The following is a 121,896-nucleotide window of genomic DNA, read 5'->3' on the forward strand; positions in this document are numbered from 1 at the left end:
CACTCCAAATGTTTGGCTTAGTTTCAAGTAAGCAGTAAAAAACCTGGGAAAGAAACAAAGACAGATTTCATTTGACCTGGGTCATCAAAGAAAATCATTTTTTGTGCAACAAACTTACAATGCCGACAACGTGTAGAGGTGTATTATCTTCATTAGATAAAGGCCTTACCACAGTCTTTTTAAAGCAAAACAAACACTGTGCTAAATAACATTTAAAACCAGCCAAGCATTATTTCTCACATCACAGACTGGGTGACTACATGTGTGTCTATCATTTGCTGTAAATGAGTTTGTTCACACTCCACATTTTAAACAGCTGTAGTGAGATAAATTAGAGAATTTGCCTTATCATTATCGAGTTGTGTTAGTGAACAAATCACACTTAGAGTTGATGAAAATGTTCATAAATAACCATAGATTTATGAAAAGCAAAGGATATCCTTGGAAATCGTAACCATCTGAGTCTGTCTCATTACAGTGATGTTTTTTCTTAAAGTAAATGGATAATCAAGAGATCTGAAAAGTCTGGATGGAGGACCAGCAAGTCCTATAGGGATGATGGATGGATGCTTGACAGAATATTGTTTTGTGATGTAGTGGAAGAGGACCACTGTGACTCCCATCCATCACATACACACAAACATCTTAAAACATCACACAGTATTAATCATAGTCTGTAGATGTTAAGATGAGGATGTGTGACAAAGGAACTGCTTTAAAAGTGTATATGCATATGAACGGATGAAGATACGAGCATGTGCCGTGTCTTTGAGTTTATTGCATTGACAACTCACTTGTTTGATTTAATCGGAAACACAACAGGAGAGAAAAGCAGTTACCACTACTGTACCAACTCCCTTTCTCTGCTGTTTTTTATTCTATCTGTTGTCAACAGAAAGATAACAAAAGAAAGAGCAGACAAAGAGAGTGAGAACAAGACCCACCAACCTTCCATGAAGGAGCCTGAAGGGTTTGGAGCCCTGAAAAATAAGGCTAATTTGAAGGTCATTTAAAGAGCGCCAGGCAGTGCAGCTCAGGAGGGGGGCCTTGGAACAAGTGCATGGGGGAGAAGCTTGGTTTTCACCGCTGTGAGGTATAGGCGCTCCAGCACTCTCCTGGTGCTCTTCATCAATCTCTCCCATCCACCAAGAGCCTCCTCTGACCCACATAGCAGCCAGAAGGAGGGGGTTGCTGTCTTTCTTCCATTATTGATATTACTGCAACACTAACCTGAACTTATCTGAACCAAGTCAGCAGAGGGGCCATGGAAGGTCAGGGAACCACCAGCAGACATTTAGCCTAGTCGAATTTACAGTCAAAGTTAAGTAAGCAATCACCCTTTTTGATTTTCCTATTGTAAACTAGCGCTTCATTTTGAAAGTATGTTGTTTGCAGGTAGTAGTAAAATATACAGTGTACCCAAGTCTTAGTCAAGGAGAAAAAACAGAGATCACTTCTTCTGCTGTCAGCATTATGTTCAAAGTGCCCTAATAAAGAGTTCATATGTTTATGTTAACATTCAAAGGAAAGAAATAGCTGTGCAGCACTGAGAAAGTAAAGTTAACTTGCGGAATTTCTCCTAATCACAGGGGTGACGTGGGGTGCAAAGCTGGACCAGAATGAGACAAGGACAAGGAGCTGCACTATCCACTCATCCCTCTGTGTAATGTCCTTGGTTGTGTTGGATTTGTGTAAGTGTGTTCGTGCATGTGTAAGCATCACAACTTGAGGTTGCAAAGACACAAACAAGCCCTTTTGGAAATGCCGTGCAAACAGCTGCTGATGCTTGTTTTAGCAGCTAAAGCATGAATGCAGACAGTGGGATGAGATGAAACTCCACCATACACATATCTCCCTCTTACAATGCTGCTAAAGCTACAATTATGAAGGAATAAACATGCAGTCAGGGCATAAAACACAGTTATTGGTTTAGTCTGCAATTGCCTGAACAAAGAATGGCAACATCACTTCCAAAGCGCTCCATAATCTTGGAATTTGACATTGAAAGGAAAGAGAGAGAAAGCTTTTGAGGTGAAACAATGGTAGATTTGTTTTCTGCATATGCTTCAAAGGTTTAGGTATGGATAAACATGTTTAAGCGATTCCAAGTTCTCAACATAGCAGAGAACAATTCAATTCTGAAATGGCATACATTGTTTAACAAAGCAGTGGATTGGAAGGATGTGAGGCAAAGACAGCTTATCTTATCGTACTGCAACTATCAAGTCTATGCTATGGACAGCTTCAGTCGGCTCAAAGGAAGGGGTGCCGAGCTTAAGTGTCTGCCTTTGTTTCTGCCTCTTAACATCGGCATTACTTGAACAAATACTTTGATTACAGTATTGACATGCACATTCCTGCAAATAACCTAGCTTTATCTGAAGTGCTGCAGCTGCCGAGACATTTGCATATTTTCTACGAGATGATACCTTTGTTAAAGTAGTAAACCACCCATACGATTAAGCAGTCGGGCTTATGAACTATTGAGCCAGTTTTCCAGAAATTCAGACATTTGATTAAAATTTAATGAACAATGCTGTTGTCAGAGATGGACAGATTAAAACTCCAATATCTTGGAAAGACCGACATTTACTATTGGTTCAAAGCATGGCGCATTAAACATTGTTTACTAGATCTAACTCAAGTCTAAATAACATTTGCAACAACTGGGCTCATGTTCATTGCTGGTGGGTGGGTGTCTGTGGGTTAACTAACACAGGAAGTGGGGACAGCTGTCTAAAAGATAGGTGCTAGTTTGTGGCTTTAACAAATAACTGTGACATTTTTGACAAACATGAGTGCAAAATGATTGATGCTTGTTGCTGATTAAATGCAACTGCAATAAAGGTTTGTTGGCTTCATTTAGCTGTGAATTTGATTAATGAATTGCATTATTATTATTATTATTATTATTATTATTATTATTATTATTATTATTATTAGCAAAGACTTGCACAGTCCTGTGTGGGAAGCTAAAGCTGGGTGGAGTTGTAAATTAAGACATGTAAATAAGTAATTTATCTTGCCTAGTTGGCCCAGTGCTAAACAAGGACAATCAAACAGAAATTTGTCTTTTTATGAAACAGTTTAACTATTTTCATTTTATTATTATTAAAGGTTTTCTCCTGTTTCACTCAAATCATGTTGTGCTTTTGTTTACTTTTTTTCTGAATAAGTTAGGAGAAATTTGAGATCAGTTATGTGAATCATCATGCAACTTAATGACTCTGTTCCTGCACATGCTCGCGATAGTGCGGTTTGTTACCATGCTTGTCTGTGACCACACACTTGTGTGGCAAAAGTTCAGTGAACAACATGTGAGAATTCACCCAAGACACAAGACACAGGGGTTATTTGACTTCTCATATCATTTCTTTTATTGTGCTTCTTTAAGTAAGTCAGTAAGTAATCAGTGACCAGTTACAGTTTTGTGCTGCTACACAGAGCAGCTGTTGTCACACGCCGGCCTGTATATTTAGGTTTGGCTGCTATTGTTCAAACAAAAAGCTCCTCTGTTTTCATCTGAAGCTCTGGTTTTACAAGCCAAGCTGACAAGGCTGCTATAAGCCTAAACAGGAAGGGCAAGTGCTAAAGTACTTGAGAGCATATTTCCACAGTCAAGTGCCTTGACAGATGAAAATGGAATAATGACAAACACAGCATTTATTCCAGGCAGAGGGTTTTCAATGTTATGAGACACTGAGTACATTGCATTATTTTTAAGGGCTGAGAGACATTATTTACCACGCAGCATTATAGGAGTATTTTACAAGGAAAACATAATAGAGCCATTCTATAGAATTAGTTGAAATTGCAGTCCCATACTAAAAAAACTATGTATGAAACTCCATTTTAAAAAAATCATATAATTAATTCGAGGCTTGTAATGAATTAATCTCAATTAATCACATTTATCCCAAAATGCAATTTTTTTCATTTATTTTTTTCCTTTTTTTATGGATTTCAGTAGTTGGCTGAATGGAATAACTGACAAATACATTCATTTTGTAAAATTAAGCTCTAGTAATGTCTGGAAAAATGCATTAAATTGCATTTCAATTCGAAACAGTTGATAAAGAAATACAAAATATCCCTGGCCAAAATTAAACAGACCTAAAGTTTAAGTGCCGTATTAAGCACTTTAACTAAAACCTCCATGTGTTTTCTAATTAAGAGTCTACAACAAGTTAAAGTACTTTTAACTTTTTTCAGCCTCTAGAAGTCTCCAAAAACACCAAGAAAAATCACTAGATTTGTTGCAAGTTGCTTTTTTGAGATAGCGTCGCTAGAGGGTCTGAAAACTGGCTAAATATAGCACCAAAGTAGCCAAGTTTGCAACACTGTGTTAGCTGAGCTCTGTTGTGTATATCACTGTAATTGGAAAATGAAACATTCTAATTGATTTTTGTTTTTAGTCACTACCTAAATACTATGAGTTACGGATCATAGGAGGAGCCTTTTTTTTTCAGTTACACACTGAAATAAAGAAAGACTTCCTGTCTTTGATAGCCACATGGAGACTGCAGCAGTAGTTCCATTTTTAAGTAATTCTGTTGCTAAGTCTGAAAATGAAAATGCCTTTTTTAAAGACTGTCACTACCAAATAAATAATTTACGACCACCAAATAAATGTTTTTGTTTATATTGATAAATGTTACGTTTTTGTCTATGAACATCTTTTCAAATCTGTGATTGCTAGCCATTTTTAGCCTAGCGCTGGTGAGTTTTGTTAAGATTTCGCTGAAATTTTCCCCACCAAAACAGTCACTGTGATTTATAGTCAAGTTGTGGCTGTGACATCATTGTTTCGGTAATGTCAAAATAATTATTGTCAGTTACTTTTATACCAAACAATACTTTTAATTTTTCAAACAACAGTAAATTTTATATCTGTTAATATTGTATTTTTCCAGAGAGAAATAAAACATGCTTACTGAAAAAAGAAAAAAAAAGAGCAATCGAGGAAGTACAAGGAACAACTAAGAAATGACCCAGTGAAATATCAAGATTATTTAAAAAAGGAAAGAGAAAAAAAGTCAGAAATGAAACAAAGGAAAGCTGAAACCCATCAGTGAATTAGTAGATAGAGAAAGGAGAAGGGTGAGGGCACAATGGTAGAAAAGACAACAGGATCTCCCTGCATTTGTGAAAATACAAATACAGATTGTACAAAATATGCTAGAGTAAAACAAAGATTTTAATTCTGAATGGATGCCAATGTTTTGGTAGCAAGAAAGCTTGGAAAGTGAAGTGGTTAAGACAAAGTTTGAAAATATAAAACTGAGTGTAGTTTTACTAAATATGCATCCCTTACACATAGTGCATCATATATGGTAGAGGTTTTCTATTTTTATAGATAATGAAGAACACACAAATGCAGGAGTTTGTAGGGTAAACATTGCAGCACATTAAAGATGTGTTTTTGTTCCTCTGCTTGCATGTTCTGTGCTGTAGCTACATTCATAGGCAAGCACAGATCTGAGCAGGAAGCTGAGCCTTTGAAAGGTTATCCTCAAGTCTGAGCAAAATAATACAGAAACAAGATACAAACAAGATTAAAAAAAATAGCGAAACATCCATTTTAAAAGCTTTTTATGTTTACACTGTATACCATGTTAAGCAGCTTTAAAGTGTGGTTAGACTACAACAGAGGAATCTGAATATAAGTGTTTGGATGGAGTTTGGCAAGGGTGAGAAATTTTAAGTACTCACCCTGCACCTCTCATCATCCACCCACATAAACTCCCTTGAATGTCTACACGTACACACAAACACACAGATGTCAGAGACGTCTGAGAGTGACTCTATCCCTGTCACTGGTTGCCTGCTGTGAAAACAGCACCACCCCACTCTTCTCACCCCCCTCCCTCCCTGCTCTCCCTCTACTCTGGACGCCAGCCTGACATACCAGACCTTGTTCGTTAGCACATATTTTTACCCACCGTTACTAAATTAGGAAGCCAGAGGGAGCAAATGGAGTGTGGCTGCCAAGTCAGAAGAAGAAGGGTCTGATCAGGCCTGGGTTTGCTGAGGGCCCATGCCAACCCTACCAGCTTCATTAAGAGCCACTTGGGTTTCAAAAATAGAAGCCCAACAGGGACTGGGGCCAAACAGAGCCCTGAATGGCCAGCCAAAAACTCACGGGACAAACAAACAAATAAACGAGTTGTCTCATGGTCTGCCAGAATCAACCGGCAGTAGCCATCCCAAGGAGCCAGTAGAAGTTATCTTAGGCAGTCTTGCACACAAAATGTGCCCTGCCCTGAGTTTAAAAGTGGTGACGGTACACATACTGCCAGCCTGACACAGAATAAATTAACCTAGAAAGTTGTCTCCAGAGAGCAATTTCTCAAAGCAGCCACAGAGACGTTATTTCTTGTTTATTTGGCATGAATATTGGGCACTGATATAAAAACGAATATTTTTACAGGGAAATGTACATTTCCTCTTGTTGCTATGTGCATTTAGCTTTTATTTCTATTAAGGCTCAGAATTATGTGGCTTACAGAAATCCCTTGTTCTTGGTTTATTTTTACTGTCATGTTTTTCAGTTCTATAATTCCATCTATACGTGTAATTTAGTTTTATAAATGATCATACTGTACACCCAGTAGATTAAAGAATGCAGCACTGAAATACAGTAGATCATCAAATTCTGATTAAATGATAATAACAGAAGGAAAGTATGCTGCTTACACAGTTTCTTGTTCATTTGCATGATATTAAAAAAAAAAAAAAAAAAAAATACCACCCTGGAGGTAAACAGCATACATTAATCTATAGAGGTGGAGGAAAAGCGTGAAAGCAAACACTAGAAAAGTATGTTTTTGAAATGTTTAGATAAGGAGGATTATCTTTCAGCATCATTGCCAGCCTGTCATCTAAGTGGCACATCTCAACCTGTGCACTGCAGTGACTTCAGCCCATTTAACACCCACCCTTTAAAACTAATGAGCTATTAGCAGATGACTTTGAACAACTTTTAGGTCAATGTTGCCCCTCTCACGCAATGCTTCAACAATTCAGTATACAGAAATAGTTCAGTTTATAGATGGTTTCTAGATTTTTTTTTTCTTCCCCTAATGATTAAGTTTACATTTTTTTGGTCCATGCAGGTTGTCATTGTGGTTTTAGGAGCTTTACAGAAACATAAAGTAAATGTAGAGGGGAAGAGAAGTTAAGCACAGAAGCTTACATATTTCCAGTTTAGCATCTTGAACAATGTATGCCCCCAGGAATGGTCAAAACCCAAACCCATCACTTCTTAAAAGGACACGTAAACAATGGTGTTCTCCCTTGAGAACAAATGTTAAATCTACAGTGTGCCTAGCCCCATTAGTCTTGTGTTACTACACTGACACCTTGTGGACAGAAATTGTACAACAGCTTTAATGAGACCAGAAAATTCCTGTTGTAACTGGGTGGTTGATACGTTTAAAGACTTGACACCGCTTCAGCAATAATTCATTTATTTAATTTTGGGGTTAATGTTTCCTTGTTTCTACTACGAACCTGCTACTAATTATATCAACAGTACTATGCTATTTAGCGTACAAAGAAATTCATTATACAACAAAATTTGCTGTCTAGAAATCATATATATATATATATATATATATATATATATATATATATATATATATATATATATATATATATATATATATATATATATATATATATAAATTCTGGCATATAGTCTATTGGAAAATCGTTTGAAATTTGTAATGTTGGACAGTTGTTTGTACGTGATCTGTCAGACCGTGACTTAGTGGAGTCTTTAGAAATGAGTTTGCAACCTTTTTTCTAGTCGGATTCTAGTCCTTTCTAAAGTCTTCTTTGTTTTCCATATTCAGATTATCGTGCAGTATATTTTGTGCATTTAATTAATAAATAATTGAGACTTTTTTATTTTATTTTATTTTGTATGTTTTCCCCTTTTGTATTGCCGACTAGACTTTCATAACCCAGTCAGTATCTACTGACTAACTTATTTGTATCATCACTGTCGGACAGTAAGCTTTCAACGATGCGTGTTCCTGAATGCAGCACGCTTCCTTAAGCGTATAGTGCACATTCATGCTACAATCAGCAGAGGCGACAGACAGAAAAATGGAGGTTTGTTCCATTGACAGTAACACTTCTTCCAGAGCTACATTTTAAGCATCGTAGCGGTCCGCGTAAGGTAAGTGTTTCAGTTATTTTAAGTTTGAATTATGTTAATTATTCGCTTTTAAATGTTAAATTGTGACCACCAGCAGCAATGACCAAGCTAGCACGCGCAATGTAACCACGGCAACAAAACTCGTAAGCAACGTTGAGGACGACTTCGAATCAACTGCGTTTCACATTTGTAAAAATGGATGGCGGTGAAGCAATGATCAAAACACACGTTCATTCATCAGAATCACCAACTGAGTAAGTTTTCTTACAACACTTTTGTTTCATATAGTTCAGATAATTTTTGTTGTGCTTGCCAAAAAGTGTATTATAGCTCCCTCAGCAAATATTATATTTGGTGTCAGGGGCATGGATGTTATTACTGACCGAGGTTCAGATGTGTTGAGCCCCCCACTACCGGGATGTGCTAAGAAGGAGTTTTTGATGATGCCTCCAGAGGAGAAGCTTAAACACTTTGACACACGGGCTCAGACCAGCGAGGACAATCATGAGGTACGTTGTTGTCTGATGGAGGCTGGGCTTGTTTAAGCTGTAGGCACATCTTTAGCCACTGTTTCTGTGACACTGATGTGGAGCCTAAGAAATCGGTTATCCTTGTATCCGGTTTAAATAACATGACCATAACAAATTCAGGAAAAACTCAATTAAATTCTAGCAGCACAAAATTTTAGATAGCATGTTTCTGAACAGAATCATAATGGGTTTATTGTGATTTTAGCAGCATTGGATGTAAAATCAGTGTCTTTGGCCAAGTTTATCACACTGAAAAACACCTTCAACAAAAACTTTATTTGAATATTCGTAACTATGTGGAGTAAGAATTGACAAACATTGTCATTGAAAAAACAATATTCAGCTGTCTCATTTGTTAGAATTATGTTTAAGTGCTCCAAAAACTCAATCATAAACAGGGCATTTGTGTGCATATATTAAACCTGTTACTCTTATATTGATTATCTTGATTTGTGATAGGTTATTTATCTCACTTACAGGCCTAAAACCAAAGTTATTCAGTGTACAGTCTTACGGAATGACGGAAGTCTTATATATATATATATATATATATATATATATATATATATATATATATATATATATATATATATATATATATAATATAATATAATATAGTTTCAGTACAGTTGTCAAGAGAAGTTATCATGAATTGTAAGACAATAACATTTTTTTGCAGGGTATGTATTATTGAAATGACCTTTGCAGAATATAATGGTTTTTAAAGACTGCTGATACTAAGTCCCTCTATGCATTTTCAGTATGATGCTTGTATCCAGGACCTGGTGCGATGTTTGGCTCTGACAAGACTAATATATGGAGAGAAGCATCTGAAACTGGCCCAGGCCCAGGCCAGACTGGCTAACGCATATTTCCAGTTCAAAGGTAATTAAAAAAATTGTATTCTTTAAAATAAAAAAAATAAAAATGCAGTAGCCTTATGCTCTGTGTAAAAGATGTAGGAAATTATTATATTTGAGACTGTTTGCATATGTATTAAGCTCAGTGTGATATGTCCACAATAAAAAAGCCACATTTCAGAAGCAGCCTGTGAAAACAAAGTTACCCCAAGATTCAGTAGCTTGTAGAGCTACTTTTAGCTGCAATAATTTTAAGTGACTTTTCTGTATGCTGCTATTTCTGTCAGGTGGAGAGCTGGACTTTGGGTCATTGCATCACATTCATTCATTACTTTACCAACTATTCTGCTTGTACATTTGCTGCCTTATTTGGGGTAATTTAATCAGTTTTAATTAAACTTTAGCTACTGGACAGATGAGCTCCCATCCAGAATACTTTGCTGCAGAGGAGTTTGTGGTCGACTCAGTGACTGTAAGGTGTCCCTGTCCTGTGGCACCAACACAAGCTCAAATCATCACAGCTGATTTTTATAGTGGCAATGAGGTGTTTGTGCTGCTAAGCGATTTTCAGCAATCATGGTGCTTCTTGTGGTTTGTTCAGATTCAGCTTCACAAAACTAAGCTGTGCTGACATTCTTTTATTTTTATTATTATTTTTAGGGAAAGTAGGTTTTCTCCTGGCCATCCTTTTCCAAATTTCAGTACTTTTTCAGTCTTTTTCCAATTATTTTGACATGATACCCAGCATATATAACATTCAAAAACAGTCTGTAGAATCTGACATGCATCTCTTTTACAGTTTATCTGAGCACTGAAATATTCATAGATCAATATATTTCTATATTATATAGAGAGATATCAATATATAGATATATTTATCTGAGCATTTCATTCATTGCACTGGGAAGATTACTTACTTTCTCTCAGTAAAACTTCCAATTCTTTGGAAATGACCTTTAAACCCCAGATTAAAAAAGGGCATCTTTACAGTTGTTACTCATGTCTTTCCTTCTCAGCATTGAGTTATCACACATTAATGCTCCACACCAGCAAACAGCCAAAAACCTCTGCTTTTATGTAGTTTAGCAGCACTTTGCTGCTATTTACCTCTTAATTTTGTGGAAACAGTAGAAAAATACAGGTATGTAGTTTTTTTCAAACACTGCTTCTCCAAGTTTTTCTTACTTTCATCCTTTCATTTTCAATAGGCTGTTTTGCATTTTCTCCTAATAAAAAACGGAAAGAATGTTTTTGTTATGTGACATGAAGAAGATGTTTAGATAGATTCAGCTTTGTTGTTTGTTCCACAAGGTTGGGGACTGCAAGCGCTGGAGCACTTAGTCCAGGCCAAAGAACTACTGCCTCCCTGTTCCTCCAGCCCTTCCTGCAGAAGCGACAAGCTTGAGGCACTCACTTGTCTTCTGAGTGTACACCTCACACAGGGAGGTGCCTCTCTGCTCACAGATAAATATCCTTGCCATGATAGGGTTGACAGTCATCTGAGGGATAAAATAATGTAAGAAACATTAACATAAACAACATGTCTACCTTATACAATTCTTTTATGGCACCTAGGCACGGTCCTAAAGTGGTTTGAATCCTACCTCACAGACAGATCCTTCTTTGTTCAAAGGGAACAGTTTTCTTCCTCAGTGGCCCCTCTGACTTGCAGGGTGCCCCAGGGGTCGGTTTTGGGTCCTCTTTAAATGCTACCCTTGGGGTCAATGATTAGGAAGCATGGCATTTCCTTTCATTGCTTTCCTGACGACATGCAGGTGTATCTGCGGCTAAAAGTTCTTTCCAAAGATTCCCTTCAGGCGGTGCTAGATTGCATGACTGACATTAAAACATGGATGGCTGTAAATTTCTTAAAATGAAACAAGTTCGGTTTGGTTGCCTTGAGCTGGTTCAGGTCCTTGCCAGGTTTCTTGGGCCACTAGCACCTCACAGAGGATCCCATGCTAGGAATCTTGGTGTTGTTATGGATGGTGCTTTTAAGTTAGGTGAGTTCAGTGGTGAAGTCTAGTTTCTCCAGCAAAGACACACTTGTTTACTTTAGCCTTTAGCTGATGCCCTATTGGTTTTTATGTTGTACCTTTGTATGTTGTGTTTTTATATTTTATTGGTTTGTGTAAAGCACTTTGGAGGCTTTGGCTGTATAAATGTGCTATAGAAATAACTTGACAAATGAAAAACTCCTTGACCTTTAAACTTTGGAGGAGGCAGACTCTTCTTTTCTGAAGGCAGATCAAATCCTTGCAGAGCTTCATCAACACAATGTTATCAACCAGGAAGAGAAGACAAAGACTCAGCTGGAGATCAGCAGTGGTCTATACAGGTATAGTAGTTTTTGTTGTTGTTTGTTTGTTATAGCAAAATGCAAAATGAATTCAGATTTGAGAAGCGGATTCTTAAGTGAAAATTAGAGACTGTAATTCAATTTAAAAGCCAACAGTATGTAATTTGAGCAGCTTTGTAGCTGTTACGCTTGTTGTTGATATTCTCTGTTTCCTAAGTGTCATATTCAAGCTGAGCCAAATCTGGCACCATTCAAATCTTTAAAGTGGAAGCTCAGATTGTAGCCCAGAGCATTTGTAAATTTAACCAGCTTTTATCGCAATTAATTTCCATGAATTCCTCCACAACTCCAAGGTGAAATACAGTACTAATACAGTTGTTCATATTTATGTCTGGCCACAAGATGGCAGCAGATTACTGCAAATGTGCAAAAGATCCAACATTGGAAGAGGAGGTTTTGCTGACTTATTCATGACATCTTATTTCTTTTTCTCGTATAAACAACTTCTTATCAAATCAAGACTTTTTCCTGTGGTTGTCCTGTACACTCAGCAGTGAGCATAGCTGCTTTGTGCTTACAGATGTTTTGGGGTGGGGTTCTTTATTTTGTTTTAGTCATTGATAAAGCTCAAGTACAGCTAAGAAAGAAACTGCTACTCTTCAAACATTGTTTTCTTTTGGTTTTTTTTGCAATAACCATTTAGTCTTTTTTGCTGTTTGTTTTTCTGCTTGGCTCTTTGAGATATTGTTTAGCCATTTAAATGTCAGCCACTTAATCTAAAACTATTTTTACATTAGTTTTATATTAGATTTGTTTTTATCATTTTGCAACATACATTTGTGACCTGATGTGTTGACAGAGTTGAACTACATGCTCAGGAAGAGATTAAAGACTTAAAGGATCATGGTAGAGACACCAAGCACATACACCAAGCTATGTACAGTCTGATAATCTGTTATGGGAACTGTGTGGCACAGCAACATAAGAAATAGCAGGCACTTGCCATAGTTCAGATCACTTGGGGTGAAATTAGAAGCACAACAGGAAAAGAATATCTGTTCTTGGTTTAGATGTCCCTAATAATGTCTCAGTGGTTATTCTGATCCTGCTGAACCTAACCGTAAATGTTAAAAGACTACAAGACTATATACATATATCTCGATTCTGTAAATCAATAATAGATGTTCTCATTTAAAACTGAAAGCAGCAAGGGGGGGTGAGCTATACTTACAGGAATTTGTAAATGATGCCATCTTTATCTGTTTCAGAGAGTCAGTGTTTGTTGACATTATGTGTGTAATTGAAAAAATGTGCAGACTCTGGCTGGTGTGTAAGCTTGCTAAATCTCTTTTGTTAGGTGATGACTAAGAATTTGGCATGCTTCTAAAACTCTGTCAGTCAATACTGTTGTGATGAAGAGGAATGTTCCCAACAAAGCCTGGAACAATGAAGTAAGCTCAGCTCTACTGTGGATCTGGGTCCAAATATTCTGCAGTTTTAGTCACTCTCAAGGTGCACTTGTGATCAGTATAAAGTGATATTTCTGTTGGGAAAAGCTCAGGTTTTATCACTACACTTGAAATTGTTATAATTAGACTTAAATGCTGCGGCCACAGCTACTAAAAAGATTTCTTTTCTCTGTGACTGTTTACAGAAATCAAAAGCTCTAGGTGACACATTTTATTTATTGAAGTGTTGTGAGAATATAGTCCTTAAATTATCTCAAGATGAATAATAAATTCAGGGGAAATCGCTCCACCGATATTAATATTTTTTTCTTTATGCATCATCTTAATTGAAATGCACTTGATTTATCAGCTCTCTGCTGAAAGTTTCTTGATGTTATGCTGTTTTTAGTAGAAACTGCTCTGCTGTCTTTTGTTTGTTCAGTGATGCAATGGTTTGGGCACCCATGGTCAAAACTAATCTACTGAAGACAAAGTTAAATGTGAGGTATTTTAAGGAGGACTGGTTTATTAAAGAGCAAAGTAAGCCTGCACAAGGAGACTTTCAGAACTACACAGCTGTCTGACCTTCAATAGATGTTAGAGCTTTATTCTTGTTTACAGTCAACATTCGGAAAGACCAAGTAATACAAATTCCAAAAGCACAAGCAATACACACACAAAAAAATGCCTGAGCAGTTTATTTTTCCACAAATATGTTGTAAAGTAGAAAGTAGAGGAATGCACAGTTCTATTTAGATATAATTAATCACTCTAAAAAGATTTGGGCGATGCCTTTGAGCCACAAAGAAAGTCATTTTAAAAGGCTAAAATAACTGCTTTCATTTAAAAATAAAATGATGAAAACAAGGTCCATGTGATAATATTTCAATACACCTCAAAGTTTGGAGAGGATGACCTCAAGAGATGCAAACTTTTAGCACAGCCTAACAGTCCCCTGATGTAAACATCATTAAACACCTGTCTATCAGCCCTAAAAGTACTATCAATTCAAGGCTAAAAAAATGGTTCTTAAATCTCACAGAGCCACCAAACAAGGACTGAAAGGCTCTTGTCTAGCTAAAAACATGTTTACAACCTTTGATATGTACCGAGGATGTGGTACTAATGTCTCTCCCTTTACGTGATGTATTACCCATTGATTCTACTATTAATTTATTTAATAATATGTCGTTTCAAGGCTGCATGGTGGGTAGCACTGTGGCCTCATATAAAGAAGGTCACTGGCTTAAGCCTTGGCTGGAGAGGGGTTCAAGCAGTGGTCTTTCTGTGTGGAGTTTGGATGTTCTCCCCATATGTGTGTGGGCTCTCTCTGGGCACTCTGGCTGCCGTCTACAGTAAAAAGACATGCATGTTAGATTAATTGATCACTCTAAATTCTCCCTAGGAGTGAGTGTGAGAGGTTGGTTTTCTCTCTATGCGATACCCCGCCTCTCCCCTGCTAATTGCTGGGATGGGCTCCAGCTTCCCCGCAACCCTGAAATGGAATAAGCGGCATAGAAAATGAATGAATAAATATTTGGTTTCAGTTGCATATAGCTCTGCATCATTATTACCTTATTTTTAAATGGGTTGTCACCTTTCTCCATGTCACCCTTGCCTGACTACACGTTGTGATGACAAACCGCTTATCTGACCCATGTTTACTGGACACTGTATGCTGTGGTAATGAAAGCACAGAAGTGCAGAGTCAACTAGAGCTGCATTCTTGTTGGACTATAAAAGAACTATCTTTTAATCTTTATTGACTTAGCACAAGAACAGAAATTTTGATATAAAGTGTTTAGAGACTTTGTATGTATGGTATTGACTGGATTGCGTATGTAAAATGGCTGATTGTGAGCAGTGAAAAAAATATGCTTAAATAAATCCAGCTGTTCTTCTGTCAAAGATGGCATTGGTGAAGTATTATTGCTTTGCAGTCATATCTACTTGATACACACAGTAAAAATCTTCATTAGTCAAGATGCCATCGGATTAAAGCACCACAGATTTACTACAGCAAACTGTTATGTTTTGTCCTGTTTTTTCTTAAACAGTACCTACTGTATCTGTATAATATTCCAAATGGAAGTGCAGCAAACTTACGTCAACCATCTTCTGAAAACATTTACAAAAGAGCACTTTGTGGTTTGCTTGGCAACACATCTACAAATCCTTAATTATATTAATTCCCTGGCTTCTGAATTGTTAATATATTTCAGTAGGATGTGGCCTTTTGCTGCTCAGTTAGGAAGTGCACAAAGATGCAGAGTGAATTTATAGGATAAAGAGGCATTGTGTTTGTCTGTCTGTCTGTCCATGCAGGCGGAGGGGCAGTACTCAAGCAATGTTGGCTTTAGCTGTTCTCTAGTTGTCTCTGTTGCCCTAAAAGGGTCTGAACTGAATATTTATGGGTGGAGAACTTTTACTGTCTATCAAGGCGTGTTGGTATAATCTTAGATTCATGGGAAAGTTTAAAATTGTCTTTTGCAATGTTGTCTTAACTTGTGCTATTGACTTATAACCACTGAGCTACAAATAACATTATGCTCTGAAATGTGAACATGGCAGAAAAGTGACAAACTGAGACTGTTGGTTCCCACATATACTGCTTCCACCCAAACACATTTGAAATACTTAATTTCAGTATAATTTAGAATAGTCAAATAACCTGTTGAAACTAAGATCCTGTAACACTTTGTGGCAATACTTGAAGCTAGAGATTGTATAGCAGCAAGCATTTTGCCCTCTGAGAAAGACCACCTCCTGTACTGGAGAGCTGAATTAAATTTAGAGTCCATTAGAGCATTTAAAGCCGTTAGCACAGCAGCTTTATGGATCCAGTGTCCTTGTGTCGGATAATGTCATCATATTTTTCTTACTCCCAACTCTCACTCTCCTTTTCTTTAGTAGCCAGAGCAGCTCCACGCAGTTTAACAAGAACTTAATTTAAAAATAAAGGCAACATGTCAAGGTTAAAAAACAGCACACAGCTAAGAAATTGTTATGAGTACACTGCAGCTCTGTATTACTTATAACCAGTACTGTGTCCAGCTTTGCTTAGGTGGGTTCCTCTGATGTGCCAAAGACATTCCCTAATTTAGACATCCTTGAACGGTTATTTATCCACACCAAGAGTTTAAGAGCTGTGTAAATTAGAGAAAATGCTTGGAGACTTGTGAGTGGATGCAGTTAAAGGGGCTTCTTTTCCTGTTATAGTCTGCACTACACCCAGCTTCAACTGCAGCCAGCAACCAAAGCTTTCTCCTCTCTAAGGCCCCAGTTAGGCCAGACATCTATTACTTCAATAATATGATACAGTCTCACAGTAATGAAATAACTTGCATACTGTTGTATGCTGCATGCTAAAGAAATAACAAATTAATGTACAGTATTGTACTGTCTTTTTATCTCTTGGAAGAATATCAGACTCAACATGCCGACATGCGGCATGCAGAGCAGAGAGAAGGATTTTAGTATATTTCAATCATTTACAGGCTTGTGTTTCAGGCCAGACCTTTCACTGTCAAGCTGTTTTATTTTCTTTATTTTTTGCTTCTTTTTTTGTAATATCCTATTATCACAAATTGCATATTTTCCTCAGGAAGGAAAGAATTAGAAAGAGCAGCAGAGTGGGCCCACTTCCATAATGAGTAAACATGCAACTTTTTTTTTAGAGACAAAAAGAGCAACATCGTTCATTTACAGTATGGCTAGCAATTACAAAATTATAGTGAGATTGTAGCTATATCAACAATAAACTTAAGAGGAAATTGAGAACCTTGCATAAGTTTTCATTACGTTTTCCTTTTTTCTTCTTTCTCTATTTTGATGTCTCATATTCTCTTCATAGTGTCTATAAGAGACAGAACCGAACAGAGGACGCTTTAAGCCAGTGTGAGAAGTCTTTGCAACTGCTGCAGGACTGTAATAAGCCAGAGAAGACTTGCTCTGTCTATAGAGACATGGCCACCATTGAACAGGACAGAGGCCACCTGGACCAAGCTGTAGAGCACCTCTCCAAGGCAAGAAACAAAACAAATGTACAGTGTGTACAGTGTGCATGACATAGACATGAGGGCTTCTTCACAAGCTGTTTTAGGTAATATGCCTTCACCTCTAATGTGGTGGTATGGGATCTGTCCTATTTCATTTGAGTTGTTTCTGCTAGGCTCATGCCATTGCAATGAGTCACACTCCAGAGGGGCTAGAGGGGGCTCAGATCTCCCACAGCCTGGCCCTCATCCTCCCTGCTGCAGAGCCCCATCACAATGGTGAGTCTATTCAAACACTGGGCTTGCCCGAGTGATGTGGACAAGGGGTTAATTAGGATTGGACTATCTCATTTTTTCCTATGTGTCAAATTCTGTAAGATGGTGTTGTGAAAATAAGTTCCACAAAAGCCTTTTTGAGGACCAAGTCCAGCTATTGTCACCAATTTCAAGGCAAATCGAAACACAATGGAAGCTATGTAAAGCACAAAATCTGGATCTGAGATAAAATCATGTGTGGAGAAAATTAGCTTGCTTAAATTGGTATTATATGGATTTGGTAGCTGTGTAAGCTTTAAAATTACTTATCCAGACAAAATTTTGGTGTGCTATAAGTTACTAAGCAAAATTTTCCATGTTTTTTGCCTGTCCTGCTTTAGACGCTGCAGGTCACTACTTTGAGCAAAGTCTATGTGCTTACAAGCAGTCTGTAGGCCCACAAGATCCAGCCTTCCTCGCTGCCCAGGATGACTTCTGTCGCTTTCTTCTCGTTAATGGACAGCAAGAGGTTCCACACTTTCACAAACTAACATTTCTTTAAGACCAACATGACAGTGTCACTATTGAAGGTTTTTTTACAAGTGTAGAATAATCATAGACATGCAGTTTTAGAAATCCAGGTTCAGATTTTCATTTGACACACATTTTATGCAAAAAGTAGCACCATAGAAACAACATTGAAGTTTACCTTAGAGTTAAGCAGTGAAATAACTCTTTTTGCTGATTATTTACAAACTTAAATATATGTCATAACAGAAATGTGTGGCGATCCAGAGAGCTTCTCTTGATTCTAAAAGATCTGCGTTTGGCGACCTGAGCTCCGAAGTAGCGGACACTCTTCAGCTGATAGGAAGTGTTGAGATGACTGAGGGCAGAATGAAGCAGGCCCACAGGACCATGACAAAGGTAATAATCATATGTTACAGAACACATGCATCATACATAATTTTTGTCTTGGTTACCACCTGCGTTTGAGTAATGCTAGAGAAACTAGTACTTACTGTCATCTATTGTGACATTGTCCCAAACCATTTGGGAGGTTTTAATAGAAGGTCAGAAGTCAGCAGGTTTGGACATCGATGCCAGTAAGGGGTTGAGAGGCCGGTCCAAAATACACACAAAGACTCTCTGTCAATTTCAGATGAGCTATTTCCACCATCTCTCCAGAGCTCAGTGTTATCAGAGTTGCATGCTAATCTTGGAAGAGGGCAGTGTGCAGAGCCGCTCTCTCTGGTGTAAAATATCACACAGTGACTTTGTGTTTCTTCAGTCTGGATGGAACATGACAGACAAGCAACAGTGCTGGAAAGAGAATGACTGTTTGCTAACTGCAGTCAATTAAAGGGACACTGACACTAATTCATGTGGTAATCTGTCACCTGACTGTCAACAAACGTGCGTTAAAAAAAAAGCTTTTTAATTAACTTCCCCCTTACTGTTACTTTATTTTACTCTCACTTCATCTTATGTAATGAGTGGTTTTGGTTTTCCACATTCTGTTTGGTTGCACATTTGCCACATGAGCTCAGTTCTGCCATCGGAACGTAAAACAAACAAAAAAAAACACCATGAAAGAGTCATCGCTTCCTTCTAGTGGCAACATGCCTGTAAGTGAAACAGCCTGGTTGCTATGTTGTTTTATTGTTGCTATCTGAGTGTAGAGGGGGTCCAAGTGTGACAGGGTACATCAGGGCACAGTCTCTCAGCACCACGTCCAGCTCGTAACCTTTCTGAAGTGCCCTGACCCAGCAGATATGTCAGGAGGGTTCTTTTTTACCGCTGTCATCATGACACCTCTTCACCTCACTGAATGAGTAACTTTTGCTGTTCCATAGGAAACCTGATCCAGCCAACACTACACAAGAGCTACTAAAAACAAAGAACAATGGTATATACACAAACACACTTTTGACTTTTCCCCCATTTCCCTCTGAAGTACTACTGAGAAAAAAGGTCTTCCATTACATCAACCTTAGCAACAGTGAAAACATCCAACAAGAGGCCAGATGGCTGTGTTCCAGATTACCAGTGTTTTGCTTTCCCCAGTGAGGAGAAAAGCTTTTCACTCCTCCTCTGCTTTAACTCTTCATGTCTTGTTATTTATGATGATTGCAGAAAAGGGAACATGGTTTTTATTTTACGTCGATTGTGTCACTATGTGTAATCATATCCATATGTTTTTTTCCTTGGCCCAGAATTTGGTAATAATTTAGTACATCATAGAGTTGGACAATAAATGCTCTTTTCTCTTTTTTTAATAAGTCAAGCTACACACAGAAAGAATTATTCAATTTCTACTCTGTGAACAACCTCAGATTGCCTGTATGTTGGTGAAGAGTTCCCATTATGAATTTGACAGATCCTCCTTATTGACTCGACACTCCGAGTGGTCAGGACAGGTGTTATCTAAATCTTGGACAGCTACAGTGGGTTATTTTGGTATGTTTGGTGTATCTACATGTTGCTAGGAAGTGTTTCTTCCCCTCTGAGTATTGGTTGCAGCTCTCATCTTTAAGTGACCACTGTCGCTCTGCTGTCTTTTTTTTCTGTTTTAATTTTAGTGCCTGAAGATCCAGAGTGTGTTATATGGTCCTCAGCACAAGAAAACAAAAACTGTACAGAAAGCTGTGGAAATGTTGGCAAGGTAAAAAATATTGGTAATAAATGGCATATATCAACACAATTATTTAAGTGTTATAATTAAGAGTTAAGGATCAGTTGAAACAATGAATGTGTGAGAATAAATGAACTGTTTTGGTGATGACACAATTCATTATGATGTTTTCAGGGCACCAGAGGTGGTTGACAGACAACACAGGCACAGCAGAAAGGAAAAGAAAATGGACACATTTGCAGCTGTACCATCTGGTAACAGTGAAAAATCCACATCTGACTCTTAAATGACTGGTCTTCACTCTTGTTCTTATATATCTTTTTCTACACTTTGCACTTTGTAACTGATATCTTGAAGGTGTGAGTCAAAAACTTTTTTTTTTTAAGTTGGCATGCAATGTAAAAATGAGTAAACTTTAAAAAAATACTCGTACAAATCATTCCATTATAGGTTTTAATGATGCTAAAATATTTATCAATGTTCAACTAAGGGCTGGAAGTAGTGCCAACCAAAGCAACTTTATTTTTTTTTTCTCAACAAAATGACATCTGTATATATATATATATATATATATATATGTGTGTGTGCGTGTGTGTTTGTGTGTGCAGATTTCTGTTGGGACATAGTATCCAGGTTGTACAGATGCAGTTACCTGATAAATATTACTAATAAAGGTGTCATAACAAGTTTATTGATGTGTTTGTATGTGAGAAAGAAAAGACTTCTAATGGAAGCTTGGCTTTCACACGAAAAAATGTCTGCATTTGAAAACATAACATCAAAAAGTTAATCTGCAAAGACATTGCTCAGTAAAGTGTAAATTAAACAGCCAAGGAAATATACAAGACGTATTAGATTGTTATTAGTGTTCCATTTCTGCCTCTGCAACAAGCACACATCACAACAAACCGTAGTGAACACTTGATGCCTCTAATCTGATGCTCCAAAAATAGTGACGGTCATAAACATGCTCTTAGGCCAGAGCAAAGTTGAATCCTTCATGCTAATGCAGTGAAAGCCAACAAATGTGGATTAATAAAAGGTGACATATGCGACACAGATCAAAACCAGATATTATTATCCTACTTCTAATCATTGCTTTTAATAGTTTTTGTTTGTTTATTTTGCACTGTTCTTTTGTTTTCTTTTGTTTTCTTTTTTTTTATTGTCTCCAGTTTTTGATTTCCAAATTTCCAATCCCATGTTTCAGACTAGACGGTATAGCAGTGGTGCATTCCACTTATGTAAAGGTACAGCTTGTTAAAGCACTATTAGTGCTTGTCATGTTGATTGAAAGATAGATTTTATTTTTTATAAAAAATACCTTACTTGGGAGAAAAGGTAAATTTAACACTAGAATTTTTTTAGATCTACTTTTGTACACCATGTTTAAGACATTGTTTTTTTTCCCCCACTCCCAGTATCAAATCTAGTTTTTGCAACATGCTTAACAACATTCTGTACATATTAGTGACGTCTTCTTAAAATAAACCAGTGCATCCAGGATGCAGCATGTACTAACATCATTCCATTTTTGTAAAGGTGGTGAAAAAAGAACACAAGAAGAAGTTAAAGCCTGTGACTGCACCTCATATCTCAAAATGCCTTGTGTTGATCTGCACTGAATGTTGATCCAGGAGACTCAAAATAAAGGTAGATGTAGCCATGAAGTAATGGCTGACTTGATGCTGCACTGTAAACTGCAGAATGGGTTGTTTAAGGTCTGCAGAACTAGTTAATACAAAAATATAAATCTAAAGAGAGTAAGCAAAGCATTTAGAAGATAAACTGTATGTCATGAAACAATCAAACATACTAATACAGCACACACCAGTATCCCACACAGTAAGTTGCAGCAGTGTGAAGATGATTCTGTCAAAACTTCATCTAGCTTATATTAGTTAGTATTAAGTGTTTTAGTAGTAGCATGGTCATAATTCATACAAAAACTATTTGTCTGTTTGAATTCCTAGTATTGTAAAACATCACTCCAAAATCATTTAGGTATTTTTGTTTGCAGAACTTGCAGCATTGTTACAGCATCTGCTGCCAGTATAACTGCCATGTGTGTGAGCTGCTTCATTAGCACAACCTCTAAATCTTCACTTTGGCAATTACTGAATTTGAAAGTATGTCTGATTACATTCTCAGTCCTCGAAAGGGCTTTCCAGGAAAACTGTTGCAACTCTTTTCTCGTGGGAAGTCTTCAGCGGGGTCTCGGAGCTCGCCTCAGCATGACTGTCCTCTACGTCCATCTTAAAGGTGAAGGACTTCTCTGATGGACCCAGTTCAAGGCGTTTCTCGATTATTTCAGATGCAGATTCTCCTTCGCTGCTGAAACCTTCAAAGCCTCCACCATGAGCAACTTCTTCTTTAGCAACTCTTATACTGTACCCTTCTCCTGCCCCTTCCTGGAAGGCTTTCTCAAAGCCCAGATTAGAAGATCTAAGAGCTGCCATGATTTGCTCTTCAGAAACATCATCATCTGCATCCAGCAACCCAGAATCTTCAAGGGTTTGAGAGACATTTAGCTCTGCAACTATTGTCATGGTTCCATTATCACTTGACTGTTCCACTTTTTTGACAGCTACTTTCTGAGGACTTTCAGTAGTCATTTTTGTAAGGAAAGCCAACTCCTCCTTCAGCGGACCCGACACTGAGCTTTGTAGCTTCTCCAGAGCTCCCTTCAGCTGTTCTTTGGGCTCCAAAGAGTCCTCTCTCAGGTACCCAAGAACAGACTCTTGCACTACAGGCGAGACACGCACCTCTTCTTCAATGATGCACTCTGGTAAACTCTCTTTGGCAAACGAGCGATCATCTGACATGTACTTATATTCATCACTTTCTTCTACAATCACTCTTTTCTGGGGAAGGCTTTCATCTTGATAATACCTTTCATCAGACAGGTCATCTACGATGCCGTAGTGGCCATATGACATTATCCCTCCAGCCTCCTCGGGCTCAGAGAGGTTGTCATCTGGTGTAGACACAAAATACTCATTAGATTCTTGGTCATGGGAGAAATGTGGAGAACCTCTCTCTCTAGAGACCTCATAGACTTTTACAGATCCACCAGCGAACTGATCTGCCCCTCCTGAGGAGGATTTCATGGTGTCATCACTCCTCTCTAGTCGAGTGTCACGAGAGGCATTTTCTAGCTCCTCAATTTGGAAGTATGCTGAAGGCTCATAAAAACTAGATCTGCTTTTCTGTTCAACCTCAAGCTCCTCATCACTGTGCGACTCTATAGGTTCCTCAATGATTTCCACATTGACAGACTTGTTTTGTAGGTTTTGTCCACCTTGAAGGCTGCTTAGCAAATTCTTGATCATGCTTCCTGTTGCTGTATCCTCTATGTCTTCCAGTGACACCTTCTTCATACCTTGACCAAGGAGTTCTTCCAAGGCTGAGTCCTCAGAAACATCCAGCTCTTCCTCCACTTTGGACTCCAGCACAATCTGTGTCTTAGTTGTGCCGTCTTCCTGCTCCGTTTTCTCCACATGATATCTGAGTTTTGAGTCTCCTGATGAGCAGACTTTAGCTTCTAAACCTGCTGGTTTTATCACTTTCTCAATGATCTCTTCCACAGATACAGAGTCTAATATCTTTTTCTCTGTTGGGACTGTTGTAGACTCTACTCTCCCTTTGTCTTTGAACTCATCGTGAGCGCTGCCTTTCTCGCTCTCATTCCACACATGCTTTTTGCTTTCTGTCTCTGTTTTTGTGCTGAAGCTCATCATTGGCGGTGACAGCACTCTACTGATTTGACTCTCTTGAGACATCTGTTTGAGTTTCAGAGTTTTCTCCTCTGTCGCCGTTTTCTGCACACTTTGATTCATTCGGTTTTCTCTCTGGCCTGTCTGTTTATCTTTGGTAGTAGCAGCAGAGGCAGAAGCCTGGGCTTTGCTGAATGAGATCATATCCCTTCTGGATGCTGGACTTTGATGGCGAGCTCTCCCTTCAACTGAAATGGGAATGACCCTGGAGGGACTTATGGATCCTGAGGGACGAACAGGAGATCTTCTTAGGTTTGATGGTGACGCATACCTGAGGTCCATACGTTGTCTGGTGGTTAAGGTGGAAGCCCTTGGAGTGTAGGGTTGAGCAGGCAGCTTGATATCTGAAGCAGAGTAGTTAGCATAAATAATAGATGGACCAGCATATTCAGTGTTGCTTTAAAATCTGAAAGTATTCTTATTATTTCTTGCAGAAGCTAGTGTTACAAGGTTGTCTTATGGTCAAACATATCAATAAAAATAACTGAATTGATCAATTTGATACAGTACCTATAATTCTTTCCCTATGATGTTGATTCATCCTCCTATGAGCATCTTGCAGACCAGTTCTTTCACCTTCCAGGAGAGCCCTGAACAGAGACAAGAAAAATTATTTCCACAGAGGCAAATGAGTCAGGGTAGCACACTATGCAAACAAAATCATTTTACACATAAATATGAAATAAAGTCAAAGACAAGTACCTCACAAGATGATGAAAATCATTCAGCTCTGCCATTTCAACCCTCTCAAACTAAAGTCAACAGGCTTACAAGACTGTATGAATCCTGGACCTGACCATATAAGGCAATAATCAATAAAAATCATATCACGCAACTGTTAATAAGTAAAGTCTTTGTTGTGAACGGCTTAAACAGCTCACCTTTCCTTGGTCATGGTTGATCAAACAATTTAAAGTGGCTCAAAAACGAACAACCTCTCCGGAGAGTGCCTCCTGAAAGACTGACCTAAAAATAACGACTACATTGTGGGGCTGTCCACACACTTCCCTATAAATCCCACAGCAAAAGCTGGCTCGTGACACTTACGAAAACACATGCCACAGCCACGTCTCAAAGCAAGTGTTGTCTATTCCAAAAGTTCCAAACAAAACAGATGTGACAGAGGAGAATCCATACAGGGTTGGTCTTAATGTTCAAATGTAAATATTGTTGCAGATGTTGTCATATGATAATAATCTGCTGGAGGAATACATCACCTGAGGAATACTCAGCTCCTTGTCCATCACTAATACAACCCACAATTGCTGCAAAGCATTTCACACTTTCCACAACAGATTTATAAAAGATATGCTCTGTCTTGGTGTAGACATTGATTAATCTCAGCTTCCTTAAGTAGAGTCTGCTCTGCCCTTTCTTGCAGATGGCTTCTATTTTGTTTCCAGTCTGTTGTCCAGCTGAAGTTGCAGGTATGTGTAGTTCTCCACCACCCCACTAGGATGTAAACAGTGGGTTGCCTACTCCTGCTACAATCCATCTTCATCTCTTTTGTTTTGTTTGTGATGAGGTTATTGATTTATGTCGATTATCTGCTGCATTTATAAAGCATTAAATCAGTTCACTTTCAGTTCAGATAACTAAATGAATATTTAAGTTCAGAGCCCCATCAAGAAACCAGCCTCTGGTTTTCCTTAACGTGGAATTTTGAAATCTTAATTATCAGTTTGCAACCTCTCTCACTTTGTAGCTCTGAGCAATTGTGACTTAAAATTGTATCCATATTTTGTTATTTAAAAAAAAAATCCTATTAAAGCAAGACATGTTTAAGCAATCTGACTGGCTTTATAAAAAATACTCATGCTCCAAAGTGTATGATTTATCCAAAAGACTTCTTATTATTTCTTGGTTCGGCATGAGTTTAAATAATGTTGTATTCTGAACAACACTATGAATATGCTGTAAAATCAAGAATTTGTTATTAGATACCAAACTCTTGAACACGGAATAATAATTGACTCATCCTTACATTGGTGACATTTTGAAATCTTGAAGAGGGAAAAGCAAACATTGAAATACTAAGATCAATCATGGTTTAAATTCTGTTAAGACCTATTGGGACACCTGAATGTAGAACAGAGCCATTTCTAACCCAGCGCTTTCCCAACCACAAGTCTCCAAAATGTAGCTGGTAAGAGGTCTCTTTCTCTAAATTGTTAATTAAAATATATATTCAATTTATTTGAACTGAGATAGTGAGGAAAAACATAAGGATAAAATTATTACCTGTAAGCAGCCACCTCTATGCCCAGATCCATCTTCACCTGGAGAAGGTGCTGATGCTCTCTCATCTTCTCTGCCATGGCATCAGCAAGCATGTTTCTCTCATGTTCCAGCTGCTCAATAATTATCTGGAGAGAAAATAAAAAGAAAAGTTAAAGTCATTTTAACAATTTCATTTCACTGAAGTGAGTAAACTTTTTTTTTTTTTTTTTTTCTTTGCTGGTTTTAATTTTACTGCAGACTACTTATTATCATTACACAGTCATGTCTGATCATTTAGCTGCCTCATTTTATAAAGGAGTTGTTCCTGGTCAGATTTGACATTTAGTTGTTTTCCTTTGTTTTTGTTTTGTTTTTTCTGAATATTACATCAACAATTGAGTTTGATTTTGTAGTATGGAAGGAAGCATTGCAAGTATATGGCCATTACAGTCATGCACAACTGACCATCCTGCTGCAGGCTCCATCTTTAGGAGGATAATAAGGATTTGTCAGTCTGACAGCTAATTGGTTTAAGTGGCAGGAGTAATCTAGCGACTACTAAGTATGTGGGAGGGAGACTGTCACCAGTTTTTCAATCCTTTTATACTGAGGTCAAATGTTGTATTCTAGATTCAGGCTAGACCCACACTTAATGGTATTAATACCATTAGCTAGTTTACCATATCAAGATACACTGAATCAGAAGGACACTTGAGGCCATACATAGTGTAAAGAGATATGCATTTCAGTCTCTATTGTGAGGTAGGCATTTTTAAGACAATCATTTTGAGAATCGGACTTTTTTTTATTTTTATGTTTGTTTATTTATTTATTTATTTTTGTAGCAGTCATTGAAGGCAGCTGCATCAATGCCTTAAGGACAGTGGGTGTGGCAAGGGTGATGGAGCCTCTCCCTTCCTTCTCTCAAGGCTCACTTGGATAAAGAAATATTGTTCTGTGTAGTCTGAAATTTGGATTATCTAAGCTAAATAGGTTTTTGAGGGGTCTTAAAATAGCTAAATAAACACCGGAATCTCTGGTTTATTGATGGCCTTGTATGAGTCTCATGAGTCTCTCTCTAATATTAATCCGGTATTGCATTTCCTTTGTAATTGTACACATTCTCACCTGATATTGACTTAAGTCCACGTGGAATTTTTCCTGCATGTGCATCAGTTGCTCCTCAAGACGCATTTGAATCTGGCCCTGTTTTTCCGCCTCTGTGCGTAATTTGCCCAACTCAGAAGCATACATCATCTTTTCCTTCTGCAGATCACCCAGTTTCGCCTGGTCCGCTTTAATCGACTGCTCCATCTCTTCCACCTTCTGTTGGTACATTTCAAATGTCTCGATCCATCCCTCAGATAGACCGCGGGCGTACTCTTGCACCTCTTCCACGGTGACCACCGACGGCCCACGGTAAGTTTGCGTAATGGTGGGCACCACCCGGGACTCTACCTGATGCTGAAGGTGGTCCATCTCACGCCTGTGCGCGTCCTCTAAGCATTTATACTCATTCTCGAGGTGCAATAAGCGCTGCTGGAGATCACTGTTGATCTTGTGAGCTTGGTGGAGTTCCTTCTCGCAGCCTTTCAGCTCTCCGCTGATGTCACTGCACACCTCAGTCTGCTCGCTGCACATAGATTGGACCGTCTGCAACTCTCGCCATAGCTTCTCCCTCTCCATCTCAGCCTGGGACTTTTCAAACGACAGCTGCCCCACCATTCTCCGCAGATCCTGCATCTCAGCTTTGCATTTCTGCCCCCATTCCGCGGTCCTCCTCACCTGTCTCAGCTCATTTATTTCAGTAATAAGATGCGCATTTTCTTGCTCCAGCTGCTTGGTTCTGGATAGATACTGGGCAAGTCTGCTGTTGAGCTCCTGCAGCTGCTGCTTTTCGCTGTCAAAAGTTCTCTTGAACGGAAGCATGTTGGCATCTAATGACTAAAAAGGCAGTTTTACAAAAAAGAAGAAAAAAATCCTGCTTCTTTGATAATTAAATGGATTGTCCCAGTATGATTTGCGTGTGAGTCTGCGGACACAACTGTGATGTCATTTGCGATCGGTGCCCTTTGACAAGTGCAGGAGGAGGAGGAGGAGGAGAAGGAGGGCGGATCCTGTCTGCATCACAGTCACAGGAGCGTCCCAGGCGCGGCCGTGCCCCTGGCAGATGTTATGCTGCATTCAGGTGTCGTTTAAAATATTAGCATCCTCAATTTATAGCACGGTTGACTAGTTTGCATTGACAAATTTCTCTTCAAACTGATTTAAATCATAACGATTAGATATTTAAATGCGTTTATATGTGCATTTATATGCTAAAAATATTTAATCCATCAAGTTCTTGAAAGAGCTAATCTTACAAGTGTCTTTTTTTATTATTGTGACTAGATAAATGTTTAACATCTTAATAATGCTAATTAATAATGTGTGTACTATTGTGTACAAAGCTACATAAGATAAAAAAAAATGCCTTCTTCTCCCTCTATCAATAAACAAGTTGAGATCATGTGTACCTTTACAAATCACTTTTAGCCTGAACCTTGAAACCAACAATAACCTAGCAGTTAAACTTATTTTTCCTCACAAAATTTATTTACTGATCAAGAGCACTGCCAAACCACATTTACTTCAGTTAAAGAATAACAACAATAAGTGTATATATGGTAATAGTTCTGATTAATTTGCATTAGACTGATGTGACTGATTTGTTTATATGGGGCATTTTTTATTTCTAGTGGAGTTTTAGTCTAATTAAGAATGGTTTATATGAACACAGTTTTTTTTTCTTTTGCTGTTGATATTTTGTATACACCTGCTTCTAAAACAGAATTACATTTTTACGCTAGATTTAGAACGTCAGATACAAGATATTTCATCTGATACAATAGTATGTAATTTGTATTAAGTAAATTATAGTTACATTGTTTGTACTTTTTTATACACAAACAGTAAAACCTGTTTAAGAAGGAAGTGTCATTTTAACCTAATTCAAATATAGCTATCATATAACTTGTCTAGGAATCAGGTATTTACTTATGGCTGGTTATTTCTCACTTTTAAATTATAAATACTATTTTTGTAGGAATTCAAACTATAACAATAAGGTAGAAATATATATAAATTTTAAGTTGGTCTAGGAGGGTATGGCTTCTGGAGCTGATACCACAACTTACCTGACGTATTTGAACGCATCGATTCTACCAAGTTTATTTTTTTTTTTTTTTTTTTTTTTTCCTTTTTTCTTTTATAAAAGAGCGCCCCCAAGGGGACAAAAATAAAGTTACATGAGCTAAAATCAAAGCGCTCTCCATTTTATGTCCATATTAAATGTGTTCCTCCTGCTGGCAGAAAACTTAGCGACGACATGAATGAGAGGGAAACTGTTATTATTACAGGTAACAAGTATTTATTGTGCGTATATACAAACTCCGTGAACCAGTTCCGTTTTAAAATATAATGTATACATTGTTTTAAGGGTTTGGGCCGTTCAGACAGTTCCTAGTAAACCCCAGCTGGAAAGCAGCGCAGGTAATGTTTGGAAACACATTTCGGTTGTGTCAGTGGCTATAGTTGTTTTTTATCATTTAAAAATAAAAATTACAGGAGCTACAGTTGGTCGGGCTGGGAGAGAGGATCGATGTTTACATCAAGGAGATACCAGTGAGTTACGATGCAACCCGTCAGATAATTTCGGAACTTTGGCAAACTCTTAAACCAAAGGTAAATATTAAAGTTTCGTGACAGAAGTAGTAGCCTAGAACGTCTGTTTGCTATAGTATAAGGTGAGCCTGATATATAGATATGCTACATTAAAAAATAAATAAAAGAAAATTATTATAAATAAACTTAAGAAATAAATGAAATTAAGGAAACTTCATTAACTTGGTTAAATTAAAGATAAACATACTAATAATAACTACTAAAACCTTACAAATTTTTCCTCGTGTTTTGAGGACAACCATAAAATAATGAAAGGTATTAGAAAAACATATAGTATATATAACCCTGTGTGTAATTTAATTGTGGCTACAGTTTTTGTTTGTTTATGTTGCAAGATGAGTTATGTTTTTGTGCTGCATGTCCTTAGTTTGCTGTTCATCTGGGCGTTGCCAGAAGTTCCAGCGTTATTGTGGAGCAAACTGGGAAGAACAGCGGATACAGAGACAGAGATGTATGCGGGTTTTGCCCTGAGAGTAACTTCTGCATCGAAGGTGGGCCAGAAAAACTGGACTCTGTTGTCAACATGAGAGCTGTGTCGAAATGCTTCAAACGAGCAGGAATGGATGTGATATATTCAAGAGATGCTGGCAGGTGAGCATTTATTTTCTGTATTGTTCACACATGAATGGGAGATAATGCTGTTTTTTTGGTTGTTTTTTTACAGATACCTGTGTGATTTTGCATATTACTGTTCACTATATCACAGTCAGCGGAGAGCAGCCTTCATTCACATACCCTCATCTGGCAGCCTTGCATCACCTGACACACTGGTACCCATTCTGCAGGCCCTCATTCTCACAATGCTCCAGCATTTGGAGGACACTAAACAGCACGAAGAGCAGCACCCCCCACTAAGGCAGATTCTCATCTAGCAGATGTTTAATACCACAAAGCAGACACTATGCCACTGCTATGAAAAATAAATTGCAACATGCAAGAAAAAACAGATGAAGCAATCTCTTGTTCTCATTTATTTATTTTAAAAATTCAGAAAAAAAGTAAAATACAAGAAATTTTCAGATACACGTTTAGAGACGGCATGTCAAAAATACACCATCTCAGTTATAGGTGTGAAAAAACTTTGAGGCCTCAGATACAGAGCTTTAAAGAAGACAGTCTAGTGAAATTATTTTGATTTTTTTTTCTCCCCCCCCCCATCAAGTTATGAACACGTAGATTCTGCGAAAGCATTATAAGATAATAGTAGTAGACAAAGGCCCCTTAGAAGGTGTAGGAATGCAAATCATAAAAACAGACATGATAAACCTCAAACCTATTATTGCTGGGAGATGCACGGACGCATCCCCCATAAACCTGACATTTGCATGTAGAACATTCTTAAAAGAAATAAGTGATGAAGATGTCTAAATGGAGTGTAGTTATTGTATATTTATGCTGGAAGTCTAAGGTAATGCAAAAAAAAGCAACTAGTGTTGAAACTGTAAACTATCAACTTTTTCTAATTGTGTTGTTTACTTATCATGACTACCCGTAATCTATGCAACCTGTCATTATATCTCCATGTGTTTATTGACACTGCTGTATTTTTGACAGGTTTGTGATCTAAAAGTAACTAGTAGTTCACCTCACAGCAGATCAATGTCTCCTCTCAGAACTGGAAAGCTGAAATATGTCAGGATACATGTAAACTGGAGTTTTCAGGTCAGTGGTGATTTCTGTACCAATGTGATATTCAGCAGCTATCAAACAGTTTTTAACAAAAAAAAATTGCACCTTTCTTTTTTTTTATTTTATTCTGTTCTTTTTTAAACCTTAAGTCAAACACAAATATGATTCAGAAGTACCTCGACTGAACACCCAAAGTTCAAATTTTGAGTTATCTGGTTCCCTACTCAACTTTCCATTTTTATTGCTTAAGGATATTTACTTGAATGCAAATTTTTACTGTCAGTCTGCCAACCCTTGCACTGATGCAATGTTAACTGCTCAGAGCTTTTTCTAAAAAAAAAATAAAATAAATTACAGCTGAGATTTTATAAGAGACTTAGAGATAAATCCCAGCACCTCATGCACTTAACATTTTTGGTGAAGATATGAGTTCTGCCAAGGTGACTGAACCGACATTGCAGCTATGAGTAGCAGAACAACCAGAGATCACTTCTGCATGACCCAAAACACTTCTGTGGATGGACAGTAAAATTGTCCTTGTTTTATTCACAGCACGTATCCATGCAAAACTGAATGTAAAATGAAATTCTATTTGTTTTCTTGGAATAAATTAAAGTTGTAGAATGGGGTGTTGGCTGCAAGTAAACAGCATATACTTTTTTTTAAATTTCCCTTCTTAAATATTTTCCATATTATTATTATTTTTTTTTAGATTTCTCTATAAATGCATTTTATACTAAAAAAAAAGAAGATTGTGTTTTGAGGGTCTGAGGTTGAGATAAGTTGGGAGGCAGTGGAGATGGACTGTTTGATGCCAAGCTCTGCCCTCCTATCTTGCCATCAGCTGTTCTGCATTAGCTGCTTAATACAGTGTAATGATGTATTTCTGTCGTTTTACATAAAATCATGTGACACTGCTGCGTTGAAATCTGCAGTTAACACTCAGCAATACAGTTTCTTTTTCTAATCTTCAGGCTGCAAACTCGTTTTGTAAAAACAAATATTCATGGGCAGAGCTTGCAACACTTCCATCCCATTTCCCGTCCTAGCCCACTTTATTATGAGGTTTATCTTGATCCTTGTGGGTTTTATGTCCAGGTAACATTTCTGTTCAAACTGATGAGAGGGATATGGATTTGTTTTGTGTACGCACATATATATTTAAACAGAGTGAGGTAGATATATGCCTGAAGGGAAAAAAATGGTTTTCAGTCCCCCAGTCATGACACCAAGGACAATGCATTAAAAAAAAAAACAAAAAGAAAAACAACTTTATATTGAATCTTGGGGCATTTATACAGTGATTTATACTGATATCACAAAAAGAAAATAAAGAATAAATAAATAAGTAAACACTGCTACAGGGAAAAAAAGTTGAAGGAAAAAAAATCACCAGGCCACATGAGGAGAAATACTTCTAAACACGTTCACTATTCAGCCATTTTAAGACCTTTTACATTTATGACATTGAAACTTGTTCCCTTCCCTGGACTGTAACCCATCCTGTATTTGGTTTTCAGAGGTGATGATTATGAAGACAATCAGTTTGAAAATCTCACTTTGAAGAAGTGAGATTTGTAGAGGAGTATTTAGCTCAAGATGGAGGGGGTGAAAAGTAGTTTCTATAAATGCTTAAAAGATAGTTGGCATAATTAAGGCAAACAAGACAACCCAATTAGCCCTAAGTATTGGAAGAGAGGCATGCAATAGATGGGCTAAAAAGCAGATCTGGTGTAAAGAAATCATCTTGTATAATGAAACTAATCCTGACTTTGATAGGAGGCACTGGGAGAGACAGGTACAGCTTGCTGTAGACATCAGCTAGGGAGGCAGAGGGAAGGAAAGAGGGCACTATTCCACTTAATAAAACATGAAAGGATGGGAGAAAAAGGTGAGACAAATACAGGATGATATGAGAATGTGTGGAGAAAGCAAAGCCTTTACTTTGACCTGAGATTGAGTCGCACCTAGAGGGCAACGCTAGGCGCAGTGCTAAACAACAAAGTACAAAAAAGGGTGCAGAAAGTACACGCTCACACATTGAGCTAAGGTGTCCATTTCAAACAACAATAATAATAATAATAATAATTATAAAGACATCCACAGAACAAAAACAGATGGAAACATTTAATGAAAGTAAAAGATGATGAGCAAAATGTAGTGTTACTAAAAACCTTAGGGGGAAACTTTTATTCTTTCAAACTGGGCTAAAGAATATTAGAGATGGAGTGTTGTGGAAGTTATTAAATACCAAACCTGAAGGATATATATATATATATATATATATATATATATATATATAATGTCTATACAGTACCAGTCAAAAGTGTGGACACCCTTTCCAAAATGGGTAGATGTATCCTACCTTTTGACTGGATACTATATATATATATATATATATATATATATATATATATATATATATATATATATATATATATATGGCGTGTGTGTGTCCAAAAAAGAAACAGAATGAAATAGCAGCTTTGTTTTATACAGACATAGAGGCTAACATTTTTAACCGTAAAAAGGTTTTTAAAAAAAGTGACAAAAAACCAATGATGTGTATAAAAATGATCCTGCAGTCAAAAATACAACTGTAAGACCTTTTATATGTGTTTGAAAAACAATGACTACTCTAGAAGAGACCTCCTTTGACTTACAAGTTGTCTCTAGGCTACTAAAGTGTGATTTAACAGCTTTTTATTTTATCTCCTGTTTGTTGCGGTGTTTTTGGTTCCACTGAATATGTATCAGTGAACACTGTTCACCCCCCATACAACATACACACTCATAAAAATGTCTGAAAGAAAAACATGTATGTGTGAGACAAGGAGAGAGAGAGAGAGAGGGGGGGGGGGGGGGTGTATTGCCAGATTGTGATGTTCTGTGAGTAGCAGTGTGAGACTTGTGACATTTTTTTTTCTTTCTCTTTTTTACAAAACAAAACAACAACAACAACAAAAAAAACTAAAAAGATGGACCAAGGCTGTGATTCAGAGTTTTCTGACACAATGTCATGAAGGGGACACTTATGTCCACTATCGACTAATTATTTCTGATCTTAAAAAAAAAAAAAGATCCCATGTAACTTCAGTATATCAGCCCCTGATAAGGTTTAAATAGTTTAAGTAAAATCTACAACTATGTGTCTCTTTTTATATATAATGTACAGTATGTACACAGTACACAGACAACTTGTGGCTTACACCACAAACATGGATTTGTAAGGGTCACTTACATTTAACAAACATCTGTTTTTATAATTTATGTCAGAATCCAAGCTGATAATAAGAACTACTTTGAATTGGAAACCTGAAAACCTTTTGTTAGATTTCCAATCTAACATAAAGCATTCTTTAACAAGTTTGTGCTTCAGAGATGACTTTACTCCTTCCAAAATTTTAAGTTGCTTCCTCAAATAATTGATTCCACGCCATGTGCAGATATGGCATATTTTGGTAAAACCTGCAGTTGTGAAAGGACATGCCAGTTACTACGCAGTAAGTCTGAAACAACCAAATAATTTTGGTATGATTGCAGACTCATCACAACCCTGAATCACAGCCTTTAACAAAAAAAAAAAAAAAAAAAAAGGAAAACTTCATGAAATGAAGGAAAGAGCTTGATTTGGCAATAGTTTGGCAGATATAAAATAGGCCCTCTACCATTTTTGACCCACACCTGACAGCATCTGATAGAAATATTACTATTAAATGAAACATTGATCTTAGTACAAACTTTCTAACTGAGGCATCCTCACGCAACATGAGCCAGTTTGCTCATGGGAAGAAATTCATTTTGATGGAAAGTCATTATAGAAATAGAGCTATACCATATTGTAGAGAGAATGATGTGTTCGTATAAATACACACTCAAATATCCGTCACATCCTCTCTTAAATTTTCAGGAAAAGTGCTCTTCTGTTGGTTTTGCTGGCAGATATGCTAAAAAAAAGATCTTCTTAAAGTTCATGTGTAAGTCTGTATGTCAAGATTACATGCCTGTGTAGTTTTCCTTCTTGAAGGAATTGTTTGTAACAAAGATTGAAATACAGGCTGCACAGGGAGAAGTCCCCCAGTGTGTCTGAGCCACCAAACTCCAAATGCTTTAGCAGGTTTCTGTGCTGTTTTACAGTTTTTAGAGTTTGTGTTTGACCTTAAAGTTGAGGAGAGACCATCTACTGGCACACAGTAAAACAAAGTAATTTTCTTACCTCACTCATAACCTCTTTAAGAGACTGAGAGAGGCTTGAGTTACCCTGTGTGTGAGGAAAAGATGGGGATGGACTGATATCAGCAGGCCGATGACTGGGGCAGTGGTAGTGCCCGTTCATTCTTTCTGCCCCCATTCATGTGTGCATATGGCTGCATCTCATCAAAGTTAGGCCGTAGCACCACCACGGGCCCATTGGCTGAAATATGTCCTGAGTGCTTGTCCAAGGCTTGTCCTGGAGACGCCACAGCTGAGGCTACTTGGCCTGGGGTTGAGAGAGACACAGGTCCAAGTAGTGGAGTGCTGGGGCCTTGCATGGGGGATAGATGCTGGGTAGAAGGTGGCGACGTGCCTCCTGTGCACCCAGACGAGGGAAGAACAGCAGCAGATGGCTGCCTGGTGGATACGGGGTCCAGTGGGATGTTCTCCATGTTTTCCACTTCCATATCCAGCTCCTCTGTATCTGGCGGCTTGTTCTCCTCGCTGTAGAAGAAGCTCATTTCCCTGAAGTTAGGATCCAGTTCTTCTTTGATGCTGCTGATTATCTCCAGGAAGGACGGACGCATCTTAGGGTTATACTGCCAGCACATCCTCATCAGCTCAAACCTGAGTGAGAGGCACAAAATGGAAATGTTAAATTTACAGTACAACACTGGAACATGCATATATGTATACTCTACATGCATACACTTTTAAGATTTTAACTTTTGGGGATAACAACCTAAGTTGGAACCTCAAATTGAAATGAACTCTGAATTTTATGTGCATTCTCTTGATATAACCATTTTTAAAGTAAAGGGGATACTTCGCAACCAGATGGCACAGCAGGATGTTTTAATGTGTTAACATATGAAGTGGAGACATGCACATCTTTTCAGATTTCACAGTTTGAAGATGTTCTGTTTCCCACCAGCAGGTGGCAGAAGAAACTTAAGTTTATACCACTTTTTGTACTCCGACTCCATTTACTCCTTTATTAAAAGAGAACCATGTATAGATAGTACATTAATATTGCAAAGTAAACTGCAGTGTGTAAGCTCCACATGAATAAACTTAAGTTTAGTTATTCACTTTCCATTTAACGCTCACAGAAACAGGTGTGGATATAAAAAAAATATGCATGCCTGCTTTTATCATTTTAATTTTGATCATTTCATGCATGCTTGCTGGCAGGTTTATGAACATGTCTTCTTGCCCAATAAAATGTTGTTATTTAAATCCAGTGACAGTGTGAGGACAAATTAAATGCATGGACAGGTATCCCAACTTGCAAGACTGACAGTAAATTTTTTATTGCCACTTAAATCAATTTGAAATTTGGATGTTTTTGTACCGCATTACAACATATACAGTTAGATCAGTAATGTAGCAGGTACTCAGCAGAGCAATAAATCATATTTAAGGTTACTGTGCCAGGCCAGCAACCGAGCTTTGGGAATGTCAAAACAACATCATAAAAAAAGGAGAATTATTACAGTTTTGTGTGGTGCCGCGCCACACACCGCAACTTCAATTATATACAAACAAGCTAAGAATACTCCCTAAGGCTCCCTGACATAAACACCTCGGCCATCTCGGCTCTGTTATTGCTGTTCCCGTCCTTTCTTCCCTTTTTTTTGTTCCCCCTCTCTGTGTTTTTTTCACCATTCAGAACAACCTCTGCAGCTGGGTGCCAGCTTCTCTTCACACAGAGAGAATATTACTTGCCTGAGCACACGCTTCATATTGTAGAGCTGCGGGGGGCTGTTTATTGTTTCTTCCAGAATTTAAGGAAGTATCTGAAAGCTGATGTTCAGATGTCCAAAACCCACACAGCAGAGACCTCCCATGAAAAGTCCTGTAATGCTTGGAGCTCTGCCGACACACCGCAGTAACCTGTCTGCATAATCATGCCTGTTTAACACTACTCATCCACCATCTGTTGCTGTGCACGACGCTTGTTGATGCTAATTTAGAAAACTGTGCAGTAAATCTTGACTCCTTGTCAGTGTCCTGCCAATCACAGAGCACATGACACATGCTATTGCTATTAGGCTAAATTGACTTACATTCAACCTGTCAAGTTAGCTAGCTGTAAGAGGTTTTGGTGGTTCACTAGTTTTAGTTTCACTGTGTTAAAACAACCACACTCCACACTTGTTCTTCAGCTACAATGAAGGCACCTCCTTGATGTTAAATCTTCACCTTTGATGGAGAAACAAAGACGTCTTGATTCTGCTCCCTAATACTTTTCTGTTTTTTTTTTTTTTTTATGTTTAGCTCAATGTCTTTCCATACAACCCATATAATTTCCTTTTTATTTTTATTAGAGATCATTTTAAAGGTCATATAACATCAACACAATAATGGAGATTTTGAACCTTTACACATTTTCAGTGTTATTAGCAAAAATTGAGCAGTGATAGTGTTAAAATGGGGCTTATGAAAACTATTTGTACTGATCCAAACCCAGCCAAAATTTTACTGAAGAGATGTGCTAAAAAAAACTTCATTAAATCTGGAATAGACACAATTTTAGGCCAACTGTGAGTTCAGAGCAGTCCCCAAACCTGATCAGGAACTTTTGCAGTGCAACCGAAGGCAGTGCCCCTGTGTGGTGAAAACTTGATGTATATTATTGCTGCAAGTGATACAGCATATTCCACAGTGAGACATGATTAATATGATCACAGACTCTGCATTTATTCTCACCCAACCCTACAAAAGAGAATGTGCTTTTGTCTGTAGGAAACTCTAGTACGAAAACTGGGAAACCTGATCAATGACCCTCAGCTACCTGAGAAACTCAATACAAGGAGAAGACATTCAAAGCTGTCCAAATATGACTCATTCCTCTGTGTGTTATCCTGCCCACTTCCATGTCTTGTATCCTTTTATTCATTCTTTGTATAAATGTCTGGCTTCACTACACTTCAGCAGTCTTCTGGAAATCTCTAAAGCACAGGCGGCCATTGGGAGCAGCTTGACTCCCCTGTGCACTCCTCAAAGACCAGGAGGATAAACCCCCACTCCACCACCACCTCTGTAACACAATCCACACACTCCTGTAATCAGGACAAAACAGTCAGGCTGCTATAGAAACCAGAAGTTTGTGTCTGCACAACACTCGGCCCTATTTTTTGTTCTACTCGCGCTCTTTCTAAGGTGAGGTCAGCCATGAGGAGTGGGAGGGGAGAGTGCAGAATGTTTTCTTATTGAGGTCAGAGAAGGAGAGAAGAAATACTGTACATGTATTCTGCTCTATAAGCCAACAGCCAGGCTCTGCTCTCTTGTCTTCTTTTTAACAGTCATGGATATTACATTATTAATTATACATGAATTAAATAGTATTTTCATTGCTCCCATTCTCCTTGCAGTTGTTGAGACACCACTTCTGTCCTCATGCCTGTTCCCCTGGCAGGAATGAGGGGCATCCTTCACACACGGGTTGTAGCATCCCTTCTTTGGGCCGACGCTGACGGCTGAACAGGCTTCTCACTGCCAGCTGTCTGCTGAAGCCATGTCGTCAACGGACTACATTTAACCAGTGACGTCAATGTCAGCCCTCATTTAAGCTTTACCATGGCATACACACATGATATCTCTTTCACTTAAATCACTACTTAAAATAGGCACATGACAAAAAATTAACAGGCCAGAAGACAAGCAGGACAGTGGTAGAAGAGGATCAAATAATTGTGACATAAACCCTGAGGGCTTATGTAGAGTATATTAGACTAGAATTGATCAGATAGAAAAGGACTTACAGCATGTCAGGGCAGTTGTCAGGTTTGTCCAGGAGTCCTCCTTCCATCACAAAGCGCAGTACTTGTTCATTGGACATGCCCTGATAAGGCTGCTCTGCTAAGGTAGCGATCTCCCACAACACAACTCCAAATGACCTACAAAAAATAAATAAATAAATAATAAACTGTAGGAACTAAAGGATCATTTTAGTACTATTTTGAGTGCTGCAAAGAAGGAAAAATTATTAATATCAGCAAGCACATGGGGGGTTTTATCTGAGTGATTCTTCTTACAATACTGGTAACAAACAAAGGCATTTTTCAGCCTTTTGAGTGATTTTATGGTGTCTTTGGCATAGTATCTCACGTCTCTTTCAAGTTGGGACAGCTCATTCATATCCTGACAGATAATATTATTTGTGCTTCACATCACCAGAGACTGCAGTTCCTCACAGTTCAGCACACACACTTGTTTAATCAATTAGATAACATGTTTAGCTTTAGGATGATAGACAAAGATTTCTGTGAAGAATTTCTATTTTTTCCAAAGTTATACGCAGGTCGTGGGCACCATGTCTACACAAAGACATTATGTCTAAGCATTTAATAATTCATACGTCTTAAATATACGGTACACAGCATGTGGTTTTAACAAGATGCTTCAAGTACATGTTAATGTAAGCAGATAAATATATAATATATGAAGTAGTGATTCTTAGGACATGGATCTATAATAGAAGGAAGCTTGGAAGAATTATTTTTCGTACTGCAGAATAGTCCACATGAATGTTTGATCAATGCTCAACCACTCTGCATGTGCTCTTAGTGAATAACAGTAGCATTTTTAACATTCTCCAAACAGCTGCTACTTCCATTTTTGTCTGTCTTTGCTAGGTTTATGTTACTTTTTGTTTGCTGACATTGTGATAAGTCTAGATGAGTGCAATCTTGATACATGTCATAATAGTCATTACTATAGATATAAAACCTCATCTATCATCTTTTTTTTTTCTGCTTATACTTTTTTTTGTTCCATGTCCTGCATCGTGCATATTTCCAGCATCTAAAACAAAGCACCTCCCACAAATATGGACTTAATTCACAAGAAATGTATTCATGCGTGAAAGATGCAGGACTCATCTCCTACTTTAGCTTTACACTAATTTAATATTAAGGCATTAAAGACAAAATATGTTTACAATAACTAACACTAAAATATTTACTTATTTTAGCCTTATTTTCGGACAGTTCACTTAAAAGCAGCCTTATTACAACACTACATAAACAATGACAGTTTTGTGCTGCCAGACTTTTTATTTTCTGATTAACACACTCCAAGTCACCAATTTATGAAGCCCAAGAAGCGTTAGTCTCACACTAAATTACTGTGCAACATCAAAGAGGAGGATATAGTGCACAAGATGTGAAGGTAGATTTGTGCTGGCACTGCAACCTCTCATTTGTGAACATCTGGAGCAGTTTAAACCCACTCTTAGGAACTAACCCATGGGACACTAAGTTGGGAAACAAACTCCAGGGGAGGTAGTAAACAGTTGGACTAGCTACAGTTGAAAAATAAAAAAAAAACAAAAAAAAAAACATAGTAGCAGGAATTTCCAAAGAACCAACAGTGACAGCTAATATTGTTTTGGAAATAGCTGTCATTGTACGAAATTCATGTTGAAACTATTGAGTGAGAATCTTGTAAATAATACTGGCTGTGAGGTGATCTGCAGGTTTTTACAGTTGTGACCCCACAGCATGAGCTGTTTTAAAGTATCTTCACACACAAAGACAAAATATGCAGCTAGTTCGAACCTCCTGGACTGAAGCAGGTTCATACTTGTATAATGCAGCTTTATGTATGTGTGAGAGTCGTGCATTCTCATACCAGACATCAGACATTGTAGTGAACACGCCATCTTTTAGTGACTCCGGAGACATCCAGCGAACAGGCAGCAGGCCCTTCCCTCCTTTTCGGTAGTAATCCGTCTCATAAATATCTCTGGTCATGCCAAAATCTGAAGAAGAAATGAAAACAGAGGTTGGGAAAACCACTAAATATCACTCAGTCTGTGTGGGAGAGGAAGCTTCAGAGAGCTCTGTCTATCTACATTAAGACCCCACTGCCTCAGGCACTCTCTAAAATCCAAACAGTTATTTTCACAGTCAGCAGAGCAGGTTCAGCATTAAGCAACCTTGGAGAGGCTGAAAACATCACATTAACTCAACCTACCTCCAATCTTCACAGTGAAGTCCTCTGCTACCATGCAGTTCCTGGCAGCCAGGTCTCTATGGACAAATTTGTTGGCATTTAAGTAAGCCATACCATCAGCAATCTCCCCCGCCATCTGGATCATCTTTTTGAGAGGGGGTAGGACCTGACTGGTGGTGTTCTGTGGCACAGCAAGAGGAGATGATGAAAAGATAAAAATCATGACCAATAACAACCATTCTTTCTATACTGTTTGTCTGTTTGTCTGCTTTTACACAGAGTTGGGATACTATGTACAAAAGAACTAAACAACCACAACTGTTGCAAAGAATTTGTGGATTTCATCCTCTACAGTAGTTCAGAGAATATGTAGAAGACTCTTCAGGCAAGAGCCAAGGCTAAATTAATTAATTTTTTCTGATATCTTCACAGAACTGCACAAAAAAACTGACATTTTATTAAGATTGCTGATTGGGCTCAGAAACAGTCCTGAAAGTTACTGAGTAAATTTAGTTGTATAACATGCAGTGAATCAGAAAATTGTCCTGTTATTTTATTAATCAGATTTTTAAGCTTTTTCTTTAAATCACTGACACTGATTCCTCCAGGATGAACAGAGGAACACTACTGTGCAGTTCTGTCACATATATGATTTTGAGTAGAAGTGTTATTTCATTATTGTTTATCATGTTCAACAGCAATAAAAATAAGAAAATACTAGATGTGTAAAATATCAGGTTTTAAAAGATTACAGCTGTTATTCCCATTTTTATTCAACAAATTGCCGCCAAATTTGTTTGCAACCAGTGCTGCATTTGATACAGAGCCAAGCTATCTGTGCATAAATCTGTGAGGAAAAAACTGCTGCTTACTTCTTTGCGCAGAGAGCGCAGGTGGCTCTTGAGATCTCCACGAGTCATCAGCTCCATAATCACCAAAGTTGGTTGTCCCTGAGAGACCACGCCCAGCAGCCGCACCTACATTTAAAAGATAAACAGTTAAAATCAGCTGCAACAATCAAAAACTTTTCCAAGTCCAGATGATTACATCTAAGGAGGTTTAGTTCACAGAAGGAAAGACAGAATTTCCCCAAAACAGTTTTTATAATTTTTTTTTTTAACAACCAGAGTTGATAGAAAGGTTGTAAAAGCAACTTTCTAAAGGGGAGCACATTTAATGAGGCTGTAATCACACTGATGTGAGAATGTACAGATCTCCAAAAGATCCCCAGGTTGTCGTTGACTACAAAAACAATCACAATGGCCCTGCAGGTTCTCTATATCTAAACCGACTTAAGTAGAAAATAATGATATCTGCAAGCTCCATATTACTGGATTCAATTTTTTTAAGTGTTTATTCTTCGCCTTTGCTAATGATCTGTGTTCTCTCATTCAGATTGTTGATAGTAACGTTAGAGCGCATTCATCTTACCACATGATGACAGTTAAACTCTTTCATGACAGACGCCTCGTTCAAAAACTCAATCCGCTCCCTCAAGCTAGCCGACTCGTTGACCGTCTTGATGGCCACTCGTGTCTCTGGTTCGTCCTTGATGACACCCTTGGCGATGCCTTCATACACCATGCCGAAGGAGCCCTGACCCAGTTCCCTGTGCATGGTGATCTTCTCTCTGGCCACCTCCCACTCATCCGGAGTATACACTACCCCAACAAAAGAGACAGCAGGTCATCACAGTGTGTTTAAACAAACAAACAAATGCAGTGGAAAATGGAGAAAATATGACAATCTTACTCTCAGCGGCACTGATGTACTCTGGGTTGACAGATGCATAAAGGACTCCATTCCCAAGTCTGTTGCTGTTCCTGTACACACAAACCCATCTTAGTGAGCCGACAGGCAGCTCTAATTCTGGATACAATATTCAGTCCTCAATGTGAAGTTTACCCTTTCCCATAGGGAAATGTTAATGAAAAGTCCTATTAACTCTAATTAACATCTCACTGATCATTAAGCTTCGTAAGCATAGCAACTTAATCAAGAAAATGGAAGCTGTGTTCCCAGAAACACTTGCCTCTTTTTGTTAATGAAGAAGAAAATGGTGGTGAGGCTGGCGATAAAAAGCGTCACAATGATGGGAATTATGATGATCAAGTAGATTGTAACACCGTCATCTCCTGTCAGAAGAAATGAAAAAAAAGAAAAAGTCAGCAATGAGTCATGTACTGAAGTTAACATTAAGTTTCTCAGTGCATTATTTAATTAAGTAGATGTGTGCTGTTACGTTTCGGGGGTGGCACGTAGAAGGAGATGCTCTCCGTCCAGGAGCCGTTTCCTGCCAGAGACGTTGCGCGTACACGAGCAGAGTAGTTTCCTGAGCTAAGGTTGGTCAGGCGAGCTCCCTTGTCTTCACGGTACTGATGTCGTGACACACACCTGTGTTTCTCAGGCTGAGGGGAAAGAAATAAACAGTGACTACTGCTTAAAGATAACACTGGCTAGGGGAAATGCACATTGTGCAACTAATCTAGTGATCACACAATTTACACAAGTTTGCTGAGGAGTATAAATAAAACACAAACTCTTCATTGCACAAAAATAAAAGAAGTCTCATGTTCAGGAGTTGGGGATTTGAAGCAATATTTTCATATGGATGGCTTTTAGATTTAGCAATAATGGAGAAGAAGTAGATGTTAAACATTATCAGCTAAATATCTAACATATACTAAAAATGATTATGACTAGTTGTGGATAAACTTTTTTTTCTTTGTACATACTGTATATAAAATATAAATATATTTAAGTATGTTTCAAGGAGACCTATAATTCCACTATTACTGACTCACCTCACTTCCCAGGCGATACTTGATCTCATACATCAGGATAAGTCCATTGGGCATGACAGGCTCCTGCCAGTGCAGCACCACACTCCCATCAACCTTATCACTCCTCTCAAAGACAACCTTTCCAAGGATATCATCTGCTTTGGCTGGAAATAAACACATTGCAATAAAAAAAAAGGGTGCTATAGTGTAATGGACCAGATTTCTGTGATATGTTGCATTTAGGTTATTGTGTTCCTCACCTGCAGGTTTGGTCCTGGCAAAGACAAAAGCTCCCGCGCTGCAGTGGCCCACCTCCTCATTGCAGGCATGGATGTCAATACTGTAGACAGTGAATGGCCGCAGACTGGGGATCTCAAAGTATTCTGCAAAACTCTTATCCTCCACAAATGGGTACTCTATGACAGGGGGAATGCCATCTGTACTGTTGTCTCCAGACCCAAGAGAGGTATTCCCCTGATCACCTTCTAGGAACAGAGTGTTGTTTGCAACACCAAAAATGTCTCTGCGCCGACGGTCTGGAGGTCTGAAACACAGAGAGGCAGTCGAATTAAAACATCTGTGAAAGTTGTTTTAAGTACAGTAAGCACTATTAGCAAGGTAAAAGACAGAAGGAAACACTGTACGTCCTGAAATTTATGTTTTTGCAGGTAACTGTAGGTTTATAAAACATTTAGTTCAAAACTGAAATATCTTGCTGGGGCAGGTGCAGTGAGCAGATACTTTGTGTGTTTTTCTTTATTTTCTTATGTGTGCCTGTGTGTATGCAAGTCTTGTGTCCAGATGCTGTAAAGCACTCCCAGCGGTACTGTATGTAAGAATGAGGTCAGAATCATTGCAAAGTGGACAGACTGAGTAAGGCGACTCAAAAAAAAAAAAAAAAAAAAAAACATTTCCATACTTAAGATGAAAAAACAAATTAATGATTAAAGAAAAATTAAGATGCCATTCGATATATTTCAGTCGGAAATTTAAGAGTCTGTAACAGAGACACTGAGAAACCAAAATGTTTCATCATGATAGTGTTCAGCTGTCAAACACATTGGCATTAGTGAATGGACACTTGTTATCAGAATTCAGATGATGGGTTGCAGAGTCTCCAGAGCTGCACATTGTCATTATTGAGGGAAAACAGGTGGTGACGGCTGTGAATGCAGCACCAGCAGACACACAAGAGAAACCACAGGGTATCTGTAAAACCTGCACCGGACTATAAGAAAAGAGTTCAAGTTCTGAGCCTCCAAACTTGGCAGAAACTAGATGAGAACTCCTTTTTCTAAGTCGCATCCCAAAAAAATTTGGGGGGCATTTTTCCCACTTTAAAATCAACTGAGCACTGAAAACCGATAACTGCCCTTTCTGTCGATCAACAAGTCCTTTCATGTGTATTGATAGCATATCATTAAACTAAACAAGCTACTAGAACAGATCCTTAGTCAAGAATCTTTTGTGTTTGAGGAGGAGAGTACAGACATGGAGACAAATACACAGTGTGGGAAAGACCAGTCACACTTACATGTCAACATTCTTCGCTGACAGTTGTAACTGGTGCAGCCCAGCAAAGCAAAGCCCAGAACATGAGTTACTACTCACAATACACCAATAATATAAGAAAACCGACAGCAGAGTATAGATTATAGGGACATATGTTTGAATCTGATTGAAACCGACAGAACATAAGAGATACATCATTCAAATCAAAAGAAGTTTGTAAAATCTAGTTTCTCCAAGTGTGATGAGCATTAGAATTAGCAGGGCAGTCTTAACACTGCAAAACTGTAAGTAAACACTCCACATTAGAGCTGCCCAGCCTGTTTCTGGTTTTAAGTCCTTGCTCAAGACCCACTTCTTTGCACTGGCTTTCAAAAATAGTTGAGCTTGACATTTGCTTGCTTTTGCTTTTTCTTTTTAATTCCGTTCTTATGTCATTTATTGTTTTTTTTGTTTGTTTGTTTTTTTACTGATTTTATTGTTTAACTGTGTAGGTTTTTTTTATTGTTAAGCACTTTCGGCAACTGAGGTTGCAGTAAATGTGCTAAACAAATAAACTTGAAAAGAGAAGAAAGAAAGAAGAGAATTTATGTGATGGACTCCAGAGAGGAAGTTATAAATACTAGAGCACATTTTGAGTGGCAATACATAAAACACAACAGGCTCAGCAGTGAAAGGTCTGTAGATCTGATGAAAGAGGAGGTATCCTCCTTATCAGTTTATATGTCTGTTCACAATGACTTACAACAGCCAGTGGTTACATTAGATAAAAGCTCCCGTCAGCTGATGACAGGTTTTGCATTTTACTACAAGGTCTACTAAACAGATAATGCCAGCCGTCTTCTTAGTGGAGTCTCCTCCCCTCTTCTTATAAATCAGTCTGCATTTCTGTTTGTCTTCTAGTGCTGATGGAACTCTTCCCTCATTCATTTAAATTCCAGATGGATTCACTGTACATTTCCTGGCAGCTGTCTCGCTCCAGGAGGAAAAAAAAAAAAAAAAAAAAAAAGCAGTGCCTCGAATGAAGAAAGTGTGCAAGAGTAGGTGTGGAGTAGAGAGCCGAGTCCAGGGAAACAAAATGGAAAACATTTCCCTTTCTTTCTGTTTCTATTTTCATGCATGCTCTCTCCCATTACTCTGGTTTTAAACCTTGAGCTTTTGTTTAAAAACATGAAGTGCCCAATTTTCAAGGCCTTTCCCCAGAGTGGTCAGAAACAATGCTGGCTGTGTTACATACACTGTCTGAGGCCCTTGCTGTAGCCAGGACCCTGCCACTTTCTTAGAAAGCCATACTATAAAAAGCAAAAAAAACAGCCAGAGAGAAGAAAGGGGCAGATGTGGGTTAATTTATAATATAACGCTGTATTTTATCACCTTTCATCCAGAGGCACTCATCTAACTTCGTAACTCTGCTTGGATCAATGGCCTTTTGATCATCATGCAAAGATACACATGCGTAAGTGATTTTCAGTAGAAGCAACAGGTTTCTCGAGGTATTCATAAATGATCCTACATAACATTAACAATTTCTTAAGAACAAAAGCATTTGAGCCTTTGAAATAGTGAAACATGCATAGCCACGAGGAAGTTAAATGATAACACAACACAGATGTCAATCCCCATTGTTTTGAACAAAAGGCTAAGTGACTAGTGTGCAGGCAAACTAGGCCCTTCAGACTCTTTAATCACATCTCTCTCCTGGGTTTGTTTGTGTTGCCTAAATTGCTGCCTGTTCTAACATCTCCTGTGCCAATGTTGCCACAGCAACAGAAAGCCACAAGAGCGCTAAGAAGGCTTTGGATCCTTCTCAGCATGTCTCCTCATCTGCTCCCATGACAAAAGGGCTGAACCCAGCGGGCCTGCTCAGGCCCCCATCTGGTCTGTCTACGCCCAGTGCTGAATCCTGTTAGCCCCACAGAGGAGCTGGTACACCCCAGTCCTTGTTTTGACCCATCATGGCAAAGTGCAGGTCAAAGCCTATAAACAGTTGAAGGACATCACTGTGAGGCTGGTGTTACATCATGATGCTGTTTTGCTGTACCTCGGCAGAAAGATGGCATTGTGGAGGAAGTTCTCAAAAACTTTTAAGAAGACACGGTCATCTTTCTCCCTGTCTTTCTCTTCAGGTGTCTTCTGGCAAGCACAGCAAGGGCCCTTCTCTGCCCCCGCCAAGTCCGACTTGGTGGGCTTTGTGCCGTTTTCCATGTCTGTGAGCTCTGTCGCTGGGAGGCGGATGGGGATTTTCAGCTCTGTTTGAGAAATCAAACCAAAAACCAGAACAAAAGAGTTCATTGAAGGGCTGCGTTCTACATTGCCATAGCATTTCTTCTGCTTTTAATATTCAAAATTTTATTTAACATTTTTTAAACTTATGTTCATGTGCGCTCAGAAAAGTAACATGGAATTAATATTACTCATATGTCTGTGACTGATGGATATGAAGCTACAATCTGAAGCCAGACATCTTAGATTAGCTTAATTTGGCTTAATTAACCTTAGATTAGCACAAATGTTTTCAACCTGAAAGCATGTTAAAAATCTAATTCAGTCAAAACAGATATAAAGCTTGCTAAACAATATGATTTATGTTATCCAATTAACAAAAAAATTAAAGAATAACAAGAACATGTTTCCTCTTTTGTCCACTCTTGATGCTAAGCTAAGCTAACCAGCTGCTGCTCATTGCTAATTTAGCATCTTCTGAAATGAAAAGTATTAAAGTAGTAAAGTGGGAAACTTAAGTTGTTAGAATACACTTATTGTTTTTTAGAATGAGTGATGCTGACCCTTGGAGCAGTAGTTGTGTTGGTAGAGCTCCCTGTCTTCAGGCTGTTGTTGCCAACGCACCAAGTAGTAAGTCAGATTGCCATTGGGAGAGACTGGAGGTGACCACTTAACCACCAGCTTTGTTGAAGAGTTGGCATATGCATGGGCATCTTTGGGTACCGATGGCACTGTAACAGAAAGTCAGGACATTTAACTGTTAAAGACACATCCCTGGTTAAGTAAAACATACCCCAAAAAAGTGGTGGTCACACTTACATGATGGGCGTGTGCGAATGTAAACAATATCGCTCTTTGCCCCACTGACATGTTTATCCACCTGCAGGGTAGTAGCCTTCACAAAAATAGCATACTGGGTCCAAGGCTTGAGATGTTGGAGGAAAGCCTTTGGATCAGCGTTTTTATCTTGAGGAAGATCTACATCCACCATGTGCCAGCTGTTTGAGCCACAACCATCCTGGCCATCAAACTCTGTGATGTTCTGGAAAGGTCTGGAAAAGTCACAGAAAGGACATGTCCATCATCTAAGACAAACAAATAACTGAAATATAACTGACTTTTTTCCTATTAACTTATGTTATGTATTTTATTTGACTTACAATTATATTCTGAAAAAATTTAGAGCATTCTTTTGACAAATTATTGGCATAAAATTTCTTGCTGATCGAACAAAAGATCTTAAATAACAGGTAGATGTTTAATGTTCTTTATTTGGATGATTTTTAAACAATCTTTTTAATGATCAGTTGAAAGTGTATCAAAGATAGGAAGTCAATTCAAAAGATACAACATTGTTTTGTGATCATTTAGAGTAAAAAATAAATTAAGTTTTGCATTTTATGTTCAAATCAGGAGGTTTTTCATATAGTTCAGAAGTTGGCCATCTCTGAGTACTTACGATTCCTTATAGTAGACTATGAAGCTAATAAGATCTCCATGTTCCGGAGGCTCGTAGCGTTCCCATGTCAGCTCGATTGTGTAGCTTGATGTGATGTTAGACCTGAACTTCAAGATATGACTTTCACCTGTAATGACAAGAAGACTCCCCCATGAGACATTTGTTTAACTTGAATATTTTCTCCCACAGAAGGCATTGCTCCTCAACTCCATCAAACACTGTTTATGCACCTGGCTTTTCTTCATTCACTTCTTTACATTCCCATTGACATTTAAATAACCCCCACCTTGTGGTTAGTTTTGAGGTCAATATAACTTGAACATAGAGGGAGCAACTGCCTGCTATTCTTCCTTTTTTTGATCAGCCTCAGCAGACAGAACCTTTTGCAGCCATAAAGCTCCAATATGTAACATTTTAGGCCTAAATATGTCAGAAAACAACTGTTATTGGTATGGGAAGAAATTACAATGAGTCAATGTTTGTAACAGAGTGCACAGCTTCTGTCCCTTGTTTACAGCAACACGTGGGTGGCTTGTAAAGAGAAATCAAATTTCTAGCTTTTTCTCCTTTGGACAATGTACAGAGAGGTAAAAAAAAAAACAACAAAAAAACAGATTCATCGATATTAACATATTCAAATTTAATTGATCCAATATCGATTTATAAAACTCTGGGACTGATTTTTTTTTAATGAATGAATGAATAAATGGTTTATTTTAAACACATTAAGAAAGAAAGAAATGGCTAAATCTATTTTTTAAGTTTCCTATTCTGGTGACAAAAACAATGACCCTACTCTTGCGTGTCTTACTGATGCTTGGCGAGATCTCAGCATAGAGTGGTCCACTGACCTATGAAATGACACTGATATATACTGATGAAGAGTTGTCTGTTTCGCTTCCATCTTAAATCTGTTTCTTACACCAAGATAATGCCAAATTATGATTTTTAAAATAATACTTCTAATAACTTTGTTTCTGGACACCCAATGATAAAAAAAATTCTAAATGTAAGGCTGGAAAACTATCAGAAACTTTATAAATAAGGAGTATAAATGCTGTTTGGTGGATTATGTTCACAGCTGTAACAAGGCACCTATTTGCCCAAAACCTGCTTCTCTTGCTGAGTTAATGCCAATTTGGATTTTTCTTTTCTTTTTTTCTTAAATTATTTTATTCTCCATTGAATTACATACACCGGTAAACTGTTTAGCAGCTTATTACAACTAACATTAGCGGCTAATGCTAAGACCATGGCGTCCACCATATTCAACCACACATCACATATTGTTTTGAAAATTTCAGGAAGGGACATTATCATGCAAGTACGTACTCCAAAATAAATCTGATAATAGACTGGTAAAATGCACGACAACAATCTTTCAAATATCATATTTCAGAAGTGCGTGTAGACACATCATATCGCATTATTACTATTCTCTGACTAGTCCCAGACAGCACTTTGGTTGGTCATGAAGCAGGTTGTTTTATTTAAAAAGTTAAGTGAGAAAGTCCTAATGTTCAAGAAAAATTGGTGTTGATACATAAATATCTTAATATACATTAGGTTGCTGAACCTGATTCAATTGAATCAGGTTGTTGTGAATCGAATCCAATTGATTCAGGATATTAGTGGTTATACTCAGCCTTATAATGTATCCTCTTGGGATCTGTTTACTATGTTTTTGGACTCCAGGTTATGCTTCACTTTTGGTTTTGGCTCAGTTTGTATAGGGGTTAAAATTCTGCGACTCTAGTGTGACACTCAGCGCTCTTTCTAAGGCTGCATGTTACACCTTCAAAAGACATGATCTATATCAGTGTTGCAGAAAGTCTGACAGAAGATACTGCAGACATGTACAATCTGGACACTCACAGCTGGCTCTTTCACCATTGTTGCGGAAATCACCCTCCTCTGGCTTTACAGTTATGCCTGATTTTGCCCACATCTTGTGGATCTCAGACATGCAAAGTTTAGGGTTCTGTCGGAAGAAGAGGCGTCCAGCCCGAACAGTCAGGTTGTGCTGACTCCAGTCCCACAGAATTTGCAGATTCTGGTTGTTGACAACTACGAACGAATACATTCTAAAAATGAAAGAAAAATCAGCAGAAGGTTAAAAAGAAATTTTACACAGGGCTGACCAACAATCTTTGTATTTTAATTAAACATGAATTATGAACATGAAAAGTTTAATGGAATTTGAAAGATCCAAGTGGGTTGAAAGAGCTTTTTTTTTTTTGAGCACAATTATAGATGGAGATCAAGTGGGTTCAGGTTTGTGTGTCTGCCTAACAATGAGTGTTTGTACAGAGGACATGAAATAGAAAGTGTCATGTTAACACTCTAAGGTTCAGCAGTCCAAGCAGAGCACCTCTTGAGAGAACGGAATGCCTGCCATCTCCAACAGCAATCCTCTGAGTGAAACCTAACCCTGGGAGAAACGATAACAAGAAGGGCGAAAGGCTTTCCCATGACCCCTTCAGAAAAAAAAAGGCTTTGCCTCATATCTTAGACTGCAGCTGATATAGAAGTGTAGACACTAACAGACCTGAGACTTTCCAGACAGCTTTCAAACCACAGTCACATATCTCCCCCATCAATTTTAAAAGGCTACTGCACTATCTGGAAACACACACGAGTGATGAATGTTAAACAATATACTCCCCCCAGTTCCTCTCGCTGCATGCAATCGTGCATAGATTCACAGACAAACAGAGTCGACAAGACATACTTTTCATTGAGTTCCCGCCCATTGATGTAACGGAGGCTCTTGAGGAAGGACAGTGAGCCAAGTGCGTGGGAGTGTCGAATCCTCACATATCCCGTCACTGTCTGGATCAATCCCATGAAGCTCTCCAGCTCAGAGGCTATGTTATCTTGGGAGAGGATACAAAAACACACCAATCACGCAGACAATCAAAACAGCATATATAATAAAAACCTGGAAAAAATTTCTAAATCTGTGCTGCTACTATGATGACCAGACTAGCTCATAATTAAAATATCCCAATGGTACGATCTTTAAAATATGTGCAGATTAGTTTTCGAGCCACTGTTAAATAAGCAGCACCAAGCATAAAGTGAGTATTAGTCTAGAGTACAGGAGGCAGATACAATTGTGACCTTGGCTTTAAATTTCACTAAGACTTTCTCTTATCACTATCTATCTAACCGTGAGAGGGCAGTCAATAACAAGATAAATGCAACAATATAGTAAGGGATTAGTATTGTACGGCTGATTGCAGCCAAGTTAAATATTCTGTTGGCTTGTGTTTATCTGTGTGAGAGCAGAGAACTACTAGTGTATAATCTGCTTAGATGCTGAGGTAGCTTAGCCCAGCAAAAATTTCTGGTATGTTTTGCCATGATGTTAAAAGCAAGCTTTTTCTGCATAGAGGCACTCACTTCCACGCCGAATGTTGATGTCCAAATTGCCTTCAATGACAGTGCAGTCCTCCAGGGACTGAGCAGCATCCACAGAGTCAATGATCGGGGACATACAGACTTTGTCGCACAGGCCATTGCAAGCACTGCACTCCATACTGCGTAGGGAAGAGGCAGAGAGAACAGATGAATGAGAAGGTGGACATCTTGAAAGAAAAGCCAAGCAAAATCTTTTGTTAAAGATGCATGCTAAAATAATTTTTCTTCCCCCAAGCTACCAAGAATTCTGGAGGATTCATGCAGATAAGTTCAGGATATGATACAAGGTCAGTCTTTGCACAAACAGTTTAATCTTTCATGAGGTCTCCTTGCATGAACGAGTGGCTCACTGACCTTCACAGACAAAACAACAGATTATAGTCAAAAATCCAGAGCATCTGAATAGAAAGTCTGTAAACTTGCAACACAAATTGGAGAGAGTAACCAAACAAAAAAAGTTCTCCTCCTAAGTTAGTGTTACACAAAGCAATTATTAAAAGCAGGAAGTGTTGAGACACTTCAGTTGAGTCTCTTTTTAGAACCAGAGTACTTGTCTGTAAAATCTACTATTGCTGAAAACAAGGCACTGTGTGGAGAACATTTCACATAAAAGACAGGGAAATCTAAATATGAATCATTTATAGTCCAGTATGTACTTAACCTCTCACACTTCTAGTTTTGAGACCTACTTTAAGAAAAGGAACGTGTGAAAAAAAAAAAAGGTCAGATGAAGTTCAGCTCAAGGATACTTCATGCAAACGAATCCATTATGCATAAGTGCACAGTGAATACAAGCTGCTTAATGTATGTGAATACTCAAGTATAAACACAGCAATTTAGCCAAGAAATGATGCCAAGACCTGTGATTCTTCCTGACACAAGGTTACGCTCCCATACAAATTATAAAACAGTATATTAAGAAGGAGTGGTTAACGTATTGTAAAATAATTCATGTCAAGCTCCTCCTAATATTAACTGAGTGTGTCAGTTAAACAACATTTCAAAGTAATCAGGATTCAAGCTAGGATTGAATAATTTGTCCTTACAGATTAGTCTCATTGCGCATGAAACCAGAGGGACAGTCGGGCATACATTCCCCTCCATGGAGGACAAAGTGTGTGTCACTGGACAGATGCACATGGGAGCACAGTTCCTTGGTGATGCAGCGCCAGCCTTCAAACTTGTAAGTATCCGGGGGACAATCCGGGACACACCGACCCTCATGGAAGTAGTGGAGACAGGCAGAGCAGGTCATGTCGTTGTTGGGTTCGGTGCAGCTGCCCAGGCACTGGCTGTGGCAGCACTCCCCCTTGTCTGTACAGGCAAGCTTGCAGTGATCTGGACATACTGAGGAAGAGAAAGAGAGGAAGAAACAGAGATGAGTGTAAACAAAATTACAAAACAATGCTGATAGACACATGATAAGAAAGGTCCAACAATGTTTAGCGTAGCCTGAGACCACACTCAGCAATGAAAATGGATTATATGCTTACATGTTTTAATTACAATCTAAATGTAATTTATTTTTAAAACACAAAGTCAGTAGAGCAACAATACAGCATGATGTTCAATGTAAAGATGGCGAGCCAGTTCTTCATGTAAACATTGGGATAATGGCAGCAGTCAGGATAAATAGATGGACACAGACTAACACTTGATGTAAAAAACTATATACCATACTACTATAAAGATATGTAACGGTTCTCTGTCTTATAACAGGCCTAAAAATAAAGTACAAAATCGGCACATTCTTATTGTACTTTCAAACCAGAGAAAAGCTCTGCAACCTAATGCAATAAAGTTTTCTAACTGTTTCAGATTAGTAATGGCCTTGTATGTACTGCTCTGCATCATAATGACTGTGTTTCTAACGCTTTGCTCATCCCTCTAAAAACATGACGATAGGAGAAAAATATTAGAAACACACTTCACTGGAACAGTTTTACTCTCACATCTTTAAATTTGCATGCACATGCAGATTTTTGGACATAAGCAGAGTTATTTTATGATAAGAGAAATCTAAGAGATTTCCACTTTTACAGCAGCATAATTGCAGAAGAATACCATAACAAAATTAGGATGTTATAAGGATTAAAAGTCAAAAGTAGACCATTTTTCTTCCCTTTACAGAATTTGTGCAGACATCCTAATTTTTTTTTGCCCAGTTTTTGTTCTCAAAGTAAGTTGCCAATAAAAGTGCTGCTTAAATGCTGCCAAAGTTAAGAAAACAATAGATTCACTCGTAATATGCTGGAAGAAAAACCATTGCAACTTGAATTCTTCTTCCAATATTAATGTAGATTGGGAGAAAGAAAACCTGCATCTTCCATGGCGTGTGGAGTGTTTCAAATTAAGCTTAAGCAACATAACTATGGAGAAGCTCTACACTGTTTACAGGGCATCGCTGAGAAACCAAAACACAACAATATGTTACCAATAAGAGCGTTTTCCCATTGCTTAGGATAATCACAATCTTTGATTGTGTATGCTAACATTTTGTTAAGATTTATTTAAAAGAAACATGATTATTAACTAACCATCCCTCATCAAAACCCATAGAAAAGACAGAACTTTTCAAAAATATTCTTTCATATAATAACCTGCAACTTAGTTAGGTCAGTGGCTTCTTCGTGTCTTTAATTTTTTAAGTCTATGTGAAGCATAGATGAGCTTGTTTTCAGGGGCTCAACAATATTTTGATGGTAGCTTATTTACCAAAAAGCTTTTCAGGGAAAATGGATATAAAAAATAAAAAAACAAGTAGTTGATTTCAAGGCACTGTAGGGGTGTCCTAGTTTCACACCATGGAAAAGTACCTGGATTACATGTGCAAACGTGTGGACTCACAGAACATGACTGACAATAGCTAATTTTTTTTGCTAATGAATGCTGAAGCTGTCTGGTGAGATAAAGAGCTGCTCTGGAAAATGCTGAATGTAATAGCAATGTTTCTTCGGGGAATGTGTGTAATGGATAATAAATCTATTTTCGTTTGTTCTTAAATCTGCTTTTTATGCAAAGCAGAAATCATGCAAATAGCAAAGCTAGTTAGCCAGCATGCCAGTTTATATTTTGGAGCCGTAAGTGTTTACTATTTATTGTTATGTTCTTTGTTATTGCTGCAAGACAAATTTCTCTTCATGAGCAATAAGACTGAACTACATTGAACTAAGAGGCACAGCACTTCTGGTTCCTTAGCAACCACATCCTTGTGCAGGCCAGAGCTGAAGAAAATGTGCACACATACACACACTCAACCAACCTCTCTCGTACATGTTATGATAATTTTTTGTAGGCTAACAATCTTCATTTTTATTAATTCAGTCATTGTCTGTTATTATTGGAGGCCACAGGACAAAGGATTGGTCTGCAAATACCATGTGCACATGTTGGTGTGTAGCTGAGTTAACTAGTTTTTAACCTTTTATTTAATGTGCTAATTATTTTTAATGGTAAAACAGCTGAGAAGATTTAGCCCATGGCTGAGCTGATGAATCTTTCATCTTGTTATACAAATTATCTGTGTAGGATAAGAACGTGACATGACGGTTCAGTATAGCAATGCTGCAGAGCCGACACACACTCCCACAGGGCCAGCTCCGGTTTCACTTTACAAGGAAAGGATACCGATCACTCCCACTCTTTAAAGTTTCTCAAATACTTGCCATTCTTTCTTACATTCAGACAAATCTAATAGTGCAGAGGAGGTAAAATTCTTTCAGGATTCTACAAATAAAAGCAAAGTAAACTAACTATCCCCTATAAAATCATATCTTATTCCAAATATCTGAGGCAATGTCATTTTTCTGTTAAAGCAATTTCCTTTAGACAAATCTTGAAATCACACAGCAGTTACTATCTGGAGGAACACAGTTTAATTACATGACCTTTCCTATGCTATGTAAAGCTTTACACTACGCACATTTGCTCTGTCAATACAGGAGCCGAGTGGTTCAGTGGTAGTTCACAAATAGTGTTATTCAACTATTCTGGATCCAGTCCAAAGCAAATGGCAAAGATCTTTTTTTAAAACTACGGCATCAAATGCCAACACACACAGGTTATCACATAACAGCTGGGATTTAATTGGAAATATGATGCTGACATAAGTGTGGTTAGAGTGGGCAGATTAATGTTGCACATTTGAAGAGCGATGTAAAACGAAATAAGTGAGAAAAGTGAGGGTTCACTGTCTTGGAAACCTACCAAAAGGGGGCAGCCAAGACAAGCTTGAAAGATCCTGATTGGAGGAGGTCTGTTCCTCCTTCTGCATCATTTTAACAGATTCCTCAATGAGGAAAAATTCCAAACATGCATACCTTCCGCCAGAAGAGAGCGAAGTGAGGGGGAGTCACTGTCTCAAATCCATATAAGTCGACTGGGTTTCACTGCGTGACCAAACAACCCGTGGTATCAAGGATACAATCCCCTATTTATAGATGCTCCTAATGCAGGCCTATTTCCACGCTGTTGGTCTCTACACATAGCTATGTGAGGAATTGTAAGTTTCTACTACTTCAAATGAAAGGGACTTCCTAACAAGAGGGTCCATTTAAGATAAGTCCTTCTCTAAGTGGATCTTTAATATGAGCAGGAATAACAAAGAAGCAGCAAATGTAGGTTTTTTCCATATTTAGGTTCACACAGCATTACATACAGTGGTTGTTGCCAGATTAGGTCTCAGAAACGAGATGTGGACATAGAAGCTTTTATTAAAAATCTGAGTCAAACTGATAGGTGAGGGTAGGAAGTATAATGTTGATCTCCTCATACAGACAACCCCCCCCCCCAGGTCTTTCCCTGAGTAAACGTGGCCAGGTCAGACACTACAGCCGAGCATCAGTCGACTCCTGTTGGTCATCAGAGCACTCCAACACAGGGAATAGCCAGGTCCATTTCATCCATAGTAATGAAACAACGGTCAACACAGAGGGCTCTTCAGCACTGCTGCAACTCTACAACCACCATCAAACACAGCAGTGAGGGGGGAGGAGGCGTCACTAATGGCCTGAAGGACAGACAAGTCCTGTCCATTGTTTGTTTCCTGTTCTTAAGGTATCCACAGTCACTAGGCTATGTGAAAAATCTGCAGAATGTTGTAGGCCACAAAGAATTCAACAGAGAAAATGTTAATCCCTGATTATAATTCAGGGAAATGCTGGAAACTTGAGAAGGGGGGTTGGGGGGGGTGGTATGTGAGTGACTCCAGAGGTATGATGTGAGATGAGAAAAGAAAACCAAAAAGAAGAAATGGCTGAAAGGTGGCCTTGAATTTAAGTGTAAATAGGGGGTTTCAGGGTCTTGTGACCTCGCAGCTCTTCAGCTTTCTCTCCCCTCACCCCACCCCACAGTCTGCATTCACAAAAAAGCAGCTTCTATCTAATAGCAGGATGGTAGCTTTCAATACTGCTTGCTCTCAGATGGGTCATTTGTGAAGATGAGCAGGAGGTTTTAAAGCTGAATTCAGCCTAACCTTATAGAATAAAAATGGCAGTGCATGCAGGGTAGAGGATTGCAGTGCATCAATGTTCCTCATCTGAATGCAAGTCATGCACTGTTTGCTGGAGAGCATGCTGCATTAAGTAGACTACTACACTGTTTGCACTGGGAGGCTTGTGACACGTTTACTGCCAGCATGACGCTGCCACCTCCAAAGATGAAGTGTGCTGTAAAAAAGCCAAAAGATATGTTGTAAAATGATTATATTTATCTAAGAAGCGACCGCAGTTGGAAGCCATTGGAAATCATTAAAATCACCTGACAATGATCAATTGTTTCATTCTTCATGACATTATCAAAGTGCAGCATGTTTTCCTTGTGTCATCGAAGATAAGTAGGAAGCCTGACAGACAGTTGGGAAGTCATTCATTATTCACACTAGGGCTCGGGGGGGAGAGGTAGAAGGGGGTTGTCTAAGAGGAGGAGAGCTGGTTTTAAACTAGTAGCTATGTTTTGGACCAATAGGAGAGTGGCAGGGGAGGTTCTAATCCTGATGATTGACATGTTATTGAGTCTGGAGCAAAAATGGTAAACAAGTCCACTCTTGAGCAGGCGTTGGGAGGGGGAGTCGTAACCATAGTGATCAAGCAGACTGTTCCACAGATTCATAGAAACTGAAAGTTACAGGCATGGCTTGATTCACAATATTTTCACAATATTTTTTGTAATCATGTTCCTATAAATTGGGTTGAACGTTAAAAAAACGTATGAACTAATTGACATCTTCCAGGTGCATAGAAAATTTTAATTAAATGACAGTAAAATGTTATAAAACAACATACTTAATTTCAACTGACTAGATACTAAAAGGGTGGATTTTATAGGATAAATATTGCTAGATATCAAACAGAGCCACCATATATTACAACCAAAGACAATGAGGAGTTTAAAGCTTAAAACTGCAAATTTAGCATCAATAACGTGACCTATTTGTCCTCTACAATGAGGAATCGGGCCATAAAACCATTTTAAAATACTGGTAACTGAATTCATCTCCACATTAACCTCAATTTCCCAAATTTTCGCTGCCGTAAACACTGAAATAATCCACAACATTGTGTGGATGCAGACATTCCCAGTCAGTCAAAGATATGGAGCTCAAATCACAAGATTTTAGATCAGACAGTGAGGTTGCTAAGCACAAGTACGGTAGCAGACATCAGGCCCATCACGGGCTGCTGCAGCTGGGATTGTAGGCTGCATAACCCCCTCTCTCCCCACAGCTCCATCAGTCCACATCCTCATCCGGCAACCCGATCTTCCCCAGGAGCCATCAGCGGATCACTCCAGACACTTGTTAAAACCACATCAGCCCAGGCAGTGAGAGAGACGATGCTTCCTCCGCTCACAGCCAAAAAACAAAACCGCATCAAAGATTCCACTACAGCTGTCGTAGAGCTATGGCAATAGTCTCAAGTGCTGGGATGGACTGATCTAATCCAAAGTGGGTTTTTTTTGTTTTTGTTTGTTGTTTTTTTTTGGTTTGTTTTTCTCCACCTTTTCAGACAGCCTGCGCAAGTTTGGCAAGACTGGCCATTGCGCTGACCAGAGGGGGTTTTTGTTTGGAAAGGGGATGTTGACGTGATTTTATCATGCAGAGAGTTGGCTCAGATGAGCTTGGCTAAATCTCTGTTCAGGCCTGCGCACAAAGGTGTGTGTGAGCCCAGTTTTCCCTGTCCCAGCTTTTCTGGGTATCTTCCACTTCTGTGCCCTCTAAAGAGCAGCAACGTGTTTTTCACACAACTATGTGCTGGTCTGTGTGTTCAGGCATGCATGGCACTTCCCCTCATTCGCGTCAGTCACAACAACAACACATACATACACACACCTAATTTGACCCTCAGGGCTTAGCCAAGTCTGCAGCTGCTGTTGTTGTTGTCACTTTGTTGTTGATTGATTGCACTTAGGAAAAGGACACAGGTATGCAGCACCATCACAGGTGTAAGAGTGTTGGGCTTTTATCGCTGCAGAGGCAGGTCTCAAGGCTTGTTAAAACAAGGAAAAAATGACAAAGAATTTCCATGCTGATTAATATCTAACTAACACTGATAAACACAATGTTTATGGATATTCTGGTATTTTCAACATAATACTTTCCCAGTAATTATCAAAGGTGATAATAAGCCCATATTCTCTTTCATAGTGATCATTACATGCTAACTATGTGATATATTATTGTCAGTGATTGTGGACATTATGTTTAATTAGAAGCTCTAATGGTAAAATTATCCCTATCTCCCCACAGCAAAGAATCCTTTAAAAAAATCCTGGATTCAGGTGGTGATCCAGATCACGTCCAAAATCTAAACACTTGTTTCTTATTCCATTTCTGAGATTTCCAGGAAATTGAATCAAAATCCATCCATAGCACCGTGGTGGAGGTAACAAACTCTGCCTTTATAGCTAAAAATGTTGATAATATTGAAAATATTAATAATCTATTCTAGTAACTACTCTGATACTGTTTTCAAGTTCCTTTTAAGATGAGCATCTAATGATCATGGTACTGTGTAGAACTCATCAGTGGGGTCACGTCCCCTAGGTGGAACTGCACCCAGGCTGAACTCCTGAATCCCCAAAAGCATGATTTCTTGTATGCTGGAAGTCTCAGAGTCCCAGTTCTCCCATCTCCTGTCGAGTATTATTTGTAGCATGTCTGTGGCAAAATTTCCTGTTAAGTCAGGCAACTGTCCAACTTATTTTAAGTACTTAAACATACTGTAGCTGTCATTGTTTATACATACACATATATACACAATATAATATACAGTGTGTGTATATATATATATATACACATATAATATTGTGTACTTTATATATATATATATATATATATATATATATATATATATATATATATATATATAGTATATTATATTGTGTATGTATGTGTACATGTGTATGTATAAACAATGACAGCTACAGTATGTTCAATTACTTAAAAAAAAAAATATATATATATATATATATAATATTGTGTATATATGTGTATGTATAAACAATGACAGTAAATGACAGTTAAAAAAAATACACACACATATATATATATATATATATATGTATATGTGTGTGTATTTTTTAAGTACTTTTTAAGTGTATTTTTTAAGTACTTGAACATACTGTACTGTCATATATATATAAATTTAATAACATTATTTTAGCTTTGTGAAGCCCTGTGTCTTACCCAGCGGATGGTACATAAGTGCATCACGTGATGGTCATTTGAAGAGTTCATAGAGGTTTATAAAAATGTACCAACTGCACGGATTAAAAACCAACAAGCTAAGCCAGGTGCTTATGATGGATGGGAAAAGCAACTTAGAGGGAAACTTAAGCAAATGGCTTTTTTTCACAGACTAAGGTGTTTCCTTTCAGTAAAATTGCCTTTCAAAAATACCTGACTTCCTAAATCTGCTTTATTAAATAGAGCATGTTTCCTGGTAGTGCTGTTTTGGCTGGCTGTTTCACTAGCTGGGTTGGGAAGCTGAGTTGGATTGTGTCAAGCTTTGACATCACCTCAGCCTCTTGGGAAAAAAGAACAGAAAGCCATAAAGGCAATATTTAAAATAAATGTTTGGTTCCATGTATAGAGCAAATATGGTATCCATCAAAAACAGGTTTTAAACTGCAACACAGCAGAAACACATAACCAGTCATATAAACTGAACAACTTCCTGCTTCATCTGACTGTGATGATGGATGTTTGCTGGCATAAGGAAGGGACTTAGAAAGAACCTTCAGCCTCCAATGCAAATTTGCTAACTATCAAACATAACTATTTGTATCCACAACACTTTTTACGCACTTTTTTTTTTTTTTTTTTTTTGCTCTTTAGTAGAAAAAAAATGTTGAAAAATAACCACGTGCAATAGTCTGTTTTAGCATTTTTACTCTGCATTCAAACTAAGCCTATAATCATCAGAGCATTGAAATAACATGGGCTTTGATGCCAAGGCATATTTCTGTAAATGGCCATCTACAACTTAATGGCACACAGTGCCCAGATTTCATCCTGGCATGCTGTCTGGCACAGATTCTCCCTGCTGGCACACATCTGGGTTTAAAATGGCACATGCTCATTTCACGTTGGCTTTAAGGATGTCCTAATCCTGACTAATCAAAGCAACATCTGCCCTGAACAAAAAGCTTTTTGGAATTTTCTGCCAGGTAAAAATAGGGTTGATAACTCATGTAACTGTGTATGTACAAAAAATAAAAAATGAAAAAATAGTGGCTGGTGGGTGGTGTCTCATGCACAGCTTGCACTACAGTCTGTCTGACTGCAGATTCCTCTTCTTTTTTTTAAGTGACAGTGGTTGGTTGTCGCCACACACAGACAGACTGTGATGAAATGTGGTTGGGTCAATCTCTACAATATATCTCTTGCTTTTCTTTGGGATGTAAACCTCAGAAGTGCCTCTTCAGTAGAATAAGGTTGTTTTTCAGCTAAATTACTGTTTTTCTGTATTGCACGGTATCTGTGTGAGGCTACCACTTGTTCTTAAATTAAAGCAAAGACAACTGTGCCCGGTGATGGCATTAGCTAAAAAAAAAGACATTATTCAACAGTTCTTAACTGGAGAGCTGAAACTGAGACTTCAGGCTATTCCTTTCAAGTGAAATGGCCTGATAATATAGTCCCAGGTGGCATAAAACAGTACTCTGTTTAAGCACTACCTGTACAATGCTGCATTTCACATGAAAGAGGGTTTAGGCTTTGTAATAACACAAAAACTCTTAACTTGTTTTGCCACAAGAAGTTAAATCAGTTGCAGACACTAAAAGGGCAGCCGAATGACAAAAGGCTGGAGGCCCTTACTGCTGACATGCACAGTGATGAGGCTAAAGAGGACCATTGACAGGGATGATTTGACAGTATTTACCTTAATACCAAAAACAGGACCAAGACGACCTTAAATATTCCTTTTATTTCAGTAGGGTTGAGAGTGTCAAACTTGCTAAAGGAAGTGCAGCAAAACAAACATGAACTATAATTAACCCTTACATGCTGGTGGGTTTAAATTTGACCAGTTTCGACATTTGACAGCAGCAAAATTACCCTCAATATCATTCCTTTGGTCTTAAATTTGATGACTTCCTAAAGTGACCTAAATAACAGAAATAAAAAAAAATCATAATTGTTTATTTTTGTATTGGTGCTATACATGTATGGACTTTGAGGCTGTTTTGGGTTATATTAGTTTAGATAATTTTAGATGTGCCAGTGTGGGTCACAACAAGGAAAATTATCTTCCTACAAGAACTGTCTGTGTGCAGACTTGCTGATTTTTCAAGAAGCATAGTGGTTAACTGGAAGTAGTAAAATAGTAAAACAGTGTAGGTGTGATTATATATGGTGCACAAAGGTCAAACTGCGATGCAGAGGTCAAACGGTGCCATGACACAATTTCTGCGATGTAATAGAATAATAATATAATGAGCCATTTTTAATCTCTTTGGGTCGGGAAGATGATGGGGTACATGAATATTATTTCATAAAAATGATATATCACGGCAACAAGACATAATGAGCAACAAATCCTTGGTCTGCTCTTCCAAGATGAGAAGGTTGGTGGTGAATTGAGAAGGAGAAAGTGTCAGAGTAGGAAGAGACAAGGAAGAAACTTTGATTACAGCCCCCTGATGAAGATGACTGATGATGAGGAGCAGGCAGCAAAGCAGATGTTAACGGACAATTTGTTGGTCTTTACACAGGAAGTCAACACAAGGGGATGGAAGGAGAAGAAGAATTTAATACCTGCAAAACTGCAGAGACTAGTTCATAATAAGCATTTTATTATTGGTTTTGTGGTAAATGTTTAATTAATATTGATAGTTTAGGGGTAGTGTTTAACTCAACTGGTTGAAAAACCAGTTCCTATACAGAGACTACAGTTCTTCCACAAGGTGGATATTTGCTGCATGTCTAACCCTCTTTCTCTAACCCCCTATAGCTACTAAGACAGTGTTCAATGGTTGCAATAGCGAAACATGGTTATATTGTAAATTCCAACAATTCCAGAAAGTTCACACCATTTTTGATAAAAGTTAAATACATCTAAGTTATTATGGCTTTTATGTTTTCATGTTTTATGTAAAACAGGACATGATGCTATGTAGTAATAGATGCTGTTTTCCAAAAGTGAGTGTTAAATAAAACTAAAAAATAAACTCTCTCTAAAACATATATTAAATATAAATCAAGCATTTATTAACGTGACAAAAGCTAGGTAGACATTCTAAATAGATCTGAAACTGAAAGTTTTATATAGACATCTATTATGAGGAAATTCATGTTATGGGACAATATTGACCCAGACCATACTATGAAGGCACAAAACATGAACAGTATGTAATGGGTAAGTTTATATGTATTAGTAAGAGTGTAACAATAGCACCAAATATACTTGCACAAAGCCTTGCTGTACAGTATTTAAAAAGTCACTATTTACAAGTTTTTAAGCAAACTAAGGGTTACTTCAACACTGGAGTGCCGAAAAGGGGGGTTAAAGGAGAAGGATTCTAGGGGCTCATGATTGACAGGGGCCCAGAAGGGCCCTCAATGCAATTATAATACTTACAAAATTATCTAATACGCAATGATAAACTTACATGCAAACATTTTAGTTACAGTCCATTAGTATCACTAAGTTTCTTTGTTTTGGAAACATTTATGAACACCCACCCCCCCTCTATATTTCCCTTAAATGGTTCAGTCCACCTACTCAGAGCTCAGCGCTACAGATAGTGAGTGGATAGTAAGACGGCAGGACGCCTCAAAAATCGAAAAGATTAAAAAGAAAAGAAAAAAGCTGACTGAAGAGAGAACAGAGGGGTCGAACGTACGTCATGTAGTTCTTTCAGAGGCAAGGTGGGTCAGTTAGTTCATCTGATGGAAAGTTGTGGAACATAAGCTTGTTGTCTCTTCTAAACTTTGTCCATTTAAGCTAGCTCACTTTGTTCCCCATATTAGCTCATATTTCTGAAGAAAACTCTGAATTTCATTCATTTCACTGTTGTTTTAGTCAAATAATCAAGGCAGGCAAAAAATTTGCAAGCTGCTCTGCTAAAAAACAAATCACGCATGTTCCGAACAGACACGAGAGCAGCTGAAGCAGATGCTACCAGACCCCCCTTCCCCGTCCCACCTGAAAATGTCCAAGTGGCCCCTGAGGAAGGAGGTGAGCAGCTGAGTGTTAAATTCATTGATTAGAAAAAATCGTTCTGAATTAATAATAGTAAATAAAAAAATGGTTAAAGAATGGTTAAATGGTTAAGAAAATCCTCAGTTATCACCGTAATGTTAGGTTAGGTCAGTAGGTAAGGTCTACAGATTTGGAAATAAATTAGACTTGTATGTGTTGCTAAATGAGGGAGACAATGACACGGAGTATTGGTAGACAAATCAATTTCCCTTGACATTTTTGGTGAAGTCACTGAAAGCACCTTTAAGTAAAACAAAATAGTGGGAGACCACCAGAAATAATGATTGTGATGCTATTACACATGATGTTACATCATTGGAGATACTATATAATAGAATAGCTGGATAGAATAGAAAGCTGGACTTCAAGGACTTGATAAATGATCTTGCCAGGGAGAAAGCTCCACGTTGGGCTCTTGGTGAAAAAGGCTGAGCGAGGGCCAGTGATTGTGAATGGGAGAAGCATGCACTGCAAGAGCTTGATGATGTACCTTTACCACTCCTTGATATCTTGTTACACAAAGTTCTACCTTTTAAAATGTGATTATTTAATTTTAAAGATGACTTCCAGCCATTGTTTGACTGAAAATCTCCACAGTGGTTTGCTTGTGACTGTATTACATTCAGTTCATATAATACAGTAAACCATGTAAGCTCCTGATATTTTTTGTTTCTGAGCCTACCTAATTTATTTAACCATTTGCTTCTGATTTTATTTCTTTATTTTTATTTATTAATTTTTTGTTGCCTCTTGTTCAGTCATAATGTTCAATGATAACACTCACAATACAATAAATTATAAGAAACGATTGGCCATTTTGTTTTTGATGGTGCTTTGAGATAATTAATTGTTTAAGTATTTCAAAAAAGAGAGATGGGTTTTGGAATATAAAGTATCCGTCTTTTCTATTTTCTATTTTTAGTACTTCCCCTACCAAGTAGGCTAACTGTCATGTTTTTATTTTCACAAATTTAGGTATGATGGTCAAAATATCATTAAAATAGCTAATTTTATGTATTACAGTATCAAAATGTTCAGAGGGGGGGGGCACTTCAGTTTTTTTCATGGGGCCCCAAAATCCCTGGCAGCGCCCCTGCGTCAACGTCCGGTAAGTTTCACTCACAGGCTCAACACAGACGCAGCTCCCATTTCCAACTTTCCTTTCGGTGCTAATCAGACTTACTTTGACGCAAGTCTCCCGCTAACTTCTGACCTCAAACAAATACACTACAGTCATGAAGTAGAATGCAGAAACCATGCAAGTGACAAACTGCAGGCCCATATCTAATTTCTACCATATTTGGTTTGGGACAGTTTCAAACTGATTACAGTATCATGTATGAGATGGGTTTAAGATCTTTACAACCCATTTATCAAGTATGATTCATGATTAGCCAGTCCATGAAGCTGGAGACCAGCAGTCGGAAATGAAGCAGAGTATGGATAAAGCTGTGCTTGGCTTCACTTCTACCAACTGCATAATGTGGATGGAGCAGGACAGCTGACAGGCCTTAGACAGCCCACAGTTCTCATTGGCTATGAGTGACATCATGGTTCTATCCCCATTTTTCACCTCCTCTTTTCGGAGAGGGTGGAGAATTAAGTTCTTACTCCTCCCCTTGCTCTACAGGCTGATCCTCTCTCCCTTGCCATAACACAAAGACACACACAAATACACTCAGCTTCATTTGCCCCTCTTAGGGACCTCAGCAGCTTCAGGAGGAGGAAGGAGGGAGCAAACAGCTATTAGATGGTGTGGCATGTGCAAGCATTCTGTCTGTCATATTTACACTTCCATGTGTGTTGCAATCCTCACATAAAGAAGCACGCATGATGCAGAATATGACACAAATACCAGAATGTGTCAGTGTGTGTGTGTGTGTGTATATAAATATATATATATATATATATATATATATATATATATATATATATATATATATATATATATTTCTTTTTTTTTTTTTTTTTTTTTTTTTTTTTTTTTTTTTTTACAAGGAGACTTAAACAAGCCCTTCTTCGATGACATAAAGCTATTTTATAAGACAGATGTAACTATGATCCAACTCCAGGAAGGACATAAAAGAGAGGAGATGTTAGGTAAAACAGATCAAGAGCAAGAAAAAAAGAATAAAAAGATCAACTTGATCTACTTTATCTCAACCAGCGTGTAGCAGAAGGGTTTTAAAGATATTTTAATCTCTTGCTGTGCAACACAGGTGTTCCATATCTGAAGAGATAGGAGGCCAAATGTTTAATGAAGGTGAAAAAGTGTGTAAGTTGGTCAGTCAGTTGACCTTCGTCGGCTCTGTAAATATCAGACACAGTGTTCAGGCCACGATTGCATCCCTCTGTGAGAGATTAGCTCTTAGTCGGATTAAGGAATCAGTGCATGCAGGCGAGGTAAAATGTCATCACAGCACTGCAGAAGGTTGCAGTGCAAAGGAAGCACAAGGCAGGAGGAGGGTCTGTAGGGACTAATGTACAGATGGAGAGGGGTCTACTACATTGTGTATAGACTCCATAAAGACAACATTTTAAACCACATTTAGCGCAGACCAACAAGGCAGAGCACAGTCCAGTTATTAAGATAATTTAACACCCCTCATCATAAGAAAGACTCCATAGGTGTGAGCACATTGTAAATTAGAGCATTTAAAAAATGGCACGGAGGGCAAAAAGGACAGATGCCAGTAGGGAGGCAGGGAAATGGGCACAAAGAACAAGACTGCCTCGTACCACAGGAAGTGCTAAGCCCCCGCCATGTCAAACATAAGACTTCCAGAAATGACTGAAACAAAATGCCCACACTCTCTTCCCGAAACAAACAATGGCCTTGATTGTAAAATGCCATGGCACACTCACAGTCAGGGGAGACATAAAGACACAGTTTAAAAACAGTGGGTTTTTCCCCCTCCTCTTGAGTTCTCCACTCAAGGCTGCAGACAACATTTCCTTCAGCTGGGACATAGAAGAGGGGTGCAATATGCTGTGGCCCACTTTGACGCCCCCCTGCTCAGAAAAATATGCTTTTGTTTTTCTGTAGTTAGAAGGCCCCAAACAACTTAGGGGAACAGGCTGCGACAGGGTTTGAGCAGGGGTCATAAAACGTGGAACAAAGACATAATGTACAGCAGACATGTTACACACCATCCAGTAAAAATGTAAACGCAAGTCTGGGAAAGGTTGTTGTTACAACCTAAAATTTATGGTAATTTCAAAGACACTGTAAAACACCAAGATGAGCAGGAACATGTAAATAGTTTTATAAACTCATTTACCATAAATATTTTTTATTCTCTTATTTTAAACCTTCATTCCAGCTAGATTTCATTCAGCCTAAGAAGTTTCACTTTATGTAGATTTCTTAAGATGCCTCTCTCCTCCTCTGACATACATGTGGTCGCCCGCATAACGAGGGCACTGCACCAGCACCGCATGCACAGGCTGTACAGAGAACTACTGTATCTCCACTGTTCCCAGATGTAGCACTTTATTAGAGGTATTCCATAAATGGCTTGTTAACTGCTTTTGGTCTTAATACAGCTAAAGTGAACATCATAAATTGTGACAAGGATCTTTTTTCCTCCCATTTTATCAATGCTGCATCTCTGGAACTGTTTAAAAAAATGTAAAACATGGCAACAGACAACACTTGATTGTTGTATAAAAGTGCATACATTATACAATATGTCCTCTGTTACATTTAAAGTCTTATGACAATATCATTTTAACAACATGGCCTTAAGAGGTGACAAATACAGTGTGAACATCCTTTCTTTTGAACAATGTTTCTGAAACAACATGCTAGGGTAGAGGAGGAGTCACACCTGCTAGATCAGTGGTTTCCACCAGAATGCACTTAGACAAACATGAGTGTTCACACATTTACATACTTTCGAACAGCTGGTGCTAGGCTGGCTTGCTACATGCAGCTAGGGGACAGATAGCTGGCTGAGAGAGGGAATGAAAGCATGCTGCTCAATCAATGAACCATCAATCACGCACACACACAGCGAGAAGGAGCAAACACAGGAAACAGGAGACTATATCCTTTAACTACCTCTCAAAGAAAGCCATCAAAGTGCTGGCTCTGACTCCAGGCTTTTTTCCATGGCCAACTATTACTCTGCCCTGACCCCTCTCAGAGGAGTTGTGTGTGAATGTGTGTGTCTGTTGGACCACAGCAGTTATCTGCTATCCTAACAAGACCACTATGGTGGGGCCTGTCTACACTGAAAAAGCTGAAAGGTGGCACCAATCATGAAGCAGCACAGGTCGTATGTTGTATGTTTGATTCTCATAAAAAAGATGGGGAGAGTGAGCAAGTGAATGCAACACATCAGAGAAGGGATATAGTGAGTGGTGGCTTTTATTAATAAGGGACCGTTGGCTCTTTTGCAAAACGTTACATGATGGCTCCTAAATTTTAAAATACTTTTTGGTCAATTTTAGTAAAATAAATTAATGAGATGTGTTTCAGCACTATTAAGAGATTGTATTTCCAGATAAAGATGAAGTCTTTCTTCTCAGCTCTATTCTTCCTGCAGTAGCGCATTCCTTCTGCATATAGGCAATATCATACACACCTTATACATGTATGTTTGCACATGCCTGGGGAAGAGCTCACCCAGCTCTTACACTGTGATTCCAGTGTGTCTTGGACACAGCACATCCAGTGTGTTTGTTGCAGCTTTTCCAAACATTTTTGTACCTTTTTGGGGGGCAGGAAAAGGTGAGCAGCATCAGTGGCAAGATCAGCAAAGCTAATGTACACAGTGACAAGTAAACAACACCAGAGGACGTCCTTGTGTCCCTGAGCTGCAGTGACAACATGTCCTCCTGTCTACACTGTCACTCTGTGTCAGCTCTCATTACCTACAGCATTGCACAACTACTACTGACTGACTGATTGACTGGCTAATGGCACTTGCTACCAATTGCTCTATGGATAACAATAAGAGAATGAAATCGCCATGACAACACAGAGGTGTCACTATCACCATTAAGAGGGAAAAACTAATACTAGAACACAAGCAAACCAAGTTCAAACACTATATTTTGCACCATATTTCCCTCTTGTCAACCTAACAAGTGTGCTGTCAGTAGAAACACTAGAAGAAAAATAAATGAATTAAAAAAAGGAAAGAGGTGACCCCTCTCTGTTGACAGATTCTCCTTGATCCATCATGCAGCAAACAGATGCATGATGGGATGCGCACTGCAAGGGTCTAACTTCCCATAGGGACTCCAGGATGGCTGTGCCGCCATTGTGTCAGGGGCATAAGGGTCAACGCGGGTCGGCTGGCATTGGGAGCAAGGGATCAATACATGTTTGAAGCCCAACGCCTCCTGTCAAAAGCATCCACACGCCTCCTCAGAAAAGGAGACAAAAGATACACTCAGTGACCCCAAAGATCCAGAAAAAGAGAGAGAGAGAGAGAGAGGAGCGCAAATGAACAGTGGTAATTCAAAAATAGACATCTCTATATTGGCCTGGATACAGGTTTCTTGAAAAACAACCTTGACATGTTTTCAAATGCAAACAGCTTCACTTAAAAATATTTCATTTAAACAGTTTATAAGGCAACCAACTTCTCTGACGCTGCTTTGGAAAAAGCTATGTGAAAACTGCCTTCTGCAAGATCCACCTCCAATGAAACAGCTTGGGTATGTCAGCCTGGGAGTGAAAAAAATGTATTTACTGAAAGGTTTATATGAAATAACACAGCAAATAATCTACAGTGAGCTTATCTTGTGAGGCCATGACACATTAAAATAACACTGTGGTAGATTTTATGGCGACAACTGAGACAAGCATAATAATGATGCTTATAGATGTGCACATCTCATGGAAGAGGAAAGCAAAATCAAGAAGTCTATTAACGGAAGCTGGCAAACACAATAGAACAGTATTGAGGTGTTTTTGTTGCTTCTTTTTGGACAACTGATCAGCAGTGGCCGGTAAGGGAGCAGCCTCGGGCGGAAGCACAGCCCAAACCGGGCCTTTGTTCCAGACTGCACAGTGTCTCAGCAAAGGCATGAACAAAAAACAATCACAAAAAGCCTGAACACAGTCACACAGAACCAACTCAACCACAAGGGTCTGTGAGCCACATCTCAAACACACACACCAAACACAACCTGACCCACCTCTCCTATACCTCTTCTATCCCTTCTTCCTCTGCATCTTTCACTCTCTCCCCCTCACCCTCATTCATAAAATGGCCGCTTCACAACTCCAGCTGCTGGCATGGAATTTATGGATAAGAGGTCAGGGGCAGCAACGGGCCAGGAGGGATTGTTTGTTCTTTTATTTCGCCCCCTTCCTTCCATCTTTTCCTGCGCCCCCTCTCTGCCTGCCTAATGATTTCGATTTGTCTGCCTAATTCTCCTCCATGCATACGCCAGCCTCCTTCATCCCTGTCCTCCTTCTCCTACCTAGCTCCAAAACAAACCCGATACCCTTGTGGCCTGGGAGGGAAACTGAAGCTATGTGTCTGGCAGGAGAAGGCTGGTGCAAAGCAGAGCGGGGGCAGGAGCAAGCGCTGGTGGCTCCTCCTCAGAGGCCAGCAAGAGGGGAACGGGGACATTCTCAAGTTCCATCCCTGGAACACAACCTCCATGTTTCTGCAGTTTTACCACATCACAGACACACATGCAGACTCTCATGGCAAGCTTTCAAATTGACACGAGATTCATGCTATAACATTTCTTCCTCTGTGAAGGGATCCTCCAGATCAGGGCCCATGATCTGGAGGAGATCCTTTGCCTATTATACAAAAACATTTTGTCACAAAGGTGAAAAAATTTGAGGGTGCAAAGGTGCTAAAGTCTGCTGCAGAGTGTTACAAACTGACCAAGTAGATGTGTAGGGAAAAATAATAGCCTAGATTTTTTGCCACAACAGGGTAACAAGTGTGTATATTTCACAAAAGAATATACATCTTGTCCCCCCTTGTCCCATCTTGTCTATTTTGCACCGTGTTCCATAGAACACAAATTAAAACTCACTCAAGCAAGCGCAGAGGCTGCCCAACATGCACACACCATACCTCCCCACCTTTTCTTTTCTACAGCCTCAAGCAGATGAGAGGACAAGCAAGCATGGGTTGAGGGCAAAGCTGAAGAGAGCCACCTCATGCTACAAAGAGTTTAAATATGGGAGGGTGGGATTTAGAGTTGCACTTCTGTGGTAACAACATGAGCATATGTGCCACACAATATTGGCATCTGCTAATGGCATGGACACACATACAGTGGACAAAGTGATGAGGGTCAGTCTCAAGAAATAAATAAAAATCAGCTGCATAGTTTAGTCTTTCAGTGCTTACCTCATAAATTACAAATGTATTATTTCTGCTTAATACATCCAAAATGATGACAACAGTTGTCTGAAGTAGTAATGTAACAATAACCATTTTTCCCATCTCATAAAAGCAGAGCATTTAGTTGTTCAGCTACAACCAGGATATTGCATTTCCCCTCCTCAGCCCACAAGTTCCAGCCCACGCAGGCCACCCTCAGCCCACCCACCACCCATCCTCCGCTTGCCTGCATTTCAAACCTGGCCTCATGCCACTTAAACTTTCCACAGATGGGCACAGAGCTGTGTGGACGTGCATTCAGCATTTAGTGTACGTGCGTCAGTCGCACCACAGCCTGGGGATCAGAAGGACACGGGGGTTAGGTACACACAGGGGGGAAAGGAATATCAGACGTCCTATCTAAGCGGTAATGCAAGAGAGGGACAGCAGTAAACAAATTAACTAACATCCAGGCTGTGCCTCTTGGTGTGGTTAAGGCTGCATGGCTATTTATACGTGTCCCTCCTTCAGAGGAGGAAGCCACTCATATTGGATCCAGATGTGAAAAGAGCTCAGCTGTAAGGTGGCTGCCTGGATCCAATGGAGGTTCGGCACTTGTAGAGCCATGCTACTGTCATACAGGAGACAGCTACACAAGTCCACTATGACAAGGACAAAGACAAGGTTACACCTATCTTTCAAGCAGAAGTGCTGTCACCAAGACTTGTTGTCAAGGTAAAAAATAAAACAACAAAAAAAACAATAAGTGAATTCATGTGAATATAAAAACATGCAAATAAAAACAGACTGAAAAGACAAATGAACACAAGTGATCAAAACATGGCAGAACTGTTTTTCTCCAACCATCTTTGGGTGAAATTATTTTCTTGATTCCAGTAGACTGGTGTTAGTGACACATAGGATGAAGTGGTTAAGGTGAAGCACTCTGACAGCCGCATCAGACACTTCAGAGGTAAAATTATCGTGCTCTCAACCTGCTAACATAACTGTACCTCCCTCTATTTGACCATGCCACTTAAATGTCAATGAGTACTTTTGAGACAGGACTAAATGTGCTGTGACCTCTGAAGATGGATAGAGCAAGCCCCCCCCCAACGTGAGCTATGAACCCACTGATCCATAGACACACGATGGATCATTGAGCTGAGCTCCCTGAGAAGTACGGAGATTAGGTGAGAGAAATGGGAGGGAATGAGCTCTTACATAGTTTCCTCCAGAACTTCCGGAAATTACTATGTTTTTTTTTCTCTTCATCAGTTTACAAAACTGTGGACAGCTGCTAATACAGTCACATCTGGCTCTATCAGCCTACATTTACAGCTCCTCTGCAGTGAATGGAGTAGTGACAGGGAAGGCTATTCTCAGAAATGACATACTGATCCCTTGAGCCGCTGTTGCATTAGATATGGCTGGCATGAGGTTGTTGACGCAAGCGTAGACACACGTACCCACACACATAAGTGTTGTTTGCGGTTGTGGCACATGAGGTCTGAACAGGAGCCATTGTGGACTGTGCTACCAGGCAGCCACACTGGCTGGGGCCCCATTCGCCCCTCTGATATGGCTCAAGTTTGAACACCAACGTCAGTCCACAAGCAGCCCGCATGACGTCAGCACATGTGTGCTTTGTATGAGTTGGTTTCGCACAGAGAATGCAGGAGAGGATGAAAAGGGAAGATAGCATGATCCGGATGTTATAGTCATTTGCAAAGCTGTCTGAGATCAGCTTTGATTAGAGAAAGCAAAATAAAACCTTAGTATTTCACAGCAAGCATAACTGTCAGCCTAATGGTATAATTATGTGTCTGCTCTCTAACTCTGAGGCATTCCTGATGCCCATAGTAGGGCCAGTATTCAAATAAAATAGCGCTGTCTGGTTGACCAGCAGCTGCTGGCTTGTATTTAAAGAGAAATGATACAGATAGCAAATAAGACTGCAATAAAAAGAAATGAATTTCACTAATCATGGTACATCAGTGTCAACTCAGATTGGATAAACAGGTTTGTTGGACTAAGCTCTGATATTTGTGTAAGCCAATATTCGCCGGTGTTCCTGTTTTCTCTTTCAAGCACAGACTAACAAAGACAGCCATGGCTGAACTTGTATTATATTAGCTAATAAATGACATCCTGATGCTGAGATAACTGTGTTATCTCTTTGGCTGGCTGAGAAGTACTAGAAGGAATGTCTCAAACGTATAAAACAAAACTGTAGGCATGCCCACTAAGTTAAATCTTGCTTCTTTGGTCTCAAATACACAAAATTACTGACTCTATATCACATTCTATTGATCCCTGTGTTGCCCCTAAACCCTCTTGGTACCCACTCAACTGGCTCCTCTTGCCGAGGCCACCCGCCACGAGGGAAGCGAAGAATGGGCCGACATTCCACAAGCCTACGTGCAACGAGACACAACCACACAGCAGCATGCACAGAGGGGCAGTAATGGGGTGTGGGGGTGTGGTGGCCCTCAGAGTACACCCTGTCACACTCAATCACAGCAACACAGAGACTTGAAAACACTTTACTGGTTTTCTTTAGAAGATCTGTTGCCATTTTCAGTCCAAAAGAAGCCATAGCCCCACATGGAACTCTGTCCACAATAATATCAAAACAGTTGTGATTTCTGGGTTGTTGACCAATGGGGAGTAAAGTAGACCTAATGGGCTTAAGGAAGTAACCAGACTGTCCACTCCTCTCTTAAGCCTGTTTGACCAGCTGTCTATCTGCCTAAAGACAGACTAGAGAGTACTTTGTGCACACACGCCTACCCACTTGAGAGTGGGAGTACCAAAGGCTCTCAAATCACCAGCCACCCCTCCCATCTGCTGCACCAACCGCCAAAATCATATCACAACAGAAAAGAACCTGCGCTTGGCATCCCTCTTTAAATTATCACGGGATCAAAACATGAACATCTATTGTTGTAACGCATCTGAAGAGCAAGTTACCAGAGATAAAAAAGGTCATCATTCAAATGAGTTGTTTCCTATTTTTTATTGTTTTAATTTGAGATTCCAGCAATATTTCTAGACTTAATGTTAACTAAATGTTTCTGAATGCTTCTGATTTTAATATCTTAGGGGTGTGTTGGGCGTTGTTCCTTGTAATAAACAAGGTCCTAAAGTAAAAATTGAATTGAACTGTGGGTCTGAATATTATGTATGTTGCAATTCTGCAGTATTAAGGTGCAAACAGACTATATGATAGATGAACACATCCTGAAAAATGTGCATTTTTATCTCAGCAGTATTACATTTGTCTCTATAGTCTGGTTCACTACATGGCACAAAGTTTGTAAGAATCTCCATTATCAATCTAGTACCTGCTCCCTTGCTCTCCTGTTAACCATATAGGGTGGTGAGATGAATGGCTGTATTAATTGTCTTTGATAGCTTAGTGATCTGCCTTGTGCACATGATGGGATGGTATATGTGCATTGGCTTGGGTCAATTTACAGAACTCTGTACTCACTTGCAGACAACTCAGAAAGAATAAGACATTAAATGCTCCTTGATGGACAATTTATCCCTCTGCATTCAGTGTCGCCTGCTACAAATGAACACATAATGGGACATGGCAGTGGGCTCTTAACCCCACTTTGTCAGATGGATACATGACTGTGTTTAGTCTTGGGTTCTTCCATCCCATCAGAGGTGAGCTCTGAGTTCTCAGATTGCTGCAGCTGTCAGCGAAGGCCCTAAGGACTCTGGCTGTTTCCTCAGCTCAGTGAGAAACCACTCCTGTCTGACTTTCTCACTCTGCTGTACACACACATTTTGTATCCTCTCTTCTTTATGAGAGTAAACTGTGAAGTGGCAATGCTATGAGATATCACATAACACTGGAGAGCTTTGCAATGAAAACCTGTATCAAAGCAGCCATAGGTTTCCAGCAGTGATTGATGGTCATCTGTAGACATCTGGGAGATCTCAAGAGTTTTCTGTCAGCTAAAAAATAAGCATGCACAACATGTATGACAATAGTGTAGTTAGGGTTATGTTGCAAGTGCTGTTGTGCAGTGGCGCTGTATCATTATGGCACCTTTCTCCAGAGGGTACCTCTAATCCAGTTACAGATTTAAACAGGGGAAATAGTTCTAAGGCATCCATCCCACTTATCCTCAGATCACAGAGAACAGAAAAGGCCTCTTGTGAATCCTGCAGGGACTTCAAAGGACTCCAAACATCAAAATATTTATCGAAATGTTGAGGATTCAATAATTTAAATTATGCCTGGCCTGCAAAAATATAAAAATTCCAGCTCATTAATCTGCCAAAAATGTCAAAAGCTACAAACATACATAATCGTTACTGCCTAATCACTTCTAAGACGAATAAGCAGTGGAATTGTCTAAAAATACCCCGATTTGTTGGAGTTTTAGAGGCTAAACACAACATTCTGGAAAGCTGAATGCCAATGACGTGCCAACAGCGGATCACATACCGTCATACATTCTTTATTTGGGTTGAATCCCTGTTGAGTGCCTTAGGTAGCCTCAGAAAAGTATGCTTCAAAAATTGGGTTAAAGTTAACACAAGTGTCAAAATCAGGATTGCAAGGCAGATTTTCTTCTTTTTTTCCCCTTCTTTATTGTACTACAACCATTGTTGATCAAGGGGGCGGGGGGCCTCTGGGCTCTTGAGGCCCTGGGCCCTTCGCTGCCTGTGTGACCGCAGAGGGTTCCTCTGCTGCCCTCTGGGTGGGTCCAGGGTGGTCTTTGTGGTGGGGTGGCTTGGGTTCATGCTCTGGGATTGCTGCTGATCGCCCAGATCTCTGGGCCGCCCAAGTCTGCCTATAGCCTCAGGAGAGGTGCGGTTGCACGATCACACTCATCTTTGCTCACTCCTCATTCCTCATACTCTGCATGCTGACACAGTCACTGAGTTGTCTAGTGGGTTTATGTACTAAAAGCTACTTTTTTTTTGTTTTTTTTTTTGGTGTGTGTGTGTGTGTGTGTGTGTGTGTGTGTGTGTGTGTGTGTGTGTGTGTGTGTGTGTGTGTGTCCTTCATACTTTGGTTGTTGTCGTAATACATCTTGTTGTTGCTGTCTTTTTTTTTGTTTGTTTGTTTGTTTGTTTGTTTGTTTTTTAACAAACTCCTGATGGTTGCCAGCTTAGTTTAATTGTAAAAGCTGTAGGAAATTCTCTGTTGTGTTTATGTACAGGTGTAGCAGTGTCTGGGTTTAGGTTGGATTGAAGGGTTGTTGCAACACAACCATAACATCATTCTGTTTGACACAATGCTGGACAGGACAAGTTAATAAAAATAAATAAATAAATAAATAAAATTATATTGACAAAACAAGGTTTAAAAGAACAAGGCTTGTGGAATCTTTCTGGTCTGTGGCACCAGTGTCAAAATTTTGTAAGAGTGGAAATGAAGTGAACCAATTGCCAAGACAGTCATGTTTTTATGTAATCCCTGTCCAGACTGAGGGGTCTTTTCTACTCAGGGTAAGCAGGCCAACGGTGACTGTAGGCCAAGAGGAGATCTGTTTTGGTCTCAGCAGCTGTTTCGGTAAGAATCCGAAGAGGAGGAAGGTACAAAGAGGAGGCAATCTGATGAGAAAGACAGTGCTGAGGGAGGAAAGTTGATGATGGAGGAATGGCAGCTTTCAGAGAGCTATAGAGTTGGTCAGAGTTTATCAGACAAAGCAAGTGATGAGGAAACAATAGGCATTCTTCCAGATCTCCCTGAGAGGGTCAGACGGTGAAAAAAACAACGCCCCCCACATGCTGTGCTCTACAAAAGCACTGTCTGTGTTTTGCACAAGCTTTAACTCAGGCATACACCAGGAATTAAGAACAACAGGCAATTTCATGAGGCAGACGTGACATCACCAAGGGAATAATACCAACACTGTGACAATATGTGAAAAACATTAAGCCTAAGTCAATAGCAATTGACTCATTTAACTGAATCTGCCAGTTGTCTGTTCCTTGTGGTATCCCCCCTATTCCATGTTTCCTCATATCTCTCTCATAAGCACAGGAATCTTCAGCATGCAACAGGAATGCCAGCAAAGTAAGCCAGCCATAAAAGTAATCTCTACATTGGCTGAGGAAGTAAAATGTTACAGAAAAGACTAAATAAACATAGTAAATATCAAAGACATGCAATTTCACAAAAACAAGTGCATATTTCTAGCTTCTGATGGTATAAGGAGTTGAAAGTTTAATCTAAGTTTAATTTAATCTACAAGGAAGTCAGAAATAATTAGTGGCGCATGAAGGCCTTGAATACATCCCAGGATAGGCTCTTCTTTTCAGGAACATCGCTGTTATTATGTATACTCCAACAACTGTATGCAAAGATTTAAAAAAAGAAAGATAATCTTTTTTTTTTTTTTTTTAATGGATGAAGCATAAATTAATCACTACTCTAGAATGCACCACAAGGTGGCAGCAAACCGTAGAGGGTCCGACTGTACTGTCCTTATCTTGTAAAATACAGCCGACTTTTAGTGTCTAGACAACCATCGTCAAGTTAATTTTTCAGGAAGATGTTTTCACATTGGTTCAGAGACTGTGCTGCTAAAGTGATTTTTCCATTTATTTTGTTGGGATAAGTATCCATGGCAACAGAAGAGTTGTTTGCCAGTGAGCCCAACTGATTGAGCTCACCCTAGCCAAGTTAATGAACGAAATAACACACCAAATTCCAAATGAGCTGAAGAGTAAGCAAAGAGGATGTAGAGAAGGAACGAGGAAAAGGCAGAGGAAATTCAAACAATATCTTCTAACTGTTCTGACGAAAAATGCAAGATTGCTAGCTAATAAAATGGAAAAATTCGAAGTGCTAAGAAGGTGTAACATAAAGAATAAAGGGAATGCAGTATTATGTGTTTTACTGAAACTTGGCTCCAGAAACACTTCCCAAACTCTAAAGTGTGAACGTGAGCGATGTGTGGTCAGGAATAAAAAGATCACCAGTTTCAAGTTAAAGAGGAATCAGATTAATGGAAGTCCGGACAAAGCTAAAGAGCTGAACATGTTCTTTAATAGGTTCAGTTCAGAACAATATCAACATCCCCTAGTCAAACAGACCACACACCTTCCACGACCCCACAGCTATCCTGTCACACCTCCACTCTGCCACCCTGCAGCTCAGGATCTTAACACAGCCTTATCTCCCTCCACATCAAAACACACTGAGACTTCCCTTGCCTCCACCTCTAGCCTGTCTGTCTCCTGCAGCCAGGTAAAGAAGCAACTATAGAGACTGAACCGGTTACACCAAAATCTGTGACCTATCCAAATCTGTGACCACATATTGTACATTTATATGTATGTACGAAGACAAGCAAAGTCTTGAAAAGTATGAGTACATTATAATGCAGGTACAGTAAAGTCCCACATTCTGATAGCTATCAGAAATGATGATCTATGTCTATGTAAACTTGGTATTGTTCCATTGTTTACTTGTGATGTATTTAGCCCTTGCCAATCAATGAGCCAGATTTTCTTCTTGTTTTTACCTTGGTTAGTGGTCATTCCAGGGAATACCACCCCCAAGCGAGCAGCTTTTGTAACTGTATGACATGGTCAAGGCAGTTTGGTCTGCTTGAGTAAGGTGTAGCACTTGTCTCCCAGTGCTGTAAATGAGGCTGAATAAAGTAATTTGAAAATAATATGTAATGGGAGACGTTGATCTATTCTGAACCTTGATTAAAACATGCTTGACTCAACAGGCAGACAGAGATAATTACAATAATAAAGGAACAAGATCTGAGATAGAAAATGTTTAGGAGGTACCTTGTATTGTATACAAATTGCAAAGAGAAAAAAAAAGAAAAATAAAAGTGTAGATCTTTGGTCATCATTGAAATGTAAGATTTTTTTCTTTAATCTGAGTGCACTCGTATCTTAATCTCCCTTGATCAAAATTCTTTAAAGAATGGATCCAACACAGGGCTATGACAGTTCAAGATCCTTCAAGCCTTGACAATCTTCATAAATCAACAAATCACATTTTTTCACAAGCAGGACCATCATATGTAAACACAAAACACTCACTTAAGGACCATTTTCAGTCCTTCCAAAGGCATAGATGAAATTATTCAGAACTCCCTGCCAATTTCAACCAAGTCCCACAGACTCCCCTGGTGTGAATCGGCTCTAAATGCCAATAAACCAGTCGCATCATGAAAGTCCTTGAGATGCTGTTATTGGCTCGTCTCAATAAGCAAGTGCACACCTTTCAGGACGCATTACAGTTTGCTTATCGTAATGGGCTTGAGGTTGAAGACACCATCTGCTTCTTCAGTAAACCTGCTACAGAGAGCCCATTCTCATCAGGCAGCACAATGAGGATGATTTTTTTTGTTGTTGTTGTTGTTGTTTTTTATTTCTCAAGTGCTTTAAATACAATTCACCCAACCCTGTTAAATGAGAAGTTCAATAAATTCTAGATGGATACTTTCACAGCCACCTGGATTTATGATCACCTAAGAAACAGATCGCTGTCTGTGAGACTGAAAGGTTGTGAGTCTAACATGGTGGTCAGCAGCACTGGAGCACCACAAGGGACTGTACTGTCACCATATCTCCCCACACTATAAACCTCAGACTTCCTGTCATCTGCAGAAATGCTCTGATGACTCTGCAATTGTGGGGTGTATCAGTAATAGACAAGAAGCTGAATCCAGATAATTTTTGAGATGGTGCCGAAACAATCACCCGTGTTAAACAAATAAAACAAAGTAGATGACTGTTGACTTCAGGAGGAACAGGAGTAAACAAACCACTGTCTAAATCTTGGGAGAAGAGGTGGATGAATAGAAATACAAGAGTTCAGCTAGACCACAGACTAGACTGGAAACGCAACACAGAAAAAGCATCTACAGAAGGGAGAGAGCATACTCTACTTATCAAGATACTGAGATCATTCAATGTTTGCACCAAGATGTTGCAGATCTTCCACTGGCGTGCACAGATCGAGCCTTGGTGTCCTTGCCGTCTGGGCTGAAAATGTGACGTTTTTATCAGAATAATTTTTTTATATACTGTATGTGGACAATTATGTTGATGCGATCACACATACCTTACACACATGTGCACGCACACGTATGTCCATTTCGTTCCCAGTTGTTTCTTCGGCAGCGTGATCACGCAAAGAAGGCGCCACGAGGCACAGTGTAAGCATGTGCATTGTGCATTTCAGCGGCTGGACCACCTCAAAGTTACCTCCCACCACTCCACCTGCCACCGCTCAGGTAACACTTAACAATTTCGAGGGCACCTTTTGCTGCTAAACTAAGCCTGATACCAAACCATTCGTCCCTGTTGTAAAGTAGCCTGTCTGTCACATTACAGCCTAAACGGCTGAGTTTAAATTAGCCGACTGTCCCCTTAACGAGCTTGGCACTAGCCATAGTCAGTGGTACCTAACCAAATGTTAGGCTAAGTGGTCGCTACAAACGCGGGTACGATTGGCTTTTTCTTCTGTGAAGTTTTCACGACATATTCATAAATCACATCACACAGCTTCTCCAGTTGTCCATCTCTTTTGTCGCAGATTGTAATAAATTGAAAAATCGTTTTTTTCTTTATTCCTAGCAGCATTATTCTAAGCAGTCTATGACACTGTTGGCCTCGGCTTTTATCAATTGCAGCATGCCTAGAAAAGAGAGATTAAGAAAACAGAAGTTAAAAGAGCTATACCAGGCAGCTCAGAGAAGCAGCTCTCTGTTGGCCTGGATAAAGCCATCAAGCAGCAAGGAGGATGAGGAGGAAGATGATGAAGATGACTCAGTGGGTAGAGTGGTCGTCCTGTATTCCAAGGGTTGCCGGTTTGATCCCGGCCCGGAGAACTCATGGCAAGGTGTTCCTGAGCAAGACACCGAACCCTTACATGCTCCTGATGGGTCGTGGTTGAGCGCTTTGCATGGCAGCTTGTGCCATCAGTGTGTGAATGTGTGTGTGAATGGGTGAATGTGACGTATATGTACAGCGCTTTCATAAAAGCGCTATATAAGTACAGACCATTTACCATCCAAAGCACTTTACAATGACTGGGGGACCTCATGTTTTTAAAAATGAACTATTCCACAAATTTTATTGAAGCCTATAAAAGTGTCCACAATGTGGTTTGGCCGTACCAAATCTGGTTAGGCCAGTACATTATTTTGCAGCCCCACAAATATAAGTTGTTTCCATGTTAGGCCTTACAGAATTCAGTGTATTTACCATTGTAGGCAAATAATGAAATGTTGCCCATCATAAATATCCAATTAGAATTTGTCTGAGGAACACAGCCAGTGGTGAGGCACTTAAGTCAGACTATGGCAGATGCAGACTGGTGTTAGCATAGTGTAATGCATTGACTCTTGTCTAAAGCAGTCTTACTCAAAGATGCATCACTCTATTCTCTCTACTGTCTATCAGCATGGAAGATGAGGAAGATAGAGAGAGCAGTGTCAGATCAGTACCAGGTTAATGTACAGTAACATATTTCAATAAATTTGCAAGTACATAAAAGTCTGTAATGTTTTTTTTACACTTTAATTAAACATAGGTGGCAGTTCCACACGCTCTGCAAAGTGCCCTTTTTTAAAAACTGAGCACCTGCCCTCAAAATGTCTGTGCATGGCACTGAGATCTTCTATAAGTCTGTTGTGGATAGTGAAATCAGCTCTGAAGCCATCTGCTTAAAATAAACAAATAAATGAAAATTATTGCAGGATTGCAATGATTGTCTGGGATTAATTAAGTGCTTTAATTTTATTTATTTTAATTTCATTCATCCTCCAACTCTGTTTTAAAATGATCTGAACATGTTAACTTTATCTAAATTCATCTCTGTACTGTTGTTATAAAGGGTCAAATGAACCAGAGAGATTAAAATGTAATTACATAGATTTAAAATTTATCATTTTGTTGTGATGGTGGAAATTTGAAGGAAAGCTCCATAGTGTCAGCCTCAAGTGGCCATTCAGGGACATCCTGCTTTTGGCACTTAAACAAAACCTTTGTTTTTTTTTTTACCATTGCAGTTCAGTTCATTCTCATCCCAAAACTTTTGTCAGTTTAATGGGGCAGCATGCTTTAGAAAACTCAATTAGCAGATTGATAGTCATTCAGTCAGTAATCACAGGCACACATGCTGAAGAAGAAGAAAGAAGGGTAGTCAACAGAGATGAAAGATTACTCAACATGAGCATGAAATGCTCTGGATCCAATAACACAGAGGCCATGCTCCCATCATCTTGAAGAGATCAACTGAGAATTGATAACAGTTATGATAGCAGATAATCAGAATAAATTAAACCCTACTGTGCCAATATTCAGATAGAAATCTAATTGCACTTTTGATGCAAAACTAATTCCACAGATAGTTTAGAAAACAACTGACAGGTTAATTCAAGGAGCATCATGTAAGATTACTGGGTATCTAAAATTAACAGTCAGTGACTCAACAATGGCCGCAGTCTCCGTGATTCAGCTTAGATAGAGTCCAAACTAAACCAACAGCCCGTAAATGGCCATTTGTAAGTGGCTATTGGCACAAAAAGGCTAATTCATTTCTGCTGAAGAGAGCAGCTTAGTCAGAACAATGACACAGGGTGATGAGGGTATGAGGCCACACTTGAACAAGCTTATGATCCTCACAGTTAATCAAAGTTAGGGGCCACAAAGAGGGATAGTACGGAGAAGCAAGGATGATTGAGAACCCTGATGGTAGATAAATCCCAATCAGAAAGTCTTTGCTTTCTGAAGATGCCCATGACAGACCTAAGAAGGGGAAGGATGCCAAGCAATTAACTGGAAAACTCACTGGTTTAACAGTCACGGTCTGGAAGCATTTTAATAAGCTGGAAACTATTTCCAAAATGGTTGACAGTTCCGATGCAGAACAGAAACAAAGACCTACATTGTAAGGGCAAAGCATGTATTTTTCTTTGCTGATCAAGATTACTGCCAAAAGACAGGGAACAGGCGACAGACTTGAGAGCAGTCACTGTTGTTTCTTTGGACCCCACCTCCCCCTAAACTCCCTAACACATACATAGACACAAAAACACAGCCCTTTCTACCACAAAAGCAGACATGTGAGACCTCCTCCATTGAGCTAGATCAGAAAAACACCACACTGCAGACCTTCCCAAAGTGGCCAGTCGCCACCATGCTGAATGAATCTGCAGTATGACAGGGCTAATTTGGACTATTCAGAGGTTAAGTAGGCTATTTACATGAGAAAGTTAAAGTCAGTAAAACCACCAGAGATTCCTGGAATGGGTGTGTCAGTTAGTTGACAGGAAAAAAAATGAAAGGAAAGCAGAAAAAAATAATGTCACATACACACACATTTCTCAGCACCATTTACTTCTGTGTCGTTCTCAAACAACAGCCCTTTACCACAGTTATGTGACTCAAATACAAACTTACACAGAAGATTTAAATATAGGCATCTAACGGATGGATTTTACAAGTTTTGTGATTTTTAGAAACATTTTAGTTCTTTTCCCTGCCATTGTGTTTCAGCAGCCTCCACTGATTGTGATTAGCTGAGGGGAAATATTACCATGCATACCCCCATTCCCAGCATGTGGTGAGTATGAGCGTGACAAACATGTTTGATCTTGACCTTCTCACATGTAGGTGCCATTGCAGATGTGTCCTTACTCCTGGGTGGAGACTGGGGAACCTCCTCCTCACTTGCTTTGTCTCAATCCTTTTCCCCTCTGGACTTTTTCTCCTCCCCTTCTTTTCCTCCAGTAGCCAGCCTGTCTGGCAGGACATGTCCCACCCAGCTCATGCACACTCCACAAATTAAGAGCTTCAACTTTGTTGTTGCATTTAAAAAAGGGGACGTCAACATTGCTTTTCCTAGCTGTGTCCCGCGAGGTCGCTTCCTCCTTAAACACAAGCTTGTGTGCAGCATTTTCTGACACTGACACCTGCATGCACTAAGTGATGCACCGAATGCAGAGGTGTCCGTCTCCATTGCAGCACCAAATAACACACTGTTTGAAAACATGTACATGCATGCTAGGAAATAACACCCTTTGATGTCTACATGAACTTATATGCAAAGCCACCTTAAGGAAAAAAAACCTTAAAAAAATAGTTGAGTTCAAAGACCTTAAAAACATGTTTTATTTATATAGCAGTGATCAGAAAAGGTCACACGCTAAATCCCTTATGGTCTGAAGTACTTCCCCTTACTTAGTCACTTCAGACTTTTCACTTAATTAAACAGCAATGAACAAAAAAGGGAGAAAAAAAGAAAAGTTTAAGAGCATTCCTGCTTTGAGTTTCTATACGATTCATCAGGCCCTCACCAGGCCAAGGTGGGCAGCTGGGTTGTTTTTATGGCCAGAAGCCCCCCCACTGGGGTACAAGATTTTAATACCACAGCTGCACAGAGCAGGACAAAGTCCAACAGATCCATGCCAGCCCAGTAGTTCACAATCTGATCCATCCAAAGAGTCTGGTTACTTATGACCTTCCTTAAACATATACAGAGGAGTCCTGCTGCTGACATGTCACAAATCACCCAGCCGGAGATTTTCAGAGTGATTGAAAGTGCTCCCACTCTACCCGGCACTCATGTCGGCAGATGAAATACTAAAATTGAGAACAAAAAGAGACATTGTGACATTAAAAATTATTGCACTACACCATTTTTTGCTATTCTCATTTAATCACGTCAGATAGCATATTTTTCTGCATGACGTTTACTATGTTAGGGGGACGGCATGATTTCACTGTCTGTGTAACGAGAAAGTTCCGAGCTTATGTAACTCCTGTGAAACATAAGCAAAAGGGTTGTTTGTCTCTCTGAGTCATTGATTAAACTAGTAGCCTATCATATGTGTGTCCCACCTCTCATCCACTATCAACTAAGAAGTACTACTGCCTACTCTCCCATCTACAGCAAGATGGCGGCATGGCTCAGTGGGAAGAGTGGTCGTCCTTTAGCCCAAGGGCTGCTGGTTTGATCCCGGCCTGGTCAAGCTCATGTCAAGGTGTCCCTGAGCAAGACACCATTCCCCTAATTGCTCCTGATGGGTCGTGGTTAGTGCCTTGCATGGCAGCTTCCGCCATCAGTGTGTGAATGAGTGAATGTGACGTACATGTATAGCGCTTTGGTTAAAAGCACTATATAAGTACAGACCATTTACCATTTAAGATAAACTGGACTTGGTTAATGGATGGGGAAGACACCTAAAAGTATAACTTATCAAGAAAGATGCAATGCAATGTTCCCTTTATTTGATATTTCTGTATATTTACTGAGATGTAGAGAATATGAATTAACTTTTCATATGAATGAAGCACCACAGTCGGTGATGTGACTAGATAGGCAGCTCTGTGCCCACCACTGCTACAAAGTAAAATATCACGGTTGGGAAATCCCTTCAGTTTTCATCAAGTTGGATGTCCACTTTCTTCCAGCACAGGCAGTAAGTTATGCACAGAATGGGTAAAGATGTGACTGAAATCAAATTAATGGAAATGAGAGATAAAAAATGGTCTGTTTAGCAGAAAACAGGTGGTCTTTGGCCTCCGACCAATGACTTGACAAACCACCTTATTCCCCTCTGATTAATATAAGTGTAACTGACCATTTATTTTAAACAAAAAAGAAGAACAAAGTTCAAAATTAATACATGTATATATAAGAGGCTTGAAAAAATATTCTGCTGTGTGGATGAATGACGAGCCCATGCACATCAAATATATTAGCATCACAATGCAACAGCTTATTAAGGGCTGGGCCACAGTGGCACAAAAGAAAGTATTTTATGTGGGCTGTCAATAAGAAGAAACATGTTAAGAGTAATGTAAATATTTGAAAACAAGCATTCAGATGCAAATTCAGCCTTTGCATTTTTCCTTCAAGAGAAACTTGTAGGAAAAACAGACTTTCTCATATTGTAAACCACAACAGAGAAAAAGCAAAATAAAGTACTTAAAGGAGGCAAGTGAATGTATTTATTAAAAGGAAAAATTGTGCTTATCGTTACAAGATAACAACACTAAAATGTTTAAGTTGGACTATGCATCTTCCCCATCTTCAACACCAAGATATCGGTCAAAACTTTGTTCTTATGATCCGTGTCAGTCATGCAATGACAAACACAACAAAACACCAAGAAAAAGTCAAAGCAGGTCCCAGTTTGAGGGGTTTTTCTGAACGGGAGCATCAGTATCATTACCCCACACATAGGCAAAGGAAGGGAGGAGGAGAGGAAAAGGCTTGAAAGATAATACCATATATTATGAGGGAGGTAGGTGGAATGCAACAACAAGCTTCTTACAAGCAGGTACATGTTTGGTCTGGAAATTTGCTAACAACAGTACATATAGGACAGGATAGTGTGTCATTACTGAGAAAAGCTGAGACTTGTTGGCGCTTTGCATTTTCATTTAACAGCAAGTTGTGGCATTTCCAAACCACATTTAAAAGAAGAAGCATAACAGAACAAAACCTAAAGTAATCCAGCAAGCGTAGTGTAGGCTGATAGAGGAGAGGCTGCACTGAGTAAATTAATAAGTGTGAGTAATAAAACATGAATGACAATGAATGATGTTTACATGCGGGCTCTGGGCTACTAACTGTCATGATTTGCAGGCGGCCACGGAGAATGTGATTCCTGATTCACACTTGAGTGCAAACAAGCCCCACATGCCTCGTTCGGTAATTGATGCACTAATGGGAATAGGTGGGACTAGGTGGGAAGGGGGAGGAGGGGGTGTGGGTGGGGGTAGAGAGAGATGGCATATTGGACATCAAAGGTATTGTGGATGCTTATCAACAAATGCGCTCTCATCAGACACAAGAGGATGGAACAGATGAAAGGAGTGCTAATGCACCTCCTCCTCCTACCCAGATCAAGACATCCTTTCTGCTCCATCAGCAGAGTCAGGCTGACACAGGATGATGCACAGTTTCAAAACACACACAGACAAAAATACATGTACAGACAGTGGATCAGTAAGCAAACACATCACCGACTAGCAGATGCACAATTTTCCAGACAAGGGAAGGATAAAAAGTACTGTAACAGCTTTTGAGCTCATGTACATTTCAATCTTTAACTGATTATAAAAAGTTTTTAAAACACTTGAAAGGTTAGGGAACAGCTAGTAAGTGGACAAATGCTTGGTCTGTTTCACCAAGCTGTTATTTGGATGTAAGCAGTGAACTTGAGCACCTTAAAAAAAACATTTTCATTTTGTAAGATTTCATTCCAGTTCATGAATTCTTACAAAAGATTTGTAAGATCTGTGGTTCTATAAGCACTAAAGGAAAAATGGTTTTAAAATAACTAACATTATCTCTCATCATCATCATTATCAACCCAGCCCTTGCCAAAATGACAAATCTCTGTGCTAATCTTTTAATGGGTCAGCATTATATTGTCACACAGGTAGCCCTGTGGGGGTCACCTTACCTCACCTTAACCAGTTGGCCACGTCAGACTCACAAAAATCTTTAATGCCCTGCAAATCTAAAGCCAATTTAGAGAGGATGAATGAGGATAGTGGCAGCTCCCAGGTGACACAGCCTTCCCCTCCCCTCCAGCAGTAAGCAGAGAGAGAGCTGCAGTGGGGAGCTCCAGAGACCTCTATATTTATCTGACACAGTAACGATCTGCTGTCTGACTGCTGCATGGTGCAATACAGCTGTACAGTTTTTCTTTATCCAACCCCGTTGCTGCTCTGCTGTGGCCAATCACGAGACTCGGCACTGACCCGACGACATGTCATCACGATGAGAGTTGTCATGAATTAAACTGTTTGCGTCTAAGATAACAACACATACACAGAATTTGATCGGCACTTTAGATGCTGTTGGGTTTATCAACTTAGAGGAGCCATTTTTCAAAGTTGAGAGCCATAATTCATCTTGGGCCACCCCGATGTTAACAAAGCACCAACTGGTGATTACCGTTTTGGAGTGGCCCATTGAGGCGTGCAGCCAGGAAGCTGCCGGTCTGCCAAGAAAGCCATGCCAAGAGGGCTGTAGAAGGCAGAGTAGACCCAGCCACCTGTGCCCATTAGGTTCTGTGCTGACAGCTGCACTGGCCCTGGGGATCCCACTCAAAAAAGGTAAGGAGAAAATAAGGAGGCACCACACAGGGCCATGGTCTTTTCTTTAGATACTGGCAAAAAACAGACAAATGACACTACAGGTGCAAAAATTATAACTGTTTGTTGCTGTTCGTAAACTCTGTTAGCATTTAAACTTGGACCCATTTCCCTGATTCAATGAGTAATGACCCTTTACCACTAGTAACCACTTAGCCCAGCCTGACAGCACCCCTCCCCATTTGTAGGTGTTCCCATCAGGACTTTCCCAGGGCGAGCAGATACATTTTTAGGACCTACACCATTAGGGTTATGAAGCTGAGGAGCAAAGTTGAAAATTGTGACGTGTCAGATAGCAGGCCACTTTTTGTCAGAATTTGACGTAATTTGATGAGTCATGAGAGCGAGTCTGGAACCGGTGATCTTTAAAACCCCGAAGCAGCAGCAGAGATGGCGTTTCACAAACAATCACCAAGGTCCAATACAAAGACGAAGACCATTTTGTGCTTGTTGGCCAACGAAAAAATCAAGAGCGACCTGGATGGCACAACTCACAATGAGAAGGTTTTCCAGTGGCGTTAAAGGCAGCTCACGCTGTTGTTGTTCCGTGTGTGTCACAAACAAATGACTTCACGATACTTACTAGCCGCCTTGCTAAGACGACCCCGCCCACACTAAACGTGGCCTCAACTGCCCTTTATTCTAATGGGAACAATCGAAACCGGGGTGGTGTGGTGTTGGCTGAATTAAAGTAGGGCTAAGTGGGTGCTAGTGGGAAAGGGTCATAACAGTAGGTAACAACGTGAGTTGAAGTAAAAGAGGCAGCAGTAATTCCAAAACACCACCATAAATCAAACAAAAAAACCCACTGGACCCTTTTTCCTAAGGCTATACTTGTTTTAGTCACCATTGGTTAGGTTAGAACAACACAATTACTTGGTTACTTTTCAATATAATATCATGTTTGTGGTTAAAATTCAATCCCTGACACATTTTATTCACACTGACGAGTGTCACAGCTTTTTGTAATAAGTCAGTTGCTGATCATTCTGGGAACCAGATTGAGTCAGATAGCCATCAACTCAGATAGGCCTGTCAACAAGTACCCTCTAAACTACAACCTTTGCTTAAAGCTTAAAAAAATCCATTTTTGATTTTAAAAAAAAAATCTAGATTGTGCAAAAACATTGGTCTTGCCTGGTTCTTTGGTGAATGGTTGTAAAGATGTAGAATTGGTAATCATTCCACTAAAGCATGTTTTCACTCCAGTTTACAAGGGGCAAGGGAGCTGCATCCTTACTACTATCTAAAATAGCATGGACTGGGTTAAAATTAATTATATCCAGCCTAAAATCCACTTTTTTCACCCCAAGATGCCATGGCAGCGTAGCCAACCTCTCTCTGGGATGAAACAGTGCTGTGGAAATGGGTCTAGCTGGGAACCTGGGAAAGGCACTCTATGACTAAGTTTACAGACCATGCATGCTGCGATTGGCTGGTGGCAACACACCCAAAGGTTGCAGCCCAAAAACATCCTAAACTAAGTGAAATAATAAGACAAAAATAATAAAATAAGAGGAAAAAAACAGACTACAGAACCACTGCAACAAATACACCTCAGTATAAATACAGAGCATCATCGATGATAACAGAGGAATTTTTATTGAATGAGTCCATACACACTTCTTTGCTGGGAAGACCGTGCTTATTTGACCTTAAAGTAAGTAAGCTGTTGACTCTAAAAGTAACATGAAGGAGAGTTTGTAAAGGGCTGACATAATTCTAACCTTGCTTGGAGCAAATATGAGTCCTCGTGGTGGCACAAAGAGAGCTAAAAGAAAGTATTTGGAGGGAAGTGTGTGGTTGTCACTGGCATTTCATCAGGCTTTGTAATTCATGAGGCTTCCTTTGTAATTTTATGATGCCCTTTCATCTCGCCATTGTGCACATGCTCCGAAGAAAAACAGACAGACTAACACCGCAGGCACGCTGAGGCCTGCTTGATATCTCTTTTATAGACAGAATTCACAGAAAAGGCACGTATAAACACAACCATTAGATCCATGATTCATCGTTAGTTAAGCAGCTGCAGGATACAATAACTGTTACTCATTCTGCAATCATCTTCATACATGTGATGTAAGATTGAGCTGTAGCTGAATTTTGTGTAAACTGGCTGCACTGTTGAACAACCAAAATCACACTGAATGAGATTGCTTTTCAAAGAGACATACACATTTCAGCCATGTGTGTAGGGGTATGTGGAAGGAGAATCTCAGATGCCCCTTACCACACACATAACTGGAAGAAAATAGAAGAGCAGTGTTTCTGTGACCTCAGTGAACCTGACTAACTATTCTGGCAAAGCAGGGAACTCTCCTCTTTCTGCAGCATGCCTGTGTACATCCTCACCTCTGCAGGAGAGATTTGTCAGCAGGAGATTTCTTTTTTCCGCTGTGGAATTAACCCATGCTCTGAGGGCTTACTTGCAAGCATGGCACATTATCTCCCAGGAGTCACTGCCAAGTCAGCCAAGCTGTGAGTAAATGGCTGCTCTGGCCTGAGCTATATAGAGGAATAGAGCTGGGGTAGGCAGACAGGGAGAGGCACAGTTCAGGCACCAAGGGCATGCACAGGAAGCAGACGAAGGCGCTTGTCTTTCTCAGCTCTCTGATAGGTGTCACCAAGAGGCAGCGATAGCTCTCATCCTTCCTGCGGTGTAAAGAAAGACTTAGGGGAAAACCACTGCAGAGCTGGAGTAGAATGGGGGAGGGGAAGTTGCATGGAAGATATAGTATTCATGCAGATTTATGAATGAGTAGTGAGGGCGAAGGATGAGTCACAGCTTCCGCAGCCTATCAGCAGAGGCTGGGTGGCATCAGACACACTAAGCTATCGCTTATGCAAGCAAACATACATTCACACACAGCAGGCATAGTCACAGGGGATGCATGGGCACGAGTTGAGGAAAAACTTGTCAAAAGGGATGGCATGGGTAAAAAGACAGCATATGTCTGAGTAAGTGCCTGAGTGTTTGAATGTGTGTGAGAGTGTGTCAGTCTCTTCAGAGGGTGCTGGTGAGACACACATTCTATTTTGGTCAAGTCTGAGAGGAAATCTCAGAAAAGGCAAATCTGTCAGTGTATCAGAGAAGACCTTTGTAGGCCACAGAGGACATGAGTTGGGTAAACTTGCATGGCCAACCATCAATGAACAATAAGCGCTGCTGTTGATACATGTACAATGCCACACTGTACAAATATGTCATCATGCCTTTGCAAAACTTTGCAAACTCACAAATTAAACATTTGAACAAGAAAGATGCTGTTGTTGACATCAAATGTTAGTAATGGCAGTCAACATGTGTTTGTGGCTTTTCCCCACACTCTGCTCAAGCAGTAAGTAAGGCAAATTCAATATTTTACAATTTTGCCTTTGCTAGAAACTCAAAACACATTACAGTGTGAAGCAAAAAGAGTTCCACCCAGGCCTCTTGAAACTCCAATGGCAACTAATAAAACCAATTGAGCAGAAAAACTATTTGTAACAAAACTGAGTTTTCCCCTTACTTTACAGGGGGCACAGGTTCATGGGTATTCAGTGAAGAAGGTCTTTGTTGAATGTGAATGTACTAAGATCAGCTGCCAACCAACCCCAAGAATGCCATTTATGAACGTGACCTAGATGGGAGAAATGCAGCAGAGGCCAGGGGAGAGACGGAGAAGGGTGGGAGAGTGCAGAAATGGAGAGCACTGACACTGAATCTCATGAGCACATATAAAATATCTGGTTGTAAATAATGTGCTACTCAGATTTATCAATGAATCAGGAAAAAATTTAATTCCGATATGAAACTGCAGGTCATAAACCATCCAGCACCATCATCACTGGCTTGACAGCGCTGCTACAGTTAGAATGCATACACAATGGATACAAATGCAGTTTTGTTTTGTTTTTTCTTTTAATTCAGGTACATCCATTAAAATAATGTAATTAAACCTTTCCCCATTGCCAGCCGAAATTTAGGTTTCCCCCTAGTGAGCTGAGAACTTCAACAAACACAGAACTTGAGTTCTATCTCCTCACCACTTCCCCGGAGACAAGCCTGAAAGCTACAGTATGAAGGGATGGTTTGATACTGTGCATCACAATTTCTGATAAGGGCAATTTCTTTTTTTACTGTTTATTATTGGACAGCGAATACAAGCCCCCAACAGCTGCACTGAGAGTAAGCTGTCTGCTGTTCTGCATGACGGCCAAACAAAACACAGATTAAAATCAATCAGTCTCACCTCTTTTTGTGTAATTTTTAATCAGTTCTAGAGACTTAGAGTGAGTTATTATGGTCTAAAATCCTGTCTTAATGAAAAGAAAAAGTAAATTGCGCTCACTCTTGTGACTTTAAACACAGCACCATTTTTACTAAATTTTAAATGTTCACCTATCTGTTGTGTTTCCATTGATGCCACTTGGAGTCAGAGCCAATAAATACCATGACTACTATTGAGTCATGTGATGCAAGACTGAATCCTGACTGAACGTTTTCTCAATGCAGCCAAAAGACAAATATTAACAGGTGCTTGCAAGTTTTCTTTGACAAGTTTAAAAAGAGCTATAAAAACACTGTGTTTTTATTTGTTTAATGTTTGGAACAGGCCAACTCGAAGCTTGCTCTGCTTATTTTTCCTCTAATATAACTTTCTCGTTTTAGTTTAAAAAACCCAGCTGCTTACAAAAACAGTTCTTGGCTGTTAACCAGCAAAGAGTTTGTAACACTCTGGAGCCATTTTATATGACTTTATTCATTTATTGAGCTCACAAAAAGTCTATAAGAAGGTATAAGACGAGTATGTGACATGCAGCTCACGGCATGGTTCACAGTTGATATAATAAAAAAAAATTAAACAAGACTAATATGCAAGAACATCACACTAAAGAGTTCACGTACTGTCAATAAATATTTCCAGGTCATTGTGAGAATAAACAGAGAAAAATGTTTGCTTGTTCACAGTAAGTAAACACAGAGCAAAAGTTATTTGAACTGGACAGTTGTGTTACCTCCTGAGTTTACCTAGGTCTTCACCACAAAGGGTCCTGGCAGCAATGATGTTCAGGCCAACTCTCTCCTTTCCCAGGGTGCTGTGGTAAACCAGCAAACGGAGGACAGTTCCAACCAAGGCCATGCATAAAACACTATTGTAATCTTTCAGTTTTTTGTCTGGTGATTAAGGGAGGGCAGGAATGAATGAGTTTGATCAGCATTAGAACCATCTCTTTGGCACTAATACTGGCAGACTGCCTAAGCTTTGTACAAAATAGAGCAAAGCACAGACGAGTAGTTCATGCCCAGTGAGAACAGCGGAAGTATGGGCACTGAGTCATGGGACTGAATGTGCCCCCAGGAAAGCACCATACCACCAAGACTGGAATTTGAGCTCTTTTCTGTTTCCTGTCCTTGTAACCACAAGACTTTGATAAGCTCCAGAAATTCCATTAAATATTTAAAAGCTTCCTTGAACAGTATCTGTGAACTCGTCCCAATGTGGAACACAACAACTCCAGACAAACACAGAAGAGACCACACATCGATCTGTTTAACTCCTTCTAATTGCAAAGCACAAACAGTCTCTGTATGGCCTTGTACACGTAGCCTGCACATACAGCCTCTGCTGTGTTTCCCCCTCTTTATCCCCTCACAAGTGCAATGACTAAGCCAGCAAGAATTTCTACCTTATATACTTAAAGGGGCAGAGTCACTTTATCCAACTTAACAAATGTGTCCAGTATGTAAATGTCAATCTAACTTTCAGCCAGTAGTGAGAATTATTTCTCCCCAGGAGGACAATCAAAGTAAAAATTTCAAATAAATAAACAGTTGATTTAACAAGTGGTTAAAATGTACAGTAGTCCAGCAGTCTGACTTTTTGAAGATACACACGACATTTAATATTGTCAATTTCTCTTAGGTCTTTTCCAGTAACATGTCTTGGCAAAATTATAGGTCAGACCAACTAACATTTAAATTTAATTTTTACCACAACACAACTTGCAAGTCACATTAAGCAAAGACACTCACTATTCTGAGTGACCACTGTGGGCCTCTATTTGGCATATGATATGCTTTTTCTTTTCTTTTAGAAAAAAAAACTAAACAAAACAAAAACAAACATGTGCTCTGACCTGAAGTGGCCTTAGTTCAGAGCACTCAGACCAGCTGTATCAAATACATCTTTGGCAAAGTAGGAGTAAACAAAATCAGAAAAAAAGCCTCCCAGGCTGGTGAAGAGCTCATCCAACTGTCAGGTCTCCAAACTGCCTCCACTCAGCTGGCTTTCCTTTGGGTTCAGCATCAGTTCAAATACTGTCTGTGGTATAAATGGACAGCAGGTATGTTAAATTTTTACAGAAAGCAGTGGCTGTCAAAAACTCAGACCATCCATCGATTAATATCATTTAAAAAATTTAATATTACAGACTTTGTGTTCTTCTGAATCAGATGGAGCAAGGAGATGTGTGCCAGTGAGGCTCAGCATACCATAAGTTCATATTCAATTGCATATATAGGAAACATGAGCTCTGTGAGAATTTGCGAGTAAGAGAATGTGTGCCTCCCTGTGGAGCTACAGAGACTAACCTGACCCGAGACTGGGCATGTATAAAGCAGCTTGCTTTCTGCTCATCTGTTTGACTTAAAGGCTTTTGTCTATCTCATTTTGACAGAAGTTCAGTGGTAGAGCAAACCATCTGCGGTAAAGGCAGACCTGAGGAAGCTATTTGACCCCCCCCCCCAACCACCACCACCTTCAACACAACCCCTGACTCTAATCAAATAGCACGTTAAGGATCCGGGACCTGGCTAAACAAGCCGAATGCTTCAGACTATTGTGAGAGTAAGAGGATGTCTCAGACAAGTAAACAGTGGAGATATCTGACTGCCGGTGCTGTTAACAACATCTGATAAGCCCTGCAGGACAGTGGGAGGTGAAAATAGTGAAGGAAACACCAGCAGAACAACTGACAAGGAGGATCATGGATGAGGCTAAGTGAAGTTGAGAATGCCAGTGAGGAAGAAAAGCACAGACAGCATGTACAAAGTGGGTAAAGCAACCGCAGGAAAGGTAGGGAGGATATATGAAGAAGCATGGAGGGTTTTAAAGGAGGGGAAAACAAGGGGAGGGGCGGGTCTTTTTGTAACACAGAGCGCTGCCCTTAACTGAGAGCTTGGTGTTGAGCCTGTATATTTGACATTTGTCTGACATTTCCCCTCAGTACCCTTCTTCTTGTGTACAGCTTCTTGGTAAGGGCCTCTCTATGCATCACTGCCTCCCACTAAAAGCACCCAGGAACTCTGCTCCAATCTCCACTTCCCTACACAGTCACTCCCACTCACTTCTATTTAGTTGGAAATACATCATTAACCTGACGTATTCTTTTCAGCCTCGTAGTAAAATTAACATTCCCTTCTGAGAAGACTGACTTTATAGAGCCTAAACTGTAATGGGAACCAGTGTCTCAAGACTGGACAAACATGTGGAAAGAAGTTTTTTTTTTTTTTTAATGCTCTGTGAAGTACTTGAAGGCCTAGAGGCTAAAGTAGAGAGCTAGCAGACAGCACTCCCCCTCATGTAGTGTAATTAAAGAGGAGACCAGGCCGTATTGACTTGAAAACCACTGCATGCCCTTGAAGGAACATCTGTACTGGAGAAAAACAAGGCAATTATGCAAAGGGGTGGAGAGATGAGAGGAGGAATCTTAAGCAGGAAAGAGAGAAACAGAGACATCAAGCCTTAAAAAACAAAAAAGAACCAAACCAAGCATAAAGTCTGGGAGAGATTTTTACCAGCATGTTTAAGCTTCAGTCTCTCCTATTACTGCTTGAGCAATTCTTCTGTTTTTTATTAATTTATTTATCCTATATTAATTTTTTACACCTCTATAGCTCCGAAGCCTTTCTTAGCAGCCTTGAGAACTCAAGACCCTCCAGATAAATGCATTTACCCTGAACTTGACCTGGAGTTCTAAGAGAGGCGAGTTGGTTTAAACAATACTTCTGTGCTGAACCTCAAGTCTGCTGTGTGAGAACAACAAAGGGTTTCACCACAAATCACCACAAAGCACCAACTGTGGGAAGAAGCGACGTGACTAAACAGGAGTTAGACTGCACCTTTCACAATGTATCACACTGGAAATGAAAATTCAAAAGGGACTGAACCATTTCTTAATCTATACTGCCAGTTGTGCAAACACACACACATTCAACCATACAGGAAGCTCCAGAGAGTCTCTACATCCAAGAATAAACAGAGACAAACAATTAACACCATAGCTTTTCTACACAGACAGACATGGTCACAGGGGGGAAAGATGCATGTTTGATTTTCACTATTTGTTCTGCACGCTCCTACAGAATGAAGGGTGGTGTTTGTGAAACGGAACAGAGTATGGGAGATGCAAACAAGTCTTACAAATAAACAACATAAATGTAGGAGGAATATGCTCCCACAATGATTTCACATAGATGAGAGAACACAGAAAATGGCAACTCAACCACACACAATTAACACCGTTCTTATGAAAAAAAAAAGGATTTATTTGTTATGTTGGAGAGTGATGCCTCAACATGTTAGTCCAAAGTCTCCTACATGTATCCAAATGGGTTTAAATCCTATGTCAGCTTATGATTCATGCTCGTAAAATCATTCAGTGACCTTTCATGTCCTATGGATGTAGGCAATGTTGCACAAACACAGAAATGTGTCATAAGTAGATAAAGGATATCAAATTTACATTGATTTGTGTTGAAACATCCCTTGGGGAAGTGAGTAGATCCATAAGATAAAACCCTGTACTCTCCACAATACTGTTCAGGTTTTTCCTTTAATCAACCATTTGCATCTTAACGTCAGCCAGTGACATGCTCCTCACATAAGCCACTTATATTTGGAATATGAATTATGGCACATCAATAACCTATTCTGCATCTTTTTGATTACCCTACCCCTGTTTTTCCATCATGTGCTGTTTTTAAATGCAGTCTGTGAAGGAATTTGAACCTCTGATAAAACTCAATGGGCTCTTTTGTATTTAAACAATCCACTCTGTGAGAATATAGGGAAAAAATTTCGAAACACTGTGTGGATAGCTTAGGAAAACAGCTCAAATGTGATATTGGAAACATGGTGGCATGAATAGCAACACAGGCAAGAACATTTTTGTAGAGCTATAAAAAGAATGGCTGGATTATGCTAGAAAGCAGCGTACCATTTCTAAAGGAAGTCTCATCAACAGCTCAGCAGTTCTAACTGTCCCAACATCTGATTTGATATCACAAAATGATCAAACTAAATACATTTAAGAATTAAAATGAGGACATTTTAAGTTTTAACACATATATATTTATATACATACACACACACACATGACCCTTACCTGAACTTTTTATTTTGTGCATTACCCTACTGCTGTGCTGAAGTATAACAAGAATGACCTCTCCATCAAATCCTCAATATACCCCTATTCATAAATAGCTAAATGTCCCCCAGGCAAATATTTAGCTGACATGGTCCAGACTGGTAGACTACCTCATTTCTTGGCAGAGGTACTTTAACCTCAACTGAGTAGGTCTCTCTAATACCTGGTGCTCTATATTGCAGCTATCCTTCATTCCACAAATAGCCTGATCTAAAGACAAGGTCTCTGTAATGAAGGAGAGGAAATGTTTGCACTGGCCCACGGACAATCCTGCCTGACGGAAATGAAGGAGAAACCCTGCATAGATTTACGGGGCTCGATTGCTGGTAAAGATATGCACAATTATAGAATGTTTGTGAGACTGTAAGCCACCATCAAAGATCAAAGTCACATCTGCATTTACTTCAAAAACAAAATGATGCACAAACCTTGCCAACATTAAACTTAATTTTTTTCCTGAAACCCTGTCTTCTCTAGAGATGAAACAGCAATGAATTGAATTTACCTTTCTGGCACTGATTGGAGGTCCAGCAGCGGTAGTCGTCGTTTTTATTGAAGGACGTCCTCTGACAAAGAGGGCTATCCTCCATGATGCCAGGGCAGACGTTACTGCACTCCTTTGCCTGCTTGTTCCCATTGATAACATTATTGACTTCAGCATCCATAATTAGAGACCAGTCCACCGAGTCCAGGTAGCAGAGCTCCGGGTTCTTTTCAATTCGTATGGCTCCACGGGTGATGTTCCTCAAGTTGTACAAGCCAATGTCCTTCAGACTGGTCATCTCATAGACCACCAAGGCATAGTTGTAGAAGAGCATGCGTCCACGGATGACATTCAGGTTTGGGAAAAGCACGCTGAGGCTATCCAAGCCTGAGACGCGAAACAACAGCAGGTAGTCGGTGATGACGGTCAACTTGGGGAAGCTGAGGGAGCGGAATACCTCCTGGTGGATGTTGCTGGTCTTGTCGTTTATTAGTAGAATCTGCAGGTAGCCTTCCACCACCGTGCAGTTCTCCAATCTCTTGAATTCACTTATGTCATTTCGGATGTCGATACTCGGGCTACAGACTGGAAGAAACAAAGACAAAATATTACAATCAATAAACGTAAAAAACAGCACAAAACTGATGGTAAACTGCTGTATTTGTGACAGAAATTAAGATAGCACAGGTGTTTGGCCACATTTAGATTAGCCTGTAGAATGTTTTTGCCAAAAATTTAAATTACAATATTCTCCTTGAAGCATATAATCCTGTTAGTCAAGATGGTGAGCCTGGCAGAATGATTGACAAAGCAGTGGAAGACTGTGTAGCGGCAGGTCACCAAGTTTCTATGCTGCATAAGAAAAGTGTATTTGTTCTCAGCGATCTCTTAGGTAGGTATTTTTAGTTGTAACAAAAAACAGAGACTATCAGCAGGGTGAAGAAGTGGTTATTTAGTCTCGCACAGATATCTATGTTAAGTTGACACTCTTCCTGCATCACATCAGATGCAAAAGCTGCATTTCTCTGTTAAATGTTTTGTCTGTCACCTCAAATAACCTCAGTGTGTGCATGAGCCAATTCTTTGAGCTTGGAAAACAACACTTGAAACCACAGTGCCAGGAGCGTCGGCTGACACACACACACACACACACACACACACACACACACACACACACGCATATTCAAACCTTAACAGCAGAGACAACATTTATTATCAATGGCAAACAACTCTCAGTAACTGAAAGTGCACATTTTAACACTAAGTGATCTAACTTTTAGACATATAAAAAGCAAAGCTTTGCTCATCCAGTAAAAACCTTGTTTTGTCTACTAAAGACTAGTTTTAGTAGTATTTGTTCAACAGGTGTCAGGTTAGGACACTATCACACATTTAACTACCTCTAAGCTGACAAGAAGGTGCAAACAATTATTAATTATTAACTGGGAAGCAAAGAAGCAAATGACTAACTCCATTCCCAGCAACCATAAAATAAAGAATCTTAGGAATACAAGCAAACTTTATGGAAATGCAACATCTAACTTTGTTTGCTGTATCAATCTGTTATAGTGACTCGGACACACAGCTGTGATGCATTTTAAAATGTAGATAAAAACAGCTAATTTATAAATCCCATATTTAAAATACCATGATGGTTCAGCCAATTTATCCATACGATCATGGCTACTGGCTTTTGAATTGGGCATCAATGTCAAATAAGGTCTTTCCTTTATAGTGTGGAGGATGTAGAATCCATCATTTCCAGAGCTTTAATTTTGCCAAACTACACTGCACTTAAATGCATCTTAATATGAGCTTGAGAACAGAGGGAAGGTGACAGCTTTTCTGGATCCTCTTTATATAGTTTTTCTTTGCTTAGCAGTGTTTAAGTTAGATTCGTAGAAAAAGAGACACGGTGTGTTTACCGACAGTGCTTTTTATAAGCGTTCCAGAGCCCATACAGTGATTTCCACTCCAGAATCTTGTCCATTTTTAATTGAGTGCCACCTGAGGACCAGGACACAGATCAGTGACCAATAGTTTTTTTTATAGCCTTGTCACTTGTGTACAGAGATTCTTCTACGTTCTTTTAACATTATTCTGCTGATTATGTACCACTGTTCAAAGTATAATCCCCATCTTTATTCTCTCTGATATGCTCTTTTATGTCTAATCATTTTACAGATTTGTTGACAACTCTTTCAATTTTTTAATCCGATGTTGTCCAATCTTTACATTTTACACAGAATCAAATGTTTTTTGCAACAAGGTTGTCAAACAACATTAGTTTCATGTGCATGCTTGTCCATTTACGGAACTGGTCTCTACATTTATGTCATGCAGAAAGTAAAATGTAAATATTCCCAGTGCCGAGACTGCCTTCATGACTCTTCCCCAGCAGCGAACAGGGTTCTCATTTGATGTGAAGCTTTCATGTTTAGATTAACACGAAAGCTTCACGTCTAAAAGCGTCTTTGAAATTGGATTCAAAAAGCCAGAAAAGGAAGTTATATATGACAAAACAAAACAAGAATACTTGCAATAAGACAACAGAAAAATCTGGTTGGGACAGACTTGGATATGGCATGTTTCACTAAGGCAACAATTTTGGTTTCCAAAATGAAAATGAATAAAACATTTTTTTTTATCCATAATCACTTTTTGATTGCCAGTATTTACCACCTCTCTTTGTGCACACCTCTCGCTAACAGGGCGTTTTAATCATTATATAATGTATATCATTTGCATGAACTGTAATATAATTATACGCCAGCAGTTTAGAAACTTTTGATTTAATCAGAACTCAACCTTAATTTCTTTTTTTTTTTATTGTGTCTGTTTTAATATTTTATTGATTTCCCCTGTGGTTTTTACTGTTTTATTGCTCTTGGGTTTTTGAGATTTAATTATACAGCAATGATGTCCAACTCGTGTTGTTTTAAATGTTTAAACAAAAACTTGAGATGACAATTTTTACACTGATCAACAATTAAATGATTAATCCATATCTTCTATCAATTTAAAGAATTTATCAACTACTTTTTAGCTATGTAGCACACTTTAGAGGACGTAATGTAACTGTTTATTTTTTCATTTTTTTCCCACTGGTTTGGTATATTTAAAACTCCACATTGATTTTAATTGAAACCCTTTTAAATGGTTTTTAGTGTGAATACTTGAGCTCCAAATTGAATGCAACTCATTATCCTAAAAAGACTGAAGTCTTCTAACATGTGAAGAATAAAAAAATATATATTTATGTAATCAGAAGATGTGTCTACACATCAGATGACAAATTGAACTACGACCAGCCCAGGACATGCCTTGACATATGAGCTCCTTGGTTAAACCTGTTATGTTCTTTAAGCAGCTTAGGATGCTGGTGTGGTGACACCGAGCTTGTCCACTAAGACGAACATGTTTTCAAAACCAAGTAAGTAAATTAAGTCAAACTTTATTTAAATAGCACCTTTCAAGATATGAAATCACAAAGTGCTTCACAAGAGCCAACAATACATAAAATCAAGAGAAATGAATAAGAAGCAGATATTTAAAAAAAAAAAGATATAAATAAAAGATATAGAACCAAAGTATGTTCTTTGTGCCACATATCGTTGCTGTTGGGCACAAATGTCCTATGTCCAAAATTCGTGATTTTTTTCTTTTTTCTTCATAAATCAGTACTATTGGTCACCCTTTATGTCTGTCTGTAGTTTTACAAATATTTAACCAAATATATATGATGTAAAACACAATACCAAGTTTGATGACATTATATCCAATTATTACAAAAACCATACAGTTTTATTCATTTCTTGAAAAATAACAGTTTTGGACATAGGAGGCTCGGGCCCGACAGCAGCGATATGCATTTTTCTGGTGCAAATGTATTCGGTTTTGTCCTTATTTGATTTAATTGAAGAAAACTGTCTACCATCCACCACTTAACAGAGTCTAAGCCCTCTGTGGAGTTTAGACATTTCATTTGGGTGAAACGAGGTGTACAACTGAACAAGAGATCCCAAAACAGAACCTTGGGGTACACCAAAATGGACTGGATAGAGGCAAGAGCAGTACTTTGAAGTTGCTATAAAACACAATCTGTCAGATTGGTACGAAGAAACCCGGCTAAGGCAGATCCTGATAGACCAACCCAGCACCTCAGCCTCTCGAGCACAATGTGATGGTCAGCTGTATTGAAAGCTGAGGTGAGGTCCAACATAAGCAAGAACCATTACCCTTGTCACTCATCATCTGATACACTCAAAAGAGCTGTTCAAGGTTCGAGGTTTCTTTATTAATACCTGTGGGTTGATTTGTTTTGTAGCAACAATGGTAGCATTTGGCATTCCCTAACAAAACAAAACCATACACTGAACCTGACAGACAGGAACTTAAACGCATGACAAAAACAAAAAGTGCTTAGTGTACGGCTATTAATAAAACAGCAAAGACAAGTAAAAAGATTAAATACAATAAATAAGATCAAAATAAATAAAAATAAATGAATAAAAAACACAATAGAAAACCTTAGGGAAATAAAAACAATCTCTGGGATAAAAACCAGAATAAGAACACAGAATTTAAGTGTCTCGATGATAAAAAGAGCTAAAATATAAGATGAATAAATACATTACATACTTTTCTAACTTAATCAACAAAAAAGAAAGAAAACGTTAACTGTCCTCACTTGAGGATATGGGAGCAGTAGGTACAGCAGGAGTAATTATCTCACTAATAATGTGGAATAACAACTCTGTGTTACCACTGCTCTTTGAAACCAGGTTAGAAAAATATGTAGCCATTGGTTCCCTAAGTGAGTTTTTAAATGAACACTAAAAGATTCTTTAAATGTAAATGAGTTTTCTTCCACAGACCTTTAAATTTTCACACTTTAACGCTTTAAATAACATATATCATCATTTACCGATGGCAAGGACTGTAAACTGGCACTAATCTAGTTTTAAAAGGACATATATTGTCTTAAACAGAAAGACAATGTTCATTAAAATGATCTGTCAGAATATATTAACATCATGAAAATAAACTACTACTACCACTAATCTTTGATCTTTGTCAAAACACTACCTAATCATATCGAAGGGTCTAAATCAGAGCTCTGAAAGCAAACATGCCCACCAGGCTATCCTCCTTAAAATAGGTAAATAACCAAATAAATCACACAAAAATTACATCTGTGTTCACACTTTAGCAAATCTACAAGCATCCAAAACGCCTCCACACATAAATTTACTTGATGTGCTTTTTTTTCAAACTAATCTTCCCAAAATACAGAAGTTACATCACTGATAGAGCTGAATGGAGTATATTTGTTCCTGATGGGCTGTTTCACTTCCCCAAATTTAGAGCGGAAACAATTACTCTAGTACAAAATAGTATTTGCTTTTCTCCAATCAACACCAATGCCCCTGGGCTCCACTTGTGAGCCATCGAGCTGCATGTCTTCTTTGTTTCATTGAGAATTTTCTTCCAGCTTCTCCAGCAGCCGGGGAGAGAGGGAGGAGGGGTGGAGCCACTCAAATACAAAGACTAATTTGTTTGTTAGTAAAGAGAAGCTCTAGGCTCCACTTCCTGATGAGGGCATTAATAAAATCAAGGTGGGCGTCTGGCCAGGAAAAGATAAGATTTCAGCCAAGCGAAGCTATCGAGAGGATATCATGATGCAAAACTGCAACAAACAGAAAACACTATCCCCTAAATGTATTTCTGGGGTTTGTAAATGCTCAAAACATTCCGGAAAGCGGATATAATAAATAAGAGGAATGACAACTCCTTTTGCAACTGCCCTGTTTTGCCTATTAGGCATGTTAAGTAGCAGGAATTCCAATAATTTCCTTGAGGAAAAAAAAAGAAAAAAAAAAAACACTGAAAAGGATATTCCCTTTAACTAAGCCTTTATGCTTCTCTGAATCCAAACAATTCACTTGTTAGGACATTGCTTGAACAAAATTAAGTTACCAAATATTTTATTAATCATTACATAAACTCTATTTCAGCACAAGCGTCCACACAAGGTGATAATCCTGCACACGTCCGTCTCTCCCTCCTGAGACTATTTGCTCTTCACACTGCTGAGTAAACACACATATCTCCACAGCGTAAGGCGATCCATTGGCTCATGTTTATGATTGATAAACCTTGCCCTGGCCCTCTGTGGAGATGTCACCACACAAACGCATACATACACACCTGCACAAGCACAGGCAAAACACAACCCTGCACACCTTCCGTTAAAATTAAACCAAGACTAACGATCGCCGTTTGTCTTACTGTCACATAAATTCGGACTCTGATCCAGTAAACATGCCTCACGTGTAAATAATAAATTTCACCTCTGTTAGGGCTGAGACACAGAAGATTGAAACCTAGACCTCATGCAGTTCTGTTTATTAAAAAGGCTGCAAACTGCGCATTCTGGGGAAGCACTTAACTGGATCCTTTAGTAGACATCCAGCTGTAAACTCCAGGAAGGAAGATTCCTCCTTCCCATGTTACGTTCAAAGATAGAGCCTCTAGGCCTTTTCTGGCTCAGGGTATTTGAGCTCCTAAAACTCTGGTGACTAAAGTGCTTGGTTATGTGTGGAGAGCAAGATAATACACCTACTAAATAATTTTTTTAATTACGGTTAGTCACTGATGATGACGCAAAAAGACGAAAAGCAAGAAGAACTGGAAAACAGAGCCTGCTTTTATCTATATACCACAAGACTGCAACATTTCTATTTTCAATGATTATTATCCTTCGCTGTAAATTTGAATCTTGTCCAGAGTAACCAATTTAAAGAAGCTGTTGCATTTTATTTAGTTTATGGAAAACCACAAACATTTTTTTGTAAGTGGTACATATGAGAGAAAAACAAAACTAATGTGTCACAAATCCTGATGTACACCGAGCGCCACATTGTCTAAAATTAAGTTCCAACTGTGAGGGAGCACGTCACTGTGCTGTCACATTACCTTGCACCTGCCACATCAACCAGCTCTAATCCCCTGCATACTGGAAGTCATTTGACCAGCGGTCCAGTGGGCCGCTTCCACTCAGCGGACTTTACTTCAAACACTGGGTATCAGATATCACCGAAACCCCAAACAGTAACTCTACACTCGGCTTCATAACAAGCCTAACACAAGGAGTCCCCCTCATCCAAAAGGAGGCAGGAGGTGAGCAGAGTTACATGCTGAAGTGACCTCATTTTGCAAACAAACGTGTTTGATGATATTTTCATGAATGAAAAATGTTTGGACATCTGGAAAAATGAAAATAAAACTAAAAATAAAGGATAAGAGATATTTCAAGTAATTAAAAAGTAAGTTATTGTGCTCTGCTGAATGCAATCCCCTTCAACATAATTAGACCAAGAAATTACTGAGGATTGTGCCTTAATCTGGAGCTATTTTTAAAGAAAACTGCTATTTCAAAACAACCAACAACATGACTAAGAAAAAAGAGTGAAAGGGTTTCTTTTGGATGAGAAATTCTTCATTCAGAATCTATCAAGGCTCAGACAGCTTTCATCTGATAAAGCATCATCCATTAGGGAAGCAAACATTTACAATCACACAAATTCTCCACAGGCCATTAAACCTGCATTCAGCGATGATGTAGGTTAGTCAGAGACTACGTGTGAGCAAACCTGATGACGTGCCACTTGAAATAACGTGTTTAATTAAGCATTATCAACCTCAGCTGCCAGCCTGGAGGAGCTATAGGACAACATTTGAATGCACTCTCACAAACTAGCCCAGTGACACACTTTCACATCCCTACTCATGGGCACCGACTCAGGATGTCACGCAGAACTGCTGCGGTACACGGAAAACTCCACAATACACTCGTCATGTACACTTGCTACACTTTTTGGTTTTGACTGTGATAAGGTATTCTGCATTCAAGCCATGGATGAGGTGGGGAGAAAGTGGACACATGCAGTGAATAGAGAAGGCAGGAGCTGAGTCGCCTCAGTCACCTTGGAGACCTTGGAGTGACAGCGGTCACAGCAGAGGCATTTTCCCCTGTCACGACACGGAGAGCTGAGCTGCGATATGCCAAAACCCCAAAGAGAAACGGTGGGTGAGGAGAAGTGTCTGTCAAACACAATGCCAGCTGATGTTTGATTATTTATTCAGCTTTTCCTAGGCAACATATGCTTTCATAAATCTCTGAACAGGAACACTGGTGTGCCCTCTTGGAACAGGACAGAGGGTGCCTGTACTCGCACAACCTCTGCGCCAATGTTGCTGGTGACACGTCTATTTTTAACCAACAATAGAGCTGCCAACTGATGAAGTAAAGTGCATCACTCTGTGCGACAGGCAAAAAACCAATAAAACAGCTTACATCCCCACAACTATTCCAATCAACTGTTTCTCTTCAATGTGCATTTTTTCACAATGTATTTCTATGTATTCACAGCTCTGTCTCTCACTTACTGATGCTACATACCAAGAAGCCGCTTGAAGGAGCTTGACTGCATTCTATTACCAAAATCAAAGTTTTCAACCCCTAAATAGTCATAGGAAATTTGTGATTTTCCAGTAAATGATGATAAAAGTTTGAAATTCTGAACCCTACAGCCCAGTGAAGAAAACATCATCTACAGTCTGTCAGTCTCAAAGACTGAAATCTGAGGGCAACAATTTGATTCCCAAACATGTACATGGGTTTCTCACAGAGCTCAAAACAGCTCAAACTACTGACTAAAGATTCATCTATGTTTTTTCAACCTTTTAAATACTGATAGATGCTAATCTGCATGTGTTCTTTCCATCTCCAGACATCCACACCTAGTAACCATAAAAGGATGTGACGCTGATAGCAAACACACTCAAACGCATACCATCTACATCACGCACACAAGTATAATCTCTGGCTTTAAGATACACCCAGTCAGGTGTTTAAAGAGATTAATTATCAGCATCTGGATTTGTCAAAACATGACTAAAAAAATGTCCCACAAATGAAAATGCATCCTTGGAAACTAAGACTCAGTTGATAACCATTTTAATCTCTGAGCTGGAGGATTTAATACAAATTGTACCGCAATATATAACATTCAAACAAAAACAAAGAATTTTTTAAATCATTTTAAGGGAACCAGTTCAACTAACTAATTAAGTTTATTTATTTGTTTATTTATCTCAGAATTAAAGTTCATTAAAATACTGGTTAGATGTTCTCTCTGCCAATATTACTTTTCACTAAAAAGTTGATTAATCCACAACAATGAGTTACACACTTATGTTAAACTGTGTAATAACTGGTGAACAGCGAGAGGACTCTTCAACATTGACAAAAAAAAAAGCCACTTTGGCAATTCAAATCAGATTACATCAGAGGAGAGAAAAAAACTACAAACAATTAGTTCAATATTTCAGAAACATCTCTGATTATTAAATAATAAAACAAATCTAAAGAAAAATGTAGAGCCTGGGACATTAGGCATGGCTATATAAATCTAAATGTGTGAAAATATTATAGCAGGTGTGAATTTTACAGTGTATAAAACACCCAAACAGAAAAACTGACAGGAAAAAAACCCCAGACCTCTTCCTCTTAAAATGTTCGTGATAAAGTGATCTTCATCTTTCAAACACTCTTATCCGTTTTTTTCTGAGCAGCATCAGTCTTTAAGACATCAGCATCAAATATGAAGAGGAAATCAGCTTAACTCAGAGGTTTCGGAATTTCAAAGATCACAATAATTTCCACAGACAGATTTCTGAATAGCTGCCCTACGATTTTTACATTGTTCCTGTTTTTTGCGATTACATCAACGAGCATGTGCGTTTTCCGGCGTTAAACAGCACCGGATCGTCTGAATTCGGCTTTTCGTGCGCATCGACGCCACACTACAAAAATGCAAAATGGCCACATGGTCGTAGTAACCTTCAGATCCACTCTCAGGATTCATCCTATTCCTTTAGGGATAGGATAAATCATGCCGGTGTTACGTGAAATTTCCTCCTGCCTCTAAAAATGAACAAGACATCTTTCCAAGATCGAAATATTTTGCGTAGTGCGTATTTGGGTTTATTGTGGTGCACCTATACTAACGGCTGATGTACCACATGGTCTTCTAAAGCAAATACATCGTTCTATACCACTCTTCGTCGGCTTAGTTGCACATCTTTACGTCCAAATACAATAAATAATCAATCCAATTATAACTAAAAAATATCAAAATTCAGTTACTGTTCCTCACAAGTCATCTTAAAATCTCCAAACATATTTATAGGTAAGCCTACATGAGGTTAAACAGCGTGGTTAAGCGCATCCTACTTTCAGGCCTCTCCTCTTTAAAGCAGTGCATTTAGGGAAATCATTGGCTATAATAAATACTTACTCTCTCCGTGTGTGGACCGTATGCAGATAGTGGAGAAAGAGAGCATCAGACCCCAGAACAAGGTCAGGGTGCCCATCGATGTTACGAATCTCACGTTCCTGATCATTATCTTCTTAAAAATAACAAAAATGTCAGTATGAAACCGAAGTAAAACAGAGTTGTACACATCAGCTCTTCAAATGAGAGCTTGTACATTAAAAAAATAACAAAAAATGGTTGTAACCTCAAAGGCTACTCTTTGGCAGCCTGTAGATGCGTGGTTACTCTTCTATCTGGGTTTGTTTTAACTTACTGGGGCAGGGAATTCCTTTTATTTAAAAAAAAAAAAAAAAACAGAACAATCTGCTATTTTTGCCAATCACTGGATACTTTTGCTGGTATGGCACACAGGCCAGTGATTTTCCTGGATAAATGATGGTAATCCCCATCTTCATTCTCCATCTCTTGAAAACAGCAGCACGCCTCCAGTGCGTTCAGGCCTGGTTGTGTTAATAAAAAAAAAAGAAAAACAACCTCGTCTTAATGTTTGTTTTTTGTTTTTGTTTTTTTTAAATACCAGTAGCTTTTACCACCACAATAAATTATCGCCAGTGTCATACACGAGAATCCCCCGTGAGAATGACTGCATGAGGAGGGGTGGGGGGTCAGAAAACACGTCTAGATCCACAGGGGTGGTGGCTGAGAGTTGAAAATGAATGAAAACCCCTTTTCTTATGCCATTCAGCCAGCACAGGCTATGGAGCAGTCCCAGCTCGCAAGGAGAAGTCGTTTTAAAAAACAATTTTCCAGCTTCTCTGCTCGGACTCTGCCGTCAGCCGGGAGCTGAAAGAAAATACCAGACTTGTGCCACGCAAGAGAATGGGTCTCCAGCTAGACGACATCGGCTGGGGTGGGAGGGAGAGTGTGTTCACGCAGTTGCCCGTTAAAGAGGGTTATTTTTTCTTTGTTTTTGCCTTAATCCTCACAGCAAAATAGGGGGTGAGGAATGTAAAAAAAATAAATTAAAAGAAAAAAAAAAAAAAACACCAACAAACTCCGGTGATCCAGAAGGTTGCAATCCTACGGCTCGCCCTCGGTTAACGTAGGCTGTGGGTTTCTGCCTCTCCGTGGAATCGTTGTTGTAAACAAGAGTCGGCGTCTCTCACACAGAAACACGTAGTGCCACGGAAAAGGTGGCCGGGAGCACAGCTGAAAAACCGGAGTGGATTTCAAACCAGTTACTCTCTAAAAGCACGACGTCCCAATCTAGGGGTGTGTGCATTTAGTGACATAACACACAAACACACACACATATATATATTACAGGCTACCTGGATTGTCAGTTTGTGTATCATCTGGACAATATGCATATCCTGAATGGATGAGTTTTTATTTTTTATCCCATAGCAAAGGTCATTTAAGGTATTTCCCAACTCCACACACATCAAACCAGATGTGAATGAGTTTTCATTTTGGTCTGGATTTGGCTGTTATTAGTTTTTATTTTTTTCTTCATTCAAAAGAGAAAAAAAGGATTTTCCTCACCTTCCCCTGTCTTTTTCATAGTCTTGAGATGAGTAAGAATGTCTCACCAAATGTGCAACATTTAACATCTGACACTGAAAGCAGCTGGCACACCTGTGTGACCCATTCATGTAACTTAAATTACCGCACTGTATTGGGTCTTACAGAGCACATTATCTTTGGCTGTATCTTAAGGTGATCCCTGTTTTTCTCTGATTTTTGGACAATGTATGATAGTTCTTTACTTGCCACTTAACCAGTTTCTTCATAAATGTTTTGCAAACTTCATTTGATATATAAATATTCAATTACGGGTTCAACTGAATTCAGATGAAATATAAAGTACATTCAGAGAAAATGCAGTGTGTTCGATGAATTGTTCTCATCTTTATGTGACAGAAAATAAAAACAATTATGTGTTTAGCTCTGAATAATCCAAATAAAACAATACTCATTTTTCATTCAAGTTTTTTATTCTTAACTTCGACCGAAATATACAAAATACATCATCAAGAAACAAAACTTCTGATGTTCCTGTGAAACATGAGGCACATTTGTTCGTGGTAAAGGTGAGAAGGCAGCAACAGTAGAATCAGTAAATACTTCAATGAACATCGCATATAGAGTATGATTTTTTTGAAGATATGAAGTGTATGTAAACTTGTTTAGTTGTTTAGTTTAGTTGGATATTCATCTTATATTTGGTTTTCATAAACTGAAGAGGTTGATAATTAATTAATTAATTTGGTTTAAAAAAGTGATGAAAACTATTAATCAGCATATGTCACACATAAGTAGTGTAGTATTTCAGTTTTTCTTGTTAAATGTCTCTACACAATGTCAGGGGAAATAGATCATATCACTTAATTACTTAAAACAAATCAGTGGTATCTTTTGTTGATAATATTTTCTTTTTAAAAATACAAGAAAAACAAGTAAATTCTCAGACAAGAATAGTTTACATTTGTTTTAAAAATATATATTACTCTATAAAAAATAAAGTGATTTTAGCAAAAGCTGCTTTAAAATGAGTCTATAAAATAATTATTAAGTTACTGCACAATGTAAGATTAAAACTTTGGGTCCACAGTATTTTAAGGATTATAGGACTTCTTGTTGCTAGAACAGAACAATGTTCAACACTATTATAACCCTCACTGAAGATATGTTGTAGTTAAGGCTGCACACCATCATCAGAGGTCCACAGTAAAATCTGACATGGAGCTTTATCCAAGAACGGACTGCCAGTCCTGCTTTTATCTTTCATTCATCCCACACAAGCTGGAGAGAGAGCCAACTGTGTGAAGAGCGCCGCTGCTTCTATCCTGGGGAGGACTTTCAAAAATGAAGCCAAAGCAGTATTAACTATGGGACAAATCACTTTTCTCTGAAGTTAAACAACTAGAATTTCTGATTTTTTTTAATGCATTCTAGGTTTTCTACCATTCATTTTGTATTACTGTAATGCATCACAAATAAATTGATACTGTAGTATGTGATATTTGTGGGTTGTAAAGGAAAAATAAACATCTGCTTATGTAGAAAAGTAAACTTACACATATGTTTTTAAAAACGTTATAAGTGCAAGTAAGTGCAGTTGAGTCACATGAAATATAAGTATTTTGAGGTGATAGTGCAAAAAGCAAAACAGAATATTACTACAAGGACAAAATGGACTAAATGTCTAGTCCATCATAGATGGGTGATGAAAACATTATTGTTAGTTTTCGATCTTGTTTATTAGTTTGTTTTGTTTTTGTGCTCTAAATCTGCTGGTTTACAGATTTCTTTTTAGAATCAACCTCAAAGGTCCTTTCAGTGTGAACATGTCGCCCTCTGCTGTCGCAATCAACACATTACAACTTAACTGAGAAATAATTAATTAATTTGCAATTTTAAGGTAAACAAAAAAGAAAAAAGATCAGTGTAGGATGATAGGAGGCTGAACATTTGAAAAGCAAAAATTAGTCAGCACATAAATGAATATAAAAAGTGGTAATGCACAGAGGAAGATATAAAACAAATATTAGGTAAAAATGTTATTAGAGAAAAATATGGAAATATAAAACTAAAAATAATTGTGAGCATGCTCATTCATATTAATTTCTTTATATTTTCAGAAATATATATAAAATGCACTAATCAATTTTTTTTGTATATTTATAATTTTGTTCTATTATTAGTTTATTCATATTTTTAATTTTCATTATTGCTTCTCTTTTCAAAGTGTGAACACAAATCCTAATAATACTTTATTTTTCTGTATATTTCCAAATGTAAATCTCTTATTTCTTTGATACAGTCCACATTCTTTCATTTCTGTATTTAATTGTCCTTTTATTGCTTGTCCTCATAAATGTTATTATTTTTCAGATGTCCTGCTCTTGTGGCACCCTGACCATTACATTAATCATGGCTCTGGAGAAAACAAAATGACGTAAATGCACATGTTATAAAAGACACACTGTCACTAAAAACTAATTTAAATAAAGAGTGGATGTCATTTAGGCACTGTTGTGTAAATTTCTTTTCACGCTGACACAGAAAACATCTCTATAGGCTGCAAAGATGTGAGACATCTATCATATTTATGAGCAATTGCAATAAAAACCCAAAACAGAAAGTAACCATTTCCAGTCTCAATGGTCCTTTTGTGGTGATTTTTCAGAACTAAGTTAGTGGAAAATTCTTTAACCAGCAAGAATATCTACTGGGTATCACTCAAACGCACGGTTATTGCAAGTTTCATCCCAAGGTGCTCCAGAAGTGCAAAGAAAGAATTAATGAAAAGGATTGAACCATTACACACTCAATTTGAATTAACCGGGTTAAACTAAACTTGCTTAAAAGATCTAAATTAAAAAAAAGAAAAGAAAAGAAAAACACCATAAAAAGTTAGTGGTATCTGTGTTGAAAAGGCTTTGGAACGTGTGCAAAAACCTGACTCTAAACTCAAATCATCAAGTTGCTTGTGACTCATTTCGAGTGGAGCAGCTGCCTCCTCAAATCACAAAACAAACTGCTGGTCAGAGGATATGTGTTCAGGTATATTCTTGGGTTGCAGTGAGGTTCAACTTAAAATTTTGTATTGAGGGCACAGTTCGGTTCCTCAGGGCTGGGCACTTCTTCCTCCTTATTCTCGTTCTTCTCTTTAAACACTCCCAGCACATCCCAAGACTGAGGAACTATTTTGTGACAAAAGATCAAGTTTATGAGCCAGGACACTGTGACAATACCTATCATGGAGAAAAGCATGGCCAAAGTCCTGTAAGGAAAGTATTGTATGATAATTCCATTTTCCTCCCTCCAACCAGGGTACAGGAGCATGGGAGGGAGTCCAAGTAGAGGCTCCCCACTCAGTCCTCGGAGCAGCAACCCAATGCCAAAGCCGCTAACAGCGCCATAAGTATTTGCACAATGAAAGTACAACACACAGACCAGCTGAGGGAATATAACGCAATAGATGAGGTCCCCACTTACAAGCCAAAGAGCAAGCACGCTGTCATTGCCAAAGGCTAAGCCTGTCCCTGCCACGCCCACAAGCAGCACGCTAATCTGGATCACCCACTGCAGCTCTCTTTCAGAAGCCTGTGGCAAAAAAAGGAAAAGGGAACAATAAAACTTGAGCTGCTATGATATTTGCTGAATCAAAACACACACACACACACACACACACCTTCTTCCTCAATGTTGTCTTGTATATGTTTTGTGTAAACAAGGATGCTGAGGACAGCAGTGCAGAGTCCATGGAGGACATAACAGCTGCAGCTACAGAACCAATGCCTATCACTGAAACCCAGGTGGTTGTGAGGTGTTGCAGAGCAAGTGGCAGGATCTTCCCTGCATCCCCACGTTCAAAAGGAGGGGGGAGACCATATTCTGTTTGGTTCCAGTCTTAAAGAAAATGAGAGGAAGGGAGAAAATGAAGAGGTAGACAAAGAAATGATGGGATTGGGAAATATTTTTAAGATTATGGTGATGGTCTCAACATAAAATATGATCAAATAAGCAATAAGGAGGCCATGTCTCTTAACACTGTGATGGGTGTTAACAGGTAACATGCTAATATCTTAGCCTTTCCATAAGAGGAAAAGTAAGAGTACCTGCAGAGGCAGCTGCGACTCCGATAACAACTGAGGGGATTCCCATAATGAAAACTGTTCCAGCAGCAGCAAAACATGTGATCTGAGCCTGAGCAGAGGAGGCCGCAGAGAGGATTCTCTGGTACAGAGCTTGATACGACAGTCCCCCTAAAGCCTACAACATACACAACAAATGCTTTGTCAGTCAGTAACTTTGCAATTCTCAAACAGAGTTGGATCTAGCAGAAGGAATATTCTGAGTAAACCTGCTGCAGTGCTATAGCACTGAAGTTGATATGGTGGTGGTTACACCTGTGTTCTGTTTCAGGGCCTTTTTTTTCAAGGAGCTAAACGATTTTTACAACACTTGTCTTTTGCATTTTTACTGAGGTCTAAGGTACAGAGTGGGTTTGGCAAATGCACTCTGCTGAAGTGTGCCATGACTCATTGACAGCCCTCAACAGAGTGGCAGAGCTGCGGTGGTGGTTTGCCAAGCAACTTACAAAGCAGCCAAATCATGAAGCTTGCTTCATGTTTAAAATGTATTAATATTAAACATTTTAATGAGTTTCAGTTGTTTTTGGTAATTCCTTAGAGTGTAAACTCTAAGCAGACAGACACAATCACTTTAATGCTCAGATTTAATCCCTGATGATCAAAGAACTCAGCAGCAGAAACATGTAAGGAAGCAAGTTTCAGCCGCATGCATAAAGAAATCAGATAGTTATAGTTTGTGTCTTTTTCATGCTGTGAAAAAAACACAGATTAACCTCTCAGGTTACCCCTGTGTTGTTATAATTAGAGCTTTTCATCTCTTCTTACTCATTTAGGAGCTACATTGATTATCACAGCATGAACGGCTGAGTATGCAAACAGTAACAACTGCTCCTGTGTGTGACTTGAAGTTAACAGATTTTGTAAGCTATGATGGGAATTAAATATGACATGACTGAGACAGACAGGCAGAATTTAATTTTGTAGAATATAATCAGAAATGGGTTCTTTCTGGGTGCAATTTTTTTCCCAAGGAATTTTGTTTCCTGCTATGATACTCAAGTAGTGTGAAAGAAGAGGACTGACCCCTAAAGCTGAATTTTACCCATAGCAACCTTTTCCAGTGAATATTAAATGAAAGCAACACCTCCACATATTTAATTTTGATTGTATAAAGTCAGCATGTTATGAGGATCCTATACAGTTTAGATGTTATCCTACATCCAAATATTAAAACAACTAAATGAAAAAAAAAAAAAACAGCAGCAGATACATCAGACAGGGCACTGGTCATCAAAATCCACATAATCAATTAATAACTATTATGTCACAGAAGCAGTTTGCAAGTCATTTTTTGACTACTTTGAGATTATAGGTATTCTGGGGCAAGCTGAACTACGATGTTGTATTTGTGTGGTGACTTGTTTTAGTATCAAATTTGCCATCCCAGCTGCCATTGTGCAGGACATAGTTTAAACCTGAGAAAAATCACCAGTCCACCACAAGTCAGAGACAAATGACTATGCAGGCTAACACTCACTTCTGGGGTCATTTAGTGTCACCTGTTATCCTAACATGCATGTTTTTGAACTCTGGGAGTTCAAAAACACACATACTTTACACAGAGAGGCCACGGCTGAGGTTTGGATCGGGAACTGTCTTACTGTGAGGCAAGAGTGTTCACCTTCACACCACTGTAGACAACATCATGCTAAAAAAAAAAGCTTAAAACGGAAACTAAAAAGAATAAAAAATTATGTAATTCCAAAAAAAGCTAATTTAAAATGCCAGAGGGTGTGAATTAATGAGCAGCAGAAAACGTCATATTGAGCAAAGATAAGAAAGTATTTAACTTTTAAATGCATGAATTGTTCTAATCTGAGGTTAAAAACAATTAAGATGATGAAAAGCAGCAATTAACAAAAAGCCCTCTTAAAAATAAAAATAAAATTAATTTCTTCACAAAATGAGGAAACATTTGATTTAATGTCTTTTTACTATTTTTAAATTACATATAGGGCGTAAACTATTTGCAAATCATTGTGTTTTGTTTTCATGTATATTTTAGAGTCCTAACTTATTTGGAAAACAATCTGAGTTGTCCAACTGCAAGACACAGAAGTTATGCAAAATTAATTAAAAACTTTTTCTTACCAGTAACAGCATTTCATCAAGCCATTTTCCTGAGTCTGCCAACTTCAGCTCTCCCAACCATGTGTGCCCACCATGTGATTGGTTGAGGGGAGGTGTTTGTGAGATGGCAGTAACTGCAGGACTGAGCACCAAAAAAGGAATGCAAAGCCACTAAAAGAAAGAAAACAGTTATACCAAAAGCCAGTTGGAAGCAACTCAGTTCAGTCATTCTGTTACTCAACATTTAATGTTGCATCTGCATTTGTGCTTTTATTTCTTACCAGGCTGACAAAGATAAAACAAAGCTGGATAATATCAGTATATGCAACTGAGTAGAGGCCCCCAAGAAACGTGTAGATGATGGAGACAGCTGCTGAGATGATGATGGAGAGCGAAGACGAAAGCCCAAGAATTATGTTCATTGTTCCTCCTGAAAATGATGGAAAACATTCAAAGATGGTATAACATCATATAGTCAGAAATCTAATTTAAAAATCTACCACACACAGTACTGATGGGGATTTTCAAAAAATAATTTCATAACAAAGAACTTTGTAGAAAAATTGTAATTATTGCATTTATAAAGTCATAACAAAGCTGAGAATCCTCAGACATAAGAAGTAACAGTATCAAGCTGATTTTAAGTGTTCTGTTTGTTGACACCACTAATACCAGTACTGTCCGATGTGGCTCTGAGAAATGGCTGCTTATTTCACAACCCCTGCTTTCTGAAGCAGAAAGATTTTTGATTACTTATTGTCAGACCTCTGGCAGGCCATGAGGGGACATCAGTACTGTTCCTTGCCAAATCCACATGTGGTCACGTTGTGTTGTAACACAAGACCTCATGAGATGAGTTGGATACTAGATTTATTAACCATTGTTTAAGCAATTAATCATGGTATCTCTGTGTGAAAAGAAGTCATTTAAACAGCTGGTAAGTGTGTGAAACAGTAACAACATCCCACAAGGTGATACTGGAGCCACCCCATCAGTCAAATCGCTTCATGTTGTTGTGTCACTCTGTCTCCATTACTAAAGACCCATCTGAAAGACCCAAACTTTTTTTTTCGGCTTGTTTAAGAGCTCCATAGCAGACACTTGCTACACAGTCCAACTTAAGCACATGTTGCACCACTGTAGTCAGACTTTAAGACTTTGTTATGCAGTCAAATTACTTCGCAGTACAGACATGAGAAAGACGTTTTGAGGATTAAAACATAATATGAAACAAAATAATGTTAGTTTTCCATTATCCAAGAGACTCTGGTTGAACTTAGGGTCAATACACACTGATGTGTCATCAATTCTTTTCTCAGAATTCTACCTCTGAAAAACAAATAAAAGGAAAATATTATTTTAAAAAAAAGTGAACTGACATCGCTTTAATTGAAAAAAAAATGGTAGACTTTAAAATTCTAAAAACAACAATAAAAAAGAAGAATAAACCCTTAAATTAAACATGGCGGAATCATGCCACATTATGACATAAAGACTTAGAGACACAAAAAAGTTATTTACCCAAAGCAGCAAGGATGCAGGCAACCCATAATATGTCACTGACCAGAGCTGGAAACAAGAGTATTGCAGTGAATATGTTGCCATAGCGAAGCTGAAAAGGGTCCAACATAGTGACGTAGCGCTTCGACCTCATAGGTTTGGCAAAAAACAGCCCCCCTTTAAGAAACAAGAAGACAAAGAAAAACAATCAAGTGAACAGCAAATGACATGCTAAATGCTTTTGTCTTTTTCATCATGAAACAATTAGTCATTCAGAAACATCTGAAACTTTCCCTCCACAATCCATAAAGGCAGCCAAACAATTAGCTAGTTAAAGCATAAAATGAATCTGTTCAAATTTTAATTTTTCAACAGGCAGAGGACTTAAACCCCAAGAACAAAATGTGTCTGATGCAAGCAAAATCAAGCTATTTGTTTTTAATAGATATTCACCTACATTTTTTTAAAGTTTGTACTTCAGCCTAAATGCAGTTGCACAATCTGACACCTGACAGAACGGCTTAAACTCATCTGTCAGACGTAACAGAAGAGTGACTTCTAACAGAAGAATTTGACTGGTAGTGTATGCAGCTAGCTCCTTTGCAATTTTGCTGCAAACTTGACAAATGCTGTTCCTTTAACTTCACAGTTTAAAAGTCTAATAACCTGGTTATAGCAAGTCAGCAGCTTAATGACATACACTGATAACAAAAGGAATAAATTTAGCCACATTTTCAGACAATTCATTCAGTGCTTCAGCTAAAATTGATTGCACAATATAAAAAATCAGGTATTCCTGCTTTATAATGGGATTAAATATTGAACTTAGAGCTGAAGGGGCTGTTTTTATTATGTGTACCACGTGATTTGGCATTTAGAAAGTTTTAGTGAGAAGTTCTCATAGTCTGAGGTGTTAGCATTGTGTACTTTTGAACATTAGACTACATAAAAATACTGTTAATGAGTAACTCTTTACTGCACACAGATTTTATTTGTCTTCTCTCAACCACCTTACTCTTTTTCAGGTATTTTTAGTTTGTTAACAAGACACATTTCTGCAGTTTAATTTCAGTGCAACATTGTACACACCAGCACTGAAAGTCTATCATTTAAAATGTAAATGTATCTCCTTCTAATTGTTTCAGAATGACATTTTATGTCTTTGTCCATTCTCAGGCAATACAATGAAAAAGTATGATACACACTCCATAGAAAAAATAAATATCTTATTTATTTGTAGAAAAACAGTCGGAGAAGTTATTAAATCAGCTTAAAAATTCAATAACTGTGTCCAAAAACCATAACCTCAACCTTTGCATCATTATACTGGAGCATAAGTTGTCTTGTCTACTTACCCAGAAGAAAACTGATAACATAGGCAGGGGGCCCCAGGGCCCAGATGAGACCTTGAGTGGGAGAATAAACAGCTTCAGCAGTTCCCATAATGTAACCTCCACCAACCCATGTTGCTAAAAGAAAAGAACAAAAAAAGACAAAGACAATTTAAGAATGGAGCCATAAAACACAGCTTGGAGCACACACATAAATAACAAACATAGTATCAAAGGTTATACCTGTCATAGTAAAAATCCCAACCAGGACATTGATGTTGCGACCACCAACGATGGAAACTTCACTCTTGCTGCCACTGCATGTCTTCTCCACTTTCTTGGATTTTTTCGAGCCCCAGACTCCAATTACCAGAATGAAAATATAAAAAACTATCACAGACACCAGTCCTGGGACATCCACTGCCATGATGATCTGGTTCCAAAACAAATTTAAAGTCCATTATTTACACTGATATTTTAACAAACAAAACACAAACAGCACTGCAAAAGTTTTGAGGATGTGCAGAAGCTGTCGTTAGTTTAGCAGTGGTTGTTTACAACCAGGGCTGTAACACAGTCCCAAATGACACACATTTTTCTATAATAGATAAAATGATGAAAATATTTTCAGCCATCTACTTGGATAGGCTGTTCACAACCTTAAAAGGCAGAGAAGGAGAACTGTTGCGTTTACAACCCTAATCAGACTATGTCCTGTCCTTCCTGCTTTTAGTTAAACCACATAAGTAAAATTCATCTGAAAGATTTTGGTCTGATGGTATTGTAAACCAACCACTGCAAAAAGCTGACTAAAGGCGGGGAGTTGCACCGTCAGATTGTATGCAAGAAATGTGTAAGCAAGGGTAAAACTGA

The 121,896-nt window shown here is 38.9% G+C and overlaps 5 protein-coding genes across 9 annotated transcripts; 2 read left to right on the top strand and 3 right to left on the bottom strand.

The window, feature by feature from the left end:
* The first annotated feature begins 8,040 nt into the window (after positions 1-8,040).
* On the top strand, positions 8,041-20,487 carry ttc23 (tetratricopeptide repeat domain 23). 3 transcript variants are annotated; one of them, XM_041997675.1, is made up of 12 exons: positions 8,041-8,185; positions 8,262-8,418; positions 8,526-8,673; positions 9,474-9,579; positions 10,866-11,022; positions 11,767-11,892; positions 17,155-17,326; positions 17,473-17,575; positions 17,953-18,080; positions 18,329-18,478; positions 20,134-20,216; positions 20,361-20,487. In XM_041997675.1, the coding sequence occupies exons 2-12, from the start codon at positions 8,360-8,362 to the stop codon at positions 20,470-20,472; spliced, it is 1,344 nt and encodes a 447-aa protein (XP_041853609.1). In that variant the 5' UTR covers positions 8,041-8,185; positions 8,262-8,359; the 3' UTR covers positions 20,473-20,487. The 3 variants fall into 3 exon arrangements, with proteins under 3 accessions (XP_041853609.1, XP_041853608.1, XP_041853607.1); XM_041997674.1 differs by having other exon boundaries at positions 8,042-8,185; positions 8,259-8,418; positions 9,456-9,579; XM_041997673.1 differs by having other exon boundaries at positions 8,042-8,185; positions 9,456-9,579.
* synm (synemin, intermediate filament protein) lies at positions 20,323-28,276 on the bottom strand. Its single transcript, XM_041997672.1, has 4 exons — positions 27,311-28,276; positions 26,204-26,328; positions 24,473-24,552; positions 20,323-24,306 (listed from the first exon to the last, which is right to left on the bottom strand). Exons 1-4 carry the CDS (start codon positions 28,109-28,111, stop codon positions 22,334-22,336), a joined length of 2,979 nt encoding a protein of 992 aa, XP_041853606.1. The 5' UTR covers positions 28,112-28,276; the 3' UTR covers positions 20,323-22,333.
* A 1,204-nt stretch (positions 28,277-29,480) lies between these two features.
* On the top strand, positions 29,481-31,902 carry pgpep1l (pyroglutamyl-peptidase I like). 3 transcript variants are annotated; one of them, XM_041998207.1, is made up of 5 exons: positions 29,481-29,580; positions 29,661-29,713; positions 29,789-29,905; positions 30,273-30,496; positions 30,570-31,902. In XM_041998207.1, the coding sequence occupies exons 1-5, from the start codon at positions 29,550-29,552 to the stop codon at positions 30,775-30,777; spliced, it is 633 nt and encodes a 210-aa protein (XP_041854141.1). In that variant the 5' UTR covers positions 29,481-29,549; the 3' UTR covers positions 30,778-31,902. The 3 variants fall into 3 exon arrangements, with proteins under 3 accessions (XP_041854141.1, XP_041854143.1, XP_041854142.1); XM_041998209.1 differs by lacking the exon at positions 29,661-29,713 and having other exon boundaries at positions 29,789-29,890; positions 30,271-30,496; XM_041998208.1 differs by lacking the exon at positions 29,661-29,713 and having other exon boundaries at positions 29,516-29,580.
* A 2,057-nt stretch (positions 31,903-33,959) lies between these two features.
* Positions 33,960-111,426, bottom strand: igf1ra (insulin-like growth factor 1a receptor). Its single transcript, XM_041997752.1, has 21 exons — positions 110,481-111,426; positions 100,138-100,701; positions 54,133-54,433; positions 53,069-53,205; positions 52,395-52,539; positions 51,539-51,747; positions 49,664-49,790; positions 49,024-49,256; positions 48,768-48,935; positions 48,023-48,230; positions 44,733-45,016; positions 44,494-44,636; positions 43,932-44,097; positions 43,722-43,824; positions 43,442-43,512; positions 43,121-43,350; positions 42,562-42,666; positions 41,711-41,870; positions 41,366-41,495; positions 39,496-39,630; positions 33,960-36,355 (listed from the first exon to the last, which is right to left on the bottom strand). The coding sequence occupies exons 1-21, from the start codon at positions 110,584-110,586 to the stop codon at positions 35,830-35,832; spliced, it is 4,251 nt and encodes a 1,416-aa protein (XP_041853686.1). The 5' UTR covers positions 110,587-111,426; the 3' UTR covers positions 33,960-35,829.
* A 3,536-nt stretch (positions 111,427-114,962) lies between these two features.
* LOC121647771 (high-affinity choline transporter 1-like) lies at positions 114,963-121,450 on the bottom strand. The gene is made up of 8 exons (XM_041997449.1): positions 121,267-121,450; positions 121,048-121,161; positions 119,714-119,869; positions 118,474-118,622; positions 118,214-118,363; positions 116,087-116,240; positions 115,660-115,877; positions 114,963-115,571 (listed from the first exon to the last, which is right to left on the bottom strand). Exons 1-8 carry the CDS (start codon positions 121,448-121,450, stop codon positions 115,059-115,061), a joined length of 1,638 nt encoding a protein of 545 aa, XP_041853383.1. The 3' UTR covers positions 114,963-115,058.
* Between the last annotated feature and the right edge of the window lie 446 nt (positions 121,451-121,896).

The sequence above is a fragment of the Melanotaenia boesemani genome, chromosome 10 (assembly GCF_017639745.1).
Source record: "Melanotaenia boesemani isolate fMelBoe1 chromosome 10, fMelBoe1.pri, whole genome shotgun sequence".
NCBI classification, from domain to species: Eukaryota; Metazoa; Chordata; class Actinopteri; order Atheriniformes; family Melanotaeniidae; genus Melanotaenia; species Melanotaenia boesemani.

What these genes read in the sequence shown, in the direction of transcription:
- ttc23 (XM_041997674.1), top strand. Translation starts at nt 8,360, where the DNA reads ATGGATGGCGGTGAAGCAATGATCAAAACACACGTTCATTCATCAGAA. An exon ending in TGCAGAGCCCCATCACAATG is followed by an intron (nt 17,576 to 17,952) that starts GTGAGTCTATTC and finishes GTCCTGCTTTAG; the next exon opens with ACGCTGCAGGTCACTACTTT. An exon ending in CCCACAGGACCATGACAAAG is followed by an intron (nt 18,479 to 20,133) that starts GTAATAATCATA and finishes TTTTAATTTTAG; the next exon opens with TGCCTGAAGATCCAGAGTGT.
- igf1ra (XM_041997752.1), bottom strand. Translation starts at nt 110,586, where the DNA reads ATGATCAGGAACGTGAGATTCGTAACATCGATGGGCACCCTGACCTTG. An exon ending in CTCCAATCAGTGCCAGAAAG is followed by an intron (nt 54,434 to 100,137) that starts GTAAATTCAATT and finishes TCTCTTCCTCAG; the next exon opens with TATGTCCAGATCACTGCAAG. An exon ending in AGTATCGCCTGGGAAGTGAG is followed by an intron (nt 44,098 to 44,493) that starts GTGAGTCAGTAA and finishes CTTTCCCCTCAG; the next exon opens with CCTGAGAAACACAGGTGTGT.
- LOC121647771 (XM_041997449.1), bottom strand. Translation starts at nt 121,450, where the DNA reads ATGGCAGTGGATGTCCCAGGACTGGTGTCTGTGATAGTTTTTTATATT. An exon ending in TGTTATCAGTTTTCTTCTGG is followed by an intron (nt 119,870 to 121,047) that starts GTAAGTAGACAA and finishes TGTTTCTTAAAG; the next exon opens with GGGGGCTGTTTTTTGCCAAA. An exon ending in CTGCATCCTTGCTGCTTTGG is followed by an intron (nt 118,623 to 119,713) that starts GTAAATAACTTT and finishes CATCATTTTCAG; the next exon opens with GAGGAACAATGAACATAATT.
- pgpep1l (XM_041998207.1), top strand. Translation starts at nt 29,550, where the DNA reads ATGAATGAGAGGGAAACTGTTATTATTACAG. An exon ending in GGAAACTGTTATTATTACAG is followed by an intron (nt 29,581 to 29,660) that starts GTAACAAGTATT and finishes CATTGTTTTAAG; the next exon opens with GGTTTGGGCCGTTCAGACAG. An exon ending in TATTCAAGAGATGCTGGCAG is followed by an intron (nt 30,497 to 30,569) that starts GTGAGCATTTAT and finishes GTTTTTTTACAG; the next exon opens with ATACCTGTGTGATTTTGCAT.
- synm (XM_041997672.1), bottom strand. Translation starts at nt 28,111, where the DNA reads ATGCTTCCGTTCAAGAGAACTTTTGACAGCGAAAAGCAGCAGCTGCAG. An exon ending in TGGACTTAAGTCAATATCAG is followed by an intron (nt 26,329 to 27,310) that starts GTGAGAATGTGT and finishes TTTTCTCTCCAG; the next exon opens with ATAATTATTGAGCAGCTGGA. An exon ending in TCATAGGGAAAGAATTATAG is followed by an intron (nt 24,307 to 24,472) that starts GTACTGTATCAA and finishes ACTCTGCTTCAG; the next exon opens with ATATCAAGCTGCCTGCTCAA.